The sequence below is a fragment of the Varroa destructor genome, unplaced genomic scaffold (genome assembly GCF_002443255.2).
Source record: "Varroa destructor unplaced genomic scaffold, Vdes_3.0 BEIS01000004.1, whole genome shotgun sequence".
Classification (NCBI taxonomy): domain Eukaryota; kingdom Metazoa; phylum Arthropoda; class Arachnida; order Mesostigmata; family Varroidae; genus Varroa; species Varroa destructor.
Genome location: NW_019211457.1, coordinates 28,784,565 through 28,928,743, shown reverse-complemented (window position 1 = coordinate 28,928,743; position 144,179 = coordinate 28,784,565). Strand labels below are relative to the sequence as shown.

At 41.5% G+C, this 144,179-nt stretch overlaps 3 protein-coding genes and 3 long non-coding RNA genes across 17 annotated transcripts in view; 2 read left to right on the top strand and 4 right to left on the bottom strand.

Moving 5' to 3' along the window:
- The window catches only part of LOC111248935 (uncharacterized), a 165,133-nt gene extending 148,699 nt beyond the window's left edge, over positions 1 to 16,434 (bottom strand). The window contains exon 1 of one of the 3 annotated variants that reach the window (XM_086989108.1): positions 15,888 to 16,434. The gene's annotated coding sequence lies outside the window, so the exon portion shown is untranslated. The remainder of the gene's footprint in view (positions 1 to 15,887) is intronic. The other 2 variants (XM_086989110.1, XM_086989119.1) reach the window with 2 other exon arrangements.
- Positions 16,435 to 21,514: 5,080 nt separating this feature from the next.
- On the bottom strand, positions 21,515 to 23,035 carry LOC111248979 (crustapain-like). Its single transcript, XM_022802192.2, has 2 exons — positions 22,878 to 23,035; positions 21,515 to 22,718 (listed from the first exon to the last, which is right to left on the bottom strand). The coding sequence occupies exons 1-2, from the start codon at positions 22,975 to 22,977 to the stop codon at positions 21,796 to 21,798; spliced, it is 1,023 nt and encodes a 340-aa protein (XP_022657927.2). The 5' UTR covers positions 22,978 to 23,035; the 3' UTR covers positions 21,515 to 21,795.
- A 28,309-nt stretch (positions 23,036 to 51,344) lies between these two features.
- Positions 51,345 to 57,467, top strand: LOC147756059 (uncharacterized). Of its 4 annotated transcripts, XR_015327688.1 has the most exons (3): positions 53,539 to 55,251; positions 55,422 to 55,521; positions 56,468 to 57,467. It is a non-coding gene; the product is annotated as an uncharacterized LOC147756059 (long non-coding RNA). The 4 variants fall into 4 exon arrangements; XR_015327687.1 differs by lacking the exons at positions 53,539 to 55,251; positions 55,422 to 55,521 and adding an exon at positions 51,345 to 51,678; XR_015327690.1 differs by lacking the exon at positions 55,422 to 55,521 and having other exon boundaries at positions 53,536 to 55,251.
- A 6,216-nt stretch (positions 57,468 to 63,683) lies between these two features.
- Positions 63,684 to 76,117, bottom strand: LOC147756058 (uncharacterized). The gene is made up of 3 exons (XR_015325736.1): positions 74,465 to 76,117; positions 69,750 to 73,459; positions 63,684 to 66,490 (listed from the first exon to the last, which is right to left on the bottom strand). It is a non-coding gene; the product is annotated as an uncharacterized LOC147756058 (long non-coding RNA).
- LOC111248684 (galactosylceramide sulfotransferase-like) lies at positions 72,509 to 115,172 on the top strand. Of its 7 annotated transcripts, XM_022801431.2 has the most exons (12): positions 73,145 to 73,285; positions 80,269 to 80,471; positions 80,700 to 80,843; positions 97,225 to 97,365; positions 100,444 to 100,605; positions 104,403 to 104,561; positions 105,957 to 106,088; positions 111,201 to 111,346; positions 111,583 to 111,808; positions 112,185 to 112,325; positions 112,542 to 112,722; positions 113,235 to 115,172. In XM_022801431.2, exons 4-12 carry the CDS (start codon positions 97,316 to 97,318, stop codon positions 113,391 to 113,393), a joined length of 1,356 nt encoding a protein of 451 aa, XP_022657166.1. In that variant the 5' UTR covers positions 73,145 to 73,285; positions 80,269 to 80,471; positions 80,700 to 80,843; positions 97,225 to 97,315; the 3' UTR covers positions 113,394 to 115,172. The 7 variants fall into 7 exon arrangements, with proteins under 7 accessions (XP_022657169.1, XP_022657166.1, XP_022657165.1 ...); XM_022801430.2 differs by lacking the exon at positions 80,269 to 80,471; XM_022801434.2 differs by lacking the exons at positions 73,145 to 73,285; positions 80,269 to 80,471; positions 80,700 to 80,843 and adding an exon at positions 72,509 to 72,649.
- A 7,401-nt stretch (positions 115,173 to 122,573) lies between these two features.
- LOC147756057 (uncharacterized) lies at positions 122,574 to 126,797 on the bottom strand. The gene is made up of 2 exons (XR_015325737.1): positions 125,664 to 126,797; positions 122,574 to 124,494 (listed from the first exon to the last, which is right to left on the bottom strand). It is a non-coding gene; the product is annotated as an uncharacterized LOC147756057 (long non-coding RNA).
- Positions 126,798 to 144,179: the final 17,382 nt, after the last annotated feature.

Below are 144,179 nucleotides of genomic sequence, written 5' to 3'. Positions count from 1 at the left end.
TAGAACCAGAACTACTTTCTATGTCAAGATATGATCCGTCAAACGCGTTACGGTAAGCCAGGACGACTATGGATTTGGCGCAATCGCCCTACGAAGAAGCGATGACCAAAGAAGCAGCTGTTGCTGCTGCTGCCGTCGTCGGCACTAGGAATTTTCGGCGAATTTTTCCTTTGGCGGAGCGCTGACCGTTTTTTTCTGGCCATTTTTTAATAAAAGGCATAAATCCAAACTAACGCAAAAGATCGCCTGTGCGACAGAAACAGCATTAGCGGAGTCTCATTCGCCGCCAAAGGTTAGCTTCTTAGCGATTTATTTATTTAGCTGGCCAATAGACGGACACACGGGACTTAAGCCGGCGTTCGAAAACACCGTAAGGTAAGCAGACGTTGAAGGTTCTCTGCTCTGCTCGATCGAGGGATGGTCCAATGAAGAAACATTACGACTTCTGTAACGACAGTTACTAATGGTAGAACGATGATTACTTCGACAAATAACTATTATATTCAATATATAGACAATTCGCCGTAGAATTAATGTCGTCTAACGGCACACATGTGTTTGTCCGGCCAGTTCTTCCGTTAAGATTAGACGTAAATCGAGGATGTTTTTAGCGTAACGTACTGCATTGATCATAACGATTGCATAACCAGTACGTCTAGATACTTTGAAGACCTTGATGCTAGCGGGAAAAAATTGTAGCGTAAGCCTTTCGTTTATACCGACATGCCAGTGGCTATCATCGACAAAACCTACTTTTCCGCCGATTTGACGCAATAAGTGGTTGTTTTGCACACAGATGTCGCTCATGCGTTCCGGGAATATGTCTCTGGCTTCGATGACAGTTTCTCGAATTATTCGATAGAGAGAAAACCATATGTATATGGACAATCTAAAAGGAAATATTGGCCAAATAATTGGGATTTGTGGTCGCATTAAAATTTGGTTGGGATCTTGCGAAGTGAGCTGGCACCCAAATTTGGTCGTCGGCAAAATCTGACAGAAATCATCGATTTTCTAACGATGTTTCCTATGTTGGGGTGTGTTGACGTTTCGTGACTCAGTTTTGGGAGCGATTATATCTGCATGCATTGCCGGGAGGACTGCCCCTGTGGGCAGCGATGTCCGTTTTATGAATGTGTTTGAACTTTTTCTATTATTATTATTATTATTATTATAGTATTCAGAGTAGCAAGGCGTTAGAATAAATAATGCGGAGCCTCTCGCGGGCTAACCAATCGATTCACTTAACGCAGAAATGGGGTCAATCTGAGATTACACAGATCCATATTTCGTTGTCGACCAGCAGCTCACAAGGTGATGCCGTGTATTATCTTGATTCCCATTTGAATAAGAAGTAGATCATACGTTATAGGTAATCGTACGCTATGCATACGATGTATACGGCACGCTTATATGGACAAGAAGAGATCTGGCTAGAACTGTAAAAAGTCGCAGTTCTATTGTTTGTTGCCACCATTTATCTTGCTGCAGTTTCATCAGGTGATCATTGTATCATGCTTGTCTAAATAGTCAGCAATATCTACATCCAGATAAATCACTACTAACAGAAGAAGGAGCAAGCTTTCTTAACGAAATTATTTTGTTTCTCTAGATTGGTCACCAATAATAGTCGTGGCAGAAAATATGGGTAAGGCCACTTCGTTAATTTGTCTTTATCCGCAATCGATATGAAAAGTACTTGCCCCCAGCTATTTTGCCTTCGGTGGCATCACTCTGCAAATAAACATTTCTGGCTAACCGTAAATTACAGTTTCAATCAAGTTTGACAAATATAATGAAACGCGCTACGCGCCATTTCTGTCCAGTTGTACGACTAGGTTTATCTGTGTTTTAAAGGAATGGCTTATTTGCAATCTAACATACTTCGTAGTAGTAGTATACAATTTATGTAGCACGAAAAACTATTGAGTGCGCTTAATTAACGAACGTTATCGAGCTACCTGGGTCTGGCCCAAAATGAATCCACCGGCCCACGCTGTGAAAATATTGCCGCATTGGTTATTAGATGATCTAATAGAGTACAGCCTCTTATGGAGTCCCTCAGCGTTTTTGAAGCCGCGCATACGGAAAGATATAGGAACAACTACAAAATTACTTGCAGATAGCAACGTAACGGAAACGAATCATCCGGCCTTTAGTTCATCGAAATGCCGCATATGAAAGTTCCCCTACACTCGACTTTTTTTTTTTACTATATTCTTATAATTTCATCCACATGTTGTTCCGTACACATATGTACTACACTAGTTGCCATATCAAATGTATGCGCATATCTTATTTGGAACGCGGTCCCCTTACACTAAACATTTCAACGTGTCCCAAAAATCTAGCCTTGCTGGTTAGAAGTATAACCCAAAATACATTTCACAATAAACACGAGAAACTTATGTCCTTCGCCGTAAGTTGGCTCATGTATAGACTTATGACGTCGTAGAAATTCTGCCGTTTTGGCTTGCCGGTATTAAATTGCTTGGTCATATTCCGATGTAGTGTAAATTTAACCATTAAACCGCATAAAGATCAGAGAGATTTGGTTTTATTATAATGTTTTTTCTTATGAGCAAAACGATATAGTCGAATGTTATCTGCGTTCACTGTGGGCCCGTCATCTCGTTATTGAGACTTCTGAGATAAATGACCTTTACGAGGTCTGAGGCTCGCTGACTTCTCTGAGTCAGCTTATGCTTGAAACCTTTTTTGGTTGGAAACTGGTCTGGTAGTGGACCACGCCGTGGTTGCGTGCGAAAGTTATCCTAACTGGGAGCCCTTTTGCCAAAGTCCGTAAATGTAGTTATTAAGTGGTCCACGTTTGTGTTGTAGTTACGAACGTTCTACCTGGTTGATTATGGCGACCTCGTCTCAATTTGGCGTCACGAAGTTCCAGCAGTCGCCTGTGTGGTAAATGGCATATTCAATGAGAAAAAGTTGTAATTTTATCTAATTCGGCCTTTCACTCCCTCCCAGCATCAAGGCATCTCTGTGAAGTATGTGACATCGCTCAAGCTAGTGGCGTCTAGGCGTATGTTGAATTTCTGCTGTAAAGCTGTTGCGATTACGCGATGCCTCCTTTATTTAACATCTGTCTATACTTCAAACAGCACATTGGCATAGAGCGTCAGTTGATGTTATCCTCTATCCACAGAGTGACAAAATCAAGCATCCATCGAAGACTGTTGCTTGAAACGTGAAGCAAATGGCCTTCAGACGTACCGAGTTGTTCAACGTCAGGACGGACAAGGCGCGTGTGATGGAGACCTTTTATGCGAGGCAAAAGTAAAAGAGCCCGCTTTTTTCGATTCTATAGCTGTCAACGTTGTTAGAAACTTCGTCGCTGAAAGGGTCGTTCTTCGAAAGATATTTTCAATAACGATAATTCCATTTCGGGTTATCGTAACAAGTACAGGCATGGTTAATCTCATGCACGACGTATCTCGCTTGCTCTCCAGCAACTGGCATGTGCTGTCTTCGCAGCGCCATTTTCACCCTCTATGAACTTCTAAATAAATATCTATTATACAGTATATTTAACTATTAACGCGCGAAGGCAGCTATTTGAAAGCCAACTGCTGTAGTGGATTAGAAGTCTTCTCTCTTATAATTAGCCGTGATAATCATAAGTGATTGAAATTTGTTGTTGGAAAAATTTTCATTTAATTTCTTCATGTTAAGATATCCTATTACTCAAATTTAACTCAAAATAAATTTTTAATAAAATGCAACTTACAAGGTATCTTACGACCTGATGAACTCGAAATTTCCCACCGAGTTCGTGTGCGATCGTACAACCAAACGCGATTCATTTCAATATAGATTGGCGGATAAATTTAAAATGTTCAGTGTGAAGATTTTGAAACTGACCTTTTTATTTACCAGGATTTCGTTGTATGTAAAATACTTTCAAATATATATATACACATACGTTTCCTTGGTCGTCCCTCTACTCTATGGCCCCCCGTTGGGTTCCACCACGCGAAAGGCTGTTCGCTCAGTGAAGGAAACCCTGATACCTTTTTTTCGTCTTTGAATAAGTGTAGCTATCAATTGTGTTAGCTTCAGTCACCTGCCTGAACCCAAGACCGAGACTCGTTCGATTCTGTTCATTGAAGTCGAGTTATGTCACTTCCGGAGCCGATCAGGCCGAGATCGGGCAACTGTCGTAGCCTCTAGCTGACTATTGAGCTTAGTGAATGGTCTGCGTCTAGCGTTTGCATCACATGAGGGATTGTCAAACAAAAGGAGTTTGAGTACACATGATACCGACAGAGAGGAGCGGTCAATAGAGAGAAACTTATACGAAATATTTGATAGGGTTACCATTATAATCTTCGACTGAAATCATACGGGAAACGAGCATATGCAGTGGATTGAAGCTGTGTACATGGGAACATGAAGAAAAGTATACATTTATAGACACATTGAAGACTTTCGAGAACCAATTTTTTGACAAATAATGGCTAGTAGACGTTATGTTATGGACAACACCTTGTCAGGTTTAAAAAATAACTAGGGTTTTGCTAAATAAAAAAAAAAAAGACAAGAAAGCGGTCGATTCACATAGACGTGTCGGTGGCAACATGCATTTCTACTATTTTATATCATCGTATTGACGAAAGAATGTTACCGCGTAAATATATACATACACATAGTATATTTTCTGAAATGATATAGTGATCTATTCACTTAATGAATTGGTATTTTTGAGTGTTTCAAAGCACCCGCTTCCGACAGTCTCTAAAAGACTACAGAACGGTGACCGGTGAGCGCCCACCTGAAATAGATTGTGAAAGGATCGTATTGATCGATGATCCATTTGAAATTGGACAGCGGATAGCTTTCATTAAATTCAGGAAGGACACCTTCCTGAAGGTGCCATGGTCTGAGAATCTAGCCTTATCCATAGACCCATACACTATGAGCCTAAATAGGACCCGACAAGGTGGCCCTGTCGACAAGCTAAGTGACTTCTCAATGCAGAAAAATGCCAGGAAAGGAACCCGTAGGACCGTGACACAACGACGACCGTAACGTTACAAGCAACTTGCAAGTCTTCCGGTAAAAATTGTCACTTAAAAACTATGAAGCCACTACAACAGCAATGTAGGCTTCAGGCCGCATCGTTGAAAAACAATTAGGGAATAGAATTCGAGAAAACACCGCGTTTCCGTTGCAGCGAATGGTACGACGATTCTCGTGAGAATCGGTGTCTAGCCGACCCACCCGTGTTATCAAAATGGCTAAGTTGAAGTAACTGAAAATTTGAGCTCTTGAAAACTCGTGCAGTACGCTTCATTGGTATGCCCGTTTTATAAGAAACTTCTTTTACATCAGCGCAATACGTTTAGGCTTTAATGCGATACGTTCGCTGGTATGTCGTACTCTAATTAAATGTATCCTGTATATATACAGGAAATTGATTTGTCAAATGCACCAATAAACCGTCCTTAAAGGGTTGTCCCTGACTTGAATTTCTCAGAAACGAAAACGACGTCTTCACTATTATACTATCACCTGAATAGATCCATATATTGTCTTAGACGGCCTATTTAAATAGACTATAGGCCTGCCGTTCGGTTCTGCTGCCGCAAAGCTTATTCTCAATGACCGCGTTTTTTACTCAACTCGATTGTTCATACAAAAACATGCCGCATCCTTGGTTCGGAGGTTACTGAACTTGTTCTTGTTAGGACCTGTTGCAGTAACCTTACGCTTATTTCGCAACTTCCCTAACATAACGATTATTTTTCGGCTAACGGAATTCGATCGGGCTATCATCACAGGAGCCACATCTGCAGCCGTATGGCGAAATACACTAAATGACCAATCGAACCCGTGCGTATGTGCATGCAGGACGCTAATCGGCCGCGCGATAACAAACCATTACGTGGACGACGAATGACCCCTATATCGTCACGGGCTAGACCTGTTTTGGCCCACCGCCTCTGGACCCGCCTTCCGTGCGATTCTTCCTACAAGGTCGAATCGGAACTGTCGCTTCTATTCTGTACATATGCAGCCTGTAAAGCCTAGGAGGCAGAAACACATGGTTCAATACTACACATAGTCTTTCGCAATCGAGCTTCAGGGACCAAGCCAAAACAAGGGCGATCGTCAGGCCTGTCTAGAGAAGATTACAATTTTACAGAGCTGGACCGAGGCTAGCAAAGGTAATAAATGATTGATGATGACAGACACCACTTCAGCATTGATGGTCGGCTTTCGCTTTCGATGATTTGCATGTTTCTTCGGCTTTATACCATCAAAGCTGAGGTGAAGGCTCTCTTCGTCCTGTTCTGTTAACTGGGTTTCGATATATTGCGCTTCTCTGATTTTGGCCGCAATCGCCCATTGTATCCTCCTTTCGATTGTAATGTAACATTAATGAAATATGGCGGCGGAGGATGATCGGGCTGAACTTCGTGTTTTTGAACTATTCACTTTCGTTTCAGCTGAGCTACAGAGAATCACTGCGGGACTGCCGGATCGGCGAAAGGCAGTCGTTAGTCGTCAATCAGAGCTGAGAACAACAAGACGTCTGATCGGAGCTGCCTAACTTATTTGGAATAGATCGTAGTTTGTTTTTGGGTGCACAAGGTAACAAAAGAGAAATAAGGGGTGAGCTAGCCGTTATTTGCACTTGTTATGAAGTAGGAGTTCTTTTTTGTTATAAAGCAGAGGCAGAGAACAAGCAAAAACACGCATTTGATTGGAAAAGATAAAAAAAAAAAAAAAAAACGAAAAAAACTGCATGCATGTACGATGCTTTTTTTGTTAGTTTTTGTATTTTATAGAGAACAACAACAACAACTGAACCGTCCATTATTATTATTAAAAAAAAAGTATTAAAAATCAGCATTCTCATATCAGATACAATCTAATATTTAACTGAGTCGTTTACACAATTAAGGATACGCTGCTTTGCAGAAGAAGCCTTTAAGGTTGCCTTTAGAAAGCTGTGAAGGTGCCATTTAGAAAGCCTATATTTTACATCAAGTTTACTCTAAGTTTTTTTTTTTTGTTTATTACTTAGCTGTTTTGGCCAAAGTCGATGTTTCCCTCTAGATTAGAAGCTCCTTCGAGAGCTGGAAGCACGGGCATCGACTCCTTCGTTTAGCTTATAACCAATATCTGAATACTCTGAATTAAAGCTTGTTTACAATGAAAGTATACTTAAATAATAGGAGTTTTGCGTTCAGTAAATAAAGTAGGCTCTTTTACTCGGCAGTATGACTCAAGATAAAAACAAATTGTATATCTTACCACTTTTAAAATGGGTCAAAATACGCGGGAGCCTATAAGACCCAAAATTAGAGTTGTGCTAGACGAATGTTAATCCAACACTTTTTTTTATACATTTACGAGAAAGTTGTCCTGAGGCGTACATACTTCTTTTCTACACGGCATAATATTGCGTGCCAATGGCGTCTGCTAATTACTGAGTGGTAAGCCGATCTGTAATTCCTCTACTTTACAGTTTTTTTAATAGTTACTGCTATAGTTTTTTTTTAACCCTTAAGGCTCATAGATGAGTCCCGTTTGCCTGACTTTGCCAGTTTGATATCCCTTGTCTTTATATTGCAAACGATAGAAATTCCAATAAAAAAAAATAATGAGTGAGAAACGCATAGAAACTGTAGAAATGTGTAGCTGACCACATTCGTCATCTCAGTATACGGATCACGTGTACCAAGACTTTAAGGACCGGCCGAACGACACCAATAACAACACCGGCGTACAGAGGACTCACCTACTCACAGGCCTGCTGAGCTCCTGGACACAGCAACTGCAACCATTAACTTCGCAAGCCGCTCAGATTATCGGGACGCCGGGCCAACCGGCCACACTATTGCAGCCCCACCATCGACCACAGTGGGAACTGATTCTCGAGTCACCAGTATCTACCGAACACTGACCCACTTTAGCGAAATTGATGGGGTTTTCGGTCGCTTTTTTAATCTTTCTCACTCGCATGGAGAGCAGATATTTGGTTGAAGCGGCAGGACGGGATGTATTCCGAGTCTTCATAGACTCCGTGATGAGCGTTCAAAAACGCTATGAGAAAAGCATGAGGGGAAACAGGCAGGCAGTCAACAATAATAGAAATACAATACAAACAAACCCTAACACACAAATAGACAAACATACCGCTCGAGCATTGGCGTGCATTGAATGAACATCAATACGAACTGCACCAATTTGTGCCGCGAGTCTAATGGCCAACGGACACACGAAGGCGAAGTAATGTAAACTCTGACAGAACTTACTCTTCAATTTCCCTTATGGAATTCAACTTCGAAAGCGAAAGAAAGCGGAAAGGTGATTGTTAAAATCCAAACAATGAAGTCGTATTCTACACAATATGCATTACAGCTGATCTAATTTTACAAACATATACTTAGCTATAATGTCTACCGGAACCGGTAGATACAATTCCGTAGTCAATGCGAAGCCTAGCTCGAATATATATAAACACATCAAAATCGGATAGACGTCTTCGAGTAACAATTTCAAGCCAAAAACAATCTAATGACTCCCGAAATTTTCTACGCTCTTGTTAACAACAATTGATAACAGTGTTTTGGAGAAGTATTCCTGCAGGTAAGGGGAAACAATTGCCCTGACCGTTTGTTCGCCTCCTAATGGTTAGCTAAAAGTGGGTTACTAGTGGGTTAGTGTTAGGGTAAGTAAGTAATAGACTATGCGATGTGGGTACTCATCATATACCTCGATTCAAATTAAATTTAGCAGATACCTGCTAAGATGCGTTAATTTCAATGCAGGATTATTGTATTTGCACATGTTTGTGCTGTCTCCTTTGTACATGCATTAAAAGTAGAATGGTATTGCTCTTGTAGCGTAAAAATATTGAAAAATGCAAAATTAAAATATCGTATCACAATGGACTGCATTTTATTTTTTATTTTATTGCAAATTAATTCGAAAAATTAACAAGAATCGTTGCGTATCTATGCATAGGAAATCGTTCCTCGACCGCGGCACTTCTAGAATTTTTCAGATAATGAACTTGGCACTTCTCTACCAGCCTTTGCATACTTTCATTTTAAAAAATAACTGCGTAAAATGTGCCGCAAGATATAAATGCTCGACATGTGTTACACAATGCGGTAGATGTCAAGTAAGTGATGGCAGATACTTGCAAAATCGTTCATTAGTAATGTCGTCGTTTAATTAGTAACCTGTTTTCGAACGATAAGGAGATAGCACAGCCCCCCCTTTTTTTTTTCATTGTTATACACGATCGATCCGTCGACAGCTATGGAGAAAAAACACCCCAGTTATTGGGTTTGAATCCTGGCGTCGTCCTTCCTCCAGATTTTCTTGCTGAAGAGATCGTAGAAGGACATTCTTCTTTCGCGAGTAACACCTTCTCGTCCTTTTTCTGTCTTTCTTGAAGATCTTCCTCAACCGGATTATGATTATCATCATATTCTTCATTTGAGGTTGCTCTTAATAGCTGTTCGTCATTATGGATTGTTGACAAAAATATGATACGTTCATTAGATAATGAATCTGACAAAAAGGATCTAGTGCACTGGTTCGTACCGTCGTTTCTGTCGCATTCAGCTGGGTTCGAACCAACTCTGGTCATTTCCTTGCGGAACTGTTTTAAAAACTGTGAAAGGTTGTTGTCATCAGCAGGATGAAGACAATTTGATGGCTCCTTATGGATTCTTCGTACTGCTTCATGCACGTTCATCATACCACCACTGATTCGTTTATTTTCAAAGTCTTTACGACAGTCTCCAACGGTAAGTTTATCTGCAGGTGCCGGAAACGACACGTACACAGACTCGGCCTGAGTAGGACGCAGCGGAACAGGCCTTGCTATTGGTAGAGCGGGGGACATTCTTGAGTTAACTTTATGTAAATATTCGTCGAATATGGTTCGAGTCGAATGGACCTTTTGTGAAGTTTTGAAAAGATACTGATTCTCGCATACCTTGTCACTTTCGTTTCGTTGCATTGTTTCAAACGAATTTTTTTCACCCGACTCGTAGTCTCGTGTAGGATCGGAGATGCGAATCGGAAAACTTGTAAGTTTCACAAACTTTGAACCATCACTCTGTAGTCACGAGAAAAGGTAACGCAAGCGTAATCGTATCAATCTGTACCAACAGCGTCTCCAAATGGAACGCTAACCGGAAAGAGCTCAATGACAAAAGTCGCCTGTATATTTGAACATCGTTCTTCTCTCAGGACCTCGCCAGGTGTGCGCCTATCCGTAGGCCGGCCGCGAATTATCTTCGAAATGTACAAAAACCACAGAAACCATTCTCACCGAACGAATCGCTTATGTCGGTCAAAAATTATATGGACCAACCTTATGTAAATTTAATTCGCACGTATGTCCCTTCCTATTTCCTACATGAACTCGAGCTATACGTGCACGTTCTATCCACTCTTATCAGGTATTCCTCAACCACTTACTCAAAAGCATTTTAACAACGACAATTACATAGAGTTTCTATAACAAAAGAAGATCAATTTGAAAGCGGTGGCCCATTCAAATAGATTGAGAAGTGCAGACGTTTTCTGCTGTACATCTTCACAAAAACTTTAGAATGTAGAGATCTGTCATACGATAGCTATCAGCTGGAACGCTACAAGCCGTTTAGTCGAAACGCAGGATTTCGATCGCAGTCTTTTGTTTCATATTGGTTATTAAATCTGCGCTATAACATAGTTATGCAAATTCGTGCTTTAATGCCTAGTTTGTGTCACACATTTAAAGCATCGCGAGTTTGGAAGATTAATATTTCGGGGTCGCCCAGCGTCATGGGAACGCGCCGTAACCAACACCGAAACGATTTTGTTAAAATTTTGTCTCACAGCGGTAGTCTGAGCTCACTCAGTGACTACGTACACTTTGGTACCATGCTATGTGTGTTATTTGATTGGGGGCCGTTACGTACACGCGTATCAAATAGATTAGTGGGTAACGTATTTGCCCCTTAATCTTTGGGACACGTTGTGATGTAGCTTGGAATCTGGGCATAGACAGATTTTGTTTTGTGCTGGCAACCAGCCGTCTCGGCGATATCAGATGTAGAACTAGATGCAGACGGCTGAACGTGAGGCGGATAACTAACTCAACAGGGACGAAAACTTTGGAAAATTTCAGTATGGAGGCATCGGGACTTCAAAGGCAAAGTCCACGAACTAAAATAAACGAACATTCTGCTGTTTCCAGTTTACTTGTAGACTAGCAAACATTAGATTAGGCTAATACTTATTTCTTATTATTGTATACAGCCAGCAATAGACGATGCTCATTGTGTTAAAATTAAATTCATTTTCGCGATGTTGTAGTAGTAATCTGTCTGCCTATTAAACTTCAGGATATGTGAGGTAGTCTAGGTTGGAAACAAGCGTTGACACGCTACGTTTCGTACTGAGAGCCTGTCGTTAGAAGAACGTAAAGACTCGAAAAATGTACCTTTTCCAAACCGGACGCCTTGCTTACCCGGTCATGTATATCTCTAACTCATTTTCAAGGATTCAAGCTAAACAAGTGCAATGGGATTGTAATGGTAAACTGAAGTGTAATGGTATTTTGCTTCGTGTGCCTAACGATTGGTTTGTTGATCCCGAGAGCTTCGTGTAAATATGAAGCGTTTCGTTCAACGTCAAGGAGTGCTGATATTCGCGTCTGCGAGACGATCACAGCTGTACGAACTTTCTTCATGCTTTAAGCCGGTACTAATTACTTCACGTGGCCGCGGCAGTGCGGCGAAGTTTGTCAAGTTGAAATCAGGCTGTGCTTAAAGATCAAAATTTACGATGGTCTGTGGCATTGAGAATGCAACAGGGGCGAATCGAAGAAAAAAAAAAACCTATAAAATGGCATCTATTCGAGTAAAAGGCTTCATGATGACATATGTTCGAGATAACTGTCTTAAGATATTTGGTAGGCCTTGTCTCGTCCGGCGTTCGGCCAACCTATCAGGTATTCCACAGATCCCTTTTCGAGTACGGTACGTCTAATGATCTGACGTCTAATGAGTGTTTTTCCGCACGTCTGTTGGCGTACAGTAAACGTTGTCACTGGCGGCTGGCCTCTTCCACATTTTTCACATCCTATCTTAACGCTGTTGCGCTTCCATTTTGTTGTTTGTTTATACATACAAATCTCTTTTACAGATCCAGTCAGTAGAGGTTTGTCTAGGCACCGATCCTTTACCTTTGTTTTATCGATCACTGTGCCGTTGCGCGATTTCGCCTAGTACCGCCATTAAATCGAACGTTCCATCAAACCCTACGATGAAGAAGCAGCCAATGGTCATAGCGTCATTGCTACAAACAAATGAAAATCAAGTGGCGGCAGCAGCTGCAATGCCGCGAATTATGAATGACTCGATGGAGTGACGGACGCGTCCCGATTCTAATTATTCTGAAGTTCGCTGTGGATGTGCGAGCGGTCGCCGCCGTACAGCATGAAAGCACAGATCACCAATGGCAGCAGTGCTTGATGATCACATACTTTGTTTCTGCTGTTGCATTTTGCCAGTGTCTTCGACGCTTTTTTTATTATCCCTCATGATCCTGATTAATGACTGTCCGATCAAGGTACGCGCCGACCGAGATCTCGCGGTTATCGTTATTTTTTGAGTCGAATTGCAGCTGCAGGTCCAGCAGCTCAATGTTGTACATACAGAGAAACGCAGACACCGTACACGCGTACATATCCTTTAGCGTAATACTGCCACGACTGATATCTGTTGTCCGAAATGGCTGTCGTTTTAGTGGTATCGCTGAATCGGTCATGTTGCTTGTTCTGTTACAGAAAAAGAAAATGGGGCAACACAGGCTCATTCCCCAACCTGTCTACCTATACCGTTAGGATGTTCTGAATTCGGCTTCCGATGACTTTCACTAAGTGACGAACATGCCTGTATAAAGATGAGTACGACAGATGTCAGTTATGGGCGTCGGTGCTATTTGGACCAATATTCGACGCAGAAATAAAGACAGGTTTAGTCATCGATGCAAACCACAAACGTGTCCATAGTGCAACATCGCTAGGGCTGGGTCTTGTTGGAAGTGGTCAAGAGGCTTCGGTCCGGAGAAATCGGTGGGCCCGTTTTTACCAAACGCTGTGATAAAAGGATCCAAATGCAATAGAATCACTGATGCTACGCTAAAATATGGACAACAGTAATTCATGTATATTTTAAATTGTACGCGAATTTATGCGTCGTCATGTGGCCATATCCCTTCACAGCCACAGAATATCGGTGTTTAAGATCCGTTTTCATAATAAAACGAAGAGATATTTGGTTATCTTCTATCGTGGATTATAGAACTGTGTATACACTGTTGGGACCGTAAACAATTACCCCTACGGATTTTTCTATTTGCAACTAGAAAAATGTGGACCCATACGAAATTTTTGCTTGCATTTTCCCATCTTTTAGTGATGCCACGTTCTAATAGACAAAAAACTATCGCCAACTTGTGGGTATACTGCACCATTCGAAGCGAAGCTTCTGCTATATGTCTTCGATGTTTTGGTCTCAGCATGTCAATTTAATTTAAAAAATTCGTTCTTTATGACAGTGACAATGGAAAAATTAAGTGTGTATGAATAATAAGGGCAAATGACGTTACGCAAACGGTTTACGAGGGGCAATTTCTTTGAGAATGAACATCCAAAGCTGTACTCTAACACGTGTAACTGTTCATGTACAGGGTAGTCAGGGCTTTTTGGAACAGTATCTAAATAGAAACAAGTATTCCAACGAGGTTTTTTACCCGTACGTCAAGTGTCAGGTATGGCGGACATGTTTATTCAATATAACTACTGTTCATATCATTGGCAGTTTATATTAAAATACTTATTAGCTATCTTCAGAATGATCTTCTATATCTTTTTTAGTAATAGTCCTGAAATAGATGATATTAGCAAGTGCAGACACGGTAAGGATCACTAAAATACGCAAGCGCAGATGCTCGTACGAAGACCTTCGGTCGTTGTATTCCGAAGACGAACATTTACCCTCCGTCATGCTGACTCGAAAAAAGTATTTCTAAATTTAAAAGAAGCATTGCGCATACATATATTGATATGTATATATATATATATATATATATATATACACATACTGTATCAAGTTAACTAGAAAATAGCTCTAACAGCTTTTGTGATCGTAGAAAAATATCACTATGACGAATGTGACATATTAGCAAAGAAAACTGGGTTTGGGCTTAACGCTTAACGATAGATTATAGTATAAACTGGCGCTGCCTCGCGGACCTACGACAACATATGCTGGAGCGCCCCCCGACGCCCGTGAGCAGGACGCCAAGGCCGCTCACCAGTGTACTGAAGAACCAGTTACCTCATACCTTAACAGGAAACGAATTAAAATTGCTTTCATAACATAACCTGAGTAAAAATCGTAATTATAAACAAGTTAAAAATAATAATCGTGGCTCACCTTCTATCCCATTGAAATCATTGCAGCATTATTTCGAACGGTGTTTCAATAATAATTTGAAATACATTACGTAGTATTTTAAATAAGCGGCTCTTTATTGACATGCTACATCTTAGTGTACTATCTTACTTTTGTCTGTGTCTATGTTGGTATGTATGAGCAAGCGTAACTTTATTACAATATGTTTTTTGTGTTTAGCTTTCGTTCGGTTGGCTCACGTTGGATCGCCTGATATATCTGATAATAACAATCACATCGAGAAAATTGTACGACCACAATAAGAAGTGACTGTATTATTTATAATAACTTATATGAGGCTCTCTCGTCTGACTTGCTGAGGGTGGGTGTGTATCTGACATGATGCTGACGTACCTAAACATGAGCGTGCATGTCCATTCCGTACTTATATTGTTTAAGCGTTCACCGTACTCGTATTAAGGTGATCGCGCTCAACGGGCTCAGAAAGCGACGTGCCACATAGGCGGACACGTGCTAACATTACTACCTCACTAAAGGTTTAGATAGATAGCTGACGTGGTGTGTCCTCTCTTGTTTTCTATTGAGAACACCTATTCTGTTAGCGTGTTTCGTCTGTGTCTATGTTCGCAGCTAGCTGGATAGCCCAGAGCTACCGTTTCTATAGTGATTAGTTCGCCGCTGGTGCCTAGAGATGATCTCTAGGTGTTGATAGTATTGTTTCTGATAATTGTTACCGTTGTCTGTAGCTGAATCGCTATAGGCGTTCCTGTTCTTAGTTTTTTCTCCGTCTAAGAGCATACCATTAGCACCATAAGCCAACAACGAGCGGTTATCGTCGACCATTTGTTTCGACACGAGAAGCAGCTAGCTTGTTGTCCGCCTATATGGACCACTTGAGTCCATGATACTAGCCCGCATTAGCAGGATCCGACATCGGACACCGTATGGCTCGCTCACCCAACTATATGGATCAGCTCGGAACAGCCTGGAACTACTGTTTTTGCTATGAAACAATTAGTACCGCCGCGTCGAACGATAGCGCGCACGGTTAGATCTAACATACTACGCCACCGCCTCAGTCAACTAATAAAGCTGGCTCCAGAGAAAAAGGTAGGGAGTTGAGTTGACAGAAAAAGCAGAGCGTTAATTGTGATCATGGGGCCGCACGGCGTACAGAGTGGTAAGAACGAGCGTGGTCCGGTGGCTTACGGCCGTCGGTTGCGTTCCAGTCAGTAAAAAAAAATTGACGACGTTCAATGATTGATGATTTTTTACTGATTGGCTGAGCTTATTTTTGTCGATCGGGCATTTTTCTATTTCTATTTACAACATTCAGTTATTTATCAGATATTTTATTGTGGTTCACTTCGAAATGGTTTGGAATCGACCTCTATTATTCCGACTAGAAAATCTATGAGGTTATACACATACCGTGATTAACTCAGGGTTCTACCTGTTGTCGAATATCCTTTCGTCGTCATTTTGTCCTTCACGACATTAACTTTTTGCTTAAATTGATCCAACTATGATGACTGTGTTACCGTTGCACTGGAAGGTGTTCATTTCCAGAAAACCAGATCTAGCATGTCCCGCTAAACGGGCGACTTTCTTTTTCATCATTTGGTCGCTCGCTACAAGCTTCCGTGCTTTCCTATTACGATGTACCACACTATCATATAGCACGCTGAATCATCCACAACCTGCACTATCGAAGTTTTAACTGCTTTTTTCGCATCTTATGCTCATAAATGAGCCGAACTGTTCAACTTTCCCTATGACGACACAAGTCAACTTCCTTTGCAGCGTCTTGTTAGCACACCACATTGTGGCGGCCGAGTTAGACAGCCGACGAAATTGTCATGTAACTCTAATAAGCGTGTCTGTGGCTCATGTGCTGCCCGTTCCACTCTCGCGCTTAAATCTGGCGCCTTTTATCTGTTTTCACAATTGCCGCCACAACACGTACAAGATGAACAGTCTCAGCTGCCCACCTATGCGCTTCGCAAGCATCCATCTGCATCGTTTGTAGCAATACGGTTTTCTATTATTGCCTCGAACTCACAGGGCCATCTGCGATCGCTACCAGATGTATGGTAATTCGATGCAAAACGCTTGTAGTTGTTGGTGTTTTAACTAAGCTGCACCTACACAATGCGACAGCCATGTACAGAATGCGTGTTGCGGTCGACAATGGTAGTGTCACCCATAAGCTAAATAAACCTTCCTGCAACAGCGAGTCCGTGGTGATGGTAAATACTTCGTAAATGGAACAGTCTCCGTTCTAGGACTGATTTGGTCCAATGACTTAATAACGGTGTCCCGCTAGAACCTCAGTAGGAAGCACCTTTAAGTCAATCTCTCAAACTTTAAGCGCCTCTTATAATAATAATGACGCTTAGTAATCTTGGGGGGTAGTCAAAGGTGTGGCTGAAGTACGTTGGCGTATCTTTAGTTCTTGAATCGCGTTCCGTAACGCGTTTGTCGGGCTCGGTTGATGAAAATGGATGATTATGGAATTCAAAAAGCATGAAGTGGAATAGCCGACTCGCCCATGATAGGGGCCTGATCCGTCGATATTGTTGGGGAACTAGCCTGGATTGGTACCATCGATATCTTAGAGGCAAATTGTTGGCATTTTTGTTCCTGGTCACTGAAAGCAGTCATCAACTCCCAGGCGGAGGAGCCTCGTAAATGAATGCTTACAGCATCTTAGAACTTGACAGCGAATCAAACATGCTCTGCCCTATCGGCTCTGTGCTATCTTTATGTAAGTGACTATTATTTTGACAGTTTATTTCTATCGCGATAAGGCTGAAATTTTAAACATCTCTGGAAATCTTATACGATTCGGTTATTGGTAACAATCCTTAGTTTGATTTTAGCAAATTCTCCGCTACAGTCCGCTCCGTCTTAGTAATATCGGCAAAGGCATAGCTTACATCTATGTACGGTCAAGTATGGCTTCGCGAGGATTAAACAAAGTGCTGCGAACGAAAACTTTTTGTATGGAAGAGTATTTACTGAATTCTAGGGCTTTTGGAAGTAAATATATTGTATCAGAACATCTGCAATGGATCGAGGATGCGGAACCTTGGAAAATACCACACAGATCGCCAATATTGGTAGCAGCCTAGTATATTGCCTAGTATATATAATAAAAACTAAAAATTAGTTAATTATAAAATGACAAGATGCTGCTGGGTGCCTTAATTAATAGTAATAGTAACAATATTCTCAAGTACAATCCAATGAAAAATTGAGAAAATTAACAATGGATGTTTTTGTGTGGAATTTCTGTAGTAGAATTATGATTATACATTTAATAACGCTTTACCGAGTAACAACAACAGTCAAATGCTATAGGGCTTTGCATGTTGTTCGGAGGTGCTACTGGGTTATGGAACCGAGGTGAATTTGTTGAACTTCTGTAGTTCCTAAAAAGCCCTTGGCGTAACAAACCCAAATACGTTAACATGTCCATAAATTGAAAAAGCACTGCCTTTCGCATTAGCCCCTATTGACACTAGCACTAATACTGAAGCAAGAATAAGCAAAGATAGGTATACGCATCTCAGGGGTGGTAGTTTACAATCCAGTTAAGGTGGAACAAAAGAGGCAACCTACAATATAGGTGGCAAACATGTAGGTTAACGGTCATTCATGTCTAATAAAGGTAAACAGATAGTGATTACTAAAACTATTTACATAGCCTACAAAGATGGCGGCACTACACCAGTCGTTCAGAGTAAGGCTCGTGGTGATATCTGTTTATCAGTGTCTGCATATTTATTTTTTTTCTGAAATTAACCTATGGACATGGTTTTCTAGTGTGCACTGGCTACTTAGTGACAATAGTGTCTAGTATTTAGTATGCTTGATAATCTTCCTGAAAAATGCTTCCTAAAATTAGGATCCTCTTATCTGAGTCCTCTGTGTGCCTGTAATAAAATCCAAATATCACTCGCACGACGTCTTTTACATAATTGCTTATATACGCTATATCGATGTCCGTAAGAAACGAGTGACGTATTTTTCATGTACAACCGTTTCAAGAGCAATGGCCGTACTTAGGCCCTATTAACACTGGTACTGAAAGCAACAGTTCGACCTTAACGAGCCCGGCCAAAAATATTGAGTCACTCGTTTAGAATGCTTTGCTAGCTTTTTGGTAAATCTATTTGGAAATCTAAGCTGTGATTCATACGGACTACGCAATGGAAGCATCATAAACACTTAGTAAATCCACGTATTAGGTATACGATTCCAAAAACTCTGTAGAGATTGCGTTATTACTTAATCGGTTACTTTTGACTTAGGGAAAACCTGAAATATCTTTGTATTTGACTTTTTTTTTTTTTGTTATTAACTCAATTAACACCTAAATGATACTGCTTTTACAGAAAACTGGTCACTCAGCAACACATACATACATATAAAATGATCGTTCATTTGGGTTATTCAGCAACGTATTTTCTTATCGTATTTAAAACAAGCATAACCTTAAAAGTATAAACATGAATGAATGTTTTTATTTATTTATTTAAACAGCATCATTTGTTGCATACTCGTTACGATCTGAATAGCCTGCTATGTTCAATCCGTGCGGATGTGCTATCCGTGTAAAAATAGAAAAAACGTCAAGTTTTACTATAGCGTCACTTATTAATCTATCGTCACAAAATTATTATAAATTTTCTCACTAACGACTGGTTAGTAAGTGTCAAACTGACCCCCCGGTGTCTACACACTAAGGTAGATTGCACAACTGGGTCTTGTTGTAAGATCCTGTTTATCCTTTATCGGCTCTTAATCGACAGAGCAACAACTGCTCTGAGAGCTCGTAAATATCTGGCTCCTTGGGAGTCAATGCGTATTAGTTGAACAACAGGATCATCGTTGCCTCATTCGTATTCTGCGATTTTCGACAATACTCTGCTTAGAACAGCGGACGACTTCAGATTGGCTGTGACTTTGGCAGATTAACAATATTATCTAGCTAACAATCATAATTAATAGCACTATCTAGTTGTGCATCCGAGGTGCTAAGTTGATGTGTTACTTAAGTTGAGGCTAGGCTCAGGAATAATAGTCATATTGACAAGATCGGCACCCCTTCGCCTGAAGATGTTGGACTCGGCGATTATTAAGAGACAAGTTTTGTCGATACAGACTACAGTGCCTTTCAAATAACAGGTTAAATCTAGTTTAGCAGCCGTCTCCGATAATGAGATGAATGAAGCCTTATAGGAAGGTTTTTTGTCATCGGAAGATGACACAACCTTAAAGTGGCTCTGGCCAACTTGGCAGTCACTAAATACATAGAGAACACGCGAGGTTCATCTGTGTACACTGTAGATGCTAGAAGGACTTGTACATTTATTAATGTACGTACATTTGGTTCAATGAGGTGCATGCTCTCCTACACGCTAGACAGGGGGGTAAAACCCGCCGACGATAATTTCTATATGCTTTAATAATTCGGCAGGAATTTTGTAAAGTGTAAGCCAGAATTTCGTATACTACTGTGTCGTTGCATAATCGGTAACATCGCACGGCGCGAGATCACTTAAGTGATTTGCAAACAAAAAAATCGGTGGCCCTATTCTGAAATACGACAACAAAAAAAGTTTGCCAATTGTTTCGTGTAACGTTTTCAATCTGTCGTCGTGTAGCTGACTTATCGTGCGTGCTTATACCGTTATTATTCATTGGTTTAGTGCTGAGGGGTTTATTTTAAGCCAAACCTGTGTCGCAGTCGAATTTATTTAATTCAAGCACTTTTATCTTGTACCTTCTCTATGTTGTGCTTGCAAAAAAATAGTGCTTTGTAATGGGCACATCTCCGTGTGTTGCTAGGACACTCCGAATGTCCTTCTCAAATATGTCAAAAAAGTTTGTTGCAGTACAGCGTACCTATCCTGTGGCCTGTGGTCCTGGCTTCCAGCAAGGGAAAATGGCTGAATAATCGCTTTTTAAGACGCATATATATATATATATATATATATATATATATATATATATATATATATATATATATATGGCAAAAGAAGCCTTCTCTTTTTATTAGCTCCGGCCGATTTTTACAATGGTTTGGCGTAACTTTGTCCACTAAGAGCAGAGGTCCAAATCAGTCGTTTAGCGAGGCGGCAACAACTTATAATGCATGAATCGATTCAAGTCCTATCCAACACATACTGTCATGTTGTCGTTAGTCTGGGCTTTACCACCGATTAAAGAGCACGTTTTTATTTGCGGATGATTACCCCACGTAATCTACTCTTCATCATCACCCGTAGTCTATTGCTTTAGAAATGACCTAATGTCATTCCGTTTCTGTAAAGTTTCCCAGATGAAGCACGATCGAGTTCTTATTCTTAGACCTCAACTCATGTGACATCAAACTTTTCTGTAACTAGCTTCCTTCAAAGGGCTTAACGCTACTTAATAATGCTTAGTTCCCCGCGATATCATGGCTATTTACGTGTCCGTGCTGCCCAACTTCCGGAACCGTTTCATCATTTTTTTCGGCAGCATGACGGTATTCACACTGCTAATGAATATATCATCACCTCAATAAATAATTGGAAAAACATCATAGTTCATTCAGCTTGATACACTACTACATATAAACAATGAAGTCATCAATAGGAAGTATTATAGGTTTTGCCAAACGCTATCAAAGGACTTACGTTTTTACGCATGTGTTCGCAAATGAAGTTACTCTTCCTAACAAACACAGCTAAATCACCCCGTTTTATACCGAACTTTTTACGCGTGCCCACCTTCCGACATTCGTTGCTCGCAGTGGGGTACAACGTCCCGAAAGTATAGTCTGAAACGTATAAATCAGTCACCGGGTCCCCTATTTGGCATTCGATCGCTATGCTAAATGTACAAAAAATATTAAAATAAATACTGACCCAGGACGAAGAATAAGAGATTCGCGTAAACTGAGTTGAGACTGCGCTAGAACATACAAGCCGAAGCCTCATCGTGCTACATACCTAGTTGTGAGGCGTGTTTTCCGTACGTTAACCTTTAAAAGGACTAGCGTAAGATTGATTAATAACAAATTTTATTTGAAATTGACTGAGAAGAAGATTTATGGTACAAACTGGATTAACTACGTCAGTAGTGATACACCATTACCAGAGTACCACAGTGTTTTAATATTAGTCTGTAATGAACGAATAGAGCTATATAAACGAAAACGCCGGACGAACACATCCAGTTCTACTTCCATGTCTAAATCATCATCATCCAGTAATAATTCAAATACGGCATATTTTTGCACGTTTATTACATCGAATCGAAGTTATTTTTCATTCCAAAGAAAGCATTAGTCGACGAAAAAAACACCGAAAGTATTTATGCCGCACATATTTCTTCCCCGGCGAATCTTGCCATAACCATTGACACCCCATTTGTCGCCCCATGAGTTCTTAATGATCCAGTAGTCCTTTCCTTGCTGGGTACCGTAGCCGACAAGGAGGACTGCGTGGTTAGGACGAGCATTGACAGATTCGTCGTTATCATAGACACCGTCTCCAAGGTCATCGAAAAAGCGTTTCCATTTGTTATCTGCGGCTAAGGCAATAATTAAGGGTCCCTTCGAAACAAGGATCTCACGGATTCTGTTCTCATCACGAACCCTAATGTGCCTGACATGGAGCTTGCCTTTGACCACATTGTTGATGGGCTCATAAAGCATGCACGACCCATGCCTTCCGTTTTTGCCAGAAGTATAAGGGTAAGTATTCTCCAAGACAATATCCTTGCTATTATAGTACTGGAGGACGGCAGAGGGCCATCCACCCCTGCATCCATTGTTGAATCTTCCGCCTGCATAGGTTTTGTAGGAGCAGTCAATAATATCTTGTTCAGAGAGGTCGAGGTCCATCTGATTCTTCCACTTTATGTAGGATTCGAGAAGAGAAGCTGCTGAAAAGGCGTAGCAAGATCCGCAGTACCGTTGGTTCTTGACGGGGGTAAGGATTCCCTGCTCTCTCCAATCAAAGCTTTCGGGAAGGCCGGGCATCATCTCAAGATCTACGTGGGGAATCTCCGAGGCGTTGACGGCGGGCACAAAGCCAAGAGCATATTTGCGGAACTCCTCGTGGGTCAGATCTGAGTACTGGCTATGTTGGCGAGAATAGGATTCTTGACCAGCAGCATACCGGACATTGTGAGCCTCAATCTCGGCATCCTTTTTCAAGAAGGCTTCCATTCGTTCAGGCTCCTCATGAGGAGGGTGCTGTTTCGCTGAAAAAGAACAGAAAAAAAAAATTTGCCCTATGAACCCTTTAAGACTACAATACTCTATCTACGACCCTAAGTCTCAATTTAATAGTATTACAGACTGACGAGGGATTCCCTGTATCAACAGCGAGTATTTCCGTTCGGTCAGGTGCAGACGCTTACCATGTTGGACTTTGAAGTTTTCCCACTTGGCCAGAACTGTCGGGTTGGCAAGAGCTCTGGAAAGCAGCAGAGCAAAGACGCATGTCGAGGAAGGCCTCATTTTAGGTACATTCCACTTTTGAAAGGAGTTAGTTCCAATGGAGTCTTAAATATGTTAGCGAACAATAAGTGATCGCTCATAGGATGTGACTACTCAGCACACTGACTAAAATCATGCGGATCATCGACCAGCATTTCCGTAAAATGGCAAACACTATTCTCAAAATGATACGCCACTTCTGGTAAATATTTGTCAGCCCTACCTCTATACATAAAATTCGAGATATATATACATATACATATATTCGATATGTTCGAATATATATTCGAGAGTCTAGTCTTTCTCAAAGTAAGCTTTTAGACAGTACATTTCCTGGCGCTTAATCTTTCCGTTATAGATTTGTTATTAATAATACTGTTATTAAAAATCGTAATCGGTCACCTTCTGGAATAAGCTTGAACTTCTTAGAAGTTCAAAAGCTTTAAAAAAGTATCTTCGAGAGATATACACCGATGCATCAGCTTCTTCTCCATCTCTTGTATGCGAGCTATCAGTCAAATGATACCCTGTAACGGTATTTATCTGATATGAAAAAAGTATCATCCATTCAATATCAACGGCAATAACTTACACTTAAAAACTCTGTGAAATACATCCCTCCTTGCATCTCCACTCACGGTCGTATGTAAAATAGATTTATATGGTTCATTCTTTTATGTACTTTAACTTGTGTGTCCGACTGAATTTGTCTGATACAGCAATAACATTCTACGTTTCTTCCACCAAGAAAACATAGCTCACTATTCGCATACGTAGTTACAAACGTCTTACCAAATTATGCTTTGCTTGAACTTTGCGATGCACGGGTATCAACGCCTCATACATACGGTATATCTCATCGACTTGTTTTTTTTTTTATTTATCGTTTTGTCTTTCTAACTCCTTTCAAAGAATCTCTGAAACGACAGCTGAGTCTAGCCATGGGTTCACCGAAGGTTGGCGTCTAGAACTTTTTTCTTTAATGGTAAGTCAAACTACTAATACTAAAATTGACAATCAAGGGCACTTGAATTCAAGTCCAAGGAGCTGATAAAAATAACTTATGCATCGCTGTGTCAATTGTGTAAATCTATTTGGGATTTGGTAAGTTTCTCTAGGAATTCAAGATAAGAACTTTTTAGGAATATCAATGTTCTGTACAAAGCAATATCCGTCCTCTCCAAGTTACAGTCAGACATACGACAAACTTAACGACAAGTGGCCAATGCGTATTTCTGTTTAGTAAAAGAGATACATCTTGCTGTTGAGAAACCCTATTAGCGATCATCTCTTATTTCGAGTAGAGCGGTCATAGCCCCCCAAGCTTAACAATTCTGTGCAATGTATTAGCCGTGTGCGATTTTTACACTGTCGTGTGCGGCCCGAAGACATTGGTCTGTCTAACAACGTATCCAGATCAAGTATTTCAGCTGTTTCCATCAGATGGCCGTATCTAATCTGTTGAAGGAAGACCAAATCCTTTCAGTGACACCTTTAAAATCAGTCTATGTTTGCAGCATGTCATTTTCAGAAATACCGCTAATCTCGCCATTTTATATTTTACTGGGGACAAGGTCATATCGATTGGATTCGAGCCTCGTCAACGGCTCATTGCATTCTATCTAGTCTTAGTCAGCAAGGAGAGATCGTGACGAATTATGATTGGGGATAACCTTTGCCAGTTAACATAGTTATTGATGGCAATGGTTTATCAGACCTCGGTATATCCATCAGTGTCGTAAGTTCTTACGCACCTAGAATTTTTCGTTATGCGCAGAGTCTCTCAGTAGATTTCGCATGGGTTTTTTGAAGGTGTTCCGTAGAGCCTTTTACAAGAGCAAAGGATCATAATTTACTGACGAGGGCTCACTGTCTCGTCAAAGGACAGTCTAGAATGAATGGAATTCCCTCTGCTCACTAAACATTATACTAAACGGCGACATAGTTAATGAAGAAAAGGTTCCCCTTAAAAAAAAACTATTCCAGAATGCAATGTCTCGACATTGGCGTGAGTGACGTAAGACACTGGACCAATATCGCGCAGTACTATGGTGTGAGCTTAGATGATTAAAGATGCACGCTTAATTTTATACTAGTCGGTCGAGCCTGCATCTGACCCCAAGGTAGGTAATTAAATGAATCAGTACGTGAGTATTTAATTATAAGAAAAGCATTTAAAAAGACGCGCCTACAGGACAACTGAAACGAAGACAGCGAGGCAGCTAACGAAAAGGCGTGCAGGATTAAATTAGGCCCAGAAGTCCATTACGCAGCGGGGGATCAGCCGTTGGCTTTTAGGAAAAAGGATTGCAGTGTGAAATAACCATTTTTCGATTCGCGAGGGCACTTGCAGAATAAAGAGGAACAAGATGAAGATGATGATTTATCGGGATTGTCAGTCGTCTAAGAATCTTTTTAATTCTAACGCGGTGCGCAGCCACAACGAATATAAGTTCGTGTATAATTTCAGTTAAACTTCACTTACTTAGTTTTGTTGATAATAGCTAAATGCTTTATGTTTCTTTTTTCACGTACCTCAAGGTTCGAGTGAGTATACAGAAACATTAAACCACTTTGCGTCGTATGGTTTATAGGCGTCTTGTGGTGTTCATACAGCTTTGTCTAAAAGATCCGCTCGGTCCTCCTCTGCTACCATCTTTAGGGAGTCTGGAAAATCTCTTGAACTAATTTTACAAGATCATCGCAACTTTTCTGCGTACAATCATAGATATTAACCATATCATGCCAATTTATTTGCTAGTTCATGTATGTATTTGATAAGACACACCCGTTCCATAATTGTAGGTCGAAGTTATCCCCTACGTTAGATTCACGAGCTTTATGTCCGGTACTGCTTTGGCTACGTGTTACTTAGTACAAGGTCAAGTGTGTCTACGATCGCCTAGGATCGCGCCTAGGTCACTGCGGGCGCGTATGTTTACTCCGTTAACGTGTGACGTCAAAGCAATTGATCGGAAACAAAATTTAAAGAACCTACAAGTACTTGATTATAGCAAAAGAAGGTTATAGTGACTGCGCTCAGCCCGCGTTGTACGTATTTGTTTCACTTCGTTGATTGACCGGGGGATGAATAGGTATGCTACCTTCACATACATCAGATTTCAGTGTTGAAACCTGTGCGTTTCGACATCCGTGACAATTTTGAACCTGAAAGTCGTCTCTGCAAAGGACCTATCGAATCCGAGCATTTTTTTTCCCGGATTTTTTAGTCGATATCTAGTTCGAAGTCTAGACGATGACTTGTCTTTGCCGCTGTAGTTTCGATACGACAGATCGAATTTTCGATCTTCTGTGACTCACTACATTTTACCTGCTAACAGCTTGAGTGAACAATTTAATTTGAAATTAGGGAAAAAAAAACAATGCTTGTTGTATTAAACGACCTAAGCAGACTCTATTTCACCTTGAGCCATTGTCTTTGTTAAGTTTTATTTAAATATGTTTAGACACATATTATACGGTGCAACATGTGACATTTTGTGTTGATTTTGTGCCATTTTTTTGAGGATACGCGCCCATATATATGGTAGTAAATTGTTTTCCGGAAAACTGTCAGTTAGGCTTGACAGTTAGCGAAGAATGATCCGACAAAAAGTTTAAAGGTTGTATGCCCAGAACCTTTCCGGACTCTACCTAGTCGTTAAGGCATGCTATTCAATCAATGAACGTACGTCGCCACCCTGAGCCGATATTCGTATGATCATTACAATATAGGTACACTTTTTTACCTTTTTGCAACTTCTAGTAAGCAAGTTCATCGATTATAATAGGCAAACTATATATTCCAGTGACTTCTGAGATCGATTCTAGATTGATAGATTTATAGAGGATCGTGTTAGGAGATAAATAATTAGTTTTGTGCCTGATCATCGCAGCCAATATTCAACATGAATTTCTTCTTTGGGAATAGGCATAAGATATGTACAGTATAAACCATTAGGCTTAAAGAAACATCCGCCTCGCAGGTAGTCTGGCAGCAACCAAAATGAAGCGCATAAGATGTAAGTTTCTAGGAAACTTTAGGTTTTGTGTAAGTTACATAGTTCTAACTTTATAGTTAGTTGTTATTTGATCTTGGAAAACTCATGCATTGTGTGCCTTGATACGCAAGGAAGGTACGACACCCCTTTCGGAAAGTAGCGTTGAAAATGCCTGTGTTGAAAAAATGTTAGACTTTATAGTTATAGACACTGATTTTCCCCAGCGGCTGAATTTTACATTTTAGAACTTACTCACTTGTTAATTACAGTAAACTATATCTGGTTTCGGAAATTTCTTCTTGTTTCACAGAAGGTATGGCTGCGCTTTTACCTGACACAAGTATGGTCCAGTAACGATATTAGTACACTTATATTGATAATAATTACATTGATTCCGATGGTCAGTTCGAACCGTAGCAGAATCAAGGTTAAACTTATAACGAACATTTTTGAAACAACAAAGAGAAAAAGTATAAAATACCGTGTATTGTATACAACTAAATCAGTGTTTTTTTGTAGGACAACGGTGAAAATTCATTTTAAAGAAAGGAGCATGTCAACTCCAACAAACATTCTAATTTAGGATGATGATAGTCATTATTTTTTCAATGGGCCTTTAAGTGTGCGCTAGTTATTTATCGGTTTCTGATCAAAACAACACGAGGTGAATGTACATAGCTATTAATCGTAGCGCTGACCATTGATTTATCAATAATTGACCCGTCAAAAAGCTAAAAAATCATTTTGCATCAACCTGCAGCAACTACCTCAGTGTTATATTGTAAAATAATCGGCTCTCTACTGGTCACCATTCCGCTCTAGTAACCTAGTCAAACGCACGGAGGCGCCTACGCATTAGCGACTATGCGATGGAATAAAGAGGCAATTTGCTAAATATCTTGAGTCGGGGGGATCAATAGGACCTACTTCGATATGTCCTTCGTCAGCTCGTTGCCATCAATCAAACAAAAGGCCGTCGCTTCTACAGCCGACGTTGATATCTCCGTTACATCAGACACCGACACAAAAGAACAAAGGTAAAGCGCGTGAAAGAAACCTAGACCAAAATACTATGCGACACTAGTGAAGAAGAAGACGGCGAGTACTAAGATGGTGGCCACGGCTCCACTCAAGCTGTAGGCACCCGAGTGTGGGTGGACATTGGCGATTGGTACAAATAACGATGGAGAGAGCGGTGCCGCCACGTAATTGTGAGAATAATAATGAAACGTCCTGCAATCCAACAAATGAAAGTCAGGACGCGGGTATTCGAGGAGACAAACGAACGCAAACAGGCCTGATAGGACGAGACAGCAGCGGACAAGAGGGAGTCGTCCCAAGTAGCAAAACTGTGCGAAAAAGATGAAGCGGTCGGTTCATTGAGTCGCTAATGGAAGTCTCACGTTCGTATACTATGCATTATTTACTATGATTTGACTAGCAGCGGAGAGGGGTGTCCAAATGCCCATTCTAACCCCCCAACATAAGCCTAGCTGCGGTAGTCAGCGTTATCCCAGCTTTCCAATATTATCCCTCATCGCAGGCGTCTACCGCATACCCACATCGACTTTTGTTCCACCATCTATGGCCGAAGCGGTCGGTGGCACCGTGATGCTTCTAGCCTCGTCCATTATCTGTCGTCGATACTCCCTTTATTTTATCGAGATCGCAATACGTATTGCGAATGCTGAGGCTATTCCGAAGACGCGCGAAGCTGGTGAAGAGTTGGCGGGAAGATGCTAAGCTGACGGTAAGATAATCTCGAAGCCAAGATGGCTCAACTCAATCTATAGGGAACGAAGGCTGAGACTAAGGATATGTAAGAGACACCACTCGATTATTGAACATCATCATACGGTTGCAGTCTCTTCCTTTGCTTTTATCATGGATGTATTTTGATGTGTTTTGGCTGCGGTCTTACCTGCTACACTGGGCATGATAAGCAGATATATAAACAGGCATGATTTTGGAGAGAAGAGTTTCCATAATATTACCGTACTTGCACACGGATGCAACAGATGTATTTGTAGTAGAAGAGCTGAACGCACGTAGATAGCATTAGAATGACTAAAGCTATACAGAGTTTTGCTACGTATTTTCTAATTGTATTAATCTCGGCTGGTCAACCGATCGTTACAAACACGAGCGACTGCATGAAAAACACGTTTTTTTTGAACGTAACGAAAAAATGACACCCGCTATAGACTTCTTGTATCACCCGTGTTATGGAGCGATAGACGAGAAGCGGTAACAGTGCGCAGTCAATTGAAGATGTGAATTGCATTCCAGAATTTTCGACGTAAAAATGTTGAGGATATAGCAGCAATAATAGGGCAATTAGGTGTTCGTCCTGTTAAAATCTGTACAAGAGTAGGCTCTTTATTAATATTCATCTTGTAGCCATATTCGTATTTATCCGGCAATATCTCCTAGTAAACATGACCAGGGTTAATGTCAAAAACGACCTTCTTTTATTACTTTGTAACACTTGTATGCATCTATAAACACTACACCGGACGAAGAAGCCAATCAACCTGATACAGTATGGTTTGGGTTTGTGTTACATTACCTCAGTCAACCCCACTGACTTCTATCATTCCTTCGTTATGTAGCTTAATTTCGTCTTATTTCTCGCCATACATTTTATCTTAGGGTTGCTCGCGTCCATCGGCACACGCAAATCTGTTCCATACGGCCACGTGTTGTTCTCGTGTTCCTTACTAATCTAATCCTAAGCGTCCTGTTTCTGACGTGCTTACCTAACCGTCCTTAATGTTCGTAATAACCAAGTTGCAGTAGTAGCAGCGGTTTCACACGTGTAGGTTTTTTTTTTGCTAGACAGACTCAATCATGGTTTCTGTCGTTTGTGTCATAAAGGCGCTGTCCTTAGGTCTCGACGCGCCTCACTCACCTTACTCACAAAGGTGACGTCCAGTGGAGCCTAGAATGAGCGAAACAGAAACTTGGCCAAGCAAAGACGACGTAATTCTTTAGAGTGGCAACATAACGTCGCTGTAGTTGTACCCAGCGCCGTTGCTTCTGCTGCTACTGACTAGTCTTTTGAGGTCCACTATGAAATGGCGTCATCATGGCCACGCCAGTAAAGGGAGCCTGTGGAATTTGTGGGTCCTAATGGCTTTTTTTAACTAAGAGACGAAGTAAGTGCTATGGACCCCTGCGTGTTATCCTATCTAAAATTTCAATCCCTAGAAATACTGAAGGCAAAGTCAGAACGTAAGTACCGACCGTTCAGAGCAAGGAAAGGATCCTTTTTACGGCCTTACCGGCTATACACGACACACAACACGTGCCGTATGGCTAACAAATCATCAACCAGTCAACATGGTGGGACCGTCTCACACCGTATGACGCTGTTAACTGACTTTCATCCACGCGAACGTTAAGGGAGACGCTGGCCACTATGCTACGTATTACCCTTGATAAAAAGATCAGCAATAACAATGCACTCAGAGCAACAACGGTCTTGATATAGGCACGGATGCTAACGCAATAACAGCTAGGGAAACAACGATAGCTTAATCAAGGGTACTTTGGTCATATTTCCTGCCCAGAAGACACTGTTACATAAAGGCAGTTAACGATATAGTGTTGTATCGTGTTGTTGGGCAGGATCAACTTGATAATATCCAATGCCATATATATATAAATAGTTCCAAGTTAAACAAATACCTAGGGTTTTCTAGAACAGTATAAGTTGGCAAAAAAATACTGACAGTGAAATATACACTTAGCTCAAAAATACTCAAATAATGAGGTAATCATTCTTGTTGGTAATCTATAATTTTTTATGCTGCATATCTGTAGGCGTATCTAATAATCTACACAAGTACATACTTGGCCCACAAGTGTTAGGAAATCCTTTATTAAATTTCCTCCTAAATTATGCACATCAACAAAACCTTGGGCGCCGTTATTATGCAGAAGATAGCAATATGTCGCTTGCCTCCCCGAGTGGGCCGGCCAATCGTACCCAGCATCGACTGGAACCGAAAGCATTTTCAGACCTTCTTAAAACATCGTCATCTACTCCGGCTTGTTCGGTGCGTTGTTTTTCGGCTCTAAAAGTCCTAGTGGCGAGCGCACCGTTCTTACAGTAGCAAACTTCGATCCAAACCTGGCAAAAAGATCTTGAGAGGGCCTTACTTTCTCCGTTTCAGCAAGGACATGGTCTCCTATGTCCTTCCACGGTCTGTGTACGGTACCCAGGGGCATGTTTATCGACCACTTGTTTCTTGTATTTTTCGGCTGACAACGAACAACGATGTGCGCGACCTATTCAACTATAATGAATCAGATATGCTAAACGATACAAGTCCTGTTCCACTAAAGTTTTTAATTATAAGCCTTTGTGTGGTAGTATTGTTTTGTCGAAAATAATAACTTCAGAATAGGAATAGAATCGTTTTTGGAGCAGCTTCTCAAAACGGTGGAATCAGCAGTAAAATTAATCCAATATGAAACAGACAATTTTATATTAATGCTATCGAAGAACAAAAGAAACTCAGTAATTTCTAAAGCGCTCACTAACAGTCATTACTTGAATTCTGGAACCCGTTAAGAAGTCTACTCCCTGTGGCACGATGGCGAGCAAATCGGATTAACCTCTGATAGGGGATTAGAATATTTTTTTGGCAAGATAGCCATTCCAGGGTGTGTTATTACAAAAAGTGCCTCTTTCACCGCCTGGTCACAGTACATTGGTTACGAGAATTCGCTCTATAAGACGACAGTTTTACAAACCCTGGCGGGTTCGATACTTAGTTAAGGAAGTAAGATCTATATGAGTTGTCTATTTTAATCCACCACAAAGTTAATTGTTGATCAGCTGTATAATATTTGTACACCACTATTATACCTGCAAAATTAACTTAAAATCAGTACGTACAACGCCTGGAAAAATATGTCTATTGCCTGCTTCTAGCCGAAACTGCGATAAACACCCCAAGAATGAAGCTTGCGTTCGCTTTACAACTTTTACTCTACCTAGTATAATGGTCCGCGGTCCACACCGTGAACGACAGCGTGCTCGCAACGTGACGGCTGGTAGATAGGCAAGCGTCGTTAAATTTGACTTTTTTTTAGCTGTTTGCATTGGCGGTACATTTGGCAGTTGGGCATAATGATCTCGCAACATTGGCATTTACTATCATAAGAAGACTATCGAAAAATGTTGATGTGATGTATCTGAACTCTGAAAAACTAACGTGATGAGCACTTGACTGGATCGTGGGGCGTACGGCAAGTCCCATCTGGGGCAAAATATAGTAACTCTGCTTCTTTCTTCGATAGGTCTATGTAGGGTATGTGAGTGCATCACGTCAGCCTTGTACGAACTGCTCTCATATGGAAATGCATATTCTTTTCTTGGACGGGATGTTGAATTTAAATGCGCCGCTCCCTGTGGTGCCTTTGTAGACTGCTATGATTTATGCGATTTTATATGAGTTCATTCAATGTCGGTTTCTGTGTAGGTATAATTGTCTATCAGTGAGCGGCCATTGTTTTCAGCGGGTCTGGCGGACTATGCCTAGACTTACGCAGCTTATAGGAGTCTAGTTCGGCTTAATTGTCCCTATACGAGTAGCTAGTCCTTGATGTTCAATGTTTGGTGGGTTGAAAATTGATAGAAGAAATGAAGGTAGTAGAAGGTTCGTCATTCCCCAGTCACAAGTATTGTCTGTTTCTGTAAACTCCTGTGACACTTCGAGTGCGTTTTCATATGTTTCTAATCTCGGCTGTCAACACAATGTCCGATAGGTTTTCCACTGAGTCACATTCTCAGCAAAGGCCAGTGTGGTTGAATGCGAATTGTCTTATGTATGTATCGTAGGCCTGATTTGCTAATTTTTTGCCGTCTCAAACTGAGTAAAACAGGCTAAACACTTCTCGAACATTATGGCTATCTGACGGCTCAACTCTGACACTGCGTTAAGGCCGACGCTGTGTAAACCTGTGTTTACGATTATTTTGCCGACTGTTCTAACGAAACCGTTGACCTTTCTATTTCATTAGTTGTTATGCAGAGCGTCGACTACGTGTCTAATCTGTTTGAACTAACAAGCTGAGTGTCTGTTATTTGGACCGTCTGCGCCTGTTCTAATGGTGCTGTTACTTCGGTAACCCTCTGTCATCTGTATGTAAATGGTCGACGATGATTCAAGCAAGACGTACCTTCTCAAACGAAGTTAGCTTAGTAAATCACTTCTCCTTACCTTATTGTTTTATTTAGAAATATTCCGAACATTGCTTGGCCTTAGATATCCGACAGCTTTTGCATCGGGGAAGCCAACATCTATTGGTTCGATCTACCAGCCCCATATCATATCCCCAGTACCGCCACGATCGATATCACCGGGTGGGTGTGATGTGGCTATACGGCGTGAAGTTTGGGTTTGATTTAAAATGAGATGACGTCATTATTGTCCGTTTCCAATATCTTAGTCCGCAGATTGTAACAAAAATATTTGGTGTCTCGGGTTCGAATCCGGGGCCATTTTTATTGTAATATATTTTTTGTTGCTAAATCACCGCTCGCAAATTGGCCTGACTAATGGCGCGCAGAGCAATAGCCCTGCAGTATAGGATTATTGTACTTCGACGAGATCCGTCAATGGATCAGACATCTCGCGGTGACGATGCTCGATCTTTTATCACATTCCGAGTCCGCGTTTGTGTGGTTTACTTCTAGCGAATGTCGACTTAGTTATACGGCTTGAGATTTCTTGGAATAAATAAGGTGCAACTATGAGATAAGGTTAAGGGCTTTTGAAATATATCTTCAGATGCTTTGAATCACTTCAATCATAGTACGTGTTTTTCAAGTAGTAGTAGTAGTAGTAAATAGCGTGCCGTATATGTTGATTTATCGTTTACCAGCAGCGAATCCCCTAGTCTATGGTCAGTTGCATAAGTTAAGTTACAACCGGATTACCAGTGCTGAAGCACGCCAATGTCGGTAGTTTTCTTTTATTTCAGTAAAAGCTGCTGTCTCTGCTGATTTTGCCAGTAACGACGTCTTCAAGCCAACTGACCCTGGGATAGCTACGTCCACAACCATAGGGCCGCTTCTGAGCCCTTCATAAGCCTGTACTTGGTTTTCCTCTGTGTCTAAAGTTATGCTTTCAGGAAGTCTATATATTCAGTGTCTTTTGGGTGTTCAGAAAGTTGTGAAAGGCTTAACATTGTAAAATATGATTCGCTTTTAGTGCTAAGTGCTGACAATACATTTGCTCTGTCACAATGATTTGGAGTATCGTTTAGGGGCGGGTGTTGACTGACAGAATTTCGAACGATGCTCTTAACCGTTGCACTTAAATCTATTGCAATTTATAACTTACTCTGGATATGTAAACGACTACGAGGTTGGAGACTACTCCGCTTGAGGATCAACATCACGACCGATTTTTCGCGTGATCCACAGTGAACCTCGTAAATGTCGAGCTCATGGTGACTGTTGTATCAACTCGATCTTTTACGGTTGTGCATTGTGGTACGGTTGTGATAACTTACTGAGCTCTTCCGTTACTGCCATCCAGGAGTGTGTTATGTCGACCACTTTATCGGTTTATCACGGAATTAGTCCTTCACTCAACGTTCGCATAGTTCTCATATAAGATCTATTCTTGCTCTTGTATTGTTGACCCCACAGCCATTGCATCGTACATCTTAAACACGGTAATATTCTCGTTGTATATGTAGTTTTTTTTATGAAGCTGTTTAGGCTCGTATAGTACACCTATATCGAGGAGTGTTGACGTGTAGATTCCGTTTGAAGATCCAGATTATTATCCATATTTAAAGAAAGAATCATGTTCTGGGGTTGAACCCAAACTTTGAGACTCTTTCCCTCGTACTTCCTTATAAACCTTAAGACGCCATGCGTTTACTTCTCTCTCTTGACCTGAAAATAATGTGCTTCTTTTTGCGACGATCACAGTTTGGCCCCACGTAGGCCACTTACTTGAGCACATCTGCAATGCTAAAGTTGTTCTTCATTTGATTACTCGCTTGTGTCTATGCTTCAGTTAATCGTAAGACAGCCGCTTATTCAGTTTGCGCCTTATCCCCTATGATAGGGTGCTTGGGGAGTACTTAGTTAGGTGGGATATTCTTTCAACGTCTTCATATGTTTCCGCAATCCTCCCGATAGCTTTGCTTGAGATATTTTCATAATCTGCTTTTCGAAACATGTATTCAAATGTTAATGTTTCGAGTTTTAGTTCCAGTGTTGCTGTTACACATAGCTTCAGACAACGGGCCCCAGCACGAAGCGAAGGCGTGTCCTTTCCGGGTTTTGAACTTAAACCACCTCAGGTCTCTTTAAATTTTAAGGTAAGTATCTCACCATCACAAAGAATGTCAAGGACCATCAGTTTATCCACAATAGCGTTTATTCATCCGTGTCACTCGATGGCTCTTCAAAAGCGCTGGTTTGCGTTCACGAATACTTACCGGAAAAAACGCGCTATAAAGAAGAGCCGAGTCTGCATATGACATTTCATAGGGCATAATCCAGTTACGAGTCCAAGGTGACCATCCGTTTCTCTGATCGGTTTGCCTCGCTCATCATCAACTTACATATGGCGTTCTTCTGGTTAGCTCTTCTTGCCCTTCCCGATGGTGCGGTTAGTCTGTGTTGTTTTTACTTTCTCTCTCACCACATTGTGACAGGTCCCTTAAAGGCCACTTCTGGTCTAATCGGGCTAAATCACGTTAACGTGTGAATGGTATTGTAATTGCAATGCAACGAACTCTGCACTTTAATATCTTGTATACTATTGCTGTTATTTGTAGCGGAAACATTGACGTCATTTTTCAACGGCAGTTTAAGTAGATGAAAACCTGCCCCTTAAGCCTACAGCCGACACTGAATAGTAATGAAGCCTTAAAGTGTTCCACACAGGTTCCTTTGACTTAAATTAACTTTCGAATAGTAGTTGATGATATCTCGTTAGAACAAAGATCTCAACTTTCATTTAAACATATCCTGTTTACTCTAACAGTCGAACGTGCGGCGAACGCTCTTCTCAAAGTCACCGACTAATGAACAACCAACGGCATGACCTAACTGAAAGAACAATATAAGTCGTCTTTCTTAGCAGGAAAAATTCCCGGCTCGAGTGAGATGGGTCGGGCAAAAGCCAAAATCACCCACCACAACAACTGTGAGAGCAGCAGCGGTAGTCGTTATAGTATTGCAATCAGATGCAGAAAACATAGCGCTTCCCCTACGAAAGTACGGAAGCGTGCGATAACCATAGGCGTCGCTAAGACGCTAACGAGTCTAGGAAACTAATGATGTTTGCTAATGCGATGAACGTCGGCATTGGACTCTGGACGGACCAGCCCGCTCGAGTACCGGGAAACTGCCAAGCCCCCGTTGATAGTTGCCAAGTGGACGGTAGTTCGCGGTGGTTAAAAGAGCCGTGCTGCAACGATGCCTCTTCGCCTAAGGAGCGTGCTACGACGTAGAATTCTCGCGTCTTAAAGCTGTGTGTGTAGGCTACTATCTCATCTTGTCCGCCTTGTTCGAGTACTGTAATTCTAGCGATGGTAGCAGCAGGCAGCTTTTCCAACCACCGCCATCGATAACGAGTCAGCCTAGGAAGCAGGCTGCCCAATAGGCGGGCTAGTTACTTGATGTTTGCGAGGCTGCTTTTCTGATGTACACAACCCGTCCCCTTCTTCATTCGACCTCTTCCTGCATTGCGGGCGGCCGTTTTGACGTTACCGATTTCATGGGCAGCATTTCATATTAGCTTAGAGTTCTGCACCTTTTTTACAGCTTCTCATCGATGTTCTACAACCTATGACCACGGAAGGTATACAGAGTACATAGGCATACAGTTTCCCGGTTGTACTTTAGCATAGGCCCTGTTGAATTATAAGTGAATCTGGAAAGGCCAAAGAAGGAAAAGTAGGTGCCAAAAAAAACGGCCCCCACCCGAGCGGATTAAAGTCAACAGTTGTCAACAGTTCTCAAGCAGTTGCCAGGGGCGTGGTCAGTACTTTGGTGCGAGAGAAAGAGTAAATAAAAGACGGCGATGAAGTAGTCGAAAGTAAAAATGCCCTTTTTATATGATAAGCTACTGCGACAGGCGGCTAGATATAAAAAAAGAGACGAACGGACCATAAGAATTGGTATTCTCAATTGTGACCGAGTTCAGAGACCGCTGAAATGGAAGCCCACAAGGGCTTATACCACTTTTGCAGGAGATCAAGCATGAGTACCTAATCCAAGCTTTCGAAAATCGATAAGCTCCGTCCAAGTTGTTTGATATGGGTGTTGAGCTGCTTGTCAAAAAAGTTAACGACCACCGAAGGATTTGAAAATAGCCCAGATTGATCAAAATGACAAGTTACAACAATGAAATACGTATGAAGAAAAGTGATAAGCTGACAGTTACCAACAAAACAAATAAGAGATTTCGGGGCACTTTCTCTCGAAGGTCGGGTAGGGGCCAACATGTTTAATGCGAGAAATACGTATATAGCAAATTGTAAGCGTTCTTTTTATGTTGTACAATAGTGATTCAATGTGTACTTTGCAAGAGCTTAAACGTTCTCGACGTGTGGATCTGGGACAAGACTGCTGCCAGAAAACGAGCTACCATGCTTCAAGTGTATGGCACCTATAGTTAACTAACCACCATAATTTGCTCAATAAGGCCAACAATCATATCTGATCCCTGATTTTGGTACTGATTTGCCGTTCAGGCTGAAAGCAGTCGCGGATAACTGTAAGAAAAGTTTTCTCCGTTCGGAAATTCACTTATCGCCCTGTTCTGTATTGCTGCCCTCACGCTCGTACAACGCCCAGTAAGCAGTACGACTCGAACCCCTATCATAGATTAAATAAAAATCCCGTTTGTTCCAAGTTTCGCTTGCCTAATAACTCAACGACCAAACGGTCTTTGTCGTTCCAATGGATCGTGCAATAAGGGAGTGGCCCACCTTTTAGAAACTGGCTTTTGTCCTTTTCGAGAGATATTCGCTATCCAAAAAAAACACATCGAGACAATCCATGAAATCTGAGATATTTCCGCTGGGATTTTCAATTCCAAAAATGAAAACCTTGGTTGAACATCGATGAACTAGAACCACAGCTAGGCTACGATATAGGACAGATCAAACTAACAGGACGTCGTATAACTTCGAAATTCCACTTTTCATATTGTTTATCATATGTAGGAAATTATGTACTTTCTATTAATATTTAAAATGAGGATTATTGCGCACAAGGACTGTAATGAATTTTTTTTCAATTTCGAGTTATATGTTTAATGAACCTTCTTAGTGTCTTCGAAAATCCCTAAAATAGGTATTTTAAAAATAGGACATACTGACGAAAGTCTTTATTGAACTTCGTAATTCAAGCCGCTTGAAGGCTAAAACGTAAAACGTACAGACTTAAAAATAAGTGTAATCATAGCGATAACAGCGCTCTTCACTAGAAACAAAACAAGAAGTTTAATATTTTTCTAGTTTTAATTGTATAGTATGTATTCTCAAGATTCCATTGCTATCGTCGATAATCTGACATGATATTCTAGAAAATTGGCGAAATGAGCATCCAAGAAGACATCTTTTAAAACAGTTTAGGACTTCCTATCTGTATGGTTCACAGACCGCATCAGTAATCATGTAGGTTGTACATGATATTTTTTGCACGGAAAGGCTTCCGTTATACGTACGTTTTAACGCATACACCCTTCGCTAATATTCATCATGTGATAAAAATGATAATATTATGTAGACAATTCGTGAAAAATCAAATAAATTCTCGTTCTGCGAGTGAGCTTTGATTCTGCCACAGTCAACGCCGTCCGCAGTCAAAACATGTAGTAAACTTCTAACCTTAACGACGTTGCAGAATAGTAAGATACTTCCATTTTTTGTTTTGGTGTCCTACGATGCCAATAATGCATACAAATTTCAATAACACAATTTGCTCACAACGCCACCATCAGATCCTTCTTGTTTCCGTATTTACGCCATTAGAAACCTATCTGTCACTAAGTTAGACTTATGCTCGTTCAAAATTAGCGTTATTTGTCGGTCCACAATGGCAGTGCCGTTTTAGCTACAGCTTAAGGCAATATCAAGGCAAACTCGACACGACTCGCTTCAAGTTGAAAACGGACGAGACGTATTAGGAACGACGGTACAGACGGTTAAGGTTTATGCCGAATTCAGAAAAAATCAGTGTCAGCCCAATACCTTCCGTATTTGCTCAAGTGTCAGAAAATCAGATAGGTGCCTTCCTCTGAAGGTTATTGATACCATCAGATTTTCTCTTACATAGTTGTCCGTTCAGTCTCTATTTCATTTTGCATATATATATAACGTCTATTTTATCTACCATTATTACCATAATTTTATGCAGAAGTGTTAATGGGTGGAAGCTCCGAGAACCACCTGACACGCAGCCAAATTACTTTTTTAACGTTTCCTAACTCCTATAGTATACCCTAAATAATCGGCTGGCTCTTCGCACACAGAGAATTAGGACGGGGTCAGGACATCACCAGGCCTCCTTGTATTCTCTTCTGCCACCGCCTTACCCCCCAGTAGGCTCTAAATTAAGGGGCCAAATTACAAAGGCCTGTCACAGCATAGGCCGACGTGACGTGGTGCTAAGCTACGGCAAAGTGTCGGTTTGCCATATCTGCCGCTGGCGTGCATCTTCAGCCAACAGGGCTCACCTATGAGAGGGTAACCGGCGTAGCCCAGGCATTGTGCGCAGGCGTCACGCTCAGTGGACCTGACACGCCAGGGGTCGGACATGGGCCGGAATAAGAGTGGGCATGCTGGTTTTCGTTTTCCCTAGACAAAGCAATGGGGCCAAAAATACTATATAAAGGATACACTGCTGTTTTACTGCATAGAGGAATTGAGGTTCTGGGTATATATGTACAGAATGGGGCACAAGCCTTCTGGCAGTTTGGAAAAATCACTTAACAGTTTTAGAACCTTTACCGCATTACAATATATTTTTAGCCTCAAATTCGCTACATTTTACTCGTTTGCTGATTGAATAGAAATAAACTGATGACTCTCAAATTGCCAAGTAAGCGTCTTTAAGCTGTCAGTGAGATTTTTGCCCCTTATTTTGTACACTGCGTTTACATTTCTTAACTTCGTCACTTCTGCATTGAGTCTGTGAGCTCTCATTACATAAAGGGGACATCGTAATTACTAAGGGCAACGGCCGACGATAATACAGGCTGCTACAAATATGTAAAGATGGGCACGGTGTGGAGATCGCTGGCGAAAGCAAGAAGCAGTTCTAACAGTCTGAAGTAGAAAAAATAAACTGTACAAAATTTGGTAATTGAAAGCGTGTGCTTCCAAGCGGATAACTGTTTTTAGGCGGTGCCTAAAAACGCACGAGGAATACGTAGTTCTTCCATTATCATGTGGCTGGTTGTGGTAACCTAAACATGGTTTTAATTATTTATAGTGCACAATTGTAATTGACTGGGCCGGCTTTTCGCTTCTGGGCTTCGAATGTCCTGTCCATACGAGTTGGTCGACTAACGCGAACGACTGATACAAACAGATTATGGTCTTTTTTTAAGTGTTTCTCTAAGTTCTATGCTTGGAAACGATTCATGTGTAGGCGACATGTCGCACAATGGTTGAGGGAAATGAAACGTAATCTGACCTAAAAAAAGTAAAACGTACCATGCACGTTTTTTTAAGACCTGTGGGTAACGTCACTGATGGGCCCTGGCGGAGGGAATTTTGTTTAGTGGCAGGCTTACATGTGCTGACAAGTGCTGTCTAACGGCTTTCCTGGCAATGAGAACGACATTGCTTGATGCTATGTTACGCTAAATGAAATCAAAATACAAGCCAGTTGAAAAGGCTCGCTTTGATATTCACTCCGTAAGCTACACATGAAACAGGATCAATGTTACTGTCAAATAACTTAACGGATGCCGTACCGCTTTCCTCACAAATCTCCTATGATTAAAACAGGAATTTTCTAGTAGCTCAATAAAGGATTTCACAGTTACGTGTAAAGGGTTCCGTTAAACTTCTTCTTGTAAGTTTCGTTGTGTAAAAAAGTTGGCCATGGTCTAGCAAATTCATTTTGTCTACTGCCAGTAAATATACGAAAAAAGCTCATTCAGTTCATCGTTGAAAAAGTTTTACGTCGACGTAAAATAAGCTCTCCGAACGTTTGCAAATCTACACTAGCCACTAATTTTCATTCGTCGATCAGATCTGTTTTGAGGAAGTCTTGCTGATGCGTTTATGGATGTACCACGATTTACACGGGCGCCAATGAAGACGTCAGCACCCTTTGTGTTTTGCGGGAAAATAAGGAGCGGTTCGAATGGGGTGCAGTTTGTTACCCGCCTGGACGCGGGGCGCCTTTGTCCAAAGAGTCCGAGGTACGTCGCAGCTGGAGATCATGCTGGCAGCAGCCAATGAAGGGTTAGCGACTGGAATAAGTGAGTGACCCACAATCGCAACAAGGAGGGCGGAGCTCCCTTCTGGATTGGGTATGTGTGGCCAAGACATCGTATTCAAACTGTCGGGCATTTTGAACGGCGAATGACAGTCTCCACAGCAGCGCATAGTCCTGGTTTTATGGCGCGTCGCAAACCATGATTGAGATCTCGCCCGTCACCCGGACGGCTGGACTCGAGTCGTCGACGTAGCCTTGAAGCCTCTCGAATGTAACTGCTCTGCGTGATCCATGGCTTCCAACTCAAAATATTGATTTGGATCGTTTTTTCCCTAGGTGTGTGTATATATAAATAGGAAAGTTGACATGCTGAGTAGGAATTATACACTCACAGCGTGGGGACCGTGCTAGACTTTTTAAAAAAAAGTAAAAAATACTTGTTTGGCAGCCATCGTGTATCTTGGTAACTGGCCATAGATCTAAACGAAACATTACAGCTAGACCTCGACCTTACGTTTATTACACAAGTGTTTAGAACGCAGATATAACAAGCAGTTAGAAATCATACGTATAGTTTTTTTTTTTTTACGATAAAAGTACGATACTAGTATCGTAAGAATTTAAATTGCCAAACCACGGACCGATGGAGGTCTAATTTTAGCGTGTACTACTACGATGTTGGCTAAAATCCCACGCTACAGTGGTGAGTACACTTAGTGAAGTTCGGTGGATGAATCTCTTGTATAAATTATTGAAAAACTTATGGATATTTACAAATGAATTTATTCGTTCTCATTTGCAGTGAGTTTGCAAAGTTTCATACAATATCACACACAAATTTTTTCACAGGTAAGGCCTGCTGCAGATTTAAATGAGCTATGGTGCTTTATCCGAGGCGTAAATATGCTATTCTCAGCGCTGGCCTTGATATTTTTAAGACCAACAAAAGGGATTAGAGAAAATCCCATTTGACAAACCATATGATTTGTTGTTTATATTGAACAGAGTTGGTAACACGACTATAAATGTGTTGGAAGACCCTGCGTGAGCTCGCCCGTTTGCAGCGACAATGATTAGAATTAGGAACTAATTCTAATTATTGTATGATAAAGACAGGCATTTTTCAAATAGGACACGTTTGAAATATTGATTATAAATAGAAATACTAAATATGAGGATGCGTAACTTGCACTTACTTTGAGGTCCTTCGTTAGATCAACTTATGAGGAAAACTTCATGGATTTTAGATGTGTAGAAAATATAATTCAACGGGTTCGAGATCTTCTATGTCTATTGATTATTCACAGTTCGACCAGTCGTTAACGTTGGCAATATTGATTGAGGAGTAATAAGATGAGCTCAGCGAAATCACATACGAAGAGTTTATTTGAAAACAATGGCGCCTTAATGAACATGTCAACAAACAAGTCGCATGAGAGGAGTACAAGGCCAAACAGGGACCCTGCTTGTCCTACATTACAGTCTCGTTCTTCTCTTTGCATTTGCATTTATACCTAAACCAACATAGGTCGCTCACGATGTCCTTAAACGCCAAACAAACCGAAATAAACAACATTGGATTGACTGATCTTAGAAGGACTCAGACTCAGACTGTATGTAGCGTCGGACTCGTTATATTCACAAGGGTTTTTAGAGATAGTAAGCAACATTGAGGTTTAGATTTATCGATGAAGATCAATGAGGCTTATACGAAAACGCTGCTTGATGCTGGATTATATTAAGGCCTTTTTCCTGCAAAATGAGTTCGAAATTGGCGAAAAATATAGCCGCTTCATCGAGCTTTTATTATAGCTAAGTCACTGCTTAAAGTCATGTAGAATTTGCGCTGCTGGTGAAGCTCACCGATCGCGTTGACCATCTTTTGCATGTATGATGTTTAGGTTCGATTCGATGTTGTCTCGAACACTGGGTAGGAGCTACAAATGCAATACGGGCTGTTACAAGTACGGAAGGGAACATGCCGGCCCATTGTTATTACTATTCTTATCATATAGATTGTACTGCGGTTGTATATGATAGCCGTCTGTGTTTGGGTACAAAACGCCGCGGCAGAAATGAACTGCGAACTTATGACCGGCAGAACGAAGCCATTGAATGCATCCTACCTGTGAATAGCACGCTTTAGTACAATATGCGTTTGATGTCTCAAGTTATGGCTTAACAAAGTGACGCCTGATCTAAGACGGAGTGCAAAGGAGCGCCAAGTATCACAGCTGGTATGTTTGGCCTTATATCAGTTGTCCACTACCGCGAACAGGTTGTCTGCCCGTATTCAAATAACAGTTGTTTGAGAACGATATGGCTACAGTCGGAAAATTTACTTCCGTACATTGATTTTGAGAGGTCACTATTTAAGAATAGGATTCATGCTTATATAATCGAAATAGTAGGCCAACGTTGCGGAACGGAGCTATGTATCTTTGGTTTAGATTTGCTGATGGCTTACATGGGCACTCTTGTAACACTATTCGAGAGGGGTTTATCGAAAGGAAACTTGAACTAAACATGATAAAGGTGCATACGTGTGTTAGAGAGAGAAGTAAATCTTGAGAGGACGCGACAAATAGAGCAACTGCAGACGTGGATGCCGCTGATTTTTCAACGCCTGAGCTGTTCTTATTACGTAAATAGATCTTCGAAGTAATTTACTCAAGCAACCAAAAGGCCTATCCGAAGTAGGCGCTACTGAATTTGTCCAAGGTTTTTCTAGGAATTTCATTAAACGGCATAGTTACCATATGCTATGGTAGCCATTTACCAATGCTAAAATGTGAACCAGCGATGGCCGCACGCTCGTGGTATCCCACGGAAAGCGGTACGCATCCACGCGAAACTTTCTAGCAAGACATAATGCTGGTTAGGTTCAACCGATGACCATTGTTGAGTGTACATTGTGTTAAGCCATAAACACGTTGGAGTATTTGTCAAGACAAACTGTTGAATCGCCATTAACAGACATAAAATACAATAATACTTGTATACTCTCTCCGATTAAGTATAGAAAAGAAAAGGGGCCAATTTGTTACAAATCGGTATGTGCATTTACGATCAGAGTTCACTCTGTAAAATAATATTTCTGACAGTATGTCGCATGGTTATGATCCTGACAATCAACATATGCGTTCTACTGGACAAACAGCACCAGCAGTCGAAATTTGGTCGAAAACCGATCAAAAATGTGAGATTAATTACGGTACATTTGTCCCGTTCGTGAAGTGAGCGGTCAACGTTTGAGTCAAGATAACTATAGAGATTGATTTAGCACGAGATTGGCAAACAGAAACATCGTGTCCTTTCTGTCTTCGGTTAAACTTAGGCGCAGGCAGACTCTAGCACACTGCTGAAACGATCAGCTAAGTAATCTTCTACCTTGAAGATTACTTTAAGGTACTCCATTGAACTTGTTATGGGTCGACAATGGCCATATATGTTCAACATACGCCTAACATAGATACGCATTTTCACTCTGAGGACACGTTTCGAGCACTGTTGTATTTTTAGCTTTCGACGACGCAAATATGTGTCCCGTATCTATTATACACTAAAACAACCTGCTGTTTGTTTCAAGTATCTATTCTTCCGCTCAATTCAGCATCGAGCGCTAGCCTTCGCTCGTCTCAACGAAGAAGACTTCGCGAATTTCCCAAGCAGAGTTATAGGCGCGGTCCGTCCAAGCCATCGCGCTTTCCTGCCTTACTCCGACCCCCAGACGAATTCTCATTCGCACATGTGTTCCCGCATAGAGACATATCCCATTTGTCTCCGTCATGGACTTTTATACGGCGGCAATCTTGACTCTGTTGACGCGCCCTTGTTGTGTCTACTCCACGGTAAAAAAACGCGAAGTTATGGCCTAAATCCATACGTAACAACTACATCTAGCACAGAACGAGCAGAGCCGCTCATGGCTAATTATTGCCCTGTATGGCATAACTATTCCATACGAATAGGTACATTTAGAAACAACGATGACTTCTTTGCTGGTGTCGATTGTCGATGCCAATTTGTTTGATAGTCAAGGCAGTGACCGTGATGTGTGCATGGATGCTACTACGCATCTATAAGGCCGCCACGGAGCCCTTAGCTAGCTCGAGTTCGATATAGGTGTAGTTGTAGCTCTATGCATCTGCCTGCACACGTCATACCCAGCCAAGTGGTCGCCCACTCGCGCACGGTTCAATCGCTTCATTTGCTATGAAAGCAATAGCCGAGTGGCTCATACAGCAAGTGCCTCACCCTCGATTCTGTACACCCCAGTGCCTTGCCGTTTCTCACATTTATTCCCAATTCGCCAGAATATAGTTCTATAGGATAGGCGAACCGGAAAGACCAAGTACCCCTGTGGTAGGCCGCATACTTACGAATTTAATATGTGGCTTCAAATACTGGGAAAACTCTGTCTCGCTCCTCGCGAAGAACGTCGGAACGCGTTCCTTCTACTTTACCAAGTGGTCGATGGCCTGCCGACGAATCTCCAATTCGCCGGCTGTTTGTTGGCCATACTCAGCCTTACTTGCTCATAGATGGTGGTCTACTTCACGTAACGTGTGGGCCATCACTCGGTAACGTAGGTTTCATCATTACCGTTGGGTAGTTAAAGTAAGCCAATATTCCCTCCTTAGCTACTGACACAGGCGGCCCATTGCTTGTGTGCAAGCATGGATAAATGAAGAAACTGTACATGCGAATTCACCTTGAGCCTCTAGAGGGAAGCACGGATATAGAGCTATTATTCTTTCTTTGACCAAAGGAGACTCGTCGGTAGAAGCCTCTACGAATAGTAATTGGACGAACACAGGATACGTTGTTGACTCCGTTGCGGGCTATGCGCTATACGGAAAAGCAGCCAAACTGGTTCAACACAACGGTGTAGTTCTGCGTCACTGTTGTGTATTCGTCCTATGAAAGAGAAAGTAGATCTGTGTTCTTCTGGTAGCGCTTCGTGTTCTATTTCTTGCGTGATTATTCCCCTTTTATGTATGCATATGTCCGACTGGTTTACTGGATGTTTGTTTTCGACGGAAGTTACATGGGGCGCTAGGACAGTTGCAGCAGGACAAACAGTAGTACGATACAGTGGAGGCTAATCGATGTCTCGAGTGTTGAGTAATTGGAAATTAAGCCAGGGTAGGCCAAAGTCCTCCTACAAAACAAAGATGGCAGCCGATAGACGACCTTTTGCGTTACTGAAGGTACTGCTGGTTTGTGTGAGGGGGTTGAATAAGGGATCAGTAGAGGAGACTAATGCTGGTTCCATCGTAAGCAAATACGTTACGTACTCGATTACATAGAGGGCACACGTGTGCGACTCACGGTCTATGTTGGTGGCTTACTTTATCGATAATATTTCATATAAGGCAGCGCGTGTTTCAAAAGAGTTACGTCGTAGCATACCTTTTAATATTGTTAGCCAACAGAATCATTGTCATCATTGGCAGAATCATTACCATCATCAATAGCGTTATCGACACTAATTGCTACGAATGACCGACTGCTGGTATGGCGTAGCAGGCTAAACTAGATCAGGGTTGACGATATCATCAGGAATAAATCCATGGCGCAATGATTATAGACAGCGGATATTGATGGAGATATGGACTATGACGCTACTGCCTAGTCGAACGTTACATTGACAAGTAGACAGCAAATGCTATTCTTCAGACGCATGTACATGGCCACATATATTAGCATTTTTGTCTTGTGACAATGATGCGAGACTAGGCGTGAGTTCGTATCCCAACAGAACAATATAATTATAGGCGTTTATTTATGTAGAATTTAAATCCTAACGTGGCCTAGAAGCATCACATTTTAATTTTTATAGTTCGCATTATACTGCCACCTTGGCGGTAGAAGTCATTCACTTACGCTTATACTCCTAGCGTAATTGGCGGCATCAGACAGCAGTTTACGGTAACAGCGTAATAAAGGGAGAGAGAGAGAGAGAGAGAGAGAGAGAGAGAGAGAGAGATCTCACTCACCTGAGACACTCCTTTTTTGCGGATACCCTTACCAGTTCGCTTCATTCCGGCAAAAATAAAGTGTGACGGCGTTCCTAGTTCTTCTCTTTGCTTGCACAATACCGTCCCTCCCGAAAGATGTCTACAAAGCAAAATTATTTACGAACTTTTTCTATGAACAGTTTTACGAAGAGCAAAAGTTCGCAGCACGTGGATTTCGCTACTGCTTTTGGTGCCTCTTATTTTTGCCCCTCGTTTCTGAAGTGGTAACAGGGCGACGCCGCCGTTGACCGCTTCAGTTAGCGTAATAATCTTTGTAACAGACGTATGGCTCGGTCGCGATCATTTCCCTCAGGACTAAGAAGTACTCACTAAATTTACAAAGTTGCACATAAGATAAGATTAAATAAGGAAACAATTGCACAGAACACGAGGTAAATGTGGACAAAGAAAGCTGGAGCGGTAAAAGAGATTCAATAAGTAAGAGCGAATGCTGTCCAGCAATTTAAATAACAACTGGGAAACTTAATATTAAGTGTCCCAGTTGTCATTTGTTATAACTAGTTTGGGAATTTCCACATCGCAGGACCAAAAACAAATCTTTTGTTTTACAAAAGTTTTTTTTGCGTATAAATGCGTATAACATCAGAGTGCTTTGCATTTTCATATTTTTGCATAAAGACAAAATAGCTATTTCATTCAATTCCGAACTGTCTGTTTTACTAAAAGCCTTTCGGTTTTTTTTTCCCAGCCGTTGTGAGTACGTACGGAAAGATAGCGAATGATCTTCGCTGCGAACGAGCAATAATAGGGAGCTCGCCAGTGACGTGTGCGTTTGAGTTGGGCGGTTTAAACGACTACCTACTTCGGTAGACTTCATTCGTTCCTGAAATCGATTGAGGACAATGCGTGTGGGGTGCTTGCATCGGCGCAAGCAATATATATTTATGAATGAAAAACCAACATGGATATTATTTGATTACTAACAAAACGACAATTTTATGCATCAAAGAGGCATGTTATTCTATTAAATTATAAAGAAGATTCTACATATGCGTGCTAAGATAGTCTGCTGGCTTAAGCCAATGACTTCCTGTCATTACGCGTTCTGCGTAGACCAGTTTTGCCGGCTTTTCTTTTTTTTTTTTTCTAAAATTTTATTTTTAACAGTCAATTGCAATGTTTCCATTAGAGAACGGTGAAAAAATATAACAGGAAAATCTTGTCACTGCACTTTCATTCAACTAACGGTGTAACACATTTCGCTTTTGTATTAAAGATTAGAGCAGTCCTAATACTCGCAATAAAGTTCAGCGAAGCTTCTGAGCCTGAAAGCCTTAGGGTTCGACACGGCTCTGCAACAATGCATTAATGCGTATTGCTTTAGCTGGTCCTACCTGTTACAGTTTGTGTGAGGGCGTGTGCATTAGTGAGCAGCGTAGTGGGCAAACTCGATAAGATATCGAGGTTCGTCTCCTTCGTCTATATAAACTAAGAGCGGAAACATCTTCCGCGTGATTAGGTACTATATGGATTGTGTTTTCTTTGCACTAGTGTCTGGGTAAAAGGCCAAAAGCCTTGAGCAGGCAACCGAGCGATGGAACGCCAATAATTTCGCTAGGCATCGATCACCAGGATACAGAAGCGAATGTGGCTGGGAAACGATTGGGGAAAAACATTGCAACAGCGGTCGAAAGATGAGTTTCGCACACCCAGGAGAAGATAATCAGATCAAGCAGAGAATGATACGTTGGCTGGATACCTGTAGCCAGAATAGGTTTGCCGAACGTTCCGCTTTTCTGAAACAGTTGTCGCGATATACACTTATTGTGGAAAACCGCGCAATTGCCATGACGACTACAGGTTATGGTAGTCCTGTAAATTTGCGCGCATGCAAAGTGAAACCCGGGCATGAAGGAAACTAAGATAGAAGACTACGTATGTGGCTACCCCAAAAGCCATCTAATTTTCTAGGTAGTTCCAGCGTAATTTTAAGATATTAGAAATACAAATACGTGCCTCAACTACGTAGAACTAATTTAATTCGTCTACGTAGCTAATTCCGGAGCTCATTTGCTCACGAACTACAGTAACGGCATGGCATGTTTTGATTAAAAGTAGAACTTGTTAATTCAAGCGCCGCTAAGCATACGCACTTTATGACGAGCGTGATTAAATAGAAACATTTTTTCAAATCTTTCTCAGATAGATCAAATTTTCAAAAACATAAATATTTCATGATATTCTGAAAAAATGATTTTTTCCTATCTGTTGCGCCCTGTATTACCGTTATGCCATTGATATGTTCCGGCATGCTGTCTGTAATATCTTAATTCAAAACGAATGGCCTAAATGTACTTTTTTTGCTCTTGATTGAATTAGAAACGATTGGCAAAGTTCCTGAGTGAGAACTTCAACAATGTCTCCAAATAGTTTTATTTAGAACTTGTATAATTGGCGTATTTATGTGCATAGACGTAAATCCGTTACAACGCCCACCCAACGAGTGTTCCTTCAAAATAAACAACTCATCTTACATGGGATCGGAGAATAATTGTCGGCTATATATATATATATATATATATATATATATATATTCTGCTAGCTACGAAATAGGTGGCTGTTATTTTCTAAACGACTCGAGCTTGCCCGAGGCATATATACACATACCCGTTGCCATTGTACATACTAGATTTGCTAAGCTTCAGCACTGCAATTAGTTACAATGCTTTCGGCATGCTTTTCAACGGGTGATGCAATACTTGTAGGGGCATTACCGTCGCAGACAAGTTCCTTCTTATAGAATCACTGTAAACGAATAGGTTTGTGGATCTTAATAAATAGCTTGGGAAAAAGCATTGCTTTCAGGCAAATGTGTGATATACACAAGAAAAATCATTTATAATCATTAATTTATCTAACCATTAAAAGCTTTTCAGTAAAAAGATAAGTGCTAAATAATCAAAGGTCAGTTTCCATCCATGTGTTTGGTTGAGCCCAATGCAGTTCACAAATTATGAAAAACAAACAAACAAAAAAAAATGTAAAAAAAAAACTTATAAAAAGGGCACCCGGTTGGTGCGCACCGCATTGATGTAAATTGTGGCTATTTGATTCCAAAGGGCTTTGATAATAACCCATATTATGAGACGTTTGGCGAGTACGGCCTTATATATGGCTAAGGATCATTTCCTTCTTACTGCGGAATTCGGGTTCTCAAGAACCGCGTTGATAGCGTTCGAACAGTATTGCCTCAATATCGACTTAGGCTAGTGTATGACGTCTTGGCTTACTATTCATGGCATTAGTATACGGAAGATTTATTTACCGCTTTGACGCATAGTCCATATTCGGGCCTTTTTTTTGCCAATGCAGACAAGCGTGTGCGGACTGATACGCGCATTTTCATTAAAAAAATAAATAGTATCGACGTCTTGTGGGAAGCCTCGGCGACACGAGTAAAGGTGGGCACCTGTCTTTTATTGTTGCGGGAATTGGCTGCGTTAACTACCGTCTATTTTGTGAATATGCCCGCTTGCTATTATGAGCCAGAAGGCCTTTAATGCAAGACGTATAAATTTGTATCTTATCTTCGAAATTTTTCACTAAGGACTTTTACGTAGCATTTTTTTTTTAATTCTTTATTAGACAGCGACGCTGTAACAAGTATGTACTTCTCGAGCAAACAACCTCTTTCAGTTCGAATCTATTATCGTAGACGTATCGTCGTACGTACGTAAAACAGCGTAAACTTTGCACTTTTATGGCTTGCCAACTAAGGTTAAAGGGCCTTGCCAAGGTATAAGTTGTATACCGACGTTTTATTTTAAATACTAGCAGACGACATATCCAAAGTAAGTGTTTTCCATCGATAAGCGCAAATCGTGTGTTAAGGTAAAAAATGCATGCAAGCAGGGAATTTGAAGTGCATCGAAAAATAACTAAAAAAATTACTGTAGGCCGCGTTCTACGCCACGCTTATGTACATGCCCTCGAAACAATGAACTCAGGCACCTATAACAATGAAATAGAATCGCTTCAAGTCGCTGCTACGTTTTAGTCGAAGCCTATCAGCCCTGTCGGCTAAGAGGTCCCTATCAAGACTCGACCTTTCGCGCTTCCTGGATAGAATCATTTCAATTGGGAAAGAAAAGAGAAATATTTTGAAACGAAACGGTTTCCAGTAGAAAACGATCGGCTAAAGGGAAGATTGTCAAAGCGATTGTGGCTATGTGGCTAATGTTGAGCGAGAACAGGTCCGATCGTTTACATAATTCTGGCCAAGGATCGGGTTGACGTGGTAAGTAAAGCCATTCGATTCAGCGGTTGGACACTGATTCTTTTAAAAGGCAGAACGGTAGTATAATAAATCTAGCAAGAGGCGCTTAATAAATGTTTATTTGTAGTCTATTTGTATAGATATAAGTATGGCCGCATTGTGTACGGTTATAGATTCCCTCCCACAAAATCTGCTAGATAACATCTGTGGTAAATTATTTTGCCACAGATTAGGAAAGACTTCACAAAATCAATTTATGTATTTTTTGCCAGCGTACCACCACTGTGGCCATTTCCTATATAGAAATATACTGTTGTATTATAATTAGGGAAACGAATCCTTGCTTGGAACGCATATATTATAGAAACTGTAGAATGTATCTGTTAAAGTCACTGTATTGTGCTTTGCGCGACTTGCGATGAGTACCTCCAGGTATACCATGTCTGTAGATCAGCTGAGGCTTCAATGAAAAGAATGGATGACGCTTCAAGTACGTCATTTATACTTTTTACGGCGACGTATTGATATTTCTTTTTCCTTTTGTCCAGCATAGCCTGCGGCCGATAACCGTAGAGGTAATTTAGTACCATTATTTCAACTCGCACATTCTTCGAAGTCGAGCATACATGTTTGACGCTTGCCCTAAATTTCCTTACCCCAACGCTGTCCTATGCAATTCTCTTTATTTTTTTACCCATCATTGTCTCGTTTTTTTAATAGACCTTGCTTTTCCTGCTTGAGTCCCTGTCACTAAGGCTGGTTCTCAAATCTATGGATAAGATGCAGACGGTGTTCGACTGTTGGCTCTAGCCTTTTGTCCTTGTGCTGACTCTGGGGTTTTGGTTTGAGGGAGGAATCCGTCTATTGATCTGCTCACGCACCTTCGTCATGTCTGCTGTGCTGACGACAGTACCTAAGACCACCACGACTGGCCACGGTTACTGGTATTGCTCTCACAACCAACTTACTGTCAGCTCTCTCTCGCACAATTCTCATTTTGCCTGGGCTCATAATCCAACCCGCCGCTACTATGAGTACCTCTGACGTCGCTACTGACCCCCGTGGCCATCGGGGCGAACGATACTAACGCTCAGCCCAGTACAGGCTTACCATCTACTACAGACAGACCTGAGATTAATGGATCGAGGTTAAAGTATAGTCGCATCATCAATGACGGAAAAGGCGAGCGGATGAGGCCGAAGCAAGCCTGACACTTAGAAAGCTCTGGCAGCCGATTTGTAGCCCAATGACTGTGGGGGAGATCGACCAAGCAAGCGTCAGCTCGAGAGCGGGTGCTAGTTGTTAGGGACGAGCAAGGCCAAAGCTAGACGCCGGAGACTACAAGTCGCGGGTCCTGCTTATCGTTGATACTTGCTTCGCCAACGCAAATGTCGAGACGGCTACCGCCACTAAAGCTTTCTCAGCCAACAGCTTGGAACTGAGCCAAAAATATCACTCAGGTGTATTGCATCGGATCGTGTACAAAACTATCAGCACGGTACTGTTCCATTCCTGCGACTGTACGTTGTTACTACCGAGACGACGATATTCTTTAGATCCGTATCAAGCCTATTGACGGGCCGCTGGCCTGACGTCGGCGTCGATGCGACAGTTGCTTAGGGCCGTGTGTAGCCAAGCCAGGAGGTTATCTAAACTTCTTCCTTTTCCTTAAGTCCCTCCTAATTCCTGGGAATAAAGATCGAGGAAAACTTTTTAACAAAAGTCAATCAAAGAGTGGATAGAAAGTTTATCGAAAACGGGTGATAACGGGAACTCGGTTGCGGTAAAAGTTTGATATGGCCGGTACGAGGTAACCGGAAGGGGCAAAAGAGCCAGTGTAACATTAACTGTGAACGAGAGGTATATAAAAATATGCAATACGTAATCAAATTAAGAGGGCTCCACCATCATGTTAATTTTTTTCTCTTTCTCTCTTACTCTCTCCGAGTGGAAGACCCAAATTCCTTGAGGGGCACTCCCCAACAGTTCATTGTGGAGAATATTATTCAGACAATTTTGGAACAAAGTAGAAGAACGGGTTGGAGTCGAGTGTCGACACACGAAAAATGCCAAAAAAGTACAACAAAATAGCCATTAACGTATCGTGAGAACATCGATTTATGATGGACACAGCGTCACAAAGCTAAGTAAATCACGGATGTCGGATGGGCACAGTTTCGAATGAATGACAAATTATCGAGTATTGCACCTTTTAAACATTTAGAGTTAACTTGAACGACGTATATCAACCATACTTTCTAATGCTGTTGGACTTGGAAAATGCATGGAGCACTAAAATAGCTAGAGGTTGTTCATTGGGCCACCGAACAAGTCGTCATGTTTTTGTAAGGATCTAGATCGCAGAAACTAAACACCTGCAGTGATCTTTCTGCTATCGTTATTCGATACTCTTAAATTTCCAGTACTCCTAATCCCTAATGAAAACCTTGAAGGATATACTATTTTCAAAGGCTCAAGCCGATCGAGCTTAATTTTGTTTTTTTTTTCAGTTCTCTTCCCTCTGTCCTCGCTGTGACTAACGAGAGTCGTTCGTACTGAAAAGTCCACAATTTGCCACGTCTATTCACTGAGTCTCACCTTTTGACACAGACATCACCAAAAAGCAAGGGTTGTTCCGACAGTGTCGCAGCTGTCGTTTTCTAGGCGGCGGGACCCAGTGAAGCGCGATCTCATTGATAAAGTACACATTTTCCAGCTTGGTGCCTAGTTTTGCTGCTGCTGATATCGCAGACGGAGATCGACTGGCCTGACTTGGTCAATGTGGCGTACCGTTTATGCCACAGTCGCATACCCATGCTGTGGTACTCTATCAATGTGCACTTTGGCCTTATTGAGTCCTAATCGGCATGGCTGACGAAACAGCCAAGCACCTAAGCGCTGGGATTGCACCAATTGGAAGTGGCGTGGACCGGGGATGACTACAACCATTATCGTTAATTTATAGAAGTCGCGCGATCTGCAGCAATCGCAAGTCATAAATAAAGTAATGGATATTTCACCGTGGGTGGATATGATGGGCTCAATGTCACAACGGGACAAACAGTTGGGATACAAGCATGATAAGTACAAGCTTCGACAAACGGGGCTTGTTTTGTGGCTTTACGGAGTATTCAAGTAAACGTTCGATAGTATTCTGTATGGAGATGGCAGAAAAATGAAGGCTACGATGTGCAAGGTGGCTGGTTGTTGGGCAAGTGGTTCCACAGACAATTAAGTGTATTGTGAAATAAATAGAAGGACTAGCATGCATTTTTGTAGACATGTGTCTTTGCCTAGATTCAAAAGACTTTCCTAAATATCTAATCGTAAGGCGAACCTTCGTTGGTTGTTACCTGTGTAAAAGTGTCGTACGTATTTTGTCGTAACGTTTGAAACACGGTCGTATGAATGAACACCACTTTAATCGCTGCAGTATTAGAGTGATGAAAGCTCTAGATCTACGAATTGATCGGCTGATTGTTGTTCCTACGCATTAGGATGCGAAACCGTGGAAATTACCGTGGAATTTGGATCTGATTAAAGCACTGTTATTTTAGCTCTGTTCCGTAATTGGTAGCAATGCGCGTCTCACTAGTAAGTATATTTTAATTAATGGTACCCTTTCATATTACTCCGCGAGGAAACGTTCGGGTGTCTTGTAGACATTCCTACATTTGTATCTTTTCGCTTAAACAGGTGAATTGGCAGCACTTCGTTGTTATACTAGAACTATATAGAACTTCACAGAAAATACTTGTTTATAGGTGAAGCCAGAGGGACATAGGTCTTCTAGTTCAGAGGACTTCTAAAAAACTTTGTGTGATGGTCCAGTCGCGAATTATAGAAACCTCTCATCTCTGAAAAGTAAGCCATTTACAAAAACACTTTCTTCGCGCTTTTTTTTTATTGAAAGAGTGATTACGGCTGGGCTTAACGACGCCTTCGGCCATGAAATTTTCTAATTGACTATTCGAAGCCGCCAGATTATTGCAGGGACCAGAAACGTAAAAGTCTGAGAACGAGCGACTGCGTGATCGCAAACAGACAAAAAAAAATTGTTAAGCTGAATAACATTAGGTACCATCGATGGACGTAATATTTTTGTTTCATCCGATAATGGTTAAATGCTATGAGACGGTTTGATATTGACAGAAAGTGTATGTGCCATTTGGGACAGCACCACTAAATCCACGTTACCGTCGAGAGATGTTTAACGAAGAAAAGTTGTGCCACACATTTTTTTAAATTTTTTCATTTTTTGATGCCTCCACCAAAACTGCTGTAGCAGCAACCATGAGCCCTCAAGGCTACGTTCCTTGAATTTTGATAGATTCTTAGACCCTGTGGACCTATTGCTTCCATTGCGATGAAATAAAGCGGCTGGACAGTGCAATATTTTCATCTCGTCGAAGGACGGGTGGTGGCACGGGAGATTAATAGTGAAAAGAATTGGCTTTGGAGCTAAGCCTTGTCTGCCATTACCGAAGCCCATTTAGACCCACGAGCGTCCAAGGTCTGTGGCATTTATTTCACTTCCAGGGCTTAGGGGAACGAGGTTCGAGTTAGTGTCGAGTGTTTCATTTAATGTCACTTTGCTTTCCTGGTGCATCGTTCTCTCGTTTTCTCGTGCTGGTCGCCTCTGGTATATTGTCGCCTCTGGTAGTCGCAGGGGCAGCGGCAAGCAACAGTTCAGCCAGCGCGCCACTCAGCTCTTACTTAAGTCGTTGGTCATCGAACAACGTACATATATTTGGCTTGCCGAAGAAGTATTGATTTGTAAGATAGCTTTTTTTTTTTTTTTTTTTTTCAGGTAATATGGATCGCGTCGAGTCCGCGTTGATATCATTTGACAACTAAGATTTGGTAGAATTCGATGAGAAAATTGTTAAAGTGCCTGCGCTAAAATGGAGCGCCTTACGGAACTTATGCAGAAATCTACTATATTTTATAATTTAATTACAATAAAAGCACAAATACTGTTCAGGCCAGTAAAACATTTGCAAAAGGTACGTTATCGGTATAAACCCCTTAAAGTGCTTCCAGTGCTTTTGTTCTGAAAATTTCGACAATAGAAGGCGCTTCTCGTAGTAGTCGAGCACTTTCAAAAAAAAACTTCATGAAATTATTGCAGAAGTTGAACAAATTCGACACGTTAATAGCCATGATATCGCCATTCGAAGAAAGCTGGTCATAAGAAAAAGTTTGATGCTTCTGTGCCACAGAAACTGACAGAAAAGAATTTTCGATCGTATTATAACTGCAAAACGTTATAGAAACCCAATAAAATTGTGGTAATAAACAGTGAATCATATAGGGCAATAATGTACAAATTAAAAAAATTTATTACAAAATTTAGACTGATGCTAAAGAACGTAGTGTTATGTTCTCGGGTGGATTATGGGAATCGTGTTTTATGAGCTGCTGCTGCTGCTGCCGCCGCCGCCGCCGCCGCCTGACCAACGATTAATCCAAACCTCTGCTGCCTAACTGGCAACATTACAACAAACCATTGAAAAAATCGACCATATATATTGGACAAAAAAGACTGTCGTTACTCGCGTGGTAAGTCAGGCCGTTTATCTGCCTGACCTGAGAACCTAGATGGGAGAATTTGATGCATCAGCCTTATAGTCAAATCTGTTTCATAACTTGCAGTATTATTTAGTGACGATTGAAGGACTAAAAAAAATTATTTGTCACAATTTTTCGACTAAAAATCGCTGAAGCTTTGCAGTGATGGAAGTATGATGTTACTAGAAAAATAACAGCAGATCGTATAATAAAAATGATGCATATATTTGGTTTAGTAATTTTGTTTCGGCTTTTATTTTGACTTATAAAGGACTCCTGTACATATATATATATATACATTACTTAATGGATCGTAATTTGTGACTGATTTTTTTTACAAAAAGTGTAATCCTAGTTCACTCATTATTTTCAAATAATGAGTGGATTTAGAATAAATACTGAATAGGATTTCGAAATGCAAAAAATGTTTACATGATGAAAGCTAAGTTCCATACGGATGAAACCGTTCTGTACCCTAGATACAATGTCTTGCGAAACCAAGAGCATCAACAAGCTGGAATAATAACAACCAAAATATTAGGGAAATAAACCAAAATCTGTCGTGCGTTTGGTATGAGCAAATCAGATGTCCAGCGCATTTTAAATTTAAATGTCACATTTCGACAATAGCTCGTGAAATTTATTCGGGCCAGAGAACGCAATTTTCCGAATGATGCTTAAAAACTGTGAACGGAGTATATAAGTTTCGGGACGTATTGTTTGGAGGGATGAAGCTACATTTAAATTGAATGGTACAGGTAATTGGCATAATTGCATTTACTTACAGTTTTATGTAAGTTATACGTAACGGAGGAGCGCCATGTAAATATATTAAGAGCCACAGTGCAACATCTTGGGCAAACAATTGGACCATTCTTTCTTGACAATGCATTAACTAATGGCAATTCTTTAAATTTATATACAAAAATCTGTTTACCCATGCATTAGGGCGAACTTTGATGAAAGTGGTGAATTTCAGTTCTAACAAGGCCTGTACACCATGATTGTGATACAAGAGTAAATCTTCATGAGAATCTTCAACAGGGCGCGTGGCTGGAGAAATTAAACTAAGGTACCCCATTATTGGCTAGACCTGACGTCTATGAAGTTTTTCTTGTGGGAATATTTCAAAGACGCTGCAACAGCAACGGCAGCGCGGGATTTGGAATCTGCAATGCTTTTTGTTTTCGCGTTGAAAAATGAAGCGGCCTAACATCAAACGAAATGTTCGTTGAAGTTTGCGAACCAACTGTTATCATCTCAACAGAACTATGAAAAGTTTCAACATCGTATGAGGAAAATTTACGCATTTTATATAGATTATAACAAAGTTTGAATTAGAGAGATGAAAATAAAAAGAAAATTATAATAACCTGACTACATTTATATATATATATATAGTTAGCGTAAAGGCCTAGGACAATATTAGGAATTTGGAAATTAATTAGGATCCTAGTATTGTCTGAAGTTCGCCGAGCGACCGGATTCTGATACGGACGGCGGGAGGTGGAGGACTAATGATAGTTAGCGATGTGGGGGTGGTGGGGGGTTGAGGGATGGTTTGAAATTAATTTTAGCTGACCGTAGTTGCCACCAATTACACTAGTACGCAAAGCAACCACTGACATGGTTCGTGTTTTTTTAGTCTTTAGATTCTGATACGGGTAATTGAAGGTGGAAACTAATGATAGTTAGCGGTAAGGTATAGGATAATGTTAGGGTAATATTAGGTTACGACTGCCCAACGTTACCTAAACGTCACCTTAACATCACCCTAATAATTACCTAACATTGCCTTGATATTATCCCAATATCATCTCAATAATTACTCTAATATTATTCTAACGTCACCCAATCATTTCCCTAATGTAGGTCTGATCATTATCCCGATATTGCCTTAATGTGGTGTGGGTGGGGAACTTATAATAGTTAGCGTTAGGAGATAGAGTAATTAGCCTACTATTATCCTAATATCATACCAATATTTACCCTAACAGATATCCTAATATTGGGCTGACAATTATCCTGAGATCGCTTTAATGTTGTGGTGGTGGTGGTGGAGGGGGAGAACCTATAGGGGTGGGAGTGGGGGATTTTTAGCCTTATGTTACTTCAATATCACCCAGTAACTACTCTAATATTACCCATAACGATCTCTCTAATATTATCCTAATATCACTCCACTAATATTATTGTAATGATTTCTCTAATATTACCCCGATAATACCCTAATATCTTCCGATGACCATTTTAATGTCACCCTAATATTACCCGAATGATCATTCTTAATGTTACCCTAATATTATCGAATAACCACCCTTGTGTCACCCTAATACAACTCCAATAATTATCCTAATATCCCTTATATAACCCAAAGGAAAATACTCTAATATTGCCCTAATATTACCCTAATATCATCCCGGTAATAATAATATTAGTATGATCATTATCTCGATATTGCCATAGTATGATGGGTGCAGGACACCTATAATAGTTAGCGTTAGAAAACAGGGCAATTACCTAGTACTACTTTAATATTATATGGATATCGCCTCAATAATTACCCCAATATTACTCTAATATTGCATCAATTGCTACCCTAACATCACCCCAATAATCACCCCATTATTGCCATGGAATCGCCAGGTAATTGCCATAATGTCACCCCAATAATTATTCTAATAGTATCCTGATAATTACCCTAACATAACTCTAATAACACCCCCCAAAACAACCCTAATATCCCCTCATTAATTACCTTAATATTGGCCTAATATCACCCCAGTAATCACATTGATACCTCCCAAGAATTACCCTAATATTTCCATATTGTTGCTATCGTACGATTATACCCTAATATTGCCCTAATATCACCTCAGTAATTACCCCGATGTTTTCCGATGGTTATTCCTAATATTACCTTACTATCCTCGTGATGACCGTCCTAATATCACCCTAATATCGCCTGGTAATTATCATAATATTGTCCTAATATCAATCCAACGATTACCTTAATGTTACCCCAATTTTATTCCAAAAAAACCTACCCCAATATTCCTATATTGTCGACTGTTACTACCCTAATATTGCCCTGACGTTACCCTAATATCATCACAATAGTTACTCTAATATTACTTTAATATCACCCCAAAAATGATCCAATACCACTCCAATAATTACCCCAATATTACCCCAATGCCGCCCCAAATAATTATCCTAGTATTAACCTAAGTATTTAATACTAATCCAATAATTGCCCTAATATTACCCAATGACTACTCTAAAGTCACCCAATAATTACCCTAACAATTATCCTAACATTGGCCTGATAATTATCCCGATGTTGTCCTAATGTGATAGGGACAGGGAATCAATAATAGTTCGAATGAAGAGATAGGATAATTAGTCTAATATTACCCTAATATTGATAATTACTATTAAGATTAGAATAATAATTATTTGAATAATTACTGACAGCGTAGACATTGCAAAAGCAAGCGGGGAAACATGACAAATTCTAGTTAAGCATATTAATGGCCGCGACCGTTCAGCCACTACGCGAGGCTAATGATTGGTTCTAATGAGCATACTAATGATCGCAACCACTGCTAGTTAGCCAAGCATTCTAAAATTCCAGTTAGTCCCGCGATTGGATGGATTCTGAGAGACGACTGAAGTTAGCCAAACTACTACAAATTTTGATACAGATGGTGGGGGGCGAAGGCGTAATGATAGTTAGCGACGTGGGGGCACGATATATACGAGATACAGAGGCCGAGGGATCGTCAGTAATCAATAATCGACCGTAGTTAACTATCAATTTTAGTCGGCCACAGGTTAGCCGAGCGACCGCTGACACAGTTGGCGTTTCTTAGTCTTCGTATTCTGACGCGGATAATGGGAGGTGGGGAAGTAATGATAGTTAGCGTTAGGGTATAAGAGGCTGTTAGGATAATATTAAGTTACGACTGCCCAACATTAGCCTAATGATCAGCTAACATTATGTCAATAATTGGCCTGATATTACCCTGACACTACCCTAACCATTCACTGTGCTAATATCATCCTGATATTATAGTAATATTAACTTAATGATTGCTCCAACATTAACTTAGTAGCACCCTGATGCCAATATTACCCTAATAATTATATATTATATATAGATATTATTCTAATTATTAACCTAACATTATCCTAATAGTTCTTATGAATAGTGTTGGGCTAATATCAAGATAATAATTAACAATAATTAGCGTTAGGATCTAAGCAACCAGCAATACATGTCTTCAACAAAACGCCAGCACCAGTTTTTATATCGCTCCAATATGCACTTGGCTTTTTTTGCCTACACGAATAGCTATAGGACATAAAGGCGACTGGCATTTAGCTTACGTGCGATTATCGCTCTTATTTATTATTTTTATTTTTTGGCATTGATGCGCGGACTCCTCCGAACTGAGCCTTTATTGGGAATGGTCTGTCCTGCCGCTGTAAGCACCCCCTAACGCCTGTTGTCTTACCTGAAAACGCTAGTCGGTGGTTTCACTAAACACATAAAGCATCATAATTCACAGCATCAATAGCTTCTATGTGGTGAAAACAAACGCAATCAACTTGTTGCAAGAGGAGAATAATTTCCTCGAAATAAATATTGTATCTAAAGCTTATATCTAAGCCTCTACGCGTTTCTCTCTAACTTTGAGATCAGAAGATCTGCCTGCAGCATATCAAAACACGATATATATCGTGATGCGTTACGGTTTCTCATCATCGAATTTATATCTACCATATAAAGCAAGCGCCGATTTAAAAATGCTGCAAAGATGGCAAACAACACATATTGTCTATAAAATTCATATTTGATCATGACGCTACTACCAGACTCTGTTTTCTCTGCTAGTCTGCGTATCGTCACCGCGGTAAAGTTCGTACGTGCGATAACATGAGCTACATAGCTCCAAAGACACCATACTCGTAATAGATTGCTTGTAGCTGTATGAAAACTGAAATAATTCTGCCTGCAGTTAAAAAAGCAGCACTCGAAGGGAGGGCAAATTCTAATTACTTAGGCATTTTTAGGTTAAATTCAAACCTACCAGGGACTTTAACGAATTGGCCTGCCATTAAGAAATGATGAAAATAATTTTGTCACCTGCTTTATTTGCTTATTCATACGTAATAATCACTTACGGCGACTTCGAAATAGTACCTGAGTCTCTCGAATGGTTTTTAAAAAGGGGTTTCTGGTACATTTTTCTGGTACAAGCAACGCATTTTAACATGAGGCTCACATTATTGCCCTTCAGCGGTTTGCCTCCTATGCCAAGCTTTATCCAGGCAACAACAAAAACCGTCCATCTCAATTGATAGATAATTGTTATTCCGCTAGATGGTTCAATGATGTCCCAAGCAAAGTTATAAGAATGTATATGTATGTCTGAAATCTTGCAGAAGGTATGCTCGTTCGGTACAGAAGGCCAAGCTCTTACCACAATTTCCTATGGAAAACTTGAAACTTAGTCGGACGGTATTTTCAAGTCCCAAGTCTATACCTCTAAAAGTGCTCTCAAAAAACGCAGGTGTTCCAAAGCAACGCAGCCGAAGGTGAAACGTGTGGTCGATTGTCAAACGTAAGTATTTCGTCCTCTTCCCCATTAACTAGCTAATTCACTTGCGACGGTTTGGAACTAGTAATAGATTGGGTCTGACATTCAGATAACGCTGGTCAACTTTTAGCCATTTTTATGTAAACAAAGCGATATAACGAATTTTCACCATGTTCTGTTTTTAAGATATGTTTTGCCATAGCAACCAGCTACTTTGAATCAGAGAAATCAAACAGGTGTTCGATTGTTTTCATAAATTTGAGCACGGACGCGTCGCGGAGTTCAAATTTTCTGACGACTATAAAACGGTAATAGCTTTGAAAACCGCGTGAACTCATGGCCGTTCATGAGTTTGTTTGTACATTCTGCTTACATTTATAAGCTGCTTTATGAGAACAGGGCTTTACTAATATAAGGGTGATTAAGGTTCCGATGGCGAGTTTTGTGATTATCCAATATGCAGAGCTCGCGCAACTACATGAATGAGTGTTAGACGGTGCCGGATTCATCTGTATTTATCGTATGTCAACAAGATAAGCAGCCATGAGCCAGTCGGATTCGTTTTAGCTAGTCACTGTACCTGTTTCCTGACTGTGATTGCAGAAGTTCTCCGACTATTAAAGGTAACAAATGATCTAGTGTTTTTTTTACATTTACAACTAGCATGGTAAAATAATGATTTCTTTATAATCCCCTTATATTCGTAGTATACTGCATACAAAGGGACAATATAAAACCGCATGTAAAGTATATATCTCCATTCAGATCTACACCACATAGCTATACCATGTTTCGCTTAAATGTACCCCGATCTCCCTTCAGATAAATCCTATCCGCTACAAAACCTCTTCCTGCTAATACACCACTTGATTGACTTTTACTGCACATTCCCCTTTATTTTTTTTTAACTAACACAAAATTTAGCAAATTTTGCGCGGACTATATCAGCCAGTCTCTATCATATAGTAACATTAAGAACGGTACTTATAGATCCGTAACTTGTCAACGTCTCTGGGATAAAAGCATTTTTTTTCTTACAAGTGCCAATTCCTACTTGAACACTATCTCTAGTTTACTTTTATCGAGACTAATGCATCTCGTTATACTTTGCATTGGTCTCATATTCTTCATGGACTCCACGATCTTTATCTTTGGGTGGCTGTAGGCCTACCGTTTTATCTCTAAACAACCACGAGATCGGACGACTCCTATGTTTCACCTTGCTTCGACTGGTACTCGTATCGTAGCGGTCCTTCGCAGTGGTTCCACACGAATATGCTGGTAGGAACCGCGGAAACCTTGGCAAAACTTGGTAACGTCGGAGTGACCTCTGCCATCTGACGCATCAGCAGATCCGAACCCTACCCCGTCACTAAACCTTATCCATCCTCAGAGCCACTCGCATCTCATTAACGGTGTTTGCTCTCTGCTTTACCTTATTCTGGTCTCTAAATATCAGTTTTACTTTACTGGGATTACTACGATGACGACCACAGTGACGGTTGGGTCAACCACCAACAATATAGCCAACATTTGGCACTATTTGTTATTTTCCCAGTCATCTTGCCTATGCCGCAGTGAGACGTGTGCTTCTGTGAAAATGGCGGCAAAGAAAAATCTAATGGCGTCAAGCGCTGAAAGGCACACGAGTGCATGCTGGTCATTGAAGGGATGTTCAGCTGACATGGCGCTAGAACTCTATGGCTTCGCTAGCCTTATGTGTATACATGAGATATGGGGGGACAGCTATTATGGTTTGAACGGTGGGGTAGTCAGGCATCTGGCCATTCGACCTGACCCACGTCAATGGTCGCCAGTGGTTGTTCGGATGGGAGTGGAGCGAACAAACGAAAAAAAGAGAGCGAATGCGTGAGGCCAAAAGAGGCGTGGAACAGGCGATCTAAAAAGCAGTAGAGCGTAAGCTAACAAGTAGCAAAGAATGTGCCATCTATGGCAGCCTATGTATTCATATGTGTTTGCTGACGCGTTCATGTTAGCTGTTATAGTTCATCGACAAGCGGTAGACTTTTATGCTTATGTGGGGAGAAATAGATTGGTCTTTGTTTCCTCTTCAGTAGAGTTACTGGCTTTTTATGCTTTTCTTTTTCGCCCCGTCTATTCCACAATGACTCTATGGCAAACCCTCTATTATTATTACCACATGCACCGTATTAGCAATTTCTACACGAAATCAAATGAGAGAATGCAGCAGCAGCAGCAGGCACCGATGACTTGAACAAGGCTTTAGAACGAATGATTTTTTGACAATTTCTACTGAGAAACACAATTTAACGCAGCTGGAATAAAGGTAATGGTCTTCATAAACGTCGAGAACACATTGTATATTGATGAATGAAACATAAATAAATATAGCTACTAAATGAAATCTGGTGTGGTTGGACGCCTCTATATAATGGAATCGTAACTATTGGTGCCCTTGTATAGTGTGCCGGCGTATACAATTATGACGTTTCGGTGGATGAATAGGATCCTCGGCACATCAAGCATGACTACGGATGTAACAACGTTCTATGTCACTAGAGCATTCGATTCCAGAGAGAGAGACCAATACTAAAAGTTTATGAAAATGTATGTGAGCATTGTGTAAACATTATGGTACTGGTGTAATATTTTCCGTGGAAAATTCGGTAGAGGGTCTTCAACCGGTTGTCGTGAAGAGGTGATATAGCAAATGAACGTAAGCCATAGAGTGTATGTTTGATGAGTGAATTTTTTTAAAGTCGAAATGACAAGGTACTTAAATAAATGGGCCTGATATATTAGTAATGGTAATAATCAAGATCGAGTGGCTACCGCCTAGCACTTCGATACCAATTCGAACTCATGGGCAAGTCCTTTGAACATTTTAATATAATATATTTTTTTGTTTATTAACTTGCGCAAATTTTTCAATAAACTAAGCAGCGTTTCTTTTTACTATTTTTTTTTAAAGCTATTATAATGATCACTGACCAAGTTACACGAGGGGCATTTATTCAAGGTACTGACCAACTCTAAGTAGCCGCGTTATGCCCATTGTCAGTCGCAAAGACACAGCATTGATCAGCTTATAGCGATTAGCTCGTTAGATAACAATGAGATAAAAGACAAATGCACACTATGTCATATACGGTAAAAGTTCTGGGTTGAACTAAATCCGTAGTGGTTCCTGATTTCACTAACAGTTATGTTTGTGTCTGCCTTCAGCAGCCAAACGGAAGAGGCGACTCGGAATTATCGCGTTCAGTCGCTCGGGAGTTACCGGGGATTTTACTGTCCGATGACGGCTCAAGCAAGCCTTCGAAGTAGGATAATGCCTGAGAAAGCCCTCGCCTTCCTGTCTTTTTAGATCTGATTTCGTGGTAAGCCTGTTTTCAAGAGCCGGAGCCCCACAGATTTTGTGATTGCAGTCGCCCTTATTGCTGCTTCAGCTGCCCCCAACACGAGAAAACCGGCGGAATCCGATACGGAGAAAATCTCGATGGTGCTGCCCTACCGCAGCGGGTAGAGGTCCTGCGCAGAATCCTTGAGTTCTCAAGCCTTAGGCCGCATGCCACAGTCTATAAGGCCATTCAAATGCAGTGAATCTGCTATCGTCATGTTAGCCCGGCAAACTCTGTCCAGTTCAGCACAAGCCCAAAACTCTGAAATGGAGCCTTACAGGAAAAACGGCGGCGGTTTAGGTGGATATTTCTATATTGACTTTACCCTTTCTGTATCTCTGTCTAGTTGTTTTTAAACGGCGTATAAACGTGAAAGAAAAAAACCTTTTAGAAGAAAAAACTAAAGTAGTCCTCAAAAAGATATTTTACTCGGGTAAAATGCTCCTAAGACTAAAGCAGTATTTCTTACTAAAGTCCTGGTTAAAAAACTACAGAATCTTAGAGAATTCGTCAGTAGAAGCTAACAAATCTTCTTTGAACTCAGTAGCTGTTATAGTTCAGCTATAACATCGCATTATGCGATGAAAGCTAAGTTTTTATTGATTTTTGAAACAATTAAAACACTCAGACTATATAATTGTACATTTGCATACGTGGCTATTGTAAATGATGGTACTAACTAAACTTAAAAATAAAATAAACTTAATTTAAATATACACGTCCATAGTCATGTCGGTTTGAAGATTTGAAGATAAAGGCTATGTATGCTAAATTACATACATAAGAATCCTTAGGTGCTCTACTAAATCAAAGCGGGCGTTTCCAAGAAACGTATTACAGTCCATGAAATCATGTTAATAAATGTGATTCCTCGAAAGTGGCGTCCTAGGCGACCAAGTTACCGAAAACCTCTATATATATATATATATATATATATATATATATATGTATATATATATATCAAATCATTATTGTGTCGTTTATGTGCTCCCTAAATAGAAACAACTCTAGACGAAATTACTTGAAACATATATATTTTATAAATACGTTTATGAAGAATATACTGTAACCTTGTCAATGCCGTTGTGTATATTGTTAACCAAAAATCTAGCCACGGTAAAACTGACTTGAAAACGAACTTACGCACCAGTGATTCGTCAGGTAAATTGAAGTTACCTCATTGTTAGGCTCATGACAAATGAGCCAACAGCATTCACTACCACACTTCAATATTAAATCAGCAAATTTTCAAAATGTATAAGAGGATAGCAATATATCTTAGTCGGATAGATGCTTTGACTATCGCTAACAAGCTTATTTTTAATATTCAGCTAGTAACTAGCCTCCACTATTAACTCTACCGACATTAACAATTTCGGAGTTCATCTCAACCATACGGACCAATGACACCCTTGAAAAAGCTTCAGCTACTTATGGCGTCATAGGACCGCTTATAGTTATTTACAATGCGAATTTTGCATGGCAAAGTTATTATCCTCATCTATGACAAACAAAACTTAGTGCAAATGCACAACTTACCATTGTGCTTGATCATGGTAGCTCTTCCGTTGTTATCCGCTTAAAATTACTCGGCTCTATTTCGCCGTCTAATTGTTAAAAATTAGGGATCACATATAACTAATAAGATAGTTTTCATATATATATATATATATATATATATATCATGAACTTGTGTCGGATCGCTGCTATGCCGCTAGATACAACTTCCGCTGGATTTATACAGCTAGACTATGAAGTCCATAACGTTCAAAAGATAATACATGTACGTTCAGTGCTTGAAAGCTTTCGAGACCTTTTCTCGCGTGGATTATAAAGTTCTGACGCAGGTCGTCTGAGGACGCATTCTACACTTGTTTAACAGATCGAGCTAGGATGATTTTACTTCTTCATGTGCCGCCGTTGAATAAGAACACGGGAATTAATATGTTTTTGTCTTTCGAACGAGCGTCTTCAGCGTGCTTCCGTTGAAACGAACGCTGGCTTAGAGGAAAGAAAAAGTAAACTGAAATAACAGAAGAAAGGAATAACAGAAGTTCTGCACAAGAAAGGAGGCTTCCTCGAACAAATCAACCTTCGCCCCTAGGGCAGATTTCAAAAAAACATCGTTATTCGCGGTTTGTTTTATTGAATGAACAATTTTGGCTGTTGCTGCCAGTAAGAGAATGTGTCTGCAAAAAGCGGCGATGCAACTAGTTTTATTTTTTAGTTTTGAGAGAGCTGTTCATTTTTTTCTGGAAAAGGGTTCCATGAACAGTCTATTGAAGTGCGCCTGAACTTCAAACTTGATTTCTAATACTAACTTTCTTGTGCTATGATTTCTCACTTAGTAGACCTTTACGGAGGATTAAGAACATAACGGACAAGGACAAGTGGATAAAAATGCAAGCATACAACATTCTATTGGTCTTGCTTGTTTATCCGTCCTAGCTAATGGTAAAACGTACGAAACCATTGTCGTAAGGCCTGTCTGAAATGAACACTTCCAATCTAAGACAACGTAATTTTTGTTGCCAATGTTTTTAGGAAACTCAGTCGTCGGAGGAATGCAACGTGCGTTAGACTGTAAATAAAGTTCTCAAATTAAAAAATTATTAAAATTCCAATAAGATAAACACTGCTTGAATGCGCCACACTCGAAATCAAAGGCGCCATAAAATGCACGTAGCTAACTTTACATGGAATCAAATATGTCTTACAAAGGCCTGACCAAAGGACAGCCAAAGAACTGGCTTCTTCTAATACTCACAGCTAATCACAAAATGAAACTCTAGCACAGCCGTCTTTGGAAACTGCAGGTGTATTAATCAAACCTTTCGCAATCGACTCTATCTGAAATAAGTAAACTCCACCCTAGGAAAATTTTCACTGTTTGCCGAACGTGGCCATATCGGCGTCTGAATGGTCGCGGATAAATAGTTCTAGGAAATATACGAGTGACGTTTATCGTCGACAAAGGCTATCGATCTATGTATGTTCACTTTACGGACGATTTCGGAGAAAACAGTTCCATTTATGTCGGTTGCCACCAGGCAGTCGGTACGGGTCGCTGTGTTTACGGCAATCCCGGCATGTCGGCCCATATAGGGATCCAGCTGTACGCAAGCTACAGAGTAAATCAGGCGGTAGGGCCCGCCGAACCTGTGGGGCTGATAGCGGAAGGGCGGTTCGACGTATTTCTCGTTAGGCTCTCTCCTCCGGTCACTTTCCTCCGCGCCCCCCGGGGTACCTCACCACTGAAGCCTTAGCATGCCCTTCGCTCCCATTTATATTTGCACAGACTCTTGGCCTTTCTCGTCTTGTCGCCTTCGCTGGAATAGCTCCCCATAGGACTAATCATAAGGCCCCATGACATATATCTGCCTTCTTGTGCCGCCAGAGGGATTTCTACTACTAGTCACGTTCTTCAAAGATTGCGTCTTCATCAGCATTTCGCTATGAGCTAACGATAAAGCCGCTTATGACCTACTAAAGTTGAAGAGTATAGGGTGATTCAGGTGTCCACATTACCTACCATTACGTTGGTAACTCGACAAATCAGCTCCACTCAGGAACATACTTGTCTAGTTACTGACTGCTCCTCTGTTCTTCTCTAGGCGCGTATATCAATGGGGCTGGCACTGCTTTTCTGTGGAGAATGGCAGCAAATAACAACAATGGTCGTGGTAAATTCTGAATTAATACGTTATTACTAGAGAATTAATCCAGCGTTCGGCGTTTTAAAAAAATTACAAAAAACGATTATAAATGAAAGTACGGAGCTAACAAGTGCTATGCGTGTTAGGATTAATTGGTAAACCCACCCAGAGTAAGCAACTCAACTGAATTGAATTGGTACTGCCTAAGTGCCGCCGTCGCTGCTGCTTAGGGCAGTGTGCAGTAGAGAGATCTACAGCTGAATTTACGTTGGGCCGGTGCCTTTAAGCGCCAAGGAAACGGTTTGAGAAAGATCGTCACATTGATCGTCATTGAAAACTATACGGATGAATTAAGAAATGTAACTTGAATTCACTCGAAGTGTACATATACGCCCAGGTAGAGTTTTATTATACAAAAATTGATATCGTCTTATAGACGATAAAAACAGATACCTCGTCTTATGTGAGAGCGATTCATTCTTAAGAGTTTGAACTAATTGCTAGGTAACGAAGTTGCAATAACGAACAGAGCGCGGTGCTAGTTTAAGATACAGACTAGCTTGTACCAACTTTTCAGGAGATAAAATACCAACTAAGAAGCTTGCAAAGCAGCTTCTCAGACGGCATTCAAGTAGCAGAAAAAGACCGAAGTGTCACTTTTTCCAATCTCACGCAATTTTTTGCGAATATATATGTCATTAATTAACGGATACAAATAAAAAATGGCGGAAAATTGAAGTAAGTGCCTAGCGCTCCTGCTGAGCAAGTTTGAACGGCAAGCGTTTATGAATCGATTGCTTTGTCCCTAAATAAAAAGATGGCATGGTAGTCAAATGTGCTTGACCGAAATAGCAGTCTGCAGCAATGTTTTACAATACAGTTGTGAACTTGAAATTCTTTCATCTTCGCCAAGCTTCCTAAAAAATCTTTTCATATATTTCACCCACAATTAATTGTTTTTCAATGTCTTCTTCTATTACCAACGATACCCTGGCTTTCACCGTATCACTCCGGAAGCGACTCCTCCAACGTCCTCCTGAACCTCCGATACTCAATCTTTGTACGGCATACTATTGAAATGTCGTCCGTCCCCTTCCCCCCTTTATACAGCCATTCATCGCTACATCTGTACCGTACAACAGCATTCAGCTGACGCCCGTTTTTCGGTCTCTCCTGTCGTTGCCGCGCGATTGGTTGAATCAATGATTCGCAATTTATTTTCGGCATCAAAGTTTCTTTTCCTTCTTTGTGGCGTAAGCACTCTTCGTAGCATTACTATTCAACGCCCGCATCAGTGCGTGTCTGTTCGACGCGGCGAGGAGTTGAGTGCCGGAAGGCAGACTGCAGCGGGGTCAGCTACGGCAGCCATGCCGGTAGCACTACGAACAACGCCAATAACTGGCCTCCTTCTCGTACATCGATCTCTTCATGAAATCCTATGTTACGTTTCCTTTTTTGTTCGCTGATTTGCTAGCTCGATGCGCCTGTAAAGCCGCCGGGTGCGTGCCTGTCTGCTTCCCTTCCTTTTTGCTGATGACCAGCGCTTTTTCCCTCTCCCGACCCTAAACGACCCTTTCCCCTAGAGCGTTCCGCGAGCACAGGCTCTGACTTGTAGTGAAAGGGAGCATTGGCAAGCAGCGGATTTGCGCGAACGGAACACACGGCAATATCGACGATTACCATTTGTGAATATTGCTGTGGCCGAGAAACGGACACGGTAAAAAGTGAGCGTCAAGTTGAGATACGAGTGTGATGTGAACTGAGGGCTTTGTTGGCGTGGCCACGCTATTAATCTGGCACCGGCACGTTATCGACCAACTGCCCAAGGCACGCGCAATATAGCGAAGATATCGTGTATGAAACAACCAGCAATTGGCTGATTACTATCCATCCGTCTTGTCCAGGCTGGCGCCCGAAACCGGCGCGAGAGATCGAACATTGACAACGTCCCACGCACAGGTCACGATCAGATTGACCCACTGAAAGTGTTTTCCTACCGAACGAGTGTGCGTTTGTGTGTATGTAAAGGAAAGGTCAAAATATGAACGCTGGAGGCGCCCGCGGTTAATTCGAGATCAAGCAAACAGATAGTGTGAAGCAAGGCTACGGTACCGTGTTATTATTCCTGGGACAATAGTGGAACTTACTATCCCGTTTGAAGTTTGCGTTGTCTGATGTTGCATCAATAGAAAAGAAGGAGAATAAACTTGAACCTTAAAAGACGAATGAATCGAATGCCGTGGAAAGAAGATCGTCAGCAATAGCAGTCGTTACAGGGGAACCAATGATTACATGGTATTGCTAAGGTATTGATTTTCACTAATGTCATAGACCATGCGGAGCCTGTTTTCATCTAGTGACTTGGAGACGAAACAGCGTCGAACGGGAGATAGTGATGTTGATTGGCCTCTTACAAGAAGTCCTTTTTGAATCATTAGTGTTCACGGACGAATCGTAAACGCTTACTTATGTAGGCTGAAGAAAATATCGAGAAATCAAAGAAGTAAAAGTTACTAGAAATGACAAATCGACCACTCAGATAATTATGATGTACTGCTTTGAACAGCAGTGTTCGATCAACGATGCGCTCTCAGCTGATAGGAGCAATACACATAAAACAAATTAAAATTTGTAGAAATATCGCATTCAAGCACGTCTATACAATATCGAGTTTTTCTTACGAAGAAACCGCGCGGCCTTTGAATGAGCGTAGTCTTGTGCGAACGGTCAGCTGATTCTTCGTCGTCATACCGTGTGCCGTCATTCCTACCTGAAGGTTTGTAAAATAGGAACAGGAGGTTCTGTGTGAACCGCTCATTTCTTAACTGATCTAGCGTTACTTGGAAACCACGTATATCTAACGAAATCCGAAGATAAGCGAGATTCTTCATTCTTTTCATTTTGTGTCTCTAGTGAGAATGCTTATACATGCAGGATCTGCTGGGAGCCGTTTGAAAGGAAACGTGAAGAGTAGTTTAGAGCGTCATGTTATTAAATTGGTGGCCCTAGAAATCTATGACCATTCTCTCAATCTATGATAATGCAGAGTGTGCAGTGTGATGATATCGACGTTGTGCATGCTAATTTCAATATATTTTCCTTTATCTACCTTAACTCGATCTCTGTGATGACCTAACGGCGAAAAGGATAACCGCATTCAAACTAGCAACAGAACGAAATCAGAAGAAGTAGCTGATTGCGCCATGTGAGCGACGTTCTGAAATGTTTCGAAAAGGTGGGTCGGCATCGGAAAAGGGAACGGGACCACCGCGCCAAATCACGCGGCAACGTGACAGCGATCTTCGAGTTAAATAGAAAAGAAGAGTCCATTCGGCTCTGCGAAGGAACCTAGAAAAAAATCTACATTACCATCACGCACATCGACGTTTTCGCGATTACGTCATCCCCACGTGTGAGTCTTGCTCAGAAAAGCTGTCTCTACTTCCAATGTTTTCTTTTTCTAGAGTAATCTCCAACAGCTTGAATACCGGACTTGAAATATTTTCAGTTGCATTTCACTGTTGTTCTTTCGGCTGATACTAGCTGCACTGGCAAGCCGAGGCATGATCCGCGGCTCAATCATTAACTGCAAGACGAACATAAGAAGATTACTAGAGATAGCAATTAGAAATCACGGCTTCACTAGGTAGGTACTGATGTATGGCCCAGTATGGCAAAACGTTCTATTTCTACCTTTTGCGGCAGCCCCCCCAGCGTACTGAGAGTGTTGCTTAGCAGCACTTAGGTTTGTCTCTAAAAAATGCTGTGTTATCACAGTCATTAAATCTAAGGCAATCTAGACATCGATAGAGGTCGATCACAGTCGCTTATGGCACCAAACAACAGTCAGTCGGATACGATACGTAATCCAATGCAAAATTTTGGTTTATCCATGAAGCTGCTGTGTTGCTTAAGTTTTTATAAAAAAAAAAAAACTTACGTGTCACATTGTACAAAACATTTCCATATCCTGTATTACTATAAGATCCGTACAATTATTAGATACAGTTAAAAATGTTTAGATCTTTTTTACATCCACATAGAAATCAGGCGTGCCATTAGGGCCACAGAACGAATATATCTCGATATGCGTTAGAGAAAACAGCACATAATGATTGATAATAGATAGATAACTCGTATTGCAGTAGATTCACCGTTAATCTTAACTGAAGGCCAACAGCTATCACCGTGCAAAATCTGCTCTAACGATCTAACTAAGTAGGAGGATGTCTGGTCTACCATCTAGATGTGTTCCCAAAGCGGAAAACGTTCTCTTCAACATTTGCCCCTTGTCGTTTATGCATGAAAAACGTTAGGTATAAACGCTGTACTACACTGCACAGATATACGATGGTGATATGCTGATAGCAGCGGCACTGTAGTGACGCGATTAATATTACTGGAACCCACTGCTTGGTGTGGGAGGGCAATATGGTACAGATATATACATGTTTTTTATTTTGGTACTTCAGCCCTTTTATAGTTTCTAAGCTATGCATGCATTCCTTTGATTTGTGTATATGCAGTAAAATTTGAATGAACAATATCGTTAGTCAGACCACTGATTGTGAAGGCCGCATGATAAGCATACCTGCATACGATTTGTGGACGTCTCTTGAGGGAAGAAACCCAGGCACTATAGGTTTTATATGTCTTGACGAACCGATAGTCGACGGGGACCATAGTATAACCACAAAAAGCACAAATCGACAGTGGGCGGTTTTTACCAGTTTTCTGTCTGCCGCTTGTTGTAGCCTTCAGTTGCTATCTAGTGCAATTCAAGTAAAGGAGTAAAGGTGTCAGAGATACGCGCCCACAATACGATCGACAGACCCGCCCATCGGCTCATTGTACATATCTATTTAAGTCTACTACCGTTCCTTCCATGCACAATGTAAAAGAGCTTGATACATACAAACATCGTCACCATTTTATGATCAGATAATCGACTGGCAGTTTTCGAAGCTTTTATCAAATTGATGCGATCTTCGTTCGTAACGAGGTCTTCCTTGTAGATCCTCTCATGTGACTCTTCACTCGATGGCTATATCGCAAGCGTTCAGGTGCCAACTAACATTAGCGATATGCAAAACTCTTCGTGAAAAAACACCATCGCTTTCACTGTCCGACGCTTCCACTCCGCATTGGCCTGACCATTTTCAAGACTGACGTGCGTAGAGCCTGTGACATCAGCTCCACCAGCTAGGTCCGTCCATATACCGACTAAAATCACCCACGGGTGGTGTTTCTTGGCGGCATTTGTTTGCCAGCGGTCGCGTTGGCACTTGTTCAGTCTTTTTCTGTTGCTTGTTGCCACAGTTGTCTCTGCCTGACCGGTCACCTGCTAAGGGGGGGCGAAAAGGGGTGTCTCGCGTTGTTACCGGACGGTAGTTTCGTCTTCGTACAGTAGCCCTGTTAATTTCTTTTCGATGTCATTTTACCTGTGACAGCTCAAAGCTAACGTCGATTTAGCGCAACTATTCGTATCACCACTCAAATCATATGATCGTAGATTAATAAAAGCACACGTTATCGATGATACGAAAAATGCAGCCGCAGTCAAACCGAACAGATATATTTATTGACCGTTTTAATGCTGGAACGAGCCTGTGCGAAGGCCACACCGACGATTACTTTTGTCCCATAACAAAGCTGAAGTCATAATGCAACAGTACGATTGAACAATATCATATTAATGAAGCTAACTATGGCGTCAAAAATAGCAAAAGAATAGGGAAAGATCAGGTAGGACGAAACGTGCGCACACAGTAGACCTTGATGAAAATCATGATAAAAAAGTACGGCGACGAGTCAAAATTTGGAGCGGTAGATCTGTTATTACTCCCTTCCAGAAAATTGGCGACTTTTAGAGGTGTACCGCCGCCTAGACTGGCATCGTGTTGAGCGACACGTCCACGTGAGAGATACTGCCGGTTCCGCAGAAGGGTAACGTTTGCTTAATGACTTGCTGTTGCTATTCCAATCATAATACAGTCGTATTTTGCCGCGCGCAGAGTTCGTCCGTAAAGCGCTACGAGCGCCATTGTTAATGACGGTACAGCAGCGACATTCCCCATGTGATCGTTACCTTTACGTATGTTTGGATCGTGGCGAGCGTTAACGTAGACGCGACTAGGGCTGTTTCGGACAACAACGGATGTCTGGACGTGTATACGTTTAACATGAGCTTGAATAAAGGACGCGCGACTGGCGAGTGCAATGAGACCGAGCTAAGAGACACTCTTGTTTTTTAATCAAAAAAAAAAAAAAAAAAACATCTTTCATTTACAGTAACTGAACATTGATTGTAGTTCGTTTCGTTTTAGGTTTACCGTAAACATGTTATTTCAATAAGCACAATAGTGAAAGTTACTCGATTTCTTACTACTCGAGTTTTGTAAATTGAGCAATTTATCTTGCCCCCTTAACGACTCCGAGCTAATATAACTTATGTTGTCACATAATCATAATAGAGTACTCTTGTTTTGATTTTTACGTTTGAGACCGCTGTCCCTCGACCTGTTTTCGCCAGAATTTCGATCGGCGTCTGGCGTACGTGTTCATACTTATTATTCAACCACGATAGCAAAAAAACAATGTGACTAATTTCTAGGAAGGATCAAATACGTAGTAATGCTATTGAAAGCAACTGGGTCGGCCACAGAAATAGAGAGCTGTCAATAGCGGGTAGCTGACATTACTTTTTTTTTTTTTTTTTTTGCTTTACTCAACTATTCATAATGTGAAAATTTCCAATTCTAAATATTGCTGACTCTTGAATATACCCACTATGTACGCTAACAAAACCTTTTCATATTGTTACGATCTATCTAATGGCGATCATCAGGCTATGACTACAATTCTAATTATAAACGCCATAAAAAAAAAAAAATAATTGAGCCATTTTTTTTTCACACAGTTAACAAACAATTAATATTATAATTAATAACGAAAAACAGTAGTAAACAATGCATTTTCGAGGAACAATATGATTTCGCATAGGCATTATGTCAACGGAAAGGTTTTTTACTGTTCGTTTCGTCTGTATAAGCGATATCTGTTTCGAAACAAGAGCATATCATTTTGCACTTTTGTTCAGTAATTTTTTATGTTACACAATTCTCCGAGCTTGACTTGCACATAATGGAAGCATAATTATGAAGGAGCACTTTTATGGGGCAAACGTTTTTTTATCAATTGCTTTATTTGGGAAAGGAAAAGACGAAATCATTTGAACGATCTAACCTCAATAAAATCATGGATTAAAGATAGATCAGAGTTCCAGAGTAAGAGCTGCTGGTGCTTCCATCATGTCTTTTGTTATCACAGAATAGATGTATCTCGAATTAAGCAAGTGAACTACGTAACTATTTGCTATTTTTGCTTGCTCATTTCGTTAAGGAAACCTCCTCGTTATTAGACCAAACAAAAGAGATGGCAAAGAGGTTTCTGGGGTTACGCCATCTTGCGGTGTTCGCTCTGTCTGTCTTTTCCTGACGTTTAGCTCACTTTCCCATTTCTAATACTTAGACATTGCTAGCACTAGGATTTACGTAAGACTTTCTATAGAGCTTTTCTGTTTCTTGACCGACCTGACAAAAGTTGCTGTCCATCTCCAACTTCTATTCCGTGTCCTCGCAGGTCTCCGTTTGATTTGGTTGCCTGCGCTTATTTGGTTCCTCGCTACCGCATTATACTTCTTGAGCTTACGTTGTCGGCCGGACTTATCTGCTTCTAATTTCCGTAAGTCCTTCAAGGATACGGAATACGAGGCAGTCCTGGGTAACCAACCAAGTCGACTGGCCTAATTCGTTGTCGTCGTTAACGTCATCTCGCCTTGTCGTAATTAAACTTACCAATACAGGAAAAAGGTAAATAGATCTACCAATGCACATTGGCTCAAATATTTTATGCGGCAGTAGCGACAGCAGCAGATAATCTTCCCTGCTGTCCTTGTTTTGACACCTTTGCAGACGAAAAACTTCTCACTACTTAAAGTGTTTTAGCGTTCTCCTAGTCCTGATTAGCTTTAGTGTATTCTGTTTGGATTAAATAGAACATAACTGTTTTATTCGCTGCACTCCATTCTCGCCTATACCTATATCGCCTCCCTTTACTAATCCTGTTCTTTTTAATCACGTGTGCGAACTCATTACTCGAAACGACATCCAGCGGCAAGCAACGCGTAATCCGCCGCTCCCTGAACAACTCGCCGGTCAGAGGCGGTCCGATAGAGGCCTGGCTTAGGTATCTGGCGATTCGGTTCTTCTCTTGTAATAGCGCACAAAGGCAACCCAGACGTGGTTTGCCAGTCGTTTTTCCCAGTTTTCGCACCGCTCCATTCTGCGGTCCCATTTTTCGTAAGCCTTAATCCGCGCAGCGATCAACTAGCAGCGGAGCCTCACCTCTGCATCTACAACTGCCATTACTACTCTAAATACAACTATACACTACTTGCACTAGTAGCACCTGCTTAGCGTCGACGCGAACCTCTACATCTTAAATGCGACAAGGCGAATTCTCCGACGAGTTCTCCTGAGTTTAAACCGAATTGTTCGGTAGCCTACACCTCCACTACTATCGCTGCTCTTGGTCCAAGCTATTTCCCCACACCAGAGCCAAACTTGTCTATAGACTGCTATCTGAGCCAAGCTCTTTCTTTATCTAGCAGTACTACAGGAGTGCACCTCGGGGCCATGCAACTGCGTTTCGTCTGATTCTTCTTGCTCCGTCGCCGCTACCGGGGGTGCTGCGCGCCCTTGAAGGTCCCATTTTCTTAACCTACCCTCGCTCACGATTCTTTTACAAGTCCTTCTTCAGTCGAGCAACCTGCCGTATCCGCAAGAACGAAACGAAGTCGATTTTATTGTCGAGTGCGTCAGGAGGCAACTTAACACAAATGCGCTGGCAGCAAATTCTCCCCGGGCGAGGCTGTACTGTAGCAGGCACTGGTGTTGGGCTTGCAGACCCATGGAAACGCGATGCCCTGATAGACGACAGCCTTTAGTCTGAGCGTAAATGCGCTACTGCTGGTACAGCTGCTGCCGTTTTCACTGATGTGGAGTTAAAACAGACGTCTTCTAGTTAGAGAAAGTAAGCGAGCACCTACGCGCGACAAGATGCTGTTTCCTTTAGCTATAGTGTGAAAAAAGCAGCACTTTGACGGAGGCGCCGGGGGCGACGTTACCAGCAGTGGTCGGTGGCATTTGGCAGTCAGAGTAGCAAGGTTAACTTAGAAGGGCGTAGAAGCCGATTCGCTTTGGTGGCACAGCATTTTAGCATGTCTTCGTTGCGGCGACAGTGAAGGTAAAAAGCTGGAGTGGTCAGAGGTAAAAGAGCGTGTCAAAACGAAACTAGAGAATTACTGAAATAAGGAGCGGGTAGGAAAAAAGGCGAAAGAAAAATAATTCGCGCATGAGGTCTATCAGTTTGAGTAAAGCACACTTAAAGGGGCTTAGTGAGTTCAAAGAACTTTGCAAAACCTTCATGTTATGGGTGTCCGATATAGCCAGAAACTGTGATGCCCCTTTCTTTACAAAACACGACAGAAGGCAGTTGGACAGTGCTGCCCTTATCGCCTCAGCTTTTCCGTGGTTCTATATATATATATATATATATATATATGTATGTATATATATATATATATATATATATATGCATGTAATCTCCATTAACTTCTCGCTATTCGGATTCTACTGGTGCCGGATCCATGGAGCCTAAGTACAGTATTTTGTAATACCGTCTCTGCTAGTGCTTATTGCCTAGCTACATTCGTATCTACGAAATTTTGAACCTCATTCGGAGGGGCGTGTTCTGCATCGCCCTGACCTGCTCCAAAAGGATAGCAGGACAAGAGCGGAAACAGCAGGCTCAAACTACGCTTTAGGCTTTGCACCGATGTGCGAGAGTTGGTCCCATTGGGACCGGCGCACCCATGTACTCGTTGTACACTTGCGCACCTTCGTTGAATCCGGTTCGGTGGTTCCGCCCTTCTGAAAATCTGCATTGCAACTATCCCACTGTTACAGCCTCTAGTATTTTGGTAATTTTGTTCCTTTCGATTAGCATTATTTGTGTTTTTAGTATGGTCGCGTCTGTGACTATAGGACGCTTAAACCGTCCTCGTGTAGTCCTTGGTCAGACCTTCGCTAGGGGCAATAATTGACTTTCACGTGTCTCGGCCAACCAGAAACTGCAAATAACCATAGTGTCCTGCGATGGCAGCCGGAGCAGGAGCCCATCGGAGTGGAGGTGTTCGAAAACTCTCCTGGAGGGTACGACAACGAAAAAAAGGTGCAAGGGCCGCCGTGCTATTGTACCGCCGTGGCCAAGTTTTCCGTCCTCGCCAGAAAAAAAGTGCTAGTGGAAAGCTTTTGTTGTTGGTCGGTTCGTTAGTAGGTGAATGAACGAGTCCGCTACAAAACCTTTACTATTGCTGCTTGGCGACTCTTCGGAAGCTGTCGTTATCCGTGTCGCCACCGGTGTCTTCGTTCAGACCTCACGTGGTTGATACTTCACCGAGCCAACTGCCAGAAAGCGATGTGCGAACCGTCGAGTTGTTTGCGATAGGCCCTAAGAGAGCAGCTGCGTATCAATAGGTATGTATCCGATCGATTGGGATATTTGGACATATATGAAGCGACACCGAAAAGCACTCATTTAGAAACAGGAGACGATAGAAATCGGCAATAGGACGATGCCTGCGTACTTCGCATTATTAATATTATTATCCACTTGTCTGCTTTCATTACGAGGCACGTTTGAAATATGCTGGCTGGCAGTTCCTGCCCTTCTACCCACATACAGCATTTTTTGTGTTTCTACAGAACTTATGGACGGGAATACCGACAGCATATGGAATGCTACATTCCACAAATGACATGGGTCATACAACCGTAAGGCCTCCTATACCGTACAGCCGTCTTCAATAAAACAAGTGTCCGAATCGGCCAAGCCAACTTTATCAAAAGGTCAGTCTGCTAAGGCAAACAATATTTTCATGCAAGATCAGGTAAATATACGGGGTATTGTAACGTTGGGATATATGATTCGCTATTGCTCATGACAAACAGTGGCCAGGACTCTCGTCGCAGTGGGAGACCGGAAGCGATTGTTAAAAAAGACGCTGTATTATGTCACGGTTTATTTCAACCATGAGATAATACAGCGTCAGCACATGCAAAAAGGTACCTAACTGTGACTAACAAATAGTATGCGGTCCTAATAGGCAACAGGCCATACGAGCCGAGCGTATGACACAACTTTAATCGCCATACACCGAAGAGATATTGTGAATACATGTGGGCCAGTAAATCAGTGATGGTCATTTTAGTATGGGAATTAAATATATTTAACAAATAGAATATACATTTTTTCGTTTGAGCCTCGTACGGAATCACAAGCGTGTTTGGTATACGAGCGTGGTTTTGGTATCTAGTATAACTTCTGGAAAAAAAAACATGTTTGCATTGTACTAACCACATAGAGCAAAGGCAACCCTAGGTCAACCCGTTGCCAGATGTCGTAGTCTATTTATGCGGAACAAATTTAAATGAGCATCTTAAACTGAACTGTACAAGATAGCTATTCCTTCGGTACTTCATATTCGGTAAGAAGATGAATCTCTTGAACACCGCCAAGCCTTCTCAGAAAAAAAATCCCGGCTATTCCCATTCTGTCTTGTCAAATATGGAGGGCATCAAAAGAAGCAAACCCTGATACTGTTTCCAAGATCCCTTAGATCTTGGAACTACGTTATAGAGCATTTACAGCTTACGTCTTACGGTATACTGTTGTAGCTTCGCCATAGACATTTACGAGCCGAACTGCCTCTGAGTTAATGGTCATATGCAAATGTTTTGAGTTTTACGTCGCTTAAGTATTGTTTCGGAAAGTTAGCCCCTCCCAGAGTCAAACCAAGTGAGTCTATGCCCGGCTTCAAATATAGATCATCAGACGTCGCTACTTTCGTAAGTAACTACTACGCCACCACGGGGCCAGAAAAAGTTATTTCTAAAAGACAAAAAAAAATAGTCAGCTCACCACTTACTGCTGCAATCGTAAAGAAGAGCCAAATTCGCGAGCTACCTACTTAATGGATTGAGCCGTAGTGCTGTTCAATGGCCAATATCAGACAGGATATTTTTACTACCATTTTTTTTTAATTCTAATCTTTTAGCGATCTTTTAGCAGTATATGTGCACAAAAGCAGTGAACCTAGCTTACAGCAAGCTGGATTCAAACTTCAACCATTTGATAGTCTTACAGCGTAAAACATTTTTAACAATTAGCATCATTTTTACTTCATTTGAGGAAGGGAGAAGATTAAGTGGTAGATAGTTACAGAGACTCTTTGGTGGGGCAAGCCAGTCGAACGTTCCCGACGACAAACCCTTGATGCTATGCACTAGCCAATATAAATAAGGATTACATTTTGTTATTGTTAAATGGTACGAGTCAGTTGAATAAAATAGCTGGGCTTCCAGCTGCAGTCCATAAACGAGGTCTAGACTTATAAACATCACACGTCATTATCTGCCATTATATTGATCATCACTGCATCGTTGCAGTGAAAATTCCGTATTTATGATGACTACTGATCAGACTTAAACGGGGCAGATCGTTAACTAACCGCGACAATACAAATATATTGCTACGCATTTAAAACAATGGACTATACCGTGCATGAATATTTACACGAATAGGCAAAATCATACGTGGACTATAGAGACGGTAACGTGCGAATACGCGCGTGCTGTCAAATCAAACGACCATTTTGGTCTCTGATTGTGCCAGAAGTTTCATCGACGAGAGTTCGATCGGCTGCACTAGGTCTCGCAGTTGTTTCAGATTCTGGGATGGCAATCAGAAGTAATATTATCAGGCCGCTCGACCCGCTATTTGTCGATGACGACTGGATAAATTATCAATATGGCGACGATATTACTAGTATCAGTAATTTTAAGAAGTAGTTCCAATCGACTCGGGTGACGGCAGTGAGGTCATACATTTCGTAGCATTACTCCTCAAAATCACTATGCATAATATAGGTCACAAATTTCCTCACATGTAATTGGGGAGTGTAATTTTCAGATTATTTCCTATTCACTTATTGTCCGTATAGGCAAGATAAAGGCTAAGTAGCGGGAAATACGTGGCTTAATTGCGAGCAAAGGCCTTCAAAGGGAGCAAAGGGAGAATTTAGGCTTCACTGACCGCACTCTGTGTAGAATCACATCTCTTTACGCTCGACCCTCATTCGTGTGTCTATATGCCGACATGTTATATTTTCGCTGTTATGCCATTGCGGTTTGATTAACTGGTTAGCTATTCTGTGATAGGCTGAGTTAATTAGAGCAATTATCTTAAAAATTGACGGGTGCCTTATTATTTGAGGTTATTAACTTCACCAGTTGTAACAGGTCAAGCAAAGTCAATTTTCCTGATAGTAAGCTTGTAGGTTGGGTCCGCCGATTGGGTCGACCTGTGTTTTAAGGCCCTATTTAATAGCAGCTAACGAGTGCCTTCAAGTTTCAATCTGCCGTGCTAATGCGGGCTATAAGACAAACGTTCTTAGTTGCTGCAGTTAAGCTCTAACTGGCGCCTTAATGGCACAAGCGGTTCGTTTGCTTCCCCAGTACCTTTGACCTTAACCCTTTTTCCTTCAAATTTGGTGGTGCTTTCATTTATTACTATCGTTATATAGTTCTATAAACAGCCTTTTAGAGGCAGCACCTCCAAAAGAAAACCGATGGGGATCCGAAAGTTTGTGACGTTAATTACGAACATATAGACATGCATACAAAACGGTTTTTCGTGGAAACTATTGATAAATTCAATTATGCACGATCTACCTGTATATAAACTATTTCCCAGTTTATATATGTAAACATTTTCAATGTGAAATAATATTTGTTATTATTAATATTACTACGAATATTGAAAATAAGTTAACAACGTATTTGAATGAAGTCGTTGACGTTTTCGTTAAGCGTTAGCAGAACACGAATTGGCCTATTTACCAGACATTCTTAGGGTCCTAATGACCGTTTCAGTGCATAACGTAAAATAATTCATATGTGTTCAGGCTCATCACGGTTTCCCTTAGGACATTGTTCGTAACCTTAACCTTCCAGAGCGTTATATCAATGTATCATCTAGTTAAGTTTTTTCAGTAATCAATCTTACGTCTGTGTGAATAAACACTGAGGATATATTTACATGGTATTCCTAATTAACCAGACCAGACGATATTAAAGTAATAACAACAGTATTGAAAAACATACATTCGAGCGAAAACCTCATTAAAGCGCACAACCACATAAATGAGCAATGCCGAAATGAGCTCAAGGGAACCATTACCAGACATAGATTATTCAAAGCAGAAGAATCTACTGTTTCCTATTATCGTTTAAGCGATCGTGATCATAAATGTCGTACCTGACGTACCTGTCCTGCGCATGTGTACACCTGACACAAATAACGAACCGAGTGTTTTCGTGAATCAAATTCAAGCTTCGGTTAAATCCAGGACGGAAGGCTTCATGACCAACGAATATTTGCTGATCTAGTTAGCGTGACTGGGTATGATACCGACAGTCTTCCTGTTACCTCAGGCATATCTACGCCTCGCGGTACCGAGAAGAATGGTAAAAAAAGATCAGAGACAGACAGAGAGCTATTAGCGCCCCATCTCTAACTTGTCAGGACTTAACCGCGCCCTTCATTCTCTGGACTGATTCAAAACGCGCAAATAATTAATCGTAATGGGGTTAGGCGACAAGCAAGCAGCCTATTGAATAACGTTATCGGCTGTTGCCTATTTTGTAGTCTTTGATTGCATGGCCACGAGACTTGCAGAGAGGAACGGGAAATCACTGTTTCACAATATTATATGTACAAATCGGCTCACTATGGCCATTTTTGACCCGCACATGCGTGTTTCTATTGCGTGCAAGGGTATATTTCAAAAGATATCATTGTTATGCGGCGGCATAACGAGCTTGAAGTTGTTTTTTTTCCTGTGGGTCGTTCGTTGTTACTGCCAACCACTTTACTGATCGCTGAAACGTGAAATAATGGTGAACGGCCACAACTGTTTTCGACAGACAGAAAATAATATTCATATAAATATTATCTTATTATATATATAACATCTGGCAACTAAAGCCATCTTGAGAACACTTTTACTCCAGTCAGAAATATACCCACTTTATCTCCATACATATAAAGCTGTTTCGGTATAACGGTGGTGCCAATGGAAGTGAGCTGGGCAGTAGACATTGTAACAGAAGTTAACAAGGTGTGGACGCGTACCGCATGTACGAAAATAACGTTTGACTCATAAATACAACCCGTATAAGTTGTGTTACTTCATCGCACTGAACACATAATTCTTGTGATCTAATGGCGTCAAAATAATCTTTTCACGATATATCTTTTCCATTACCCTAAGCGTTTTTCTATGTTATACGTCGTGAACATGTACGCCACCCGTGGGTGGTAACTAAGTATTCCTTTTCTTCAGCCACTTCAGAGCCTTTCATGGCATATATTGTCATGGCAAGCCTTGATCCAATCGCAACAAGTCGCATCGCACATTTTGTGGGCTACATGTTTGTAAGAACCAATGTCTCTCATGCATACATGTACATGTTGCTGGCGGGTGCGATCGGACACGTGGCTTTGTTCGATCAGATGTAACCAACAGTCATCCCAATCCTTTACATCTGTTTTACATTACTCGTTGTTCTATATCACTATCTACGTTTAACAAACAGAACCGTGAATCACTGCTGTGTTGTCAGCTAACATTACTGGTGGGTTTCTGCTAAATAGAGCGTGATCAAGTCCATTTTGTGAATCCGCCTAAGTTCGCGTTGCAGGTTCTATTTGATGATAGGAAAAGAGAAAGCGGCGCAGAGAGCTCTCTAAAATACCCAGCCCTGAAGACAAAGGTAGGCAAATTTTAACCATTTTATTCGAACTTAATCTTTTTTCTCTGCGTAAATATAATAAATGCATTATTTAGCGACTGTCTGCAACGACATCAACCTATAAGCACACGCACAAATGGACAAGGAATCCCCCTAATTAATTTAGTGTCGGACATACTTGATTATGTGGCTCAGCCGACTGCATTTGGATCAAGCACGCACTTATCCGCTCAGAGCACATAGTACTCAACAGAACGACGGCTGGAAGCCCGAGGCCGAAATATATAATCACTGCTTTGAAAGTATCTGCTATCTCCCATATTAGAATCGCAGATCTTGTACCCAAAGGACATCCTATTCTCTAGTGGCCAGCCGCCTAGCAACGATACAGAGACGGCGTACAGGTTCTGTATTGCGAGTAGACGAGGTGACGGTATTGGACGGATACGTGAAAACTGAAACAGCAAACTTTGCGCTTCGTTTATCTCGTAACTCGGTTTATTCGTTCGTTCGTTCGTTGGTTGTGTTTTCTGTTAGTCCAGCTGCTATTGGCCGCTGCCGACACCGCCGCCAGCGTCAGGCGGCCGTTGTTATTACTGCTGCTGTCGCGATCCCTTCGGGGATTTGAGTATTCGGAGCTTTCAATGTTCAGGGCTACGATGACGACGGCGGGAAGGGTGTTAGTTTGTATCTGAGTCTCGAAACTCAATCGTAGCGCCCGCGGCTGTCGGACCAGCAGCATCCAACGGTTCATCTACGAATGGGTATGTTGGGACATGTTTGGGTCGTGCGGTAGATAGCGAGCGCACGGGACGCTGCTTGCATTTTGGCAGGCCTGCAAAAGTTACCACGGTCCTGGCGAGAATTCGGCGACGTCACAACCAGTGCCAAAAAGCTAAAGAAGCGTGTCATTCACGACTCAGCCGATCAGCAGACAGACAGACAGACAGACAGACAGACAGGCCCAAAGTGGCTACGGGTCACAGGATGAAAAAATAAAGAAAAAAAACAGCAAAGCATAAAAAGGCGTTCTTTTTCTGTTCTGTCAAACAGTACCGTAGTCTTATTTTGAGACGCTGCCATTCCAGCATTGTTGCGGGCCTTGTGAAAGAATGGCCTTTACAAATTGACGCTAACACTACATCCATATATACAATAGAAGATATATAGCCCCAAGGATGTGGAAAAGGTCCATGACGGAAAATTTCGGTATGCAGTTTCCTCTGCATAGCTCAGGCCAACTCCTGCAATCATTTTTAAGATGTAGAGAAATTCGAAGCGGTATCAAGCTTTCGCCGGCCAGGAAGGAAACTCAAATTGAACCTGACACGTCCTGCCGTCAATAATAAATGCAGTGTGCATTATGAGTAATTACGCGGCCAAGAAGTTTGTTTCAACTATGAAATATAAATTTAATAGTTTGTGGTTCCCCGTATTTGATTTGACAATGTTTAGCGGCGTAAGTCGAAACTAATGAACGACGACAGAATACTGTATACTAAATAACCATTAAGTTCTAATAATAAAAAGAATAATAATAATAAAAAGCCTTACATCAATTATAATGCGGTTAGCCTTTATTTGCTCTTGTTGAACTGCATAATGTTTCGCCCCGCTATGGACGCCCCTTCTACTATATTTTCGCGCGGCTGGCGTCTCGCTCTGCTCAGTACTTCGCTATTGGGTCGCTGAAAAACTCGCGTCATTTTTCAGTTGCTTACGTCTGGGCTCAATGTCACCATATCTCTACAAGTGCTAACAACACGCAGCGGGGTTTCGACACCCAGGCAAAACCATGAGCGAATATCCTAATGGAGAGCTGAAGCATAAGGCGTTCAAACATCAATCCGCTAAAGCTCACCTTGTTTCCATGGTTTTCAGGACTGTCATATCTGAGTAAACTGTAGTCACCTATCCAATCGATAGAAACTGGGTTGTTCATGTGGTCCAACACAGCTTGTTTGTTTAGGCTCGACAGAATTCAGCTGTGGTCATCCTTAAAACAACCTATTGAGGCCTGCTTTTTATAGAAAAACAGTATTCGATTCATGCACCTTAAAGGACCACCACTTCAGTCGCTATCTAGGCAAACACACGTGCCCTTTTTCACACAATTTTTTGAATTGTCTTAAGAGTAGGACAGCTGCCACACGATTATGAATAGTGAAAACGTTGGCCGTGAAAATGTGGCCTTTTGCTGGCCAATTCATGCTGGAAGTTATGACAATCCTTTCCTCTCCTTGCTTTAGACAGTCTTTGAATAGTAATGTGTTGTTCGGCTATCCACAGTTATTTATGTATATGTACTTTCTGTTTCCATGACTCTATCGCTATGGGCGATAGTATCGGTCATTTCAAACAGGCATACAGTTACGTAGGGAAGTTGGCTTGGCACAGGTGGTTCTAGCCTAGGCATATATTCTACATATATCCTTAGTGCTGGTAACTATCTCGCTGAATTTGTTAAGCCTATATTTTAAACAGCACCATACGATGGGTTGATGCTATGACAGAGTCACCATATCACGGTGGTCCGAAAAGTCTTCCCCAACCACATTCACGCAGCACATAAATACAGCTGTAATAATGAGATTCATAGAAAAATTGATATTTGAATATATTGTAAATTCGGAAGACTCTGTACGAGCTAGCCTTGGAAGAATCGTACGTAACATAAGCACAGAGGAAGCTCAAAATCGTGAACTTTTGAGCTCGTTGGTTAAGGTAAACAAAGATATTCTAGAGTTTTAATTTGAATAAATCTTCCTTATATATTTACGCCTGTATTCCAATTCGGTTCAGCCACTGTCCATCGTGCCGGGCTTTTACGTGTAGCTGTTATCTTTAGAATCTATTAGGCCGTAATCACAAAGTAAGATGCGCGTATTAAGCTGTTGAGTCCTCTGCCATTAAAAAGAGATAGGAGTGATGTTGATACAGAAGACAACTATTGTGTTTACACATTACGAAGTCGTCTGCAGCAATGAAAAATATAATATTTTTGCACGCATTACAAGAGGGTTATTGGCAACAATGGCTGAGACGTGACGTTCACGGTACGTCATGTCCGTCGTCTAAGCGAATCAGCCAGTACGTTTACCTTGCGATTTAGAGAGGTATCTGCGCTTTTCTGGGCCGATTCTCGGTTAGGCCTGCCTCACAGACACTGACTCTGGACTCACTTTGGCCGCTGTTGCGAAAACTAAAAGGCACGTGTTTCTAGCCAGGTAACCTTTATAAGTGGTCCTCCGTATGTACCGTCTCTGATTTCTAAACAGGCAACTAACTAGAGTCTGATCTAATGTCTGCATAGCTATTTTGGTCCGTACGTATGTTACGTGCTAGGAGGGAAACCGTTATAGTAAAACGACACATATACATACGGTAAAAATGTATTGATTATGACTTTATCATTATAATTAGTTGTGTGCCCTGAACGTTATTTAGTGGAAAAAAAAAACAGCCGTAAGATTATCTGATCGCATCATGGTTATGCCTAACGTTTAGAAAAAAAAAATTATGAAATTCTAACTCGAGAATATATAATATATTCTAAGGCGCAATAACACTAATTGAGTGGTCTGTTGTATTACCATGTATAGTAAGTACATGAAGCGGGCTTGATTAACATTGATTGTCATGCAACAGCAGTATACTTAAAGCTATAGCCCTGCCAATCACAAGAACAACCAGGGTCAGGCTTCCGATCATTAGCTATTATTATATTAGACAAAAAAAAAGTACACACAGATCACTATTAGCATATCTAACTCTATCATCTCTTTAACTGTAAGCCCGCTTTTTTTTTAAATGTGTAAGCCTATTTTTACTTTTTCTTCCATCTCATATATGTTATGAATACCCACTGCCTATCACTTATCTCTGTCAGAGACGGTTGAATGAAGCGAAGCAAAGATTTTATGCCCAGGTCTCCTGTAGGGCAGCGCCTGTTTTTGTTGCGCTCATTTTCGATTCTCTCGAGAGTCTTACTTTGCGGGCCCTTAAGCTAGCTTATCATAGTTTTGGCCACTCCGCTAGTGATTCTTAATGTGGGGCGTTTTCTCCGCAAGCGGCCCGTCTAACTTAGCCAAATTATCTTACATGTCAGTCGTACGGTGTCGCTATTGGGAATTGCTATAGGAATGCCACAGTAGGTGCGGTGACCGATGACAGGGCCGCCTGCGTTTAAGCTATTTCCCGACCAGAGTCATCGCAAACAACATTGTGCCACCAATTTTGAAGCAGTAGCGTACGATTTTAAAGTAAGCCGTAGACAGCTGTCAAACTCCAAACGGACCGTTGCTTTGCCAGTTGGTCGTGTCCTTGGAGAACTGAATTCTCAAGTAGACGGGGCTTACTGAAGATTATGATAACGACAAAAATGAAAACGGCTGGACTCGCCCTTCGAAAAGTTCTCTCGTTACTCGGGCTACCCGCTAGGTTTGACGATGACTGGGCAGGGTTTCTCAGTAGGACGGGGAATCTGTACGCCGAATAAGTTTATCTCTAGACAAATAGATTTTGGAGGTTCTGTGGCAAGGTGGATATGGACATTAAAACGTCCTCTGAGGCGGCCTGGCATTGGGAGGCGTGCAAGGTAAAGAAAAGACCCAACGGTGATATATCGAAAAGTCAGATAGGAGTGAAGCCATTCAAACAGGGTACAGTCAGGGCCATAGGGTGAGGGTGTTGTTAGCCCTATAGCTATTGTTTCGACTGCCGCTGCCGATGCCCTTACTATCGCCATTTGCGTTGCTGGTCCTTTAATAATTCAACATCTACCGCCGAGGTAAGGATCAGAGTAGGTCAAAGCAGCCTCAAAGCAATCAGGGGTCCAGACCTCTTGGCCGCCGAGTGGGATGGGACTCCGAGCTCGGGACATGGGGTGTAATTGCACAAATTTTTCATTCTGCGATCTCGTATTTTTCCTTGTTTCTATGCCTTCTCCACGGTGAAGCTAGGGATACGAAATCGAATTTAAAAAGGAGCCAAATTCTGCAGGTCTCTCACAATAAAGGGAACGTTATGTTAAAGAAAGTAGAGCACCACCATAAAAACCCCTTATCTATTATCGAGATGAGCTACTTACGTTCGCATGCACATTCACAGCTGGAGTGAATTTTTTGCGGTTTTGATGAATGGGAGGTTTTGAACTTTTCATAAAAACTCAAACTACAAAATAGTACCATCTAGTCAGACCTTATTTGTGAACAAAACCAACATGAAACTACCATTATTTCACCTGTTGAAAAGAAAATCTGTAGACTCTTCGACAGTTGAAAAACGAAACGCGTATCAATGTCACTGTCTTCTTGTTGTTGTTACCCTTCCTGCTCGTCATTTATCCATCAGTGCATTTAGTCGTTCCCTTAGTAGGTGAGCACCTGAAAAGGCCGGATGGTCATCGTTAAATGCACACACGTCCTGATCGACAGCGATGACGCAAATTGGCGATATACCCGCTTAGTATTCACGACGAACCTTCATCACCTGCATAAAGCCGCCAAACGGGCAGGACAAGCAACATCCTGTATTAGCATATTACTCCCCGTCAGGCGTCCTTTCTTCAATTCTGAGACTGTAACAAGTTCAAGAGGGACAGAATAATTCGTTCACTTTTCCGTTGCCGTTAGAACCCCACGTGTGCGGCTGCTGTACCCTGACCCGTTGGAACGCGGCAAGCGTCTTGACACCCCACTAAAACAAGTCGGGTAAACTGACCCTAAAAGAAGATGCGCGGCTTGTTGAAGACAGCCCATATCGAGTCAGATGAGACGAAAGATATTTATCGGAATTGGATCGTTATGGAGTTGTAGACCTTTGTAGGCTGAAACGAAAGCGCAAGCAGTCTCTTCAGTTTATGCCTACATAAAAACACTCCCCTGTCACAAAAGAAGATGTTCATAGGCTGTAAGAAATTCGGCTTTTAAAAGGGTACAAGCGCAACATTTAACTAACGCAACCATATGATCACGGATACTGAACGTACTAATAAATGACATTGATAACAAATTGTTACGTTCATAAAAAACAATAAATTTAATATCAATTAAAACAATAAATTTCATTGTTAAACCATTCACGCGAGTATTATGTAAGACCGTTTCAAGAAATTGCGAAGTATCTCTTCGAATGGGTTTGGCGAATCATTAGCAAATACTCCTAATTTAGCCCATAATTATATAGGCTATAAATAAAATTATCTAGGCTTTAAAATAAATTCATCAACAGCATTGCCAATTTATTCCTTCAGAATCGTATGAATCACGAATACCATGAGTCCACCTTCTAGCCTCTATGTTTCAACAATTATGTCCAGTATTACCGTTAGACATCCCATCAAACGTCTAGCTACCTAAACGAAACAAAGCCTATCTATGTCCGAGTTCGGACCTAGATCACAACAGGTCGCCCACCTTCTAACCTAATCGAAGTTCTTCTAATTTACATAAATGTTTCGAGCTGCACTTGGATAACTGCTGTTAAGCACTGCTTAAAACAACTGAGCGACTTCCGACATAAAGTGTGTTTACCAGGCTTCTGTGTTTTTCCACCTAGTAGATGATCATCTAACCACTGCATCATTCCGAGGTCAATCTTTCCTAGCCTAACCTATCCTGGCTAGCTAAGCCTAAAATAGGCGGACACAACATTAGAGATTCGACGAAACCTATTTGCTCCGCGCGCGAATAGCTTTCGCGCCGCTCCCACTCGCGCAAGCCTACCAAAGACAACCAATGAGCTTACACGAAGGTAAAAGAGCCAGCTAGATCCGCAGGAGAAATTTATCGACAAAGCGAGAGAAATGAGATAAATAGCAGGAAAGCATCATGGCCAAAAACGCCGACGCTATGCCTCCGAAAGAGGGTACGTCCATTAGCCATCTGTGTGCCCACGAATGGCGATGGCTTCGCCAACTGCCGGAATGGTGGTACTGAAGGTAGTAAAGACGAAGCAGTTCGTTAAGACTCTCGATTCCTTGACGTTGACAGGAGAAGTCGCTAACGGGGGCTGCGGACGGTTCGCAAGAGGTATTAGGGGCTTGGCGCTCGTATAGCTTAGTCTCGCAGGCTTTGTAGGCTTTTGTCAGTATCAGTCAAGACATGAGAGGATAGGTATGCGAACGAAAAGATGTTAATCAACTACTGAAATCCCACTCGAAGAAATTTTGTGTGGAAACGGGCGATAGATGTGATTGGCCTGACCCTAGACGGGGGAAGGGAGGCGGCGGGGGCGGTAGGGCAGGACGAATGGGAATAGCTAAATATTCTCGACGGCGTACGCCAAACGATCATCCCAATAGGGGTAATCGCGATAACACGTGGTTTACATAGGAAGACAGCAGAAACGAATGGACTGAGGTAGAATAAAGCAACTAAAAGTGGGGCAGTGCACATAATAACAATCGAACTGTCGTTCGCTGCGCTAAACGTGCTAAGAGCGGTGCACGTATGTACGTGCCGCCAGATCTCTCATATGGAAACAAACAGAATTATAAGGACTCACCATTCGTGACTCTGTAATGACTGTTGATACCTGATGTCAGTTAGGAGTTACTGAAATCAGAAAAGCAGTTGATTTTGAGTCGTTTGTCGTGATTATTTACTTCGGCTCCCAGTTTAGAGATATTTAAATTTAGACGTTCTCCAGTAGCACAGCAGGCATCCCAGGGGTGCCAACTTCACTTGACGCTGGTAGAAAAGTCACAGTAATGAATATCATTGTCACAACGAACTAGGAAACATAGACAGGCAGGTTTCTGAACTATGCTGAGCCCGAACGTCTTTGGTTCAAAGCGGCCTTGCGTGATATAGCTTGCGTTAATACAAAAAGGAATAAAAGAAATAGGTTTAGTAAATCTTGCTTATGTTTATTGTTGTGCGGTGCACCCTTCGATGAGTCTACGATTGAATTACGAATTTGTTTGTAACTTAAAGAACTGGAAAGCACGTGGTTTTATCAGTAGAAATCATCATCTATATTAAACACTATTGCAAGAACATTAGTTACCAGTAACGATTAAAGCTATGTAAAATGTCGTTGTGATTAATTGTGGGCACATTTAAACCATGAGGCTCTCTGGCATCGTCAGTGGCTCGAGCTATCTTACGTTTTTGCTTCGACCATTGCGTGCTCACATCTAGTTTCCAGTCAAGTCTTTTCATCGTTCATGTATGCGCTGCGTGCAATTCAAAAATGCCATATGGAATTATGGCCGCGTTAGCCACACATCCAACAGGTCGAGTTATAAATGATGCGTTTCGGAATCGTCCTATATCTGATAGCATCACCGACGGGCAGCAGTAAAGCGGCAGAAAATGGCAAATTATTCGTTCTCTTTGGTCTTTATCTCGCCATAGAAATTTGACATGGTACGTGCCCTCGGTCGAATATGTATGTGCCGACACCCTGTTACCACAAATCAGAAAAAGCTGTGCTGTGTGTATTGGTGCTACGGGACGTCTCGTCGTATTGGCGTCAGGAAAAGCTAGCAAGTACGAGGACTGCTAGAATCGAATAGGGTGGGCGATGTTTGTGGATGGCCGTAAAGACGGATGCACGTTCCCTTTTGCACAAAATACATGTTCCATGACGCACGCTCAATACGCCTAGAATACATGAAGAATTTAAACTATTAACTAAATATTAAAATTATTAATTATAATTTTAGCTAAAATACTATTTTAAATGATAAAATTATTCATTAAATGATTAAAAGAATAAAGTTAAATTGCCCACACCCTTAGGTGTAGGCGAGCCTAAAAAATAACTTAGCATTCAATGCCCTATAGTGGCCTTCATCAGTGGTACTCATATTGTAAAGCTGTAAAATGACGAAAGCTAGTATTTGAACCTGTAAGCTTGTCGAACGTTAACTCGATCGCAATCAACTTCAACTTGTGTATTAAAGAATGGCCGAACAACAAACAATTGCTTTCATCCAATGTATGTACGTACACATATATGTATGTTCGGTATAGAGGACTTGATTTTAACGCTCCAGCTTCGATTATCGAACAGTAGAGTATTCTTGCTCGCAGCATTGGGACGCGGAATACGTGAGGCACTATGAGGTCCGAAGATTTTTGTTCTCGTCCACAAAAAACACTTTGACTTCATATTAAACTCAATCGAAAATCTAGATTTTCTAGAATGTGTAGACCATTTTTGTTGGACGGTTTCATACGTACAAACCTGTAGAAAATGATTCCATTCTCTATTTCATGCACTCTTATAGAAAGTGTCATAAGAAATTCTATCGGAAATTTCCGTTACTTAGTTCTCCGTTATACGTTCTCTCGATTTTACTGCTGGAAGTATGATTTCTTTAATCTGCTGACAGAGCTTTGCACAATTTGAGCTGAAATTTCTGATCAAGCTTAGTTCGAAAGCCATTTAGGATTCGATTGGCTTTTCCATTGACGACCGACCAATCCCACAACTGTGCTATAACAGTTCGGAGGTAGTTTATGGGAGAGTGGCTGAGTATTCACCTGTAGTATTTGCGTGCTTCACTTCATTGTTCTTTTTTTGTCCTTCTTTTTCCACGTTCGGCCCGCATCATCGGTGCGGCCTCTTGGCACAGCGAGGGCAACCAGCATATATATGCTGATTTTAATCGTATTTATTTGGCCGACAAATATGTTTCGACGGCTGCCACCATTGCTGATGGTGCTGTTACTAGCAACTGTCGTTGCGTCTGTGAAAAGCTGACATAGGGTAGAAAATAATTTAGTAGTATAATAGAAAAGCTATAGAGCCGCATTAGAAGAGAGCATGGATTGCTAAGGCCATTGAAACGCTACGTGGATTTTATAGCGATTAATATAATCTCGCTATATATATATATATATATATATGACCTCACTAAATGACTTTCCTTTATTGATAATATAGGGTGAGCATATGAGATTCGAATTCAAAATGCATATATAGGAAATATGCCAGTAGTTGTGCCTTTTTTGTCACAGCAGTATAGCATTACACGTGGTTTTAGTGGGTCCATGTCTAGCCCTCACATAATGGCTGAGTATTGCTTATTGATCAGCCTTCATGTGGACCTCATGTGGAATGGCATACGACTGAAGGAAATGTTCAGCTCATAGCGATGAGGACCTAAGCAAATGAATGAATACAATACAACCTGTGTTGACAGGTAACGTCGTCTATCGTCGTTGCTCTAAGTCGGACTCTGACCATAATCGCGTTATCTATTTACTAAGTAGGATTGAGGAGTTAAAAAAAAAATAGAAAAGTTTTCAAAACGTTATTCAGATAGCAGTAGTACAAAACAACCAATCTGGGGGATATCCGTTTCTATATGTTAACATCGAACTTCCAACGAAAATCTTGTTTGTCATCTGTTTCGAATCAGTTTTTGCTGCGTTCATATGTACGTACGTTCACTAACTAGGTATAATCAGTCTATACATGTATTAATAGCCGGGATGACATGTGGCTTCATGTATAAAAATTATGACTTCTGAATGACCTCTTAACTTGGATCTTGACCCCTTTTTTATGTGGGTCTACGAGAAGTTATTTCAATAACACTAATACTTGAGCGGATTGTTTAAAATCAAGGCTGAATTTGTGTGTTCTTATTGCAGGCAGAGGCATACCTGAAAGATCAGATATTTTCACTGCAGGCTAGTGCATCACAACTAAAGCGCTGAGAAAGTATTCAGCAAGAAAGTTAACGTTATAAGTTGACTTCCCTAGATGGCTGAACGAATGTCATTGTCCAAGGCGCGCACATTTGCGAGTCTCGTTTTGGGTCGAAACTTTCGGGTGGTGACACAACGTCAACTGTTAACCGTCTGTTTATCCCAAAAAAGTTCGTCTCGTATCTCTAGAACCAAAGTAAACTTTTCCTAAAAAGGTTGATTCCTATATTCCTTGTTGTTTGATAGATTATTAAGGCAGTGACGTCGGTCTTATGGTACGTCAGATTCCTCCTTCCTCAATTAACTACATCTTTCCGTCACAATTCAGGACGGTTGCCCTTCTATCCGGCCTGTTTGTCAACGGATTATCTAATCGAACTATGAAGAAAGACCAACTGTCAATCAAAACCAACACTTTTCCTGTTAACTCGACTAAAATTGATACTTTAAGGCCTAAATTGATATATGCTGAAGCTCTGCACGATCCAATATCGGCTGGCAAGGTGAAGGAGGCGTTTTCAAGGAAAAAGAGGCACGCGTAGAATAATGTATTCAAAGCTTATTGTAGCGACAGCTTGCGGAACCAGAAACTGCAATAGAACCTTGAGCGGGAGTTTGGCTTGTGGTCATTAATTAAAAAAATATCATCACCAAAGTATTAATTTTCTCTATTTAGCTGTCACAATATTATATATTTATCCAATAACTAAATTGTTTTGACATTTTGTTTGTGTTTCCTCCTCACTTAGAACATCGAGGGAGTACGGCAGTCCAATACGGTGTGGTATAAACGAACAAAAAAACGGGGCCTTCCGGTTTCCGGCGGCCCAAGCGGCTTTCATGAAATCATCAAACAGCACAAATACTGCTGCCACATCACACCCTTACAGGTAAGGTTTGTCGTGAGCGGTAAATAGATGCGCCACGTCACACGCTCATAGCTGTTTTTTACTTGTAGAACGCGATGCTTTTGGTGCAGTTAGAACAGTAATGGACGAAAATGCGCCTGGGCCACCTGGGCTACGAGTGTTACTCGTAACGTTCGAGTCATCGCTACGGGCACCAATGGGCACGTCAAAAAAACAACTGATTTCCCTATAGGATCCATATTAATCTTAGCTTACATTGAACTTATGAGAAAGCTTTAATTTGTTACCTTCATCAGTTGATGTATGTATCGAATTGACACATATATCACAGCTTAGTTTTGCATTATAAGAAGGCATAGTTCGATATAGAAATATGCCTATTTCTACAATTAGCACGGTACGGAAGCGTTTAGCCAGGAAGTTTTCGAAGGCCGGTAAAGTTAGGTTAACCGAAAACTGACTCAGAATCTAACAGAGTTAACTAAACACTGACATCCGTATTTCTCTGTATATGTCTGGCCGTCCATGGATCCGGACACTCTTGGAACGCTATGAAACGATCTTATATTGTCTATGGTTTATTGAGCAAAGAACGTAGTAGGTAAACAATTTACATATTAATAGAATCCGACTTGTACAGGCCTCGATACGCGATGAATCTTTAATACATTTGTGGTCGACTATAATTGTACATATGTACCGCTTTTGCAAAAATCTAATAAATCATTAAATTACCGAGGCTGACTGTAGGCTTAATAATGTTTGCCGTTACGATTTTTAGCACAACGACGACCCAAGCCAATAGCAACAAATGCAAGGAAAAATCCTTATTGACAAAATAGGCGAAGTTCAATTGTCTGCGGCAGTTTTTTTAGACGGGGCCTTCCCATTGTGTTAGCTCTTCTAAGCATGGATTTCTAGCAGTGGGAATTCATTTCGATGCTACGTACTAATAGCTGCTTCGCCGTGCAAGCATATAGAATGTTCTGTACCGTCCTTGAATCGGCTGGAGCCTTTCGCGGCAACATATATCCCTATTGTTGGCCTGATTACTATTGGACTTAACACTTGAGTGGATGTGATCCTGTCCTTTATGATGTAACACGCATTTTGCCTTAATAACCCGTGATTCCGGAAATTCTAAGCGTCAAATCCGCGTCAGCAAATTGCCGATTACGTTGACTTACTCGTACCCAATAAGGCGAGTCTTTGCGAGTTAATGCGGGCTTAATATACACCTGGATACTCGAACAACATTTTTCGCTTACAAGAACCACTCATACCTTATCCCTAGACAGACTAGGAAAGTGTCGTATAAGTAAACATTCAGGTTGAGCTATTTGTATAATTAATTTTTTTTTCTTAAATTTGACGTTGATATAGGGGATACGCGTGATGTTCTTCACACAAAAGCAAAGGTCGAAACATTACAATAAGCCTCATTACCGGGAATTTGGACCCTTGACACGCCAGAGAAAAGAAGATTAGTTTACCGCGGACACCGATGTGTCCAACATAAAGTAATTAAGAAGCACACCAAGCCAATTTCTATATCGGCTGTTTACGAGTTCTACACGCGAAGGAGACAATCTTATCAATGAGGCCGTAAAGAAGGCGTCGTCGCCCGTGCGACCGCTTACGAAATGTCCTTTAGACTAAGTAAACGACGTATTAGTACGCCGCATAGCTTACCCCAGCGCTGGGCATTTTCCACCCAATCGATGTTCGTGACGGATCTCGCTTACCGGATAGGAAGCAATGGATTACAATTAAAAAGTCGGTGATCGAATCTTCAGCTGCTCTATTCGAACTTTTGCTCGCTGTTCGACTGACGCCTTCGCCGAGTGTGCAATATGCAATAGATTATGGCCGCATTCAAACCAAGGTAACTAAACCACACTTAATTAAGTGGTCCACAATGAAAATACGAGCGATACATTTTCAAAGCAATTCCCAATCAAGTGAAGCTGACAGTGGCCAACCTCACTTACTATGTATTGACTGAATATATATATTCGAGGTTTATGCCACTGCTTTATAGCTCCCAACGTTAATCGAAATATATTTGAACCTAGGCCACCGCGCATTCGCAATAAGCACGTGTGTTACCGTTACGTTATCACGAAGCCAGGACGAGTAGATTAACAATTAGGACCTAACATCAAACAAGACTATGCCGTAAACTGGCAAAAGAGCTAACGCTCGACTAGTGTAGTGTGCAACATAAATAAGAACACCGGAAGAATCGTTCCTATTTATTCTTAAAATCATCGCTGACACATACAAATTCTGTTGCCCTTTGCCCACTCGTCCGTATAAGTTGAAAAGCTGTTCTGTAGACTCGCTTCCGCCATTTGACCGGAGCTTCGAATGGTCGGCCATTACCACAGGCTCCAAAATTCCCATTATAGTCTCGGCGGCCATTGAAAGGAAGAGCATTATGAAACCGAATAAAAAACCAGTCGCTCAATAGTCGGGGTCTTCATCTCGCAAACCGTCAGTTTCGTTTGAAAAGACCCGGCTTAATTAAATGCTAAAACATTTAAAGTCAGCTTCGTCTGCTGTGTTGCCCACGACGCATTGCTAAGCGTTGAAATTAAACGTCCGTTCCACCGTCATTGTCTATTGTTTCATGAACATACCTATAGAATGTGTTTAAAGGTTGGCTAGGAGCCAAGTTATTGCTTGCCCGCGGCGATCTACCATGGTCAAGCAGGTGGTTAGAGATTCATTTGTATAGCGGCAGCTTGTTTGAGCACCAAAAGGAGTGGCATGTGGTGTTTCGGTTCGAAACCTGGCGTAGACATTCTTTATTCAACGTTGGAAGAAGCCTAACATTTGAAGTAATGCCTAACAACAACAGTAGACATGAAACTATTATTAGGAAGAATTACGATCATGCTTTTTACATGCTGCAATGATGTGTTGGTTACCTAGTTGCTTGCACAGTATTGAAAAGTATGCTCCTGATTTACAGTGAGAAATAGCCTTTTATCGATTTTGCGCTTGCGTAGCGGTTCGTTTAGCTTCTTCATACTTGAAGACCCATACAATTACTTCTATTTATTGATGCCCTCGTACATTTGTGTTACATTTCAGATTATTAACGGGGTCCGGAACAACGGGCGCAATCGCTGGCGCTGGTGGCGCTCACACTCCGTCGGTGTGGCGGTCTCGGCTGTGGGCGACGCGTCGCGTGCGACTTCTATTTACTGTGTGCTTCCTTGTTGCAATATGCTTCCTGTTTAGCGCAAGCTATACGTAAGTTATCAATGGAGCGCATATTACCGTGGCCTAAATGTGTTTGTAGCGTCGGTGCGCAGTAAAAGTACCCCAGAGAAAGCCATGCAAACTTTCTGATGCAAACTAACGCCGTTTTCTATTATTGAACATAGAATAAAAATAAGCAAAACCTTCTAAACAGAGATTAATGACCGAAACAGGTTTGCTTTGCATTTTCTCTGTTGCTATTTACACTTGCTAAAATGATCAACATATGTAGGCCTAATTCAACTAGGAAATTGTATCCTCGCAAGCGTCAGCTTTTCGTAGAATTTATAATTATATGCCGATTTTACCATATATAAACATTTTTTCTTTTGAAAATTTTAAATCACCGATTGGCTAGTATACGTATTTTGTCACATGTAATTTTGAGTGAAATTTTATCTGCACGCATAACGAGATTACTGCTATTGCAAAGTGACAAGCGTGTAGGCCCAAACAATGTGGCGTGGCCTATTTTCCAGTCCTGTTAGCCATTGTAGTAAATTTTTCAATAGTACGATTCCTACGAATTGTAGCTAGCTATGTTAAATGTTTGAAATTCTACGTCCGGCGATGCCACCAACTGTTGTTTCATCTATCCAAGATTATTTACTAATTAGCTGCTAGTTATTTTCACAATGAGTTCCAAATAGCATGAAACTGTTTCTTGATATGCCCATGGAGCAAAAAACTTCCGAGTTCGCTTGGACACAATAAAATTGCTTGAGCCTATATTATTATAAACATGGCAATAACGTACCGGATGGCAAATGACACGGATTGATGAAGTTATTTTTAACTTTTGAATCAATAGCAAATCGAACTTTTTCGAATCTTATTAAAGCTCGATTTATTTCCTGACCGCTTATCTCCAGCGCTTACGCGTATTAGACCTCTTAAGGGAATTTCACTGACTATTTACCGTCAACAGCCCGCGACATGTTTTGGTCTTAGAACATCAGGACATCGACGCCTCTATTCAACGTTGATTTAGAAAACGACCGACCCCATCTAAATTACAGCAATATACGGACCCCAAGCGGCAGCTTCAAAATCATCTCAAACGCATTGAAAAATGAACTTATCCTCTCTCTATTCATTTTTGCTATCTGCTGGAACATTTTTTCGTCGCCTTTTTCTATGCTGTTGAAATGAACAATGATTCATTTGCACGTATGCCTTCATAAAAGACAAGCGCGCCTGTGCCCTCTAGCAGATGAAAGGTTTTGCCTTTATTCATAGTTTTATCCAGTAGATTTTGTGCATACAGGAGGGGCTGTTAGGATAAGCTATGCCCCGATTTCCGCTCTGAACCCTAGTCCTAAGGCGACTTTATAGTTGGACAGCACTTGTGGTGGCAGCCCAAACAGCTATTATGCCCACTATTTTCCAGCACTTTTCTCATCCTCTTCGCCGTTCACAGCAAACCTGCACCATCCGTCGTACTAGTAACTTTTCGTAGCTTCGTACTGCTACTTGACCTAAACGAGTTGATTGTCACGAGAGTGGAGGTATGCCACTTCTATCTTTGTCTGTGCACACGCCCCTCTAAGTCTATATGCATAGCTCTGTTTATCGTGAGATGCACACCTCAAATTTCTGCCGCTCTCTTAGGTTGGTAGGCAGACAGCGGGCCGCTGGCGGCGTCAGTTTTGCGCTTCTCAACCCTCTCACGCAGCCTAACGCGGCCTGCGCCGTCTCCTTTTCGTTAAGTGGCAAACCACAGCTGTTCCGCAGCCGCTCCAAGTGGTGCTGATGTTAGCTCATTTGCCCTATTCTTCTTTTTATCTTCTGGGCACTTACGTACAGCGCTAGTTCGTGCTCTATTCAGAGGCAACGGCAGCAGCAAGTAAGAATTGCCTCAACAAACATTAGCTGATGGCCAGAAGCATAGAAAACTGAAGTTATTGAAGGCAGGATAATGGGTTAAGAACGAAAAGTATATGCAAAGATTTCCGCTAGCAGTTTCTTAGGGATGCGACGGGCTGTCACGTGTTGGCACTACTTGGCTGTAAATTACGGGCGATCTTAATTCGCCTTCCTATGGTGTACGTCTATATGTGTACGAGTGTTTATCTCTAAATATATTATGGTCATTTAAAGTGCATTATCTAGGTTTGAATTAACGGAACACCTCGCCCTGCCCCTTTCTGCGTGCAGATGACGATAAGAAACTAGAAGAGACGACGGCAAGCAAATATAAGGTCAACGTAAACGTGCTAACAGTAGCCCCTTGCTTACCATCTAATTGTTAGTGAAGTATGAAAATTTGTGGGGGCAAGAAATCCGAGTTGACAGCTTGTCCTGCTGCCTGCTAGCGTCAATTATGCAATGCTAATGACAGCAAAGCTAGGAAGAGATAGATAGCATAGAAGGGAGACACAACGCAGAAGAAAGATAAAGCTTAATCTGGACCTGTCGACACTGACGGATAATCTTGGACATGCCTGCGTCAGAATCAAGCCCAGGCGAGCTGCCTTAGGGCGGTGTAGCCGTATTGCGAAGTGGTGGATAGAGGGCGATCGGCTATGAAGACAGCGGTGATGGAATGATATCCGAGAAGACCTTCAATTACAAAATATATTTATGTGCATGTTAGTTAGTATACCGTAATAACTGTTTAAGAGAGCTAGACATATGCTTAGTTCTAAAAGTAGCGCAACGAAAATCTGTGGAACGAAGAATCTGCCCAGATTAGCTCTGGACCTAGGCAACGTACCCGAAGACAAGGAGTAGGAGCCGCAAGAACTGCGTCTGCTTGAGAAACTCATATAAACGAAAGTAGGCCTCTAAATTGACCTCAAGAGACGAAGGGATGGAGGCACAGAGTGTCCAATTGTACGGAACCCATTGTAATACAGTTTTACGCAATTAGTCTGGTGGAAGTAAAATAAATCTAAAAAAAAGTTGAGCTAACTAAAGTGGAACAATTACGTGGTAAACGGACGACGCAGGTGACAATGTCTCGAAATTCGAAATGCAATCTTTTATCGTCACAAAACGACACGTAAGAAAAAGCGGCAGAGATTGGGTGGCCAAAGAAGTATGCTTGCGCATAGACCGCAAAAAAGTTCTCGTTGTTGATTTCCTTTCATTTTTTCATTTCACTTGGCATTCTACGTGGTAGGCACAAAACTCTAGTCTTGGTCTAGTTTATGGCAAACTTTATATGCTCTTATCAATCATATGTAGTACTTGACTGACCTATGTAATTAAGGTGAATTATTAATCATTCATTCATTTACATTTTGCATACATATTTAATATACTAGAGGATCGAGGATATCTACACAAAGTTCCTGACAATTCCTGACTAATTAATTTACCTTACACATACCAGCAAGGATCTTCGTTAGTTACTATTATATACCTTACGCGGTGATTTTCAATGAGAGAATTAGCTACGATTTAAGCACAACTGGCTCCAAGTGTTTCCGATAATTAAACCCAAATATTACTCCAGCGTACTTCCGATATAATGAAACGATGATTCTCCCGAAGACCGAGATCGAGTCGCGTACGTTGGTTTTGCGCATGAACTACTTAGAGAACAAAGATTCTGGTCTTACTGACTGGACAATTCATACCGTGATTTTGAAAACGTATACCACAACTCTCGCTTAATCCTATTTACCACTGAGTTTGCTTTTTTTTTGTGCATTGTACCATAATATTAAGATATCTTGCGACTCTATCTGTCGGAGACAAATGTACACCAACGTTTCGAATGGATACGTACTCACATATAGTTTCTAACGGGTACTCTGTTCGTTGATTGAATCTGTTTGTAGCGCGCCGCTTATCGGCGTGGGTCTCGAGGAGTCAGGAATGGTCGTTCTATTGGGAAATGGCAGCGATCAAGGAGTATACTCCTGCAGGCGTAAAGAACACATTTTTTTCATGAAGACTCACAAGTGTGCGAGTTCTTCCCTGCAGAATGTATTTTTTCGGTAAGTAGACAGCTGCTCTTCAAACGATATCAGACCGGGATCACAACGATACCTGTTTGCCGCTGTACTACAGGATGGATGCTGGAGGAGGACGAGTCTTTTGCAATTAACCAAAAATTTTACTGAAGCAATCAGTAACAATCAGACACCTCGTGATAAACCTATAAATATATTGTATAACGCATTGAATTTCATTCCTTATCTATCCCATTTTAATCAGCCTCATGAGGCTGACATAGTAGTATCGGGGTGGTGGTTTGATCAACAAAATCTTTGGAACAGCTAAATCTTACCATTGGTATTTACAAATTTCGATATTTATATCGGTACACGCTAAGGTTGATTACCTACATGGGTGAATAGTTAATATGTATTGATACCGATATTTAAGGAAGTTCCCTATTCAATTCATCTCACGTAACTTTTCAATAATAACATGAGTAGTCCGTTACCTACAATACTATAGCAGATGGCTGACCGATAAGAATCATCGTCTTGTTGACCTGTTTCTTACTGAACATGATCAATAATTTAAAATCGTATTCGCATTATATTACCCATAATGATCTTGGAAGGTTTAGTCGTCCTGTCTCCATCTAGTAAGGGAAAAGCTGTCGCGTACCTCATGATGGAGGCAACTGATATTAGATGTCACAAGGCTACCAAACCTTCATGTCGATGATCATTGCGGTCGTGCGTTTCTCAATAAATAAACTTGCCCTCTTAATAAAAATAAAAACTAAAATAGGTCGCTAGAATGTCCCAGCGACAAAATGAAATACTCAACGCTTTGTACTCTCGTCGAGTTCTTATGCCCCCATTCCGTAGTGAAGAACAGCACCTGCAGTATATAGTGCTAACTATCTTCAGTGTAAGGGGCGACTTCAGGTGAAGGACATGTTGTCAAATCGACTTATGTCGCAGCTGTCATACGTTAAAGTGACGTAGGTATTGAGTGGCCTTGTTTGGCTGGCTAGTCCTGCATGCAGCAGCTAAACACTGCATCCCAACTACGACGTACGCCTGAAAAGATAAAGTATATCCGCTTTTCTAGCTCACATTTATAATACAAAGAGAAGCCGAACTTCGAAATAATATGGCGACAGCTGCCTGCGCCATAAATTCAGATTTGACATTTCATTGCTTCTCCGAGTCTGGCAGAAGTGTTCGCTCAATGAAATGCAGCCAGCCATAAAGAAATCACTTCAATATAAGATATATAATATAACACAATACTTAAAGTGACCTAATCTCAATAGAGACTTTTGTTACTCGTTCCTCTGTTAACAGAGTTCAGCTTAGTAGTAAATGTCTTAGTCAAGGCAGAGTTTAGTCTGATGCATGAATGTTTCCTGTGACATTGTCTGTATTGTTGCTCTTCGATTTGAATCTCAGTTACGGGGACAAACACAATCTCACAATAGCTTTGCCGTTGACAAATGCAAACTACTTCGGGCATCCAGCTTTTTTTAACCGGTCTATGCTGCAGATGGAGACTACACACACGCGTCAACCGATTGTCTACAGGTAAGATAAGCTACTTTTCTTTGTTTCACCTTGCAGATAGCTTGAATTGAACGCCTACTTATGATTTCGCACTGCAATGCATCGAGTTTTATTAACATCTAACATTATCCCACAGTAAACATCAGGCGTTTTAGTATAGAAGATCCCCTTGCGTAAAATGTATTGCCAACTATAGCCACTCCTCTTAGGCACACCTTAATTTGACGTTTTTGTTCTTCATTCTTAACTGTCATTAGGATGGAGATGGGAAAGAAGAAAGTGTTCTAAGCCACTTGAAACGATAAAGTAACACAAAATGTCATCAAGTGCCCACACCATATTTCCCTACTTTAAAAGCGCCCGGTTTCCTCCTTGATCGTTGCCATGGGTACTGTGGACTCGAACAGAGCCTGCTCGGCCAAGGGGCCTGAAAAGACGGCGCAGCGATCCTAGTAGGATACTCAGATAGAATCTAGGTTACGACTTCACGCAAAGCACGCGCCACGGTCCCCCTTGCTGGCCTAGCATTTTGATAAATGGATCATTGAATTGAAACATCAAGTGCCACATCGCATTATGCGGTTGACTACGTGCATTATGAAACTAAGGCTCGTACTTGTGTTGCTACGAAACAATGCCATAAACCTGTAATGTACATGAACGCGCACCGTTCGATCACTACGAAGGAATTGAGCCAGCTAAAATAGGATCAGCACTTAGGATCTGAAGGCCCCCCATCTCCATTCTACCATTCACAGCTCAAGTCTTGGGAAATCGGCCAAGCAAGCTAGTCGAGTCGGAGAAAATCGCACCAGACCTATTTGAATTCGTTTGAGTCAGTATAGAAACAAATGAACGACATTTATCTATATTCGATCTCAGTTCCGCATCGGTGTACCATCTTACCTCGATCTGCATTCGTCTGGATCAGAGGAAGCAGATGACGAGACTAGCCTACATATCTAGAGCCAGCTCGCAGGCTACGTATGTAGAGAGTGCGCCCATACGGCGTTCAGCCAGTGAAACCACACCGAACTCTGTACGAGTATCGAAGGACGTCTGAATGCAGTAAAAGCCTACCCCTTTCTTACGAGTCGCGGTTCTCCGTGCAGTATTGCCGTCAGTCGATTTTTGCGTCGAGGAGTTTTTCAAAATTTTCGCCCAAGATAGAAGAATTTCGCTGATTGAAATCGATAGTCTTTCAGTATGAAGAAAAAACGGGTCACACTCGTCCAAACTCGGCTTTCGGTATACAGCCACAATCATACGTTGTAGTTGACCCGAACTCATCAACGCGGACATATGTACTCGTGAGTTTGTTTCTGACATGCGCCGGTATTCACTTAAATGGAATCACAGAACTTCTCGTAGTGATGATGCAGTGAGGCAGTCAAAATTTTTGAGAAATCTTGGCGGAACAAAGGCGACGGACTTTATGCTTGGGCTTTTCACACCGCGGCGCTAACCATTGCGAAACGTGACGGGGAGCGTTGGCAAGTGAGTGAGTATTGCAACGCAAGCGGTAACATCCCGCTTTTCCCGTTACCTCTAAAGCTGCTAAGTTCGTCATCGTAACACGGATATGATAGACTGTTGGCTTGGTCCGTGACGCCTTCGCTTACGAATATTATCATTGTATCATGTCTTACTCCCGTAGATGGGGATACGGCGTTGTGAAATCTAGTTGCTCGTTGTTTTTCTTGTAGACTCGATATAGCACCTTTTTTTCAGGGAGTTTATATAGTATAAGAGAACAACGTGCGTCTAGAGAATTTATTCAAGATAAATTAAATTAGCTCGTTTTTAAGTTGTTCGTCAGTAATTTCCTTAACTTATTGCTCCTTTTTATTATTTCGTAACCAATAAAGGCATTCCTGTTTACCAACTCATTTTTTCTTTCGCCTGTTCAAGGTGGTACCTTCGTGGTACCATGCTGCATGTGCATAATAATTAAGTACTTTTTATGTGACTCGCCTTTATAGGTGTAAATACATTACTAGAGAAAAATCCAAACCCTTCCTCTGATGTTCTTAGTGTACTGCAGCCTATTGTTTCTAGCCAGTTCACTATATATAATGCTCTAATCTAGTGTTTGCTGATCACTGGAGATGGGTAGTTGAGTAAAACAAAAAGTAAAAATGTTCTGCTGTGAATTTGCATGAGCACCGCCGGAAGCCGACTCATTTCTAGGTCAGCCTCTTGCCCAATTACAGCGGTAGAGAACAGACCGGTGCGTCGGAACAAAAACCTCGCCCACTGCGATTCTCTGAGTCTCGTAGATCTGTAGCTTGGCCGAGTTCAAACATATTCTGTTGGTGTCAATTTGGATAAGCGTTACAGGACATTGTATGAAGAGAGCTTGATGGCCGGATTATGCCTGAAAAAACTCTGAGGAAGACATCGTCCTCTTCGCTTCGGAATATCACCACCGGAGTATATGTATATATATATATATATATATATATATATAGGGTGGGGCAAACATCTTTTGAGAAATATCACTTGAAATTTCTATAATTTTCACGGAAAATTTTTACGCGTATTTTTACTACCTTTTACACTCTTGTTATTTTAGCAGATATTAAATAAGGACCCTCAGACTTTGAAATGATCCACCCCGTACATATGTTTTTTGGAAGGCATATGGTTCTCGGTTGTTTCGCCTCCTCGGCTTTGTAATCTATATCTGAATTCTCAATTCTGAGTGACTATTTTGAGTCAGTCAATTTCCAATTTTTTCCACGGATGGCCATCCTACCCAGTGCATTTATCCTAGTCCTCGTTCTTTCTTCGCCTCCGTTCGCGGGCTGAGCTCGCCAGTTCGTCTCACCCCCCTCAACGCGTCTTGCCTTTTTCTGTAGCTACGGCTCGTAGAGGATCCACTCAAATAATTAACACTTCTTCTGATTACCACCTGCAGCTGCTCACTGTCGCTCTACGTCGTTCGTGGATGATCACTTTTGCTCTTACGCCTCATCATTTTTTTCGGCTACGCAACTATGCGAGTGGCGTTCTGATTCGATTAGACGGCACAGGACTGTGCAGTGCCAATGCAGGGGCTCGATTACCGAAGCCACGTCTACTAAAGCTGAACATATGCACAAACTAACTCCCGTTTCTACGCTTTACCTGTTCCACGACCAGCTAACACGGAGGCACCACCATTTTTCCTATTGCTGTCACACGAGCACTGTGCGAGTTTTGCGTTAAAGTTAGAGACACCTCAGCAGCAGCGGTACAGGTAGCAACTCTGAATCGCTATACAGACGGTACGAGCTGCATGCTCGATTAGCGGCTAAATCATGACGTTGTAGTGGCCCTTATTCGAGGCTGTATGCCAGACTGGGTGTGTGACTCGGTCTGCCTTTAACGACCGAGCAGATAATGGCCTTCCACTCCTCTGACACAAATAGAGGCTGTTCCACATACGGAAAATGTCCACGCGTTGGGCCCACACTGACTAGGCCATAGTAGCTTTTTTCTCTCTTCCTCTCTGGCCAGATGCCTGACACGAATCTTTATCGTGTATTGGCGCTGCTTACAAACATTCACTACGTTTTATTTTGTTCTATTGCCAATATGTCCAGTCGCAGCAGTGGCAACGCTGCCGACTTCATTGGCAGTGACAGCATATAGTAAAGTACAGTCATGCACTTAAGGTCCAGAGTGCATAAGTATCTATGTCTAGTTTTCTCAGCGCTTCTTGCTGGCCCGTCCTGTTAGTTAAACCCCTACTGCCTGCACTAAACTAATATCCTATACTAACATCGTACCTCATGACAACTAGTATTTCGATGTTTTTGGTGTTTCGCCAGCTTAAAGCCTTCAACACGTTCACCGGCTATTCATCGTCAGGGGACCGTTGGGTGTGGGCCGATAAAACAGAGTCAGATACTCCCCGCGCTCCTCGTACGGCACGCGCCACGAACGGACCGTAGCTGCGACAACGCCGCTTTAAGAAAAAAATGTGTTCATTTTAGCTACTCTCACTTGTACTACGTTAGCAAGTCCGGTCTGGTCTGGTCTGGTCTGTTTGGCAAAACCTGTGAAGGATAGTGGGTGGATATGTCCTGCTTAGCATGTCGACACGTAGGGGGCATTAGCCGTCCACATAAACTTATGCATGGGGAAGGGGCCGCGAGGCCGACAAAATGTTAGGAAGGACACGGCTTGAAAATTGCCTTTAATGACAATTGGAAGGTACTTCCGTTCCTCTGTTCGATCAGTTCACTTATCCACCGTCGAAAATGGTTACGACAGCGCGAAAAGGGGACGAGAAATGTTCAGTTTTAGCTAAATATAACTCTAAAAGTAAAATATGTATTTATACCTAAGTTGGCAGGTCGCGAATGCGTTGAATATAAATCGCACGCTTGAATGAACGGTCCATTCCAGATTACGTACTTTGAAAGAGCTCATCGTTTGATTAAAGAGCTCGTGACGGGCCTTGACGGTTGACCTGCGTCAGGCCGCAGTGCGTCGGTGGCTATTACATTCAACACAAGTGTGTCGAAAGTGAAATGTCGATTTATGTTGATCAGGCCGATTAGGACCCACGTCATTTACCCTATGGCCCTATCACCCTACTGGCTGAAACGACAGCTTAGAACTTATCATAAGTAACGATGCACTATTGTGGCCATAAGATGAATAGGTAAGGTCATAAGTAGACATAAGATAAATTTGTTCCGGTCAAAAATCAATTTTTAACCAATTCTTGCACGTATTCACCCAGCGAAACAAACAAAAACGCCAGCAAACTCTGGTCCTTAATAATCTTAATGTATCATTGCGGACCCGAAGCGTGGCCTGTGCGTTAACACAGACAGATAATACACTGGCCTTATTATCTCATTATGTTGATTGCGTAGTAGTTATCCTTGTGACAGATATGAATAGGCATTGACGCATTTGGTGTGATTGATACGTTCACTGACTACCTCGAGAAATTTCAATGGCTGTTCGATCGGTGTGTCGTAACTTGCTTGATTCCATGAAAAAAAGTTTACCTTACTTTTTGACAGGCACCTTGTGGAATCAAGATGTGTGGGTAAGTGGAGGTTACCGTATCAGCGTTGGTTGATGAAACAGTCGAAACTAACGTAGATGGCTTGTTTTCTTGTCTTTGCGCAGTATATTCGCGTCACATACGAGGTTCCATCATGGTGAAGTCCGAAAGGTGATGCCGACAGACACTATCTATATTACCATTCTAAGAGATCCAGTGGGTCTCTTCGGTTCGATGTATTCGTATTATGATCTTCACACCGCGTACAAACGTAAGTACGAAGCTAACTGCACCGCCACACGCACATTTGTCTGATTATATATATTCATATATATATATATATATACATATATATAATAACATAACTTCTTCCCCAACTAGATAGCGTAGCTTCAATGAATCGGAGCGAAGGGTCGTCGCAAATGAATGATAGCAGCGGTTGATGTACAATGGGGCAATGCTTCTGGTAGAATGGCACCCTAATTTGAATTTATCGCTCAATTTTAGTATCTCTCCAGGATCTGGTGCAACATCATCCTGACCCATTAGACCCGATTCATCGCAATCGACGTTACAATAAGTTCGGACTGAATCAAATGGCCTTTGATTTGGGTTTACCGGTTAATGCCTTCCGCAATACGGTCGCCGTTGATCAGTTCATACAACGTCTAGAAGAAACATTCGACCTTGTGCTCATAGCTGAGAGAATGTCAGAATCACTCGTTTTGCTCAGGTTTGTTGAGAATACCGCACTTATACATTAGCCTAATGATGTTATAGAGAAATTACCTGTGAAAAATCTGATTTGTGAGTCATCCCTGTTATGTTTGTACTTAGTGCTATAGTCAAGACCCTGTTTATCCCAGTTGAAATAGCTTTGGTCATATATCAGGGGACTAAAGACTAATAGGATAAGTATATACTTCGTTTTTTATGCACAGTACTGCCGCGAAGCATTGCTTCGGACGGCTGGCTCTCAAAACTGTGGATTGCGTGTATAATACACTGAAGTTCGTTGAAGTTAGCTGAAGTATTGGCCCGAGTCTTTGAAAATAACATGGCTTATTACAGGCTGTATGTACCTATTCTATTTGCCAAAAAATTGGTAGGTACCTGCTATGTTGGGATGTAGACGACGTGGTCTTGTTTAAAAAGAACGCTCGATCGACGTTATTCAAGAAGAGCGAAGAACAACTCACGCCACGTGACGTCAACACCCTTCGGACGCTTAACGCCGCGGACCAACGAATGTAAGCTGAGATATCATTGAACATGGAATGCGCATTTTTTGCCATCTTCTCTCGTCTCTTCGAGACTAGTAATTGTCTTTGGACAGTCTTCGAGGCGGCACTGTAAGGTCATATCTTTTCAAATACCTTTTTGGTCTTGCTCAGTGGAATCTATGCGGTAGTCTTCCTGATGCGTACAAATATTGACACGTTTGAATTATGGCGCTCTTGTCACAGTTATGATTACTTCAACGCCAAGTTAACGGAAAAAGTAAAACGATTTGGAGCGCAGCGTATGGCTGATGAAAAAGCGTTATTGGATACGCGATCCAAATACTGGTTTGAAGAGTGCGTCGAGGACGTGAAAAAAGTAGACAACGAGGAGACCGCGAAACGGATGCACATCTATTCCAAAAAGGTACGTTCGTATCTACGGAGTTATTGTAAAAATTAATCCAACACTGAATATAAATTCCAATGTTTTAGCCATATGTTGTATATATATAGTCTACAATTCGAGTGGCCTGGCGGAGCTTGGCGATTTCGTTGAACTTGCCTGCGTTTAGCTTCATGAGCCTGTTTCGATACCTGGGATAGAAAAAAATCAAAAGTTAACTGTTGAATTTCCAGTTTGTTCTCCAGGCGCCATAAGATTCGTAGGCCCTCGGGTTAAAATTTATGAGGCTTCAAGAAACAGTACCATCTAACGTAGATACTTACCAAGCCGACTTAATCGGCAACCTAGTTCGTTAGCAACTGTCTCCGTGAAAGTACAAAAGCTTCAAAGCTGTCCTAACACGTGTTGTTCCTTCTAGTGAAATACACTGAGGACGTTTACGCTGAGGAATTGCTAGCAAAACTTTTTTAATACTAGTTCGCAAAACACATGTGATATTTACTATCTATGAACATGCACTATTCTGTTCTAAGGTGATGTACTTCGAGGAAAAAGACGGCGCCGATCCTGAATGTCAGCGGATGCTTCGAGAGGAACTCGCCTATATAGCGCTGCTACGCGAGAAGCAATCGTACATCAATTACAATCTTACCAAAGTGACCGGAAATACCCTTATAAAGCGGCATCTTTAGTCGAAATACAATCCCCATTACAAAGTGCGCTTAGGGTGAAATCAGGTGTGAGTGGCTGCTCTGAGGAAGAGGGCCTTAGACGAAAGGAGGAAGACTTCACACTGTGATGTCTGTGCGACATCGTTGTGAGCATAAGAAAACGTTTCTACGGCAGAGAAAGACAGACGATCTCATGTGTATAGGATGACCGTAAGAAATGACATGTGATACAAAATCCCTCTCCAAATGCGATACATACACAGGGCATGTGGATTAAAGAGGAGTCTCTCACTAATGATGCGATCCTAACTTGTTTCGAATTGAAGGTACCATCTTTCCAAGTCTGTTGCTTAGAACCCGCAACCTGGCTGTATCTATACATTGTCTTGACAGACGTACATGTCCTTGATTTCTGGCCTGCTTAGGATCCAGAGGAAATTCGATATCCAAATATCATACGACTGGGTTTCGGGGTAGTGGTATGTTAAACTAGGAACTTCTGTGTTAAGATCTTAGAAAAATTGTGCGAATTCATCACAACCAGGCGTGTTGATTAGAAGATGAAGAGCCTCATATGTCTGTGCCTAGATAATGGCAAAAATAATTTGAGATCACCAAACATCCATTGAAGACCAGCAGAGGCATTGAGAAATTTTCGACCTGAGACGGGTATATATATGTAGCACACTATATAGCAAAGATAAAGCCATAGAAGGTTCAACGAACAGGCATAAACAGGCCTTCAGCAAATAACACAGCAAGTAATCTATTAAAAATAATTGTTAAGTCTCCTTGTAATTGACAATTAGTGCAGCATGCAATAGATAATACGAATGAATCGTTTTTATAGCCATCTATTCCATTTCACCATAATAACGTAAAAAAATCGTTAAAAATAAGTTTCGGTGAGAAGAAATTAGCGGCGCTATGGCATTAGTGATCGTAATACCTCGTGCCATTGCGTTTCATAATGTTTGTATAAATGTACGTTCGTAGATCTTGCGCGATATCAATGTCAGTCCAGCTGTAGTGGACAAAGGAAAAGGAATTCTCCGTTTTTGGCATCGAAAAAATTTGCTGTCCTAAGTAGCTACACAATACAACAGGTACGACGATGGCCTTAGAAGGCAACATTCCAAAACATTGAGATATCCAGATGAAAACTGGGAAGTAAAGATGTTGCTAATATTTATATAACACAGTGACAGTATATGTATACATAGGAAATGTATATTTTTTTTAATCAGTTGGGTCGCATCGCAGATGGGGCGGTGGTGGAGTTCTATCGGGGGGAAAGGAGGGTCAAGGAGCGGATTGTGATTGTTGTACGAGAATGATGACGCCTACTATCGTTGTTATTATTAATTATATTAGTAAAGGTAAATGATCCGCAACAAATTACAGTAGTACACATTGTACTCTGCGAATATAAGTATCTTTAGCCGAGTATGCAACAACAGATTAGAGCAGTATCGCTATAGCGTTAGATGTGGGTTGCGTCGGAAAGGCTCGACCCTGCGCCAGTCAGTTAAGCACGCTCTGTTCTTTATACTCTGTAGTATAAAAAGGTGAATGCAAACAACCCGTCGAACGAAGTATAGTGATTCTATCAGCGGCCCTAAATGGCCGAAACCACACAGCAACAACGCTGACAACGACAACAATGCGCGGCGTCTAGAACTGCACGGAAATATCATTGCAAAAAACCGGCTAGGGGAAGAGCATCGATGAGATCTGAACGGTCTAAGCCACTTACAACTTTCCAAATTAACAGCGATAAAATAAACTGTCTTCTATTAACATTCTATTGTTATTCGAAATACGGCACTGGACGAGAGTACAAAGTTCCTTTGTTCAAACGATCTGGTGCAAACTTTGGCAGGCGGCAAACTTTGTCAGGTGAAGGTTACAGGTTACCGATAACAGTGATACCGTTCTGAGGTGTCACGCATTCAACCGACCGAGCTTTTTCTATTAGCAGTATACTATAATATTTTGTACGCATTGCCGATTCTTATCTACCGCAATGGATAATTATAGATAAGCAGAACTTTACTATATTATGGGTAAATACACACCTGTTATCTTCATATTTTCCATCCCTAAACCGTTAAGCATCGCATCAGACAGCTGGTTTTCAGCAAGAAACGGAGTGCATCCACGACCTAAAGTACAACCCACTACCCGCTGGCTTACCATGAAGTTATACGTCTTGGTCCCGCTTTCGTCTGCTGATGAACACAAAACAGGTAGAACAAAATGGCAGACGCATAAGTTAATGCTCGCATGTAATATATTGCAATTTATGTAAAGCGTTATCGAAACCTCATTTCACTGGTGTTAGCTTTATCCTCTAGTTCTATATTCCATAATTACCCCTTCTCCAGTGGAATGCGTTTAAATAAGCCAGAGCGAAATTTCAACGTGTGTCCGACTCAACGGCACATTTGCAAGATCAGTAGTAGTAGTAGGCGGCGGCTCATCACGAGGCTACCAATGTTATGAATCGAACACCAGCCGTATTTTAGCTCGAGTACAGTAAATCGTTCACGTTCTTTATAACTAAATTCTGATAACCGAATGGTATCTACTCAGAGGGGCCTTTGCACAGGTTTCAGGGCTACAGGACAACGAATCCCCGAAAAAAGCGTCGGTTCAAATGCATACTACACAGGGACGCATAGCGATCCGCTAATACAGGTACAACATGCGCGTAATGGGAACACTAAAAGGCAGACACGCTAAAAGGCAGAAATGATGATGTACAATATATATATTCGAGTGTCGTGAAATGCAGTTAGGCCTAACAGAACAGAGCTTTTTTTGTTTTTTGGAACTTTTTTTGGAGAAAAACTATGGTGTTCAAGTGTACAAAAGCAACAACAATCTATCAAGAACTTTCACAGATCGCTGCTAACATATGTCAGAGAGGACAAAGTATTCAGGGGAAGATCGTCAAGAACGAAACATCGAAAGTTAGCGTCGGCAAGTTTTGTTTTCACAACTAATAGAATGAAAGTTACATAACGCACTAGCGACGAAAACATAGCAAGGTAAGTTGACGAGAAATTCGCTCTAACAGTATGAGATAAGTTAACAACAAAAAAAAGTCGTGAAGCTGCTTCGAGAGGTCAGAACGAGTAGATAAAAAGATAGATTTGTGATCAAGTAGAAGATTAAGTATGATCACTCGGTCTGTAGAATGTACCTAGAGATGTGATAGCCTATCTGTTTACTACAAATAGTGGCCGTTAGTACTGAGCAAGACAAGAAAAACTAGCATGACGTGTACTCAATGAAATGAGACGAGGATGCAGATAGTATCGAGTAAATGAGTAGTTGTGTATATACCGCTACCAATTATACCGTCCCCAAAAAGAACAGCATTGATAAACGGTAATAAATTATTTCCAACTTAATGAGATAATTTTCATTCGGTATATTTCTTTACTCAGTACAAGTAATTTAGAAATACAGATTGTATTTTTAGACGACAATTCATACGAAACGCTTGACAACTATAAGGATAGTGGGTTATAGCGCGCACAACTCCGGCACGACAGCTATCGTTGTTGTTATTACTACCTGTAAAAATCAAACATTCTTACAATTATTCGAAGTTATTATCTGGAAAAGTATGACGTGTTGTCGGAGTCTGGCGGGTGGTAGGACGATCGGATGCTGGCTTAATTAGATCACGTTTTAATGTCATTAGGATTGTTAATTTCATGTTTGACTTTAGCATGTTTTCCTCTCGGGCCGCCTGCGAACCGGGTGTTTTTCAGTTGTTTATTTTATTTATCCATACACCGGGGCTCACTGAGAGTTACATGTTTTTAAAGCTATTTATCGATTAGATCCAAGTACTGGTTACGTTTGTGAGATTAGTCGTACCCGTCGGCTGGGCAGAAGTTCGAAAAGACGAAAACACCGACAGCCACGGAGTGCACTGTTGGCCGGCTTCAGTATCAGATCGAAGCTATTTCCTATCGTTTTCGAAAATCCTATGTGAAACAATGATACCGCTCCACACTCGTGTAGAGTTCTAAGTTCAACTTGACAACGCCCACGGTTTCACATCTTTATTTTGCCATTCACTAGGCCAGAGCCGAGACGACGCCCTCGGCCGAGCTATCAGCGATCTGATACAGGCCGGGTAGGGACGAACTAGGCAAACAATTACATTTAGAAAAAACGTGATAATAAGAATAACAGTAAACTGAATAATCAATAGATCTATCTATAGGGCGACCTATTGATTTTGTGGCGGATTACTAAGTCAGCGAACAGAATCTACTGTTTTATTTAGCATATTGTCAAAACCACTGCCAACTTGCAGATAGGGCTTTTACACAATGTTGTGCCGCATTCTATTTCGGGAGGCCACAATTTGCCTTTTCCACGAAGTATATTTGTGAGCACTCAGATAGTCTCGGTAGAAACCGAGGTTTTGCCAGCCGCTGCATAGTTTGCCTAAATCGGAAGAATGAAAAACAACATTGTGGTTATTACTAGAGGTAGAATAAGTTTGTCGTCGACGCAAGGCATAGTACATGACATAAATTCGAATTGGAGTGCAGTTATCGGTTGACGTTACTGGGGCTTCATCTGTTTTATATTTAGGAAACCGAGCAGCACTGACGACTATGCCATGATAACATTAGCGTTGTTTCGTATGTTGAGACTGACCTTTCTCTGGACTATTGTAGGCTTCCTACCTAACGAATGGGTCCGTATGATTGGTTCGAAATGAGTCGCTATCCTACAGTCAAGCAGATCAGATTGGTCTTTACGTATAGGGAAAGCATTTTATGCTGAGCGACAAGTGCCAAGTCGTGACGTGCACTCGACAAACTGCGATAGCTACAAACCGGCGGCCTCCTATGAAGGTAGTGTACCCTATCCAGTGGCCTTAATCAAGGTTTTGATCGTATTGCTGAATAAATATAAAAAGAGCTAAGTGGGTTCGGGGCACGAATATCTACAGAAGGCTCCGTAGCCGTTGGCGGGGTCGAGTCAGCCTTGGTTACTCGGACTGGTTGTAAGTAAGTCATTATTGACATCGAAAAGTATTATTTGATAATAAGGTCTTTGATTTAGCCTGGAATGGCTCGTGTCGAGACATTGCTAGGCTTTTTAAGCGGGCGAGGGGTTGAGCAAATAGTGCGATACTGTTTGGCCGACTTGCCGAAGCAAGAAAATCAAACAAAATCAACGTGACGCGTATTAGCTCTATTAAGACGATGCAGTCAATAGCGGTAATTCTTTACTTATAGCACGCTTATCGCATTTATTCCAGAAGCCGATTTCTGTGCAGGTATCCAGACTTCCGTAAGGAGCCGTAGGCCGGCTAGTGTTACTTGCTCAAGTTTACAGGCCGGAATGATTTACGTTACCTTCGCGTAGGTTCCACTGCGCCGCTCTGTGTAGCTCTTATAGTTTATACCGCGGACGTCTGCGCGAGCCCTAGCGACGCGATCTGTTTTACCACAGTTTTACCAGTCTCGTGTTTACCTCGCGCCCGTGTTCAACTAACAGCCACAGCAGTGGTGATGACCGCAGAGGTTATAGTGAACGGCAAGCTTATGACTCCGATCATTTTCTAGCTTCTCGACAAACAGCTGGCCTTTTCTCACAAAAAAGCTTCGAAGACAGTTATTTGAATGATTATACGTTCATACCTCGCTTATGACTGATTGAAACTTATTAATGTTGTCCGAGCCAAGGTCGCGACGCCGAACTAGGAACTCGTCCCTATGAATGGCACATGTTGGTAAGAAACGTTCGTGTAGGCTTCGGCGTTAAGACAGAATCTTGTTGTATGTGTATGCAAACGTGTTAATAATATCGATCAAAGAAGTAGCAGATTGGAACTTCACTAGGAGATTGTTCCGATTGAGCTAGACGTGGATTCAATGACGTTCTGATTGTTTCTGAGACCCATCCAGAAGCGAGAATTGACTTACGCTCTTTGCTAGTGCAACGCATAGAGAAAGCCGCGTAAAAACGTCTGTTGATAGACAAACAGCAATCAACATCAACAAGTTGAGAAAATGAATGTCTTCGATCGTCTTGCTAAGGCTCGTCCTTTCAAACAACAAGTAGCGTACAACACCGTTACGCCATTCCGTCACATGGCGGTAGAGGTATACTTCCATAGGACAACTATTTCTGCTTATTGCTTATCATAACTCGACATTTTGAACACTCTTTACCGGCGAGCAGAAACTTCGAGAACTGTTGTACCTATTAAGAACGTGGACACTGAGATCTAATAGTTAGGCTGCATTTTTTTTTACACTGTCGTCATAGATAAATCTATGTGATTCATTACGCGCACAAATGTAAGATATGATGCTGCCGTACTAAGTTATTGTACAGCCAGCTACAAGTATTACATCGTCACTTTTCATTTTTTTCTTCGTCATGGTTAACGATTGAAATGCCGCGCATCCGCCTATGCTACCTATAATATCACCGCTTCCAGTATAAGGTACATAAAAATGTTGTTGTTAGATCGTCATAAGGTGCACAAATTCATGATGCTCATTTCATGACTCTCTAGACTTGTCTCTAATGTTATGTTACATAGGGTAGTGTGTTCAATTGCTTGTATCAACATAACTTCAACCAGATACTAACGGCAAACGTTACGCTATCAACAACGATTCGAATATTACGGACACAAACCACATAGAAGCTATGTTGTTTCAGCTCGACGCTATAGAACAAACAGCGTTTTAAACCTTAATGTCATTAACCCGAACCGAAAAAAATTCTTATGTTCTCGAAAACGCAAGTAGCGCCTACAACAAATCCAACCTTGTGCCTTTGACCTTCCACCTGAAACCCTGATTCGAGGTTATCGAAAGGAGCGATTCCGTAAGCACCCCTATGTGTAAGCCACACACCTACGCCCTCGGCACCTCGTAGTTCGCTAGACTCTTACACGACCTTGTGAATACCGCTGGGTAACTATGATCCCGTGCGTTTATACCGTCGGCGTGGCTTGGAAAAAGCCCTATCCAGAGCGTCATCTTGCCTGGTCTTATGATAGCGATGTTCATGTTGTTAAAGGACAGACGGGATTGTTGTTGACGCGTGCTTGTACGTCTCGCGCACACATTCGATATCTTGACATCACACGCATGCGAAGCATGCAATCGTTACTTCATGGAGGGATAATATGCTAATATAAAAGCGGCGCATCACCGCATCCCTTGTAGGTAATTCCTACAACCTGTGCTTAGCTGGACTGCTCACACCTGATTCATTCAAGTGCTTTCAATCGTGCTGTAACTCACGCTTACCGCTTGCTGTTCAGGTAGAGAGAAACGACAGGGGAGCAAACATGGCTCTCTCTAACTTAATTGCTTGTGCATCACCTTGAGTTACTCATTCCTTTCGGTTTGAGTGCCGGTTCTTTTGCCAACAGCATGTGTTTTTTTTGTTGCTCGAGACCGTAAACATCGACTTCCCTTTTCGCGTCAATGCCTTTCCTCGAAACCAATCAAACACATCTTTGATTTGCGACGTTTCTACCGTCGCACCTTGGATCGGGCGCTCTCTGATCAAACGGGAATCATCTACCGGATCTTCGCTGTGAGAAAACGTTGGAGAAATTCGATCAATGGTCAGAAATGGTACAATTACATTGCTTTTCGGTTTGTTGTGTATCAGCATGCATTTACGTCTTGGCTTCTTTTATTTAAATTCGCCATTTCCCTAACTTACGTGAGGAGACGCGTGCAACGAAAAGGAGTTTTCGCTGGAGCCGCTATTCGTACCTTATCGATCGCTATTTGTTAGAGCTTCCTAAACTTCTCGCCCCGTCAACCCTTCTCGTACCCGTGAAACGCGCACCCATAGGTTGTTCCCTAGCTTTCCAATAACATTGCCTGAGCCAAACGGGCCAGAGCAGACTGATGATCATCACTGAAAAAAATCAGGACAAGCAATACGAGCGAGAGAGACTCAGAGACAACCCGCCAGAGTGTCAAACAGCTGTAAGTGCCGTAAACCGCAGCGGATGCGGCAGCATCAGATGTTTCATCGTCGTCTTGGTCCGTCGTTTTCGTAGCGGCGCATCATTCCTGGTTGTGCGACGCTGGTACTACATGTACGGCCATCAATGCCACAACAAGGAGAAAGCCACTAATAATGTTGGGGCTCGCTGTCATTCCCGATGCCATCGGAGTAGTCGCCGACAAAAAGTGCCGCTGGATGCCTTTGGCAATGGGTATCTCGGTCGGACACTGCCTCGGTAAGTCGAATCGCAAATAGGTGGCAGAACGGTTCCTTACCGACCCTTCGTCACCGTACCAAAGTAACAATCGATAACGAGGGTCGAGGTGGTTCAGGAGTCAAAAGGTAGAACAAAGCTGTCAAGGATGATTGACCTCATTTTGGTGATACAAGCATTAACGAGACGTTCACTGCACATCGAGGGAAGTCTATAGTGATAACGATAATATATGATTATAAAAAATTTAGTCACAACAACATTCAGGTAATATGGAAAAAAAATCATAGTAATAATGATGCATGGAGCCTTAAAATGAAGTAAAGATACAAAAAACAATGTTATTTGCTGTTTTTCCAAACTAATAAATAATTATTCCAAATACTAGGTAAGAGAAGTCGCTGGCTCAAACTTACCACCGCTATTGAAGTAATCTCTCCTTTCGAAACTTATAAAAGAAAAATACAACAAATCTAATTACAACAAACTTCAGTTCCGTAATATAAAAGGATTCGCATTTTCAAAATCATAGTTTGCCTGTCGAGAAAACAATGGTTTGTTCCATACGATGGTACGATCCTCTACGTCATAATGCAAACTCACCTACAAATGTCTACTGAAAATGTACCTAATTTTAGCACCTACAGTTTTGAAAAAACAATAGACTTCTAGCATTTTATGTTAAAAAAAAAAAGTGCAGATTACGGTTATTAGAATATATCAAAAATGCCACCACAAAACTGCACTCAGGCTTATTGTTCATTATTGTTATTTACGAAAAAACAAGAGGCTTTACAAGACGCGATGAAAATCTTATACACGTAGGTGCTCACATATCTCGTGTGTTATTATAGCTTCTAAAGGTAACGCGTCAAAATACATACTAAATCAGTATGTGAGTGTATATGTTTAGAAAACAAAGCGTAGACCAAACACAAAAAAGACGCCCCCTAGACATAAAAACTTTACCGACGACAACGCCATTTTTTATTTAGGTTTAGAAAGAAACTGAGAAACAATTTCGGTCAGACAAATGGCAGCGTAACTCTCGCCAGGAACCAGCTGCACTTTTGCAATCTTTTTAGATTTTTTAGCACTTCGCTGTATCCCTGATACTCAACAGGAACTTTATTATTATGTTTTTATATATTCGAAATATTTGCTTTATTATTTGACGCTTTGGAACAATCGTCAAATAATAAGATCATCGCTTAGTTAGTTGGGACGTTTTTTTAACTTTTTAGTTGGTTGAGACCTTAGCTTGATATAAATCCACTGTGAGACATACGGGGCAATCTTGCAGCGATATGGAATAGTTTGGCCACAGCTTCTTTAGACCAGCCGGTCAGCGATACGTTTTATGCGTAAACGTCATAATCGTATAAAAGCCTTCCGTAAATTCAATACACTCGAAAGGACGGACTAGTCTAGCGTAATACTTATAATTTACAATCCAGTATCCATAGGCTCTAGAACCAAAGTTCTTCCCGAAACTGCAGGCTCAGACTTGTTGGCTAGCGAACACGAGGCTTTGCCCTTCAGTACATGTTTTTCTATATAGCAATCAATATTTTATAATAATACTTATAATTACAACAAATAATGCTGGCATGGCTGACACAGGTGTTAAGCCAGTAAACACAATTCTGCATAATAAACCTACTGACTAAAAAAAATGCTTCTAGCTATCTAGCAGTTTTTCCTAAGTTTTTGAATTAACACTGACATAACGTTAACTTTTTTTCACGTGTGTCATTGATTACTATTAAACCCACACGGGGCCATACGCCCCGTTGACTTGAAGGATGATACACAATAATTTCCAAGAACTTGCTAAGTATTTGCTTAGTTATCCTAAATCGAATTTGTCATTGATGACTTGCTCATCTCGATAGAACTTCAATTGTGTCCTTATTCCTTTTTCCATAAAAAAAAAATTCAAAATTCTCAGGAATAAGGTAGGATCTTGTTTGATGACTTTAGCGATTCAGCACTGTCTGTGGTGATTGAGATAACAGGGATGGGGGTCAAATTTGCCTTTGTAGAGAAAATACTTTTTAACGACCCAGTTTTCTCAATAGATTTCAAACCGTTGGGTTATATTTAAATGATCAGATGTCACTGACATGTAGCCAAACCTGTATCCTGGAATATCTATAATAAACAATGCTTAAATATACATCCGAATAGCGACTTATATTCTTCAAATTGATATTTCCATTAATGAATTTAAAAAATGACTTATTCGCCAGATTTAAAACGTAATCCGTTCAACATTGAGCCCAGGGAACGCTGCCCATATCATCAAGTGGCTTCTGATTGAATGTTTTTAGCGTGAACCTTTATTAGGTCGTCCATATTCGTGTCCTAGAAATATGTTCCTATAGACTGGGTTTAATCGCTTAGAGATTTAGTTAGAATGAAGCACAACGATTTGAGATATGATACTAAAGACTACGCCGGAAAACATTGTCTATTCCGTTACGTTCAAATACGTTATAACAAAAAGAAGGTTTCTGTTGATGATTTGCCAAGGTCGTGCCTTTGGTGTTCCAGTAGTTTCAACGTATTCTATGGCACAAACTGCTTATAAACCCTAGTCATTTAGTGTATACATCTTATCGCTACGATCTTATATTTACGAGTCTGCACGAGGTGAGTGATAATGTCTATCACCGCTTGAGAGCGCACGAGGTATTGGACTTTGGCTTTGGTGATTCGTCACTGGTGACGGCCAAAGAAGGCGTAATGGCATTCATCTGGCCAGCCGAAGCTAAATTCTCTCTCAGTTGCCGTGTTTTCTCGCTGCTCTTAGTTGACCTTCTATGTTGACCAGGCCAGAGATCGACTTGACTAAGATGAAAAAGTGCCCTTGTGTTTCTGCGATACGAACATAATATGACGGTGGCTTAAATTGCGTTATTTTCTATTACTTAGTATTCATGCAGTTTACGTAATGCACGGATCATTATTATCTATAGAAAACGCTTAATTATTGAAAAATCAGTCTATAGTATAGTAAAAAATAGAAAAAACTATACAAGGCTACTTTTCTCCGTGGCGCAAATCTCCAAAAGAATATTGTTGTAAACCTATCTTAAAGAACCATGACACTTCCCAGTACGCCCCGAAATCAATAAACAATGCAGCAAGCGTGAAAAGTGTCCAACCAGCGACAGTGACTTGGGTTTCGTTAAGCCCGACCCACTCTCAACACAGGCGCAAGACATATAGATTTCTAGCCAGTTTCGCAATGTCCTGCAAAACACTCTGTCTTGGCAGATGTGTATTTCCTGACGATCTACCGGTCGAGGTGGACTTCTTGTACGGTGACGTCGATCCATTATGCAGCCTACTGAAGGCGGCGAATTTGGTCAAAAATAGATAAATTTATCACTTTTGTGGAAAAATGCCGTGTTTTTTTTCTTATATCTAACCTGTTGATATTAAACAAATCAATTAATACACATTTTATTCATGTAAATAGTATTGTTTTTCATTCATTTTTACTCTGTACTCAATGTCTCGTGTTTAGCAATATAGCTTAGATGCTCTGGAAAAAATGTTTAAAATTATGAATTAACAGAGATTCTTCTAACGCGGCTGCATTATCTGGGGCACATGTTTATATTAGACACCGATACAATGATTAAATACGATTATCTTTTAAGGCAACCTATTGTAACCTTCATTCATCTAATTGACTGCTGAGAAAAACTTAGTTTTGCTAGCATCAAGCTTACTAGGGCGGCCAAGAGTTCTGATCTACAATGGTGTAATTACTATCATAAACAAAAAAAAAGAACATAACTTTACAGCTGGATCAAGCTAATTGCACGGGTCATGTGCCACAATTTTCTCCATCTCTGAACTGCCCCACTCGGAACGTGTTGCAGTTGATTGGCTTCGACAGACAGGTAAGTGCGCTCTACAATATTCATCGTGTACACTTGGTATAAAATCCAAACGCTACTTACTTTAAACTAAAATTACTTAATCTGCAATGAAAACACAGGAGTTTACTTAGTATTAAAAACCTGAGAGCATACATAAACGAGCAGAGCTTTGAATGCTGTTGAAGAGGTCTTTGGTACGAACTGTTGTTTCGCCACGCAGGAAAGAGGGGTAAGTCCGTACTATATTCGCAAGAGATTGGCTTCACGGACAAAATCCTCAATCCATGATCTTCGATATGTCATTAGTGATTTTTTGAGTGAAGTAGGGTGGCAGTAAATGGCAAACTAATCATTTTCTTCCACTGTTCCTTATTCGAGCAAACGAAATATGAGAAAAGGACGATCGCGATTTCTTAGGTCGCTAATAGAAGAAAACTTTGACGTCGTTCTTAATGAGAAATTCCGAAAAAAACGTACCGATCTCGCGAACAATGGCGCGCGTAAAAGAATACGCCTGACCCAAGACAGTGGGGTAACGCGTTTGTCAAGGATAAACATCTTATAATCAATTTGCAGCACTGGCACTATATTTGTTGCCATGGCTCAACATCAGATGGCAAACAAAACAAAAGACCTATGGATTTTCTAGGTATTCAGTTAATGGCTGTTCTTCATAATGTTTCATAAGTTTATAATGGAATTCATCCATGCGTTAGACGTCGTCTTGATTTTATGAGGCGGCTCAGTGTTTCAGTCTATTCTACTAAAAGTAGGTGTAAATCTATTTTCTACGTAAGAGTCGACTTCGAAGTCGGCCGTGATGGGAACAACGTATGAAAGTAGCATTGACGCGCAAGACGCATTATAAGGCGACTTGAACGTTTTCGTTGGCGTGAATTAAGTTTTCTTAAGAAATGTACGCTCTACCTTGACCTAAAACACGTGAGTGCAAGGCAAATAAGTCCGGGTTCTATTATCCGCAAAGAGAGAGCTTATTTTCTTCTAACGTCAACCGGCTTATACACTTCGGGCGTACATGCCGGAACACTCCGGATTTCACACGTGCCTTTACTGTAAACTTCCACAATCTATCGTTCAATGCGTTTACTCTAGCCCGCCGCGCGAATCGACTCGTAATTATACGAACGAAACAGTGAGGAATAGAAGATTGCGATATATCTTCCCTTTCCGTCGAGCAAAACGTAACCAGACAGTTGTGTCGGACTGCCTTGACTGTATGAGTTCACCGCGTCAACCTAATGATTTTACGGATAGCATAAAACGAAGCGTCATACGAACGGCTTCTGGGAGAAGAAATACTTTACTGCACTAGTATACACAGGGGGGTCGTTACTTTGCGCTTGGAAATAGACAACGATGACGAGAATGACAGCAGTTCTAGGTGAAAAGCCGTTGGAAGCGTATGGAGCAAACGGCAAAGGTAAGTAGCAACGCAGGCGAACAGAGTAAAGCTAAGAGAAAAGGGTGGGATTATTTATGCAGCCGCGAACACAGCCGCCGAAAACATCAACGGGCCGACCGCGTTTAACCTATAGGTATTCCTCTACTGTTCAATGCCGCTCCAACCGGTAGCGCAAGCCGTCGCTGGCTGCGGGGGCCATGAAGGAAGGGATAAGTAGAATATTTCTGTGGCTATTGCGTGAAAGTTAGATACACATAGGTTATGTGTCGTACGGGCCTCGAAAAGCCGAGCGAAAATAACTTATTTATGAAGAGGAGAACAAAAAGATAGTGGTTGGTGCATGTGATGGGGGCTAAAAATAGTTAAAAGAGGAGAATGATTCTTTTGTGGAAAACATTTCATACCTTTCGTTCATTCCTCGGTCGTTCAGTAGCTTCCCAGCAAGAAAGCCACAATGCCACCTTAACCACTGAAGCCGGCGTTATACCATAGCGATGACGTTCTCTCGTTTTATTTCCTTTTCCTTCACTGTCCCACATCCATTCCTCAAGAGATCCCATTGGGGCTTTCTGGGCCGCCATTCGCAGGCGGTCTTCAATGCATTCAGCCGTCGATGGTAAGAAATTATTGTGTGAGCGAGCTCACTACATTTTTCATATGTCCCACACCGCCTGTCGCCTTATATAACAGGCACTTCCAACAGAAACGATTATTTCGGTGTGTCAAGCCTGTAATAGTAGCCTGTGCCCCCCTCCCCCGTCAAAATGGTACATATTAACGTCGGATTCAGAAGGTGTATCGTGACGGATTGAGATACGCTGAGACTTGCTTAATTTGTAGAGGTAGCTCTCGCGTGATCCTACAGGATGCGCTGTGTGCGATAGGAAATACGGTGGACGGCGAACGAGGGCAAGACTGAGAAATCAGTCGAAGGTCACGGGCCACATAAGAAGAAAGGCACAGGAAATGTGGAGTTTAATACTTGAGAAGGTTGGTCCTTATGCTCGCGTTTCCGGCTCGCTTGCTTGCTTGATTCTTATTCGTATGGTCATGTGGCCTACCTTTCTTTGCGAGAATAGAAGCCGCACATAATAGCCAAGACCAACACTAAAGCAGTGGTCACGGTTTCTACTGCTACGATAGCAGGATGACAAGGATGCTGCTATTCGATGCTGGTATTACGGCATAGGTCATATTAGCGTGGTGGGTGACGCTAGCGCACGGATGCCGTTAGTGGCATCCCAAAGGAGCAAGCTTTTTTGCGCTTTCGTCGTCTCTCTGCGTATGAAACGGTTCTGCTAGCGTTTGGCTTCATGGTGGGTTAAAGGGCGAAGCTCGTTTTCTAAAGCTTGGAGAGGTCATGCGCTATCTTTTTTATCCCAATGTGACCACACTGTCACTACGTTTTAGATTGCAATGCATTCATTTCCTCTGCACGCGGCTGGTTGACCGTTTTCCGTTTGGGTTTGCTAGCCAGGCTAGTCCCCATCTTTGAGCGCCAGCGATAGGTACTGAAGTACAGTAAACCTGCTGAATGCCTGCTATCTTCCCATTTTACTCTGGACAGAATTGCTCCCAACATTTTCTACTGCTGTCGCTGCCGCCACTACCCTTCTCTCTCTCTTGAGAGACGAAACGAAAGGAAAAGTTCTCGAACAACTAGGAGACGGGACATGGGCTACCATAGCCCTTGGCTCCCTTTTGCAGCAAGCCCCTCACTTTAACCAAATGTCTCAAGGCTTGCACCTAGCAAACAGGATCGCAGCAGGCCTTAGTCCCAGAACGGTGGTTCTCACCAGACGAAAAAGAAAGAAACACTTCAGCACTACTACTGCCATTGCTGGCACCGCTGTTGGTATGCCCCATATCAGTTCGCCCGACGTTTCCCGTTACTCCACCAAACCCTTCATTTTCCTGCACCAATACAGTGCAACCCCCGCGACTCGATATGGCAATGGCGGTAGAAGAAGCTGCAGCGCAAACCAAAGTGAGTACGTTGAAGCCAAAGGCCGCATGCGACAGATGGGGTGGGGTACCGACACAAATGTTGTCCGTAGGAGAATGCGACACGGGATGAGCAGCCTTTTAGGGGATTGCAAGCACATAGCGAATTGGTTTTAGGGCGCTTGTGCATTTTCGCGCAACACAAACTACTGGGTCGGCATAGACTGTGCCACCTAAGCGAATGTGACCATAGAACCGAAAGCCGAACCCGTACTTCTGGAAGTGCTAGAGGAAGAAAAGGGTGTCGACTCTATGATACGTGCAAAAAAGACAGTGGCCCACCGACCCTTCCACATTTGATGACATATATTGGCACAATGAACGTCGCCTAGCTGATAGCACGTCGAAAAAAACGTAGATCTCTTACAAACAGGAAAATTGATAATCTACAGCTGTCAACAGGCAACATGATCTCGACTCGACGGTACGCCTGATCCAGTCTAAAGACAACAGGCTGTCGAAGTTTGCTTTTGGCCCGTGTTGTATGTTATATTGTACCGTTAGGGGGGCCTATCGCCCTAAGAGTCCACCCATGTTATTTAAACCTCGTTGAAAGTATCTATATGGAATACTGTATTGTGAACATAGTTTCCTCAGAGAGATGTTTGATAGAACGATGCGTGTCGGCTCATATTGTAGGTGAGGAGCGAGTCTTTTTCTGGTAACGCACGATCACGGTGTGTGAACTGTGTGCACTTAAGCCCGACCATTCATTCGAAGTTTTTCTGTGTGTAGTTAATGTTATTAGACGTTGTACACATTTGCCAGGGAAAAGTAGATACTATCGAACAAAGGGTGTAAAGCAACAACGAAAGGGACCATTTCTCGCATAAACCACTTCATATATCGATATAGATTGTATTATTCTTTCGAAAATGGACTTAGTTTTCTATAGCAATTAGAAAGATAGGAAAATAACTTTTGCAACCTTGTCAATGGAGGACCAAGGTACCTTAAAAAGTGTGATACCTAAAATCTTTCAAACCTAGTAAAATATCCGGATGTTGAGTGTTATTTTAAATCGCATAGGGAATATCCTAGGACATATTTTATATGTTTACAGGTTCAGAAACAGCTCCGTCATTATCAAGAAGAATTTTTTTTCGACCCACTTGTCTTAAGCTACTGACATTTTTTGTTTTTCCTCTATTAAATCACTGCTTTGCCATTTATGCACATTATCTCGAACAACTAAAAAAAGTTTCTACAACACTTCTACGCTTATTAAAGCTAAAATTTTGACCAAACTGGATGCATCTATGTTCATTGCATGCGAAGTCTTCGTTTTGTGTCTCCCACGTATTGCTGTTTAGCCTGGCAAAATTCGAATTTTGGTCATCACAGTTCCGCACGGTATTAAGGAATCAGTGTACGTTTCTAAACAACAAGGCTAAATTCCCACATCACGTACAAAAGTAATAGTGAATCACGCAGGTAGCACACAAGCTGTACATTTCAGTCTGTGAGAAAGTGTGCATTTTGTATTTTCACATCATTACTTGCTTGAGTGTACCTCATTCCGCATAGTATATATATAACAAATCATCCTCCCAGACGATTCTTCCACTTCCACGAGTCCATAATTGATGAAGATCGATAATCTTCCCATGCATTGCTCTTGCACGCAGAAATGGGACGTGAAGAGTTGCACAAATCTAAGTACGAGATATTACCAATGCTTTAGAATAAGTACGTAATAAACAATGTATTTTTTAATTTCGCACTCGTAAACACAAATACATTCACATTGGGACGAGTGACTTCCAGATATTTATTAGGCTGTCCTTAATTGAGGAAGAGCTATAGCAGATCGGCGACGTAACCCATATTAGGGCTGGTTCTATCAACAAACAAACTTGCATGGAAACAGCATTGGGTGCGGAAATGTCAGTATACTACAATGTGATTTTCTTATGGCACGAGACGACGTCGCATGCTGTCTCTGACTTCAGCAGAGAAAAATGTTAGTTTAAGTCTAAACAGTAACCTTATTAAGATCGAAACGAATCTCAGGGCAAAGGACAATGAGCCTAATGCTTGAACTTGATTCTGTGCCAATATATGAATAGGAGCAATTAATAATAACAACAAAACAGCCAACATTTTCTTCCGATCATAAGAGTACAAGTTGCATTTAAAAATCATCTGCATTCATGGCATTACGGCTTTGCTGAATAAGAAAAACGTCTTAAATAGTCAGCTTTTTATAAAGTAAAATATACATATAGAGAAAAATAGCCTGGTGGCGCTACACAAAATGAAACAACAGTCTTTGATGTACACAGACGAAAAAATAAGAATTTCAGCTAAAACGATTTTTGCTCCACTTTACACATATATATATATATATAATTTTGATATGTTCTACGAATGTTCCGCCGATGCTATTGGATATTATACACAGGAACAGTAAGAACGCCTGGCGCTGCGGATTATAGTAGCAAGTTCACAGCAAAATCGTTTGCTTTCCGTCAAAAGTTACCCTTCTATCATTACCCTCGTTGGCGTGCTCTCTTGTCACCTTCCTAGCGAAGACATTACACTCCTGCTCATAAACGCCATTTAATGCTCGACAGAGACAGTCCAATCAATAGACATCAGCAGACAGCTGCGAGTGGAGAAGATCGTCTCTGAATTGAACCTTTAGGTCTCTGTTCGGCCGACTGCCTTTGCTGAGGCACGAGCAGGCCGAGCCTAATTAGAATGACAGCGGTTGGCCTTGCAACTCTTTTCGTGCTGCGGTGACTGGCTTTGCTCTTGGAAACGGCTTGAAAAGAGACGAACGCAAAGCCAACAGTTAAGAATAAAATAGACCACTTGGGGCACCAAAAGAATGTCTACTGCATTTCCCTTGAAGGAATCAAACGTGATGGATTTCAGGCCGCGCCAGAACAATCCTGGCGATATACCTTTGGTTGGTCTATGTCTCCACTGGCTTTGGATACCGGCCCGGTGTAACGATACGGTCATTTGGAGGAAACGGCAATGACTATTGAAGGCCATTTTGCAACTGCCCATGTCGCTTCGCTACCCTCGGTGACAGTCAGCCGCATCGGCTAGGAGCGCTGTGAATAAGAAAAAAGACCTCGTTCCGATTCACTTGCAGACGCTCGGTATTCAGGAAGCTGAAGCCGCACACCCAATAGGCATAAAACATCAGCAGGTTCGTTTAGTTTTGTTTTTATTTTTTATTGACGTAACTAATGGACGGAAAAGGCGTAAGTCACTCGGTCTAAAGTCCGCCGTCTAACGGATAGATAGGACTGGCCTCACACGTAGCAAGAACGCGTGTGAAGTAGGACGTCGGCAGCTTAATCATACAACTAGAAACAACATATTTACATTCGAATGAGACCCCAGCTCTGAATCAGGATACATTACGCGAAAGCGAAAGTAAAGGATACGCAGGTATTGTTACAAGACAAAAGCCCCTTCAAGATAAAAAGGTGTAAAAAAATCTAGATGTCGCCACAGTAGTTTAGATGTGCGGGTATTAAGAATAATTATTACTGTTAAAACTTCATCTTCAAGCACATAATTCTACAGAAGGTTAAGTGGATAAGAAACTAGTTGACTCGGACCTTCAGTTTTTCCAATATTCCATTGTTAATATAAGATACTCATTTCCATTTTATACTTCTTCCTCTATGAAACATTACATACTGAGAGAAATCCAACGGCACCTATTACACAGATCGTATAATAATAGGTGACGTTGGAGGGACGTGAAGCAGCGATTCCTGGTCTCGTTCAACCAGGAACTAGGTTGCCCCCGTCATTGCGCAACAATAATACATTTGTATGACGTTTATGTGTGTAGCAGGCCAAGCACAAGCCTCATGTTTTTCGTGTATCGGTATTTAGACAGAACTCTGGGACCTGAAAAAACTCGATGCTTTAATACTATTATGGTTTTGACATGTGTAGACATTGTATAGACCTAGTTCACTAAAACTTGATCTATATAGCGTCTATTGTACTCTACATACATTGGGTTAAGGTCAAGGAGACCTAGTAGAACATCAAATTCACGCAAGAACCTGAAGGTTTTTTCTTTCTATAACTCAATGAAATATTTCGGGTCACGCATTTAACAAGAAATTGTCAAAAATAGATCTATTGCGGGGTCGCTATTATTTTGCCTTGTGATCTGAGGTTGCCCGTTTAACTCAGCATCTAATTTCAGGCCCGTTCTTCTTGTCGATGAGTGAATCGAATGTCAGGAAAGTGTCCCCTTCGTTGATACTCTCCCTATATGCTAGATATACGAAAAATGTATATGTCAGCGTCAGTTATTAGAGGTTTTGCTAGTTGCTGCATCAACTCTATTGTGTTCACTGTAATTGTAGCATCTACGTCAGGTATGCTGGGAAAAATATGGGTTCTTGTGTTCCGTCATCATGGGCTTTGCATGGCCGACCGTCTTTCTTCAACGCAAATGCCCCGGCGACTTCTATCACCGCCTCTATCCATAGCGAAGCACAAGTATTATGACTAATGTTGATATGAGCAGATGTCCGCCTGCCAGGATCTCTTTTCGGGAGAACGCTTTCAGCAGTGCCGAATCGACTTCGAAGTGACCTCCTACCTCGTTAAGCCACGCTTTGTCTAACAACTAAGTACAAAGTAGTCGTGAATAGTGGCTGGACCTTTTGTTTTGCTCCTGGTCTTAATATTGGTACCGGCGCAAAACCCACATTCCTGCACAGAGGCTGCTCGTTCATCCAAGATCTTGTACTAAACTAGGTCTAGTTCAATGGGGCCGACAACATGGCGTGTGACATTTCGACGTGTTCATGATGCTGCTGCTACTGGGAAAGAGGACGCCAATCAACCCAACCGACCGGGTCCTCGGGGTGGCCGACTCGGCGGTTACTCACTTGCTCATGAGGGAATACGCGGCCAACTGCTTCTCGTAGGCAGATCAATTTGTCTTGCTCACCAACGGTGTTGTCCCGCAAGCCCCCGTTTCCACTACTGGTTCTGTTGCCACTACGCTCCCGTTTCTCTCGGTAGCGTAGCTGAGTCGTTATTCGGCAACATAGAGAGTGCGACCCTGGTGACGGCGGTGGCTGTCCCATTGCTCCCGTCAAGAACAACGATCCCCCATAACGATGTCTCCGGGACTGTCAGCTACTGGCAGTGTAGCCAGCCATAACATCAGAAGAGAATGCCGCCATTCCACTATAGTTCCTTTATTCTTTCACAACCGGGAAGATTTGCGCCAGATCTTTGCACGCTCAGCCCACAAACCTGCTAGCGGCTCGTTGCCTGGACTGCCTTACTCTTCTTGTGTTTAATGTAATATAGTGAATGGGCGACGAGCTTGCAAATCTCCCCTTAGAGAGAGATAGTTGGGGCCTGCCTAAAGCAACGAGTCTACAGCGAGTCCAGCCAGCCGGCGGGCTAAGGAGAAGATAGTTCCTTTTGCTGCTTGCTCCAAAGTACACAGCGGTCTAACACACTCAGACACAGGAAGAGTAACAGCAACGTTTGATATATTCCTTCCACTCACCATCTCTTCCTGGTCGCTTCGCCGCTTGTCCTTGTTTCTGCTAGCTCGTTACGAAGTTAGGATGAGAAGCGGCATTTGCCCCTGGGACCTAAGTTACAGGGAGGGGAATCTCCATAGATCCTGCCGGGATCGTTTAACGTAGAGCGTCTCAAAGGTTGGCCAAAGGGGGCGCGACGGCTTTGCAGAATTCAGGCCGTCTGGCGGGGCTGCATGACGGCTGCGGAGACGATACAAGTAGCTACAATAAGCGACGGGCATGCCTCAAACGCGACCTCCAACAACAGACCAACAGCGTGCGTACTCCTTCATCAATAACGCCGCTGCGCTGAAAAAGCATGCTTGCATATCAGCAGAAACAGGCTTGCTTTGTTTGAGTCTGCAAGCCTATAGTTACAAGGACCGCGTACTTGGAAAGCAAGCGACAGAGCGTATTTTCGAAAGTGAAACGAGCTATTCCGCCTTCTAGTACGCAGCTCAGATAACATTGCTATAGTCTTGAAGCGGTTGCTCTCGCTTCCTCACCTGATCCCTGGCTCCTGCTGCTGCTGCTGCTGCTGCTGCTGCTGCTGCTGCTGCTGCTGCTGCTGCTGCTGCTGCTGCTGCTGCTGCTGCTGCTGCTGCTGCTGCTGCTGCTGCTGCTGCTGCTGCTGCTGCTGCTGCTGCTGCTGCTGCTGCTGCTGCTGCTGCTGCTGCTGCTGCTGCTGCTGCTGCTGCTGCTGCTGCTGCTGCTGCTGCTGCTGCTGCTGCTGCTGCTGCTGCTGCTGCTGCTGCTGCTGCTGCTGCTGCTGCTGCTGCTGCTGCTGCTGCTGCTGCTGCTGCTGCTGCTGCTGCTGCTGTTGCTGCTGCTGCTGCTGCTGCTGTTGCTGCTGCTGCTGCTGTTGCTGCTGCTGCTGCTGTTGCTGCTGCTGCCGCCGCCGTACGACGCAGCACTCGGCGCCCAAGTGGCCGCAATCGCTATAAGGATTGCTTGCCGAGGAGCGCAATTTAATTTAGACTATGTTGGGTTCTTCCGGCAAAATTTCCTTTATTCTGTGCTTAAGTAAAATAAGTGAGGGGTACAAAAAGAGATAGTGTTAAAGCCAATTTAGGCAACCGAAAGGTATACGCACAAAGGTACTACGGTGATGAAGATAGTAGACACGCTAGCTCGGTTCAAGTAGCATGCACTACGAGTATATGGGTTTCATTCCGTAACATATTAATATCATTGTTATTTTAATTGATGAACTAGTTCGTTAGGATAGTTAATAGAGAGAAAATGCCGCCGAAAGGGATACTAAGAGGATCAAGAGTTGCATTCACTCGATTAGAGCGCCCAAATACGCCATAATGGTACTACTGTTCGAAGATGAAGTGGGTTTATCATTGAAAAAAAGTTTACAACTGTATTAATATGAGGAGAAACAATGCACGGTAAGGTAAAGAGCCGACCAGATAAAATCAATTAAGAATAATACATTAGATGTTTGTTCATTTTACAATCTATTATATTTCAATATGTAATAATATAGTTAACAGATATCATCGTTGGCCACAACAGTGCAGGAAATATTTGTCCTGCTGTTGTATTTCCCGAAGACGCAGCGTTGATAGTCGACCATAAACGAAACTAATCGTCCTCGTTGAAAAATAGCCCTCTTAATACTAAAAAAATGTGGTGCAATTTCATCCTAGTTAATCGTTCTTGCTGTTAACCTGGAAATAGGCAATACGCAAAAAACCTCTTCGTTTTTGTCGAATTTCCATCCTTGCTACGTGTACCAACAAAAAGACCTGTTTAACATGGATTGTGGTCGGTGTTTAGTGGGTTAAAAGTCTTGCCATCTTAGCTTGGTTTTTCAACAGTCTTACGATAACAACAAAAATGGCACACATGTTATTAATTGTAATTAATAATATTATAATTATTGCAAAGACGGACGTTCGAAACAAGCATACAATGCCATGGTCGCTTCGAGGCAGGGATTCCTACCGTCAACTCAATTCAAGAACACTTGTTACAATCAAACACGGCACAAATATAGCCGGTTTGCAATATAAAAGTAAATATGGCAGCAATTTAGTTTAGCAAATAGGCGATGTTGCTTTTGAAGCTCAAGGAAGCCAGCGATAGCCGGCATAGAACATTATCCATTACAACTAGGGAGCTCTGCCGTTTTTACGAACGTGTACGCCGAACTAACCGAATGGCCCGTACTGTATAGGCAACGTACAGTGGAGAGGAATTGCCGGGAGTCTTTGTTATTATCGAGAAAACAACGTAAACAAAACAGGTTCGTCGGTTAGCTCAGCTGATCGTTGTTTTTCATGGAAAAAATCGGATATATTCAATACCCATCATACTTAGACTCAGTTAGCTTCCATGCTTTCCTGAAGGAAACGTACAATTTTCGAAAGACAGCGGCCGCTAGACGAAAAAGCTTCCCTTCTATGAATACAATATTCCTAATGACACAAGAAGGTATTAGCAAATCTATAAATAAGATCGCCCTACTTGACTCGGCCGCTAGTGACTCCATGCTGGTGCACATTGTTACTAAAATAATACTGCTAAGTATTATTGACTGAAAAACGATACAGACCTCTATTTGGCTATCACTGCTTGGTCCAAGATTTTACTCAATTTTAAATTGACAATAACTACTTCAGAGGGTGTAAATTGTTCACTACCCTGTATATCTAAAAAACTTGAGCTTTAAGTTTAGTCTTGCGAAAACAGTGTACCCACCCTCGTCCTTTATCATCAGCTTTTTCCTAATCGCAGTCCGCGTTCGATCCATCTCTTCCGTCTTCTTTCTCTCGCTATTATTCTGTAGACCTACCCTGAAGGGTATCTTTCCTTGGGTCATCAAGCCAGCCATCCGCGGCAATCCCACCACGAACACAGTGAACTTCTACCGAAAACTTTAATTCTCTGGGGCATGCTGGAATGTTGTACTTTTAGCTGCTGGAGCCATCCGAGCAGGAGCACTAAGAACAAAAGGATTACACTTCTTGTCGCACACAAGCGAAAGACCTCTAATAAATTCTAGAAACCAGTATCCATTAATCAGGCTTTGGTAGCAGGACAGTGTTCGGTGCAAGGATGCCCTTAACGGGAACGACCGCAGTTGGGCGTAAAGAGCAACAAAACTTATAGCCGATCCTGAAACTACCATTTTGTAGTCGCTATAGGCGCAACTCAACTTGAAACAGAAAAAAAGAACATTTTAAAGGGCGTAACTGATACGTACGACTTGGTACGTAATTGAATCTAAAGTTGTTCTAGTCCACACGAGTTCGTCACTTAGTAGCTAAGTTCGACACGAAATCGTTCCTTATAGAGAACATCGGATAAGTCCCGCGATGGATGTGCTTAAAAATACATAATTGAAAGGTCAGAGATCAGCTAGTGCTTGTCTACTTGTTCTGTAGTTATAAAGTTGAGGTAGTTTTAATTGATGTTTTCCAATAAGTGAAATAAGTAATAAACGTATGAAATAGAGCTCCTACATTAATTTACTAAGCCCTCACAAGCGTGAGGTCCCGCGTGCTATGCCTAGCTATAACCGAAGTGTTTTTAATTTGGTTTTTTTCATAATATCAAAGATTTTTTTATAGCGTTAATACCGTTCCGCTCTTTGTGTGTACAATCCCCGAACTTTCATAGTTGGAATTTCGCCATAGCCGATGTTACCCATTGCAAATATGTTGGCTTCGGCGGGTTTCCGCGATACCCGTCAACGTATTCTTGTCAGTAACCAATAGCAGAATTTATACCATATTAATTTTCAAGCTTCTCAAAAAAAAATTACAAACAATTCTAATAAGTATACCAACCAGAAGTCGCTATGCATAAGGAAGGCAGCTGTTGAACCCAACGGATTTGACAATAACAAATAACATAACCCTTACCCTTGCGGTAATAATAATAGAAATGTTATTAGAAGTAATTAAAAACATTTTACCTCTTTAATTTCTCCTCCACAACAACTGCGAACGCAGTACATGACACGTGTGGATATAGGGCACATAGTTAAACTGTGTACAAAACTTTAACATTGTCATAAATATCTACACTCGACGAAAACGGCACTAACTTACTCAATTGATCTAGCATATTTGTGTAAAAGTTTAAGTTACCCAGAAGGGCACAAGAAATCTTATTTTTGTGATACGATGACATATACCTATACAGTGTAAACGGAAAATTGCTTTCAATGTAAAAAAAACTTTGTCTTTCTACTATTGTATTCCGTACAGGTATTCCTAGCTATTTCAGTCGCTATCGCCATATAAAAAGGTGTTGTTGCTTGAATCAATAGCATTTGTCTCGGTACTAGTGGGTCGTTATGACAACTGGTGAAAATGAAAGCTAATGGTTGAGCCCAGGAGGCCTATCAATTCGAGAATGGATGAAACGCTCGACCAAGCAACAGAGCTAAGATTTGTGGAATGCCTGTCAATACGGTGGAGGTCGCTACCGAAAATACCGCAGAAGGTATCGAGATGCCTGTGCATGTACGTTAGGGGATACAACCCAATCGCAATGGTAGAAGTTCTTATCCAGGCAAGTGGAAGTTTGACAACGCTAGGAATTATTTCACGTTATTCCTCGTTACGGCTAACCCTAGGCGACTGTCGACCAAGAACTATCGTATACCCAAAACTCAAAGCGAAAATTAGTTAAGAGCACGAGCGGCTCTAGACCGTATGTTGGTATGCATATGTGGGTAGCGCAGTCGAGTACTTTGCTTTGTATCAACAACTCTAGCTATATATATATATATATATATATATGCTGGTGGTAACTAAGACACAAACACCTCTCCGAAACGACAATAAATTAACGAAGTAAAGCTAGATATATTACATACATATTGAATGGGATATTGAAATTAAAATATCATTCAGCGGGCTCCTTGCCATAGCGGGCATGTGTTTATCCGCTGTCCTTACTGTCAAAAGCGAGCTAATCCTTTCTAAGACCGAATACCAACTTGTCATCGAAACACTGTTTCGTATTTAGAATTTTTTAAAAGGTCAGCTAATGTCCGATCTTCCCGCACAGTGAAATCCCACAGAGATTAAAAACTTAATCTTGTACACGGGGTCGACGGTCCACATTATTGTTCTCATGCAGCTTCTGGAAAATTGGGTAAACCGGAGGATTTCCAGTAAGGCTTAGATATAAAGCTCTCGAGGATTTATCAAAAGGCTATTTTGTTCATATACCTGAGTTTTTGTTACAGTTCCAAGAGGGAAAATGTCGATTTTGAACTAGGTCGTCCGGACAAACTCCAACAATTAGCCCGTTCAAGACTTTGCACCTTTCAAATTGCCCCGTTGGGATTCTTGGCCAGAATTTGATTTTGCTCAATTTTTTTCAGCAATACTTGGACGAATTTAGACATGCCAATGTCATCTAGCCCACGGCTATTATTAAAACGCTATTTGCAGATTCAAGCAAAGATATACTGACAATAGCTCGTCAACGGGTTAAACCCTGAATACAACCTGTAATTGCGGCCGATCTTTTTCATATTGAGTACACAAGGATCTGTGTGATTGAATAAAAAAAAAACGCCAGAAATTACTTACCCGTCAAAAATTGAAATTTCTTGTTTTTCGGGAACCATGTTGGAAGCAGCTCAAACTGACATTGGCCATCCGTCTTATTTTTTAGTGCTAGTTGCGTTGTTGAACGCTCTCCACAGCCAGTATACCACCATCATGTAATCGGGAGTGTCGAGGAACATCATCCCCTCTACCGTCCATACAGCCATGCTTTCGACCTATTTATCGATTTGGCGCAGCAAACTATAGACCCCTTACGTTTCCAGGACGCTAGAATAGCCGAACGGGGAAAAGTATCGAACGAGGCCGTTCACAGCCTCTGACAGTCTGCTCCGATAAGGTCTGACAGATCTTCCAGACCGCCTTTCAGCGATTACCGGCATCTCTTCCATTGACATCATTGAAAGTTTGTCGATCCAACTGTTCGACGTTGACTAAAGCATCAGAAGAAGAATGTAGGTTACCTGATGCGTACCATATCGTGCCATACTAGGATATCCGCATGTTCGGTAAATGGTGAAATGAAGCATTGAACTTTATCGCCTAGACGCTGTGCGAAGGTTATGTACCATAAATCGTTTGATCGAAAGCTAATATTCGTTGCTTCGCTGTGACAGTGATTTATGATCAAAAACATACATTTATCGATGATCACGGGGGTTCGCAATCGTCTGCACTCATATTAAGCCGAACAAAGGAGAGGAGATAAGCGATGATGCTGTTTAGACTGAGTTACACATATACCAATGGCTGTGCGAGACTTTAGTGACACACTACTCTGTTAAACATAACGTTACTAAATAATAACGGGTGCTGGTTTGACATACAGATGACATTTTTGTTTTTGTTAGAAGTATTGCTTTGTTACGCAGCATGTTTATCATAGACCAGAAAGAATATAAACGTTCGGCGTTCATTTACGTGGCGGATAGGTGAAGGCATAACCTTAAATAGCAAAAAATTTCACTACATCTAGGTAAACGTAGGTAGATTAGTTCACGTCAACTAATCTAAAAGGGTGGAATGTCCCAAGGTCATTGTTTTTTCATTCGATTGAAACAGTGACATCCCATAAACAGATTATATGGCTGAGACAACTTACGCCAACCTGACATTCAGCTATCGTAACTATAGATGAAATGAAAATGTGCGATTTTTCTTTTCCGTAAAGAAGTTCATTCGACACGTCACGAAGGTACGCGCCGATGGAAAATTACACCGTCAGCATATTGGGTGCCCATTGCGACCACCGAGTTGGAAACCTACGTCTTCCGCCCGTCTCCTAAAGTTGCATCTTTTTTGGCAGTGGCACGCCAATGGCGGCGTTGACGTCTTCCTATCTCTCAGCCGCAGCAGTGCAACCATATTCAACTTGAATAAACGCCGCGTGGGCACTTGAACGACTCGGGCTAAATGCAATGGGAAGTAGTTTACAGACAGAACACTTTTTCGGCTTCATTTAATGGCTGGACCGGAACAACAAAGGCGAGAACTATTCTAGCATACATCGTTACCTCAGTGGAGTCCGGATCTAGCGCTGGCGCACGTCTGTCTTGGGAGTACGTGTACTGTTTTGGTCCTCTATTGAATCTAAGGTTTAAAAGACGTGTTTACTTTGGCAGGGGCGGACGGTGCTGCATCAAGCGTGAATTTTGAGAGAGTGAGAGAGAGACTTCAAAAACCGCTCAACGTTTCGGTAGCAATGAACGCGGGAGAATATATTACAGGAAGAAGACATAAGAACACGTTGAAATTCGTCTGTGAGATGCCGCAGTAATTGACAATTACGAGTTGACAATAATTATAGCGAGACCACTATTCGTGAGTTAGATGTGCCGATTTTTTTTAAGCCAATTCATCCTTAACGAAGAGGTTAACTTCGCAGACAAACCGTACCTTTGGGTTACATTGAATGATTAAAGAAAAAAGTGACGCGTTTCCATTTATTGACAGATTTGAATAAATATAAAATAAAAATAAGTATAAATAATAATAAAGCCCTGCTGAAGAAACTAGTTAAAAAGCAACTAATTTTGTTACACACGCAGGCCTTCGGAATGCTTTGGAAGATATCAAAATCGAGATCCTGCTTTAACCAACGCCTTTGCCCGACAAAAGCTAAATGAAAAATTGAATACCCTATGTCATTGTTTGTCTTTTGAATGTCGGCACAAAAGTATGCCTTTGATCTGCTCATGTAATGATTTCATTTTTCAATTTATGATGATTCTAAGGGAACCCTGGCAATACTCTTTATCGTTCTATTCCAGATGCTCTATCCATTGTGATTTACCTGACACGACGTAAAGACAGACACCGCTCAGTATTTGTCCTTGAACTTTTTTAATATTATTAAGGATACGATTTACACATCCACAGAACCATGAAAAATACTTGTCACACTGTTTATATCGATGTACTTATGTGTGCGGCTCGAGAGCAATTACGTAATGATGATCGTGTGATAATGTTTACCTATAATCAGCAAAACAACAAACGTGCATATGAATGTTTTTGATCAAATGAGAGGGTCGAGTAGATCTGTCGAAGTGGTCCTGCATGTATAACTTCGTGATACCCAGGTTGAACAGGTATTAAGTTCCTATGCTCAAGCCCCGCTTCGACAGTCACAGATTTGTGACCGGCCGTAAGCCTTATCAAAACGGAGACAATAAAGTTTAGGACAAAAGGTAGGACAGCGCCCACTGATACCTTCTATCTTACCAGATCGCGTCTTGCCTATATAAACCGGTTTCCGTACTTGCGGCTTCTATTTTCTGCGAACGGCAGAAGTTTTGCTGGACAGGTCATTGGGGTACTAGAAAACAGCGTTGACCACATAGGCGATCAAATCGCTTGTCTTGCGCAGCCACTCTCAGCTTATTCGATATCAGAGTAGTTCCGATCGCAACGTACGAGACGCTTGTCATTTGGAAAGATCTTACAATGGAGAATTTCAAACACTTAAATTGCCCCAAAGCCTCCTTCCATAGAGGAACACTGGCCCTATACATGATAGCTTGAGATCGCCTCACGTATCTCCTAACCGACTCGTCGTTACTGTTCGAGATTTTACATCGTTGTTTTAAGCTTCCAACAGTGGAAACCTTTAGGACGAATGTTAGGAACTGGGGGGCAAACAGTTGTGATGACTGATGAAGATCTTCTTGCGTTGGGTGCAATGAAAAGCAACAAGTGGCTGAACAGACAGGTTACCACTTGCTTTGTTATGCTAAGTTAAACGCCGCTTCATTCAGGTTTCTTTTATATCTCTGGTTATAATGCATGACCAAAATTTTCGTATCTTTTACAAACATCCTTTGCCCCTTCTCATAGGGTGGTGCTTCTATAGGTTGTTTGAAATAGCATTTTACTCTGCTTTTTGTTACCCTAGCACATTATACGATCATAATAAACAATTTTGCAATGTTTGCGAATAGAGACACGTTAACACAATAAATTCATCTTAAACAAACGTAACAGGATAAAATTTCGTAAAAAAAAAAGTAACAGTAATAATAGTTTCTAAGGCGACTGCTATGATGCTTAGTTGCTTAATAAAGGCATGCTGTTTCACAGTATTCCTGACGCCTACTTGAACTAAAGCTCAGACGCAACTTGAAGTTAATTGAGCTAAACTTAGTTCAAACTTGTTTTTAAGGTCTAATTCACACATGTATAATACATATAACAAGACGAATGAATGACTATTATAGTTTTCTGAAATATACGAAATGGCCTACGTTCGATGACTAATCTTTTGCCCCTGCCTAAATACTGCAATTAAAGTCGCTTGATACTTTCTGGTTTGAGGAAGTTTTCGGATACGCATTTGCTTCTCCACTTTTTTTTTAATAGAGGTGAACGAAAAGGGTAACGCATCACACTGTTACTGCAAAAGATACCTTAGTGATGCTTCAGCCCTGAAGCTCACTTCTAAATAAAACTAGGGCTTCAGTAAACGTAACAAAGGAAGATTATTTTTGTTTAACATACATCGTATGGACGAGTCTGTAATAGAGAAAAAAAAAACAAGTCATCTTAATGTGTAAAAAAATAATTAATATCTCTGTGGGGGTGGAGACAAAAAAACGTTATCATCCTTTTTATTAGTTGTACTATAGTTGTAGTTTGTTACAAAAACAGAACAAGATTACCTAGTGAATATTAA

Bases quoted from the DNA above. Each gene is read 5' to 3' on its own strand.
- LOC111248684 (XM_022801434.2), top strand. From the start codon at position 97,316: ATGAAATCATCAAACAGCACAAATACTGCTGCCACATCACACCCTTAC. The intron at 100,606-104,402 runs GTAAGTTATCAA...ATCTGTTTGTAG, and splicing joins CTGTTTAGCGCAAGCTATAC to CGCGCCGCTTATCGGCGTGG. The intron at 111,809-112,184 runs GTTTGTTGAGAA...AAAAATTGGTAG, and splicing joins GAATCACTCGTTTTGCTCAG to GTACCTGCTATGTTGGGATG.
- LOC111248979 (XM_022802192.2), bottom strand. From the start codon at position 22,977: ATGAGGCCTTCCTCGACATGCGTCTTTGCTCTGCTGCTTTCCAGAGCT. The intron at 22,719-22,877 runs GTAAGCGTCTGC...GTTCTTTTTCAG, and splicing joins AAACTTCAAAGTCCAACATG to CGAAACAGCACCCTCCTCAT.